The sequence below is a fragment of the Melozone crissalis genome, unplaced genomic scaffold (assembly GCF_028551555.1).
Source record: "Melozone crissalis strain CALT ecotype California unplaced genomic scaffold, PUWL_Pcris_2 ptg000026l_1, whole genome shotgun sequence".
Lineage (NCBI taxonomy): Eukaryota > Metazoa > Chordata > Aves > Passeriformes > Passerellidae > Melozone > Melozone crissalis.
The window spans coordinates 7,308,017-7,418,702 of NW_026535804.1; the positions used below are offsets into that span (position 1 = coordinate 7,308,017).

General features: G+C 47.1%; 4 protein-coding genes and 1 pseudogene across 4 annotated transcripts; 2 read left to right on the forward strand and 3 right to left on the reverse strand.

Moving 5' to 3' along the window:
- Window positions 1-2,317: 2,317 nt before the first annotated feature.
- LOC128938433 (myosin-3-like) lies at window positions 2,318-22,769 on the reverse strand (annotated as a pseudogene).
- A 7,236-nt stretch (window positions 22,770-30,005) lies between these two features.
- Window positions 30,006-33,445, reverse strand: LOC128938505 (protein SCO1 homolog, mitochondrial). Its single transcript, XM_054278793.1, has 6 exons — window positions 33,284-33,445; window positions 33,095-33,185; window positions 31,986-32,183; window positions 31,682-31,774; window positions 31,453-31,568; window positions 30,006-30,375 (listed from the first exon to the last, which is right to left on the reverse strand). Exons 1-6 carry the CDS (start codon window positions 33,443-33,445, stop codon window positions 30,247-30,249), a joined length of 789 nt encoding a protein of 262 aa, XP_054134768.1. The 3' UTR covers window positions 30,006-30,246.
- A 39-nt stretch (window positions 33,446-33,484) lies between these two features.
- Window positions 33,485-35,803, forward strand: ADPRM (ADP-ribose/CDP-alcohol diphosphatase, manganese dependent). Its single transcript, XM_054278829.1, has 3 exons — window positions 33,485-34,043; window positions 34,508-34,624; window positions 35,474-35,803. Exons 1-3 carry the CDS (start codon window positions 33,491-33,493, stop codon window positions 35,758-35,760), a joined length of 957 nt encoding a protein of 318 aa, XP_054134804.1. The 5' UTR covers window positions 33,485-33,490; the 3' UTR covers window positions 35,761-35,803.
- Window positions 35,804-36,882: 1,079 nt separating this feature from the next.
- TMEM220 (transmembrane protein 220) lies at window positions 36,883-41,483 on the reverse strand. Its single transcript, XM_054278895.1, has 6 exons — window positions 41,412-41,483; window positions 41,278-41,307; window positions 40,399-40,459; window positions 39,231-39,354; window positions 38,356-38,415; window positions 36,883-37,318 (listed from the first exon to the last, which is right to left on the reverse strand). The coding sequence occupies exons 1-6, from the start codon at window positions 41,481-41,483 to the stop codon at window positions 37,186-37,188; spliced, it is 480 nt and encodes a 159-aa protein (XP_054134870.1). The 3' UTR covers window positions 36,883-37,185.
- Window positions 41,484-46,947: 5,464 nt separating this feature from the next.
- Window positions 46,948-108,202, forward strand: MAP2K4 (mitogen-activated protein kinase kinase 4). The gene is made up of 11 exons (XM_054278796.1): window positions 46,948-47,071; window positions 68,511-68,613; window positions 83,210-83,384; window positions 92,745-92,864; window positions 98,107-98,226; window positions 98,981-99,032; window positions 99,435-99,562; window positions 104,377-104,454; window positions 105,859-106,007; window positions 106,473-106,518; window positions 107,253-108,202. The coding sequence occupies exons 1-11, from the start codon at window positions 46,978-46,980 to the stop codon at window positions 107,364-107,366; spliced, it is 1,179 nt and encodes a 392-aa protein (XP_054134771.1). The 5' UTR covers window positions 46,948-46,977; the 3' UTR covers window positions 107,367-108,202.
- The last annotated feature ends 2,484 nt before the right edge of the window (window positions 108,203-110,686 follow it).

Genomic DNA, 110,686 nt, shown 5'->3' on the forward strand with positions numbered 1-110,686 from the left:
TACACCGCCTCAGCAGTAATGAAACAACAGAATAAATACAGAAAATTATTTCTTCAAAACTAAAATTAGGCTTTAAAAAGAATTTCAGAGGTGGGCTATGAGTTAGTCGTTTGCAGATTACCATTGTAGTGTTGCCCAGCAGTTCCCCTCAGATTTCTGCTGACTTTTCATCCCCGAACCTGTTCTGAGTTGTCATTTCTTCCACCCCCACATCCTCTACTGTCTTATTGCTTTTCCTTGCACACATCCATGTTGCTTTCATCCTCCCAGACCTTTTCTGATCTCTCCAGCACTGTTTCAACCCCACCTCAGTTCTATGGTTACTCTTCCACACTCTCAGCAATTTTTTCTGCAACAAGAGTGACAATATATCAAGTTCAGCTGCTCAACCTCATGCATTGGGGCCTGCATTCTATTTGATATGAACATGTTCCACAGGCTGCTCCTGTTCCACTTGGCTGCGAGAGGGGACAAGACTTTCTGCAATTCTGCTGTTCCTGGAGCCTCTGCTTTCCTCACCAGGGAAGGGATTCATGAACTGGGGCCTCTTGCTGATCTGCAAAGCAGAAGATGGAATTCTGGGTCCACAGGCATTGCATTTTTATTTGCAGAGAGGGGATGCCCTATCCACCCCAAGGAGCCCTGACTGACTGCTGGAAGTACCTGGGCCGTGGGACAGCACATCCCAGCAGGGAATGGCCATGGCCACAGTGCTGGGCCCCATTCTGGGGTTTAACCTTTCAGCTGGCAATGGAGCTGTGCTGCACTGAGTCTCTCTGGGGTAAGAATAGCAGCTGCTGCCTTGGGACACAGCACACGTGTCCAGCTCCTCCAGGGCAGCACGTTGCAGTGCCACACACAAGGCAGCCTACCCGCCCAGGAATGTCTTCAGGCGCTATTAGTGGAAGCAGATCATCCCCACAAACAGGCACGACCCCGCACAGGAGCCTTGGGAGAGTGGGGCTATTTTGGGCTTTGACATTGAGCATGAAAGGAGGATGGGCTCATCCTCCTGTCACGGGCCTCCTCCAAAGCTCCTTTGGGCCTTGTCCCCTCCTCCAGCAATGGCTCTTGTGGAGGCTGAGGGGCAGTTTTGTGTGGCCTGGGAGTGCAGGAGGTGAGGACAGAGGGAGCTGTGAGTTTGCTGGTGGGGCAGGGCCAGCCCTCAGTGCCATCAGCAGTGCCCAGCTGTGCTCAGGGCAGGCCCTGCCTGAGGGCATGGGGCCTCTGCTTTATTCTCAACCACACCCATGAGAGTGAGAGAGGTACCAGAGAGTATTGTAAGGCTCCAACTTGTTGAAATCAAGTATTGAGACACCAATCCTTTGCATCCAGCAGGGTATTTGCTTCTTTCCACCTGAAGCTCTTCATTTCTGAGTGGTTCTTCAGCACTCTTCTTCCATTTTCCTATTCCCCACCATCACAAATTCCCTCCCTAACTTATTCCCATCCTTTTAAGATCCTCTTTCTGGGGCGGATTTCTTTCATTGCACATTTTTAATGTCTCATTTATTTATGTTTAATTTGCCTTGCTTTGTGAAAGTTTCAGTGATTTGCCAGCACTTAATCCACTACACTCATTGGTGCGTTGGCCAGGAAATCTCAAATTAGCAAACCACAACTACTACAATGGGGCAAGAGCAAACAGCAAACTTTGTCCCAAAATCAGGCAAGAGGGCTGGGAGGATTGCATGACAATGCCATGTTATGCCTAGATACTCTGGAATGAATAATGACAGGCTGGTAAGGGTTACTAGACTTGCCTAGCAATTAGTAATTTTCTGGTGATTTTGCACAGCTACTCCTAAACAAGATCCAACTGTTTTTCTGCAGGTTCATGAAGCAGAAATTCATGCTGCACTGCGTAACCAATCATTTGACATGGTGGTCTGGGGTCAGTGACATGGCCTAGGAGTACAGCAGGGCTTTAGACTGAAGCACAGCACTGTGTCACGAGCTGCTGAGAATGGGCTGCTTCTAGGCTACAGGAGCTGGAACAGAATTCCTCTGGAAAAGCAAGAAGCCTGTCAGACCTCTAGATTTTAAATTCAGGATGAAATTGGTCAAAGTGAAGTAGTAAGACTCAGAACAGAAGCAGTGTTAAGAAACAAACCCACGCTTTTGACTATAATTAACTTAGTAACAAAATGAGACTCTCATTTAAACATTCACATTTGGAGCATTTGAAGTTGCAAATATCTACTTTATTGACACTGGTATAGCAGCAGTGACAGAAAATGTTTGTGTTCTTAAACAAAGAGAAAATTCCACAGCTGGAGAGGTACCTTATGAAAGTTCTGGTTATCCCAGAGGAAGCTCATTTTTCAGTTCCTAACACCACCTAGAAAGGAGAGGCTCTGTTTAGTCTACACATGCCAAGATGAGTCTTTTGATGCCTAAAATCATCCATCTCAGTGCACCATCCAGCTAGGATGGGCAAGAGAGTCTGAGCCAATGCAGACATGTGTGGAACCCTTAAAACCACTGTGTGAATTAAATATATGTAGGTAACACTAAGATGGCCACCATCGAAGCTGAAGCATGAAGAAAAGATTATTTCCATTGTTTCACATGCACTGCTAAGCTTATTCCATCTTAACAACGCCAACCCACTCAGCTTGTATTTAAAAGGCCCTTCCTTTCCAAATGATGCCTGCACAAATCTGCTGCTAGACTCACTTGAGCAAACAGCACACCTGCAGGAAAGCCTTACCTTTGTAGCAGAGCCTTCTCTGGCCTTAGCTCTGAGTTTATTTGCTTGGCTCTCAGCAATGTCTGCCCTTTCCAGGGCCTCACCTATCTTATGCAGTGCATGTCTCAGTTTGGAGAGATCAGTATTGGCTTGTTCACCCTGAAATTGCAAAACAAAAATTTAAAACCATTTGTCAACATGCTGGGGCACAGAGCCAACTTTTGAACTGGCAGTCCTATGAACTGGGAAATAACTGTTTGCTTCACTTTCATGACTCACAGCTTCCTCAGCTTGTTTTCTGTAGGATTTGATTTTCATCTGCAGTTGATCTACCAGATCTTGTAACCTAACCATGTTCTTCTTTTGTTCTTCACACTGTGGAAAGAGAACGTGCAATTTTATGTCCTTGGGAGACAAAACATCAGAATTACTTTCTATTTTTACCCACCTGAAAAGTTAGCTCTTTGAAACGCCGTTCGTATTTGCAGATGTTTTTCATAGCCTCTGAGGATTTTTTACGTTCTTCCTCCAGTTCAGCTTCTAATTCTCGGATCTGGTGAATTAATCAACAATTGGCTTAAGCCCTCACACAGGACTTGGAGAAGAAAGATGTTTCTGGGCTGGTACCCACCCTGGCCTCCAGCTTCTGGATCTGCTTCTTCCCTCCCTTCAGTGCCAGCTGCTCGGCCTCTTCCAGACGGTGCTGCAGGTCCTTCACTGTCTGGTCCAGGTTCTTCTTCATCCTCTCCAGGTGAGCACTGGTGTCCTGCTCCTTCTTCAGCTCTTCTGCCATCCTGGCTGCCTTGGAAGGGAGATGACACAAGAAACTGGAAGAATGTGAAAGAACAGCACATACTGTGCACCAGCACAGGATTGAATCCTGTGTCCTGTTGACCATTCCTGTCACCTCACTCCCTGTTTTGTTTTTTTTTTTTTCCATGACATGATAATGAAAAAAACCTGACAGGAAACAGTAAGGAAAAAGATGGGAAAAGTCTGCCTTACTGCACACAGAGCTGGAGAGACAGAAAGGGAAAATGTTCTGTCCCACTGTGACCTGACTAAGAGCTGGGGAAAACTGCCAGAACAACAGCAGAGTCTGGGACAGGACATGGCACAGCTGAAAACTTCAGTGCTCAACACATCTGGGGTGTGCTGGGTGCTGTGCTTTAGTGCTTGCCCCAACCTCCTGGAGGGTAGTGCCACAAAGGCACAAAATAGTTTAAAATTATCTATGTTATTTAAGACAAACTTAAGATTTATTTTGCTGTCAAAGGTTGGATTCCTACACTTAATATAATTAAGCACTTCAGTGAAATATTGAGTAACATCATAATTAATGTTATAATTATATAATTATAATAAATGAATAATTCAACAATTTGCTTTTGCAGCAAAATATATGAAAATTGAATTAAAAAATATGACAACTAGAAGTTTTATATAAATATATATGTGGGCATAATTAATTGCAATGTCTTTTATTCAAACAGAATAGAAGTCAATAAAACACAGGAATACCTCAACATGAGGAAGAACTTCTTTCCATGGAGGGTGGCAGAGCATGGAACAGCTGCCCAGGGAGGGCATGGAGTCTCCCTCTCTGGAGACATTCCAAACCCACCTGGACACATTCCTGTGTCACCTGCTGCAGGTGACCCTTCCTGGGCAGAGGGGTTGGAGTAGATAATCTCTGGAGGTCCCTTCTAATACTAATGATTCTGAGATTCTATTTTTTTTTTTTTCCTTTTAATGAGCAATTTTTAAAGTTTTATTTTTTAATTCCACATAATGCATCTAAGTGTTAAGATTTTGGTTTAATCCTCTGCATCAAAAATCATTAGCAGATTGAGTCCCATGACACACCAGTCCTATTGCCTGACTGAGGTTCACAGGTCTTGCATGAGAGGATTTAGCAGTAATTTTGAATGGAAATTTACAATTCTCATTTAAAAATTTGATAAAGAGGATTTTGCAAAGATAACTATTCAGATACCTTAGCCACTTTACTGGTTTCAATACTGCAGGATTTCTTTGTGGATTACATTTCCATGCAGCACTGAAGAAAGTTATTTTGTTTTCAACTGACTAAATGTAGGTTTAGTTCTTTATGATGGCAACAGCCCTATCTGTCAGCAGGACATGTTCCCTGTTGCTCTAATCCTCCTCTGACACAAAGCCTTTTCAACCAGTTCACAGATGGTTCCTTGTCCAACATGTGACAAGAGTATTTACATTAACCCCCAGCAGCTATGCCACTTAAAAATTCAAAGTGAAAACCAGAGCAACATCCTCACATCTGTCATTGCCTTCTTAGCTCTTTCTTCAGCACTTTTTGCTTCATTAGTAATATCCTCTATCTCTGTTTGGAGTTGTGCCATATCAGTCTCAAGCTTCTTCTTCGTATTAAAAAGGCTGGTGTTCTATGAAGGAGAAAGAGTGAGGCTTTGATGGTCTATTCATCAAGATCAATTCATCAATCCTTCTTCCTCCATCAATCTCTGGACCCCAAAATACATCAGTCTTAGCAAAGCAAACTACCTGGGTGTGGAGGAGCTGTGCACGTTCAGTGGCATCCAGAAGCTCCTGCTCAGCCAATTTCCTCGACCGCTCCGTCTGCTCCAGGGCTGCCCGGAGCTCCTCAATTTCAGCCTGCAGCAGGTTTGCTCTGCGCTCCACCATGGCCACCTGCTCCTTCAGGTCCTCCTGTGTCCTGATAGCATCGTCCAGGTGCAGCTGGGTGTCCTGTATTTGAAGAGTCATTTTTGACCTAATGAATTTCTCAAATACTGTGCTTAAAAAATAAATCAACCATAAGATAAAGCAAGACCTTGAGAGCTCCCTGGATGCTGTGCAGGTGTTTCTGTGCCTCTGCAGCCTGGCGGTTGGCATGGCTCAGCTGGATCTCCATTTCATTCAGGTCTCCCTCCATCTTCTTCTTCAGCCTCAGGGCTTCATTCCTGCTCCTGATCTCAGCATCCAAAACACCCTGCATGGTCTCCACAGTCCTTTCTTGGTTTTTTTTTACCTGGTTGATCTCCTCATCCTTGTCAGCAATCTTTCTGCTGATTTCTGACTTTATCTGAGTCATTTCTTGGGTGACACCAAGGATTTTGACTTCTTCATGCTCAAGAGCTGCCTTTAAAAGAAAAAAGAGAAAAACAAAGATGAAGGTAACATTTTAGAGAACATGATTATTGAGATGGTACTCAGTGATTTCACAGAACTTCCTGAAGTTTGTGGGAATCAACTTTGCACACAGCTAGTGCCAGAAAAGGGAACAGAAAGCTGCTCAGCATGCTCTTTACTATCTACAGTAATATTTAAACTAACTCACCTCTGCCTCCTCCAGAGCTGTTTGCAGACCATTTTTTTCTATTTCAGCTTGCTTTTTGGCTTTCTCGAGGTCTCTGATCATTTTGCCATTTGAAGTAATTTGCTCGGTGAGATCAGCTGCTTCCTCTGTGAGAGAAGAATGACATCAACCAGAGGAGCTGAACTCTGTGCTTTGTTGCTTCATTCAGCACCCCTTTTGCACACATAAATACATATACACAAATGTACATGTGTACACAATGGTACACGTGTCTGTAAATATGTAGAGATAAAAGCAGACACAACCAACTCATGCAGGCCAAGTGGGGCATTGGTGTGGTTTAACAGCCCTCCTTACAGAGAGCCTGGAAGGGCCCTGTACATGTTATATCTATGGATAAGTCATCAGGGTCTAATGCAGGTCCTGTCTTTGTGTTCAGTATATCTGTAAAACTCACTCTCATGAGCTGCTCAGTCTCCCACAATCACTACCTTTGCCTGGGAATGGCACCTCAATGTCTGCAGCAGATGAGAGAGCCAGGACATTTGCTTTATTTTCTTAATCACTTTACAAACATACTTGACAGCTTTTGGTAAGGCACTGATATTCTGCATTAAGATGGGGAGCACAGGAGGGACAGAGTGCTGTCCCTTGGTGCCCTCCTGCAGGCATGAGTGTGCTGGTGGAGCACACCTTGCTGTGGTTGGTGTGTGAAAGCTGATGGGACACAGAGCCCAACACGTACGCTGGAGAGTGGAGTTCTCCCGCTTGATTGTCTCGAGCTGATCCAAGGTTTCCTCATAGGCATTTTTCACTTTGAAAAGCTCTGTGTGCAGTGAGCCTGCTTCTTTAGAGACAGCTTCCCGCTCCAGCTGGCTCTCCTCATACTTCCCCTTCCATTCTGCCAAGACCTGGAAGACACCATAGAATCATAGAACACTTTGGGTTGGAAGGAACATCAAAGATCACCTAGTTCCAAATCCCCTGCCATGGCAGGGACACCTTCCACTATCCCAGGCTGCTCCAAGCCGTCTCCAACCTGGCCTTGGGACACTTCCAGGGATGGAGCAGCCACAGCTTCTCTAGGCAGCCTGTGTCAGGGTCTACCCATCCTCACAGGGAAGAATTTAATCCTAATATCCAATCTAAACCTACTCTCTGACAGTGTGAAGCCATTCCCCCTTGTGCTGTCACTCCAGGCCCTTGCAAACAATTTCTCTCCATCTTTCTTGTAGCTCCCCTCAGGCACTGGAAGGCCACAATTAGGTCACCCTGAAGCTTCTCTTCTCTAGGCTGAACAATCCCAATTCTGTCAGCCTTTCCTCAGAGGAGAGGTTATCATGCTTCATTTCCTGCTGGTACTGAAAATATTATTTGATCTCTGATTACATTTTGTACTAGATAAATAATGCATTCTCTTAAACCAGGACAAATTCCTACTGCCGTGCCCTAGTGGCTCTAGTTAGATTCACCTTGACTTCAGCACTGACTGATGTACAGAGCGTTAGTTTGGCTTTCTGGGAGGCTACACTTGAAAGATACTGTGCTCACCTTATCAAAATTCTGCTGTTTCCTGTCAAGGGCAGCTGCTGATGTGTTTGCTCTCTCTGTGTCCAGTGTCAGATCCTCCACTTCCCCCTGCAGCTTAAACTTCATCTTCTCCAAGGAGGCACACTTGGAATTCAGCGTGTCTGCCTGCTGCCCTGCTTCCTGGAGACGCTGAGAGAGCTTTTTCCTTTAGGTACATAAATAAAACAAGCATATGATAAAAAAAATAATTTCACTATGAGTCTCATTTTAATTAAGACTATATGAAAACTCAAAAAAAAGAAATTTAGGCCAGGTTACTAAAAGTGGGTCTATATTCTGCCCAATATACATCTGAGCAGCTCATTTCATCTATACTTGGCCTCCTCAAGCTCCTCCGTGCGCTGAATCGCGTCCGTCTCGTATTTGGTTCTCCACTGGGCCACTTCACTGTTGGCCTTGGACAGGGCTCGCTGCAGCTCCGCCTTGGCCTCCTGCTCCTCCTCATATTGCTCCCGGAGCAAGTCACAGTCGTGGCGAGCGGACTGCAGGGCGTGGGCCAGGGCATTCTTAGCCTGGTGGTAAAAATATGGCGATAAGAAGTTGGTGTTTCCTGGGAAATTTCTCTCACTGGTACTTATACACTGATAAACGACCCAAAGAGATAGAGATTAACTGACTGCCTCATAAAAACATGGGAGTCCTGCGCTGTAAGGGCCTGGATTGCATTGTCTAAAGGAATGGTTTGAACTTTTAATTGAATCACCTTTTGAAGCCTTGAACACTTCCCAAAAACCAGTATTATGCCAAATATTTATTTCATATGTAATGTGAGTATCTTCACCTTGATCTCCTCCTCTAGCTGCTGCTTCAGTTCTTCAATCTGCTGGGTGAAAGCCTGTTTCCCTCTAGACAGCTGAGAAATTAAAGCATCTTTTTCTTCCACCTGGCGTCCATATTCACCTGAAAAAGTTTGCAATTGAGACAAAATTTTAAGAGCCAAGAGAGCAATTTATGGGGTTCTCCCATTTCCAAATTACAGACAGAAGGGCTGTACCAGATTCTGTCTGCAGACGAGCTCTTTGAGCACTAAGATCGCTAATCATGCGCTGATTCTGCTCCTCCTTTGTTTTATACTCGCTCAGCTGGTCTTCCAGAGTGCGGCACATCTTCTCCAGATTTGCCTAGATATCAATTGCACATTAAAAAAAAAAAAAAAAGAAAAGAGTAAATACCTTGATCCTGCCTTCTTTTAGCAGGAAAATATGTCCAGAAGATGCAGTTGACATCTTGGGACTGTACATGCACCCAAACTTCTACACATGAGGTTTGGACAAACGATTTTTGATACAACCTGATAAAAATTAAGTCATATAAGATTAAAGATAAAATACCACATTGCTATCAAATTCCTAATAAAAATAATTGTGTACCTTGGCTTTGGAGACAGACTCCATGTTGCTGGCCAAGTCATCAATCTCCATCTTCAGCTCATCCTTCTCCTTCTCCAGCTTCTGCTTCACGCGTTGCAGGTTGTCGATCTGCTCGCCCAGCTCGGCTGTGCTGTCCGCGTGCTTCTTGCGCAGGGCGGCAGCCGTGGCTTCGTGCTGCAGCGTGGCCTCTTCCAGGTCACGGCGCATCTTCTGGAACTCTGCCTCACGCTTCTTGCTGAGCTCTGCTTGAGCCGTGGTGGCTCCTCCAGCCTCTTCAAGGCTCCCTCGGGTTTCCTCAAGCTCCCGAGCGAGCTCAGCACAACGCTTCTCTGCTTTTGTCCGCGTTGTTTTCTCACTCATGGTCTCTTCTTCCAGCTCTGCAGCACGGGCCTGGACAACGAGGGAATAGCACATCAGGAATTAAATAGGGAACAGGTCATTTAGTGCTTAGGTCTCTGCATATTTTTCGCAGTAGAACACTAAGAACCTTGTTTTGGAGACTGTAAGCAAAACAAACATCCTTTGAATTTCACTGTTTGGCATCGTAGGTAAAGACTTACTGACAGAAAGACCCTATGGATCATCTCATTCTAGCTTTAGATCACAGCTTTGTGCTGTTGTTTTGAGTTTTCATCTCTGTATCCCCCACTACCAGGTTTTGAGTGTGGGGATACAGGGATGGCTTCTATGAGAAGGTGCTGGAAGTTTCCCCTGTGTCTGAGGGAGCCAATGCCAAACTGAGGACAAGCATTATTCATGGTACTACAGTTTAAAGCAAGCAAACAGTAATGATGAAGTAAAGTCTCTTGCCTGCAATTCTCTGATCTTCTTCTGCAAATGAGTACCTGAATTTTGCTGTTCCGCAATTTTGTTTTGCATCTGGTTAAAATCAAAGTCTTTCCTGTGAAGGAGATGTTTTGTTAAAAGAAAATAAGTCCAGTTAAAGCCAAATAATAAATTATCTACTAATTTGTTTCTCATACTTCCTTAATTTTTCATCTAAATGTTGTTTATCATTCTCCAGATCTGCTATGGTTTCCTGTGCAAGTTTCAAGTCTCCCTCAAGCTTTCTCTTTGCTCGTTCAAGGTCCATACACGCTTTTCTTTCGAGTTCCAAAGATCCTTCAACCTGCAACATAAACATATATAAACATGACTGATGGAACAACTAAAGAATCTGCTCCTTCTCCTTGTGTTGAGCATGCTTACGTGGTTCACTTGCTGCTCCAGCTTGGTCCTGGCTTTGGTGAGGGTATTAACTTTCACCTCCTCTATTTGCAGGTCATCCAGTGCCTGTTGCTGGGCTTCTTGCAGGGCCTTCTTCTCCTTCACTAACTTTGCAACAGTCTCGTCCAAACCTCTCACTACTTCTGTCAGATTTTTGACCTATTGTAAGGCAAAATAGCTCAAGGTCACTAATAATTTTGGCCCTCACATAGGCCATGAATACAGACAATGAACTTGCTGTTAGACTCCCAAAGAGGCTTTAATCATTTTGCGGTCACACTTTACAATCTCTCTGCTTATATACCAACCCTTCAGAAGTCACAAAGCAATGCTGGACTTTAATTTTAGTGCATTTTTGTATGCTTATGGGTTGGTTTTCCTGCACAACAGAGGTGCCCAGGTTCAATACCAGGCCCACAGATCTCCTTGCACAGCAGCATGTAAGCATTCAAGTTTACTGAATCTTTACACCCTATGCATCCACAGAGCAACTGTTATTAAACATTGCAGAAATAAAAAGCACCTTGTTTTCAGTGGCATGCTTTTCCTTTTCAGCCTTGACCAATGTTAACTCAAGCTCATCCATATCTTTCTTCAGCTCAGAGCATTCATCCTCCAGTTTCCTCTTTCTGGCTGCCAGATCAGCATTTATCTCCTCATCATCCCCCAGCTTTTCCATTACCTCCTTTATTCTTCCTTCCAGCTGGAATTTTAGTTTGATCAGCTGGTCGCATCTTTCTTCAGCATCAGCCAAATTTTCATTTTCCTTTTTACAGAGAAAAGAAATGTGTTTCATTATCACACATTGGCACTGACACTTGCATAAATCACCTGTTTATTAAGTGGCTGGTACATGAAAAAACAGAATTTCCTTTCAGCCCTTTACTGAATACTCAAACAAAACTGATGTAATCTGAAGAGCCAAAAATTATTTGAATTACTTACAGTTTGTACTTGCAGCTGTAGGTCCTTTTTCTCTTGCACCAGAGACACCATTTTTTCTTCCAGTTTGCTCCTGGTGGCTTCTGATTTAGCCAGTTCCTCTTTTGTTCTCTCAAACTCTTCCTTCATCATGGCCAGCTCTTTCTCAGTTCCCACACTTTTTAAGAGAGGTTTAAACTTGAAGTACAGCTTCATCCAGGGCCACTGCTTGACTTTCATGAATGCACGGATGTTGTACTGGATGCAGAGGATGGACTCCCTGAAACCAGAGTGATCCATCAGTAAATAAAGCCCATCTTTGAGCAACCAGACCTGGCAGAGGACACACACCTGTGGTCGAACATTTTTTTCAGGTCAAGTCTCCGGAGGTATCCCCTGCACAAAGCCTGGATCCGTGTGATCATCTGTCCTAAACGTTCATCTCTCATCTCTTCCAGGACACCCAGCAAACCTGCCTTGAAGAACACCTGCAGCCAAAGAACAGACATCACTCCTTGCTGGGTTTGCATTTCAATGCAATGAATGTTTTCTTATCCTATGGCAAAATTAAACATTTACCTTAGTGTGTCCGAATTTGTACTGCGTATGATCTATCTCAATGGAAGACAGCAGCTTTTCACACGCCTTTCTGCTATCAATAAACTTTCCTTCTGGAATGGCACTGGCATTCAGAAGGAGGTATCTGATAAAATAAAGGGAAAAGCTCACCCATCAGTACCATTCTAGTGCACAGGATGCCACAAGAACAGCTGTCAGTTTGAAGATACAGAGGAAGGCTTAGTCTGACTCACACCTCCAGCCTCAATAGCAAAGCAGTAAGGAAAGCAGCAAATAGCAGCAGGTCAGTTCAGAAGGTACCAAGGATGTGTTACAGCCCTCACTGAGACTGAAGGCATGGACAGTCTGTTCTTGGACCTGAGAGACTCTGCTCATTTGTGTCACAGTCGTTATCACTACTCTAGGGCTCCAGCTCACTGGGTTAGCTGTAAATTTAAAAAATGGATGGATTTTAAGAGTAGGGAAACTGCTTTTCTGGACCATATCCAGTTTCTCACATTCCTCCTGAACCATGTAACTCAGAATTAGACTTTGGATCCAGCAATGGACTTCCTAATCCTACACTGAGAGATTATTCCATACCTATTTTCAGCATTGATACACAAATCTGCCCTCCCACATCAACGGCTGAGTCAATGCTTTCAGGTAGTACCCAAAACACCATTTCAGCCCTGCTCAGTGTCCTGCTCTCCAGCACACCCTGCACAGAGTTGTAAAGAGGGAGTGATTGCTTAGTTCTTAGAGATCTGACCCTACATTTGCCTTTGTTCTAACACAACGAGCGGATGACCCTAGCTGGGTTGCCCTGGATTTACCAACCCTTTATAAATGTCTTATTTGCAGCAGTTCCCATAATAAGATTTTTTGGTTATGGGGTTTTATCTACAAATGAATCTGCTAATGCTGTAGAAATATTAGCATGTCAAAATATTAACCCACTACAAAATGAAAGGGTCATGTGGAACTGACCTGGATTTCCTGTTGGATTCCCTTCTGTTACTGCAGCTCTATTTGCCAGTCAAACTTAGCATTTCATCAAGAAGTAGTATTGGATTTAACACAGTTTCCTCTTTGTAAAACCATTCTAGTTATAATTATTTAAACCACACTCTTCAAGCCTCTACTAGATGGCAGTGAAATACAGAATGTGCATAGACCACCCTCTGTGTTTTTGCTGAAACATGCTTGTGCCTAATTTGAGAATTAAAGCAAAGAATATACAAACATTCAAATTAACAGGAATGAATTAAAAATAGGTTTTGGCATACAGTATTGAGGAAGGCATCTGGGTGGGTACCGCCCACACAGACCATGCTATTAGATATGTCTTTTGCTTTCCATGCGTGTTAAATATTAAAATAGTCTTTTCCTAACAACTGAATCATGGGCTGGTTTAGCAAGAGTCTTCTTTCAAATGAGTTTGGCTCAATGCAAACACAAGAATGTTATTACTGACCTTTGTTTGAAATCCCCATATGGTATCTTATTAGGAAATCCTTTCCTGCAGATCCTAATGCCCTCCAGAACACCATTGCATCGCAGCTGGTGCAGAACAAGCTTGTGATCCATCAGGCCTGTGACAGAGCAGCATGGGGACACACTGATTTCTCTAGCACTGCTCCTTCTACCCCTGTCCATTCTATGTTTTAGGAATTACCTGGGGTCTTTGTTTCATTGGGAATGATGCAACGCACAAAGTGAGGATGAGTTGTTCGTAAGTTAGACATCAGCTTATTCAGGTTTTCCTGTAAAACAGAGATAATTTCTAATCTCTATATTATCTCAGTTCTCAGAGTGATTTGACTCTGCTGAACAGCAAAAATTCAGAACTTTGCCCTTACTCTCCTAGTGAACATTCTACACTTCTGTGTAGGCATCAGCAAAGTAAATGGCTTCTACTGAAGAACTTCCCTCCTGATATAAAATAAAAACAGGGCTGTGGAGCCAGGTGTGACAGTCCCTGCCAGAGAACACACTTACCCGAAAGAGTACAGAGACAGTTTGGAAGGAAGAGCCCTTCTTCTTGGCTCCTTTCTTCTTCCCACCACCTTCAGCTGGAAAATGAGATGACAGTCCAGCTGAGGAACTGCTGCAGATCCCTTTGACAGTATTTTAATTGTGCATTTAACACACAGCACACAAGCACTGACTCAGCACTGATCCACATCAGGTGAGAGGTGCAATAGGAAATCCCAAACTGGAAACATAATCCTCCAAGCTTACCTTCATCTATGGAAGCAAAACTGGCATAAAGATGGCATAAAATTTTCATAGATGATTTCTGGTACAGCCCCACAACAGTTTCATTCAGAGGGTCCTTGTTCTTCTCCAGCCACCCAGTGATGTTGTAGTCCACTGTGCCAGCATAGTGCACCAGGGAGAAGTGAGCCTCAGCCTTGCCTTTGCCTGGCTTGGGCTTCTGGAAGCTGCTGCACTTGCCCAGGTGCTGGTCATAGAGCTTGTTCTTGAAAGAGGTGTCAGTTGCCTTGGGGAACATGCACTCCTCTTCCAGGATGGAGAAAATGCCCATGGGCTGAATAGAAAAATGGTGTTTTCAAATAAGATCAATTCAAGCTATAATAAAACAGAGTGAAAGACATGCTAAAATGAAGTACTGGAGGTATTTTATAGAGAATTAGCCTGAGATGAGCGGGTAAGAAAGATTTTTTGTGAACAGCTGGCAAGATACTTAAAAGAACTCATAAGATTCTGAACTACCCAGACAGTGTGTGGAAAACAAGAGAAGTCAGGCAAAAACTGTGCAGTAACTTCTCAGAATACAGTAGTGACTTCTAACTGAGAAGGAACAAAAGGAAAGCAGACATGAGGTTTTCTGGGATTTGAATTTAAGTGAGAGAAAAGCTGAGGAGAGCCAATGCACAAGGACAGGACGACAGAAGGAAGGAAGGAAGGAAGGAAGGAAGGAAGGAAGGAAGGAAGGAAGGAAGGAAGGAAGGAAGGTAGGTTAAAATCAGTGTCTTTTTAGAAGACAGGATATATTCCCAGTCAGTGGATAATTAATTGCACACATGGGTAATATTTAAAGAAATAGAGGAGGTGAAGAGACCTGAAGGCTTCCCAGAGAGATTGTATTGAAAACAATCAAAGCAAACACTCTCAAGAAACCTCTATAGATTCAATTTGTGTGATTGCACAAGATGCTTAAGAAACTCACCTTTTCTATGAGCTCAATGCAGGCAGCCAGGTCCATGCCAAAGTCAATGAACTCCCATTCAATGCCCTCCTTCTTGTACTCCTCCTGCTCCAGCACGAACATGTGGTGGTTGAAGAACTGTTGCAGTTTCTCATTGGTGAAGTTGATGCACAGCTGCTCAAAGCTGTTGAACTAATATTTGAATAAGTGTGTTAATATTGTTAAACTGCCTCTGATCAATTTTTTTTCACAGGCATGTCACAACAAGGTTAGCCAGACTGACCCAACAGGGTTTTGATAGCAGTGTAAAGAATATACCATGGGTATCCAGGCTTACAGAAAAGTTGTGCAGTGCAGCACGTGGTTGCTGCAGCCTGCATTGGCCATGTTTGGGTGGCCCTAATGTCCATAAATACAAACTCTGTGGGGAGAGAGAGAGAGCAGCTTCATGGCCATGCTTCTGCACTTTCTGTTTTCTTACAAAGAGGGTGATGGATCTACAAAGGCAAAAGCAGCTTCAGACAGATTTGCTTGAGGGCTGCACTGGGGTGTGGAGGAGGAGGAAAGGTCAGAGAAGACAAACAAACTGAAAAAGAGACAGGCAGAAGTCTGAGAGTACTGCAAACCTCAAAGATCTCAAAGCCAGCAATGTCCAGGACCCCAATGAAATGCTGTCTTGGCAGCTTCGTGTCCAGCTGCTGGTTGATACGAACAACCATCCACAGGAAGAGTTTCTCATAGACAGACTTGGCAAGGGCATTCACTGCCTGGTGCACCTGCAGGGAGATGTCCCACACCTGTGTCAGGGCACTGCCAGTGCAGCCCCAGAACAAAACACCCCTCACCATGCCCACACACACTGCACTAACAGGCCTTCATGGCCCTGACCATTCTCAGCTGTGACCTGTGGTATTTCTGGGGTCCCCAGAGGGAAGGAAATTATGAATCTGACTCCATGTTCTTAGAAGGCTATTATATTATATTATATTATATTACATTACATTACATTACGTTACATTACATTACGTTACATTACATTACGTTACATTACGCTACACTAAAGAATAGAGAAAGGATACAGACAGAAGGCTAAAAGATAGTAATGAAAAACTCATGACTCTCTCCAGAGCCTCGACACAGCTGGCCATGATTGGCCATTAAGTTAATTCACATGTAACCAATCAAACAATGACCAGTTGGTAAACAATGTCCAAACCACATTCCAAAGGAGCAAAACACAGGAGATGCAAATCAGATAATTATTGTTTTCATTTTTCTCTGAGGCTTCTCAGGCTTCCCAGGAGAAGAAATCCTGGTGAAAGGATTTTTCAGAAAAAATGATGGTGACAGTGACCTTACGGAGAGAGGATGGTCCCTGCTGCTCCTTGATGCTCACCTGATCCACTGTCTGGCCCTTCAGCACATATTCATTTCCCACTTTCACCCGGGGGTAGCACAGAGCTTTCAGCAAGTCTGCTGAGTTCAGGCCCATCAGATATCCTGCTTTGTCAGCCTCTGGAAAACAAAATAATAACTTGAAATACTTTCTTCTTAAATCAGACACACACAGGGCATTGGAACCAGCCAGAGCTCACTCTGAAACTTGCAACTGATTGGCTTTACCCCATCCACAAATCTTGGCTAACATTCTCCTTTATTTTTCTGAACAGCCTTGTGACAGAGTGGCTACAGCAGCCCCAACAGATGTGGTGAAACCCAGGAGGGCACTGTTGATGGGACAACACAGACTTTTTCCCCATCAAGCCACTTCTCCACGATGTCACCCAGGCAGAACAAGTGTCTATGTGTAACCAGAAACTGGAGAACCTACAGTGATGTGCCCCAGGCTCTGGCTCCTACGCAGAGTCATCAGGAATAAACTGGATGCAGAAAGTTCCTCTATTTGATGCAGTAAGCAAACCTCCTTTTTATGTTTATCAAGGAACAATGACATGTCTCCTGGAAGACTCCCTCCATTGTTAGTGAGAAATGGCATGGAAACAGCTGGAAATATTCCTCTCCCAGCCAGGGAGGAATTACCTTCTGTGCCATCAGGCTCTGCCTGCTCCTCACGTGGTTTCTGCTTGAATTTCATGTTCCCATAGTGCAGGATGGCTCCTGTCAGCTTGTAAATCCCCATCCTCTCATCAGGGCTGAAGCCCAAAGTGTCAATGGCTGCCTGCACACCAGACAGATCAGCTGGGTTTAACAGTCATGAGAGTAAACTGAGACTGTAAAAGCCTCTCCTTGCTAACTGGACTCACATCTGTGGCAAGAAGCTCCTCCTGGTCATCGATGCTGGCCACAGAGATCTGCCCTTGGCTGATGAAGGGGTAGTCATAGGGGCTGGCTGTGACAAGGAGCATCTCTGAAAGGCAAACACAGGAGTGAGAGCCAGAACCTGGCAGGGGAGATGGAACAGTGGCTCTGCAAGTTTTCACAAGCTCTCCTTCCTCTTTCATCCCAAACTCCTGGTTTGGGGTAAGAGAACAGAAAGATAGAGTAAAGCCTTTCATCTGCCTTCCCTGGCTGAGCAATCCTTCCAGTTTAATATTGTGAACTGAGAGCTGAGCATTCAGCGGGCATAGAACACAGGCCAGGCACAGAAACAGCTTTCAAGAGGCTTTCAGATAAAGCTCATTTGTGCTTATCCTCATACATGACACAGAGTGGGAGGATGGGAGCAGGAGCTCCACCTTGGGAAATGCTCTGTGGAGAGCTGGGAAGGAGGGGCAGAGTGGACCAAGGACGAGTGTGTGGCCAAAGGGACAGATGTGGGATGTGGGTAATATGGGTAGGGAGTGCTGTGGCAGTGGGAAGGGGGAAAAGGTCAGAAAGGTTGCACTGGAAACAGGAAATAACCTTTGTCCACGTGGTGAAAAGCTCAGATGAATGGTTTGTAGATCAGGGTACCTGCCCATCCTGCACCCAGAATTGCTTAGCTTTCTATTGAAGATTATTCACAGGATCTGGCCCACCTCAGTTGGAATTTCCACACCATGGAGAATAGCAAGGTGCAAGGCAGAGTACATTGGCCACCCCTGCACCTCACCTGCACACAGTTTCTGTTAGACCTTACTCAGGGAGGATAAATGGAGGTGGAGTAAAGCCCTAGTGTTATGCAGAGACACAAATACAGCTTGGGGAACCTGGGCAGGGCCGAGGCTGCAATGCTGAGGACATAAATCAGCACATGGTTATTGCAATCACATGATCCCTGCTCTGCAGGGACACAGGGCATTGTGCCACTGGACTCCCTGTCACCGAGCTGGCACAGAGGGAAATGCTTGCGAGGCTGACTTTACTCAGTGTCACCAGGTGGTGGCTGTCCTTACCAAGCAGTTCAGGCTTCTTATTGGAGAGGATCTGGTAGAAGATGTGGTAGCTTCTCTCAGCTTTCAGCTGGAAAGTGACTCTTGACTTTTCCAGCAAGTCTGTAATGTATATGCACGTTTTAGACACTTTTCAGGTTCTTTATGTTCTAGCAAGGCTGTCAGCCCCCCTCAGTTACTCACAGGTCTCAATGTCACCAGAGGCCAGCTTTCCAGAGGTTCCAAAATGGATACGAATGAATTTACCCTGGCAAGCAGACAAAAGTGGTGTCAGTGCAGCAATCTCAGAGTGTTTTAATTTCTTCAGTCTTAGACAGCATCACCAAATCAGTCTGATTGGCTTTGATATATAAAGATAGAGAAAAGGGAACTCTTTGCTGCAGCAATGTGAGCATTAAACAGCTGCTAACACATCAGCATTTCATAAAAACCTAGAAATTGGTTGGCAAGAACATTTTTCCCAGCCTGTAGTGAGGGAAAATGGGGTTTCAGTCACAGCTAACAAGCAGGCAAAGAGCATTGGAAACACAGAGGGGCAGAGGGACAGACACAGGGTGACTCACAAAGCGTGAGGAGTTGTCATTTCTCACGGTCTTGGCATTCCCAAAGGCCTCCAGCAGTGGGTTGGCGCTGAGGATTTGATCCTTGAGCGAACCCTGCAGGAATAATTGAATAATTACTGAAAAACACCGTGAGCTATGTGGTAGGAAGAAGTGGCTCTAATGAATGATTGATTACGTGTGCAGCCATGTGCACTTCATTTCAGCTCTGCAGTGCTACTGCTGCATGCACCTTCTTGACTCCAGCACCAAGAACCAGTGCTGGGCATAAAAAACAAATAACTCATTTTCCTCTTATTCAGAATTTCTCCCACAGTCAGAGCTCTCAGGTCTCTGCCACAGGGACAGATTGATCCACACTAAGAAACTGGAGCCTCTGACTCTTCCTGTTTGAGTCCAGGTAAAGCTACACCTTGGCAGTGGCAGCTCTGGTATTTGTTGTGGTCCTAACAGCACATCAGCCCCTGCACCTACTGCCTTTCAATGAGAAGCTGAAGCTAATAAAAGATATTTCGAGGTAAGTGTGTGCCACCAGTGCTGTCCACAAGGGGATAACATCCTGAACTGCCCTTCAGCAAGCCCTTCCTCCTCACACCTTCATCGGGGGCTCCTTCTTGGTGGCCGTGTCCCCGCTGGCGGCGATGGTGGCGTAGTACTGGATCACGCGCTTGGTGTTCACCGTCTTGCCGGCGCCCGACTCCCCGCTGCAGGGAGAAGGCTCAGAGTGAAGGATAACCTGCCCCCCTCTATAGCATTGACAGGGATCCCCAGGCAGGGAGGACTCCATCTTATAAGGCTAATTAATTACTTTATTATATTACATTATTCTATACCATATTATATTATATTATATTATATTATATTATATTACATTACATCTAAACTGAATCCGCCAAGCACTCAACTCAACTGCACACAACTGCACAATATTACATTATGGTGTAATATAGTACAGAATAATATAGTATAATGTAATTAACTACATCTAAATAATATAGTATAATAAAGTAATTAACTACATCTAAACTGAATCTGCCAAGCACTCAACCCTGCACACAACTGCACCGCACTGAAGGCTAATTAATTACTTTATCAGAAGGCTAATTAAATATTATATTATATTACATTACATTGTATTATATTACATTATATTACATCCAAACTGAATCTGCCAAGCACTCAACCCTGCACACACCTGCACTCGTGACTGTCACCCAACAGTCCTGACACACACACACACCTGGCCCTGACAGGCCAAGGAAACAAAACACCATCACTGTGGGTAAACAATCTCCATTTTGCATTCTACTTTGGCACAAACACAGGCACAGCAAATGATAAGAATTGATTTTCCTTTCTCTGAGGTTCAGAGAATGGGAATCTCAGAAATATTCTTGGGAAGAATTGTGCCTTGCTTTTCTCTGTGAGGAGAAATGTGGCTACACAGCTCTTGTTGGACACAAGTGGCAGATGCACTTACGTGATCAGGATAGATTGGTTTTCACGATCTGTCGGAGGGAAAAATACCTGCAGTCAGAGAAGCTGTAGGGAAAGTGCTGGTTCTCAGTTAGCTGTGACCTGGTGTCCATTGGGGAATGAAATAAAATCTCTGCAGGTGAAACTGAAAAGGTGCAGGGTCTACTCTCCACCTCTCTTTCCCTCCCTATACTCCACTTTTTGTCTTCCTTCCACCTCCTTTGCTCATCGTGTGCTTGTTTTCGCTTCTGTCTTTTTTATTCTTTACCTTTAATACTATTAAATATGGGACAGGACTTTATTCATATTAAAACCATGTGTTTTGGTGATAATATTTCCATCTATTTCTATCCAGCAGGTGTTCTGGATCTCCCTGCTGTTCCTTGAAGCCCCATGCAGGTGTGCAGCCCAGGGACTTCCCAGGTAGTGTGTCCTGTCCAAGTGCAACTGCCCTTTGCAGGGGTCTCTTTTAGGCTTCTTAGCTTAGTACTTAGATCAGAAACACAGATAACGTGCAGCACTACAGCACAGTGCTTCAAAAATAAACAAAATATTCCAGGAGATGCGGAAAACTCTCTGGAGCTGGTTTTGCATCAGTTAGGGTTGATGACAAAAACCAAGCCGATAATCTGCAACGTTACACACCAAGTACAATGTTACACACCGAGCAGATCATCTGCAATGTTACACACCAAGTACTTTGCAAGAGTTGGCAAAGGTGACTGAGCCATGGCGGTATGGAATGGCATTTGGCAGAAGCAGCAGGTCTGACACACCTTTTTACTCCAAGTCTGGTCAAAGCAGAGCCACTCACCAGTCAGCATGAACTGATAGGCATTGTCAGAGATGGAGAAGATGTGTGGAGGGGCCTCCTGGCGCTTCTTGCCTCGGTAGGCCAACACCACCTCGGGGTTGTACACCGGCAGCCACTTGTAGGGGTTGACAGTGACGCAGAAGAGACCCGAGTAGGTCTGCAGGGAAAAACCAGGGGTGGCACTGAAGTCCAGCTTCTGCAGCTGTGTTTCCTCCTTTGCCAGAAGAAGGAGCTTACATAGATCATCCAGGAGCTGTAGCGGTCCTTGAGGTTGTACAGCACAGCGGGTTCGTGCAGGTGGGTCAGCATGGCCACGTCCTCAACTCTGTCAAACTTGGGTGGGTTCATGGCATACACATCATCAGGTTTGACAGCAACTGTCTATAACCCAGAAAGAAAGAGCCAACCTTGGTTCAGCAGCTCTTGACAGTCCTTCCACAACCACAGAGAAGTAATAACATCTCTAAGGCTGCTCTAATTCATATTTTTCTTTCTGTTTAACTGTGCTAAGCAAAATATGGCTATTTCAGGGCAAACACTGCAGCCAGCCAGGAAATCTACAACACAGGTACATTGACAGGGTGTCAATTTCCTGGCATTGCTGGGACCACACAAACACAATTTGTGCTGGAACAGATCTTTCAACACATTATCACTGCTTATAAACTTTAGGTCTTTGTTGCTCATGGCTGTAAGAACCTGGGGCACATCTGCTGGCCAGCCAGCCTCCCATGAAATTGCCAGAGAGCTGGGACACAAACAGCACAAAACTCATCAACAGCAAATCCATCCTTGGGACAGACTTGTTGCTCTCCTGCCTGTGGCCATTCGTAATGAAAGAACAGCTTTGTCTCTACCAAACAGCACCGTCTGCTGGGCTCACAGTGTGGGGGACCATCCTGTCCCACTGCCAGAGCCTGTGGATTTGTTGTGGGGGTGGCAGATGTTCACAGCTGGCAGCAGCTTAACTCAGCCACTGCTTTCTAAAAGCCTTGTAGCACCTTCTGCCAAGATGTTGGTCATGGTTGTTCTTTGAGCTGTTGCAGTTATTCTTACAAAAGGTGTCAGGGCACAAGCTGCTGACATTTCAGCCTTTTGGAAGATTAACACCTTGGATGGTCCTCTGGGGAACTGCAGCCAGTGACACTGACAGTTTCACATGCAAAGGCGACTTGCAAAGTTATCTGTCTGCTCAGCAACCAGTAAAGGAAGGAATTTATGAGTGGATATGACAGTGTTAGCTGAGAAAGTGTTAAAAACTAAGTTAAGACTGGCTAGGCTATGATCCAACCTGGTTTAGAGCATTGTGTGATTTTCAGAGCCCAAACCAAGAATAATTATCCAACGAACACTTTTACCCCAGCATCCACATCTATACTTTCCTGCTGAGGCTGTGCTGGTCCTAGTCAGAGGGCAGGGCAGGGCAGGGCAGATTTCTTGCCTGAGCTGGCCTGGTGCTTTCCCAGTTTGTCCCCAGCAGATGCCCTGGCTCCCTAAGCAGGGCTGGGAGAAGGGCCAGAAGGAATGCACTTACCCTGCCATCCTCTGTCTCAACAGTTATCTTCCCATCCTGTGCAGCCTTGATCCTCCCCCTGGTGTACTCCACCTCGGGGTCAGCCACAAAGCAGTGGGTTTTGGCATCAAAAGGCTGGTTCTGGGCTTCTATTCTCTCCTTCTCGGATTTGCGCAGGTACGGCGCGGCCTCACCAAAAATCTCCATGCCAGCGTCTCTGCTCATGGCTCTGGAAGACAGAGACGCCCAGACCCCTGTGTGCTGCTCAGGGCAGAGAGCAGCTGAACATTCACCCCAGCTGGCTGCTCCAAGGTCCCCCCTCCCAGCTCTCAGGTGTGTGCACTGAGATCTTGAGGGACTTTGCATTTCCAAGCTGGAAGTTACAAAGGCAGTGGAGAAAGAGCCACCACCCTCCATGGCCCCAAGGAGAGGAGATCCATGTCCAAAGGAGGAGGAGGGCTCCCCAGGAAAGTGGTCAGACCTGAGGGAATAATGTAGTCCTAGAAAAAGTGAAGCCCTGAAGATTATTTTTCTTCTGGTTTTTAGTTTATTACTTCCCTCATTCTCTGTCAACATGAAACCTGTCCTAGTCCTCTGGTGAGCAGCCACAGTGGGCAGGAATGGACATGTGCTTAAAGGAGCTCATGGAGGGGGAAAAACAGGGACTGCCCGTGGTAGGCACAGGAGAAGAGCCAGCTCATGCCAGCCTGGGCAAGCTGTTAGTGCTCATGCCTCAAATCCTCACCTGAACAATCAGCCAAGAGAAAGCAGGAAGGGACCGGCTGTCATCTCGTATCTCTGAAAGAGAAAGAGTCAAAGGTCAGACTTCAACTGAGTTGCAGCCTCTCCAAAGGCCCAACACCTCTCACTGCAGTTAACTGTGCCTTTTGAGGGTCAGCAAAGTTCACCAGAGACCACTCCTTCCCTGCCCAAGCAATGGCCCAGTGGGGAATCTACAGCAGAATTCCCACCACAGTGCTGCAGCCCTGTGAGGCTCCAAGCATGAGGAACAGGACCTGTGGTAGGAGCCTCCTGTCCCTCTGCAGGTCAGTCACAGCTTGGCCAGGACATCAGCAGCCACCAAGGGCTTTCTCCCTGGGCTTTTATAGGCTCAGCTTAGTCCCCCTGGTTCAGCCCCGTCCCTATATTTGGAAGGAAGGGATCGACACTCCCGCCTGCTCACCAATTCATGTTCATTTTTTCCCATATACAGTGTGTAAAGAAAGGACTTGCTCTTCTCTCCCAATTTTAGTAACTCTGGGATTTTGTGGGCTTTTCTTTGGTGGAAGTTTCCTTTACTGGGAACGTGCTCTCCTGCCAGCTAGAACCACGGCCAGCACTTCACTCTCGCCAGCATGTCAAACAAATGATAGCCCAGAAGGGACCTGCCCCACTGCTGCTGCTCACAGAGTGCCTGGGCAGAGCTGCACAGAGGTGAAGGAACACAAGCCAGCTCTCTGTGGGGTGGAGAGCAAGGCCATGGGAAGGAAAAAGAGGATGAGGATTCATGTAGGATCAGTTATGGCAATTCTTGTGGCTTACACCACTGCATGGCCCAGGGAGGACAGGATGAGAGGCCATGACTGAAATACAATGTGACAAACATGGCAAATTAGAGACTAATCAGAAAGAACACCACCCAAATCTGGCCAGAGATGGATGGTTCATGAATGTCAAATCATGAATACACTGCACAAGTTTAGCTTTGAATACAGCTTTGGCTGCCCACAGCATTCACTGCCCTTGCTGCCAAGAGGAGCTGCAGAAGCCCCATCACACCATGCTAAGGAGGTTCTCAGACATGTGTGATGGCAATTCCCACAGAAGGATACTGAGAAAGTGGGCTTTAGATGGAGGTCTCCCAGTCCCAAACACACTGTTTTGTTGGTACAGAGCAGCCAGCAATGGCTGGCAGGGCAGCACTTGGCAGAACAGAGGGAGCCTTCACACACAGCTGGAATGGGCTCCTGGTGCAGGAGAGGAAGGGTCTCCTCCATCCCGAGCCATTCTGGCTGTTCAGGTCATCTGTCACTGTTTAGCAAGCCCTGTTTGCTCTCTGCCCTGCATGGACATCACCCAAGGCTGCAGGACCAGCCTTCCCTCAGCAGAACAAAGCCCACAAGCCTTGTGTGAAGCCAGAAGCCCCCTCCACCCTCCCCAAACAGCTCCTACCACCTCCCACAGCCCCACTCTGAGCTGGAGCCCCCTGGGGCACCTGCAGCTGCTGCCGCAGCACAGGGGATGTCACCCCTTTGGGACAGGGGCTGACCCTGTTTGTGTTGGCCCAAGGGGAGCCGAGCCTGTGGGCTTGCAGCACAGTCACTGTCCCTGGAGTTCTGAAAAACATGTTTCATGTTGCCCTTAATTTCATTTAAGGTCACTAAAAATGGACACCACAGCCACATATCTCATGAACCATGAATTCCTAGAATCCCCCTAAGCCCGGGGGATGAGGAAAAGCTTATTTTAGCACACATCCCTTGTGATCGGCCCTTTGAACTCAGCACAGGGGATGTGCTGCAAGCACAAAGCTGAGGCACACCAGGCCAGTGAGCGGGCTGGGCTTTGTCCTGACACCAGATTGCCACTGTAATGCAGAAATGACATTTCCTGCTCCCAGGCATGCTCAGGGCAAGAGGACTGGACAGACTGGACCTCACTCACACAATCACTGGGGTTGGAAAAGACCTCCAAGATCAAGTCCACTTCTGACCAGTGCCCACCTTGTCACCCAGCCCAGAGCACTGAGTGCCACATCCAGCCCTTCTTTGGACACCTCCCTGGGCAGCTTCTTCTAGTGTTTGACCACCCTTTCGGAGAAGAATTTCCTCCTGGTGCCCAGCCTGAGGCCGTTCCCTCTCCTCCTGTCCCTGTTCCCTGGGAGCAGAGCCCAAGCCCCCCGGCTGTCCCCTCCTGTCAGGAGCTGTGCAGAGCCACAAGGTCTCCCCTGAGCCTCCTGTTCTCCAGGCTCAGCCCCTTCCCAGTTCCCTCAGCCCCTCCTGGAGCTCCAGACCCTTCCCCAGCTCCATCCCCTTCTCTGGACACACTCCAGCCCCTCCATGTCTTCAATGTCATGGGGGGCCCAGAGCTGGACAGAGCACTCAGGTGCCTCAGCAGTGCCAGCACAGGGGGTGGTCACTCTCCTGGTCCTGCTGGCCACACCATGGCTGCTGCAGACACAGCTCTTGTTGCCCTTCTTGGCCACACTGCTGGCTAAGTCCCCACAGCCAGATGTGCAAGCAGAGCAAAGAGAACCTTCAGGCAGTGAGAGCCTCTCCTGGTTTTCTCTGGCTGGTTCAGGTGTCCAGGAGGGAACAGAGTGCAGGAAAACAAGTGGCACTGAGCAATGACCCACGGCAGCTGCAGGTACCTCTGCTGCTCTGTGCTGCCCACATCACTGCACACACAGAGCTGGCCTGAGGTGAAGGTCACAAGGGTGCTGTCACCAGGAGCCACATTGCCTTGCAAGGCTCTCTCATCCCATCCTGGGCCTGCCAGGGAGTTTTACTGCTGCCCTTCATTCAGAAAAGGGCACACTCATAGCTCAATATACCCCTGCAAATTAAAGGTGGATTTACTGGTTGGTGTCTATCTATTTTTGCACAAAGAACTTTGGGAGAACAAGAAGGTTTTGTAAGCTGCAGCTGAGTAAGTTCCCTGGCACGCTGAAGGAACCTGCTTTATTAAACTAGTAATGCACAGCTTAAAACATGGAATGATTTGGCTCTAGCACAGAGACAGGTGCAATCATTCCTGCCCAGGTCTCCCAAGCACAAATCTTCACAGCAACATGCACAACTGATGTAGAGCTGCTAGAAGTCAGGGGCTAGACACTCCACTGCCAGTATATCTTCCTTTAAAAACATCAGTTTCCAATTGAACCAAAACAAACTTTAAAATTCTCCTCTGGGAGGCAATTAGTCAGCTTTTTGCCTTTGCTTTTAGGCCACCAAGCCTAAAAGCAGTCCAGTAAAAGAGGGACTCATCAGTCATGTCTAAAGTAAGGACTAAAAATGGACACCACATGTAGCACAGACATCTGCTTCACTGAGCACAGACTCCCTGCCCCGAGGCTGGGGAGCTCCTGAGCAGCCCCAGCACACACTGCTGGAGCCACAGCTCCTGGAGGCTCCAGGAGAGAGTACAGTGCTTCAGCAGCAGGGCTGGAAAGCCTTGGCTGCAATCAGCAACCTCAGCACATCAGGGCAGGCCGTTCCCAGCTCTGACTCCACTCTCTGTGCTTGTTCCACCTGGCTGAAAACACACACTGATTTACAGAGGTGGTGAAGAGCCCAACTCAATTCTCAGCCTCCAGCTCCATCCTGCAGTTCACTGAAAACCATGTGAGAGCCTTCATTTGTCCCAGATCCTGGCTGGGAGCTGGTGGAAGCACATTTTAGGAATGCCAGGTCGGTCCTGGGACCAGGCAAGTCTGACCAAGTGAGAAAAGGCTCAGAAAATGTAGGTATCTTCAAAAGCACTGCAGAAGGGGAGAAAGAGCAACAGCAACTCCATCCACACATGACCTTGACCCAAGGTGGAGATGAGGAAGGCTCGCTTCCTTCCTCAGGCTGTGAACAAGGATGAAGAGGCTCTGGGTGGCTGCAGCAGGAGGTTGGACTGCAGAACTCCTGAGAGTCCTTCTTATCTGAGTCTTTCCATCATCTGGACTGAAAATGCAACACATTTTCAGTGAGAGCCCTTCTTATCTGTGTCTTTCCATGATCTGGACTGAAAATGCAACGCACAACTTTTGCAGTTGTTCAAGGTCACAGTCTCTGCACCTCTTCAGGCCCTGATTCTGCCTGTGCTGGTGCTGAGAACACTCCTAAAGCAGCCAAGCTTCACTCGTGTGGCTTAAGTGTCACTCATCAGCTGAGCTCCTCCACGGACTATGCTGGCAGCACATGAGGAATGTGCTGCCTTCCTTGGGAAGATAAATGGAGTCAATCCTCATTCCTCAGACATCTTGTCACTGGTCCCCAGGCTGGGATGGCAGCAGCCCCTCAGAGGAGATGCTGTTTTCCACTGGTATTGCCAGGCCAGGGCTGTGTGAGCACACAGAGCAGAGCTTTGCTTTGGCCTCCGCCAAGACTGTGCCCTGCCCTGTCCCTGGGGTACCCAGGGGTCCCTGCTGGCCTTGGGGAACACAGGTTCACCATGCACAGCCCCAGGCTCTGACAAATCTGCTTCCCAAATGAAACCTGCACCTGGTGCAGCTGTCCAAATGAAACCTGTCACCTGAGGCAGCTTCCAGACACCCACCTGGCCCTGCTCAGCCCCAGGAGAGGAGCCCTGTCACAAACCTTCCTGCCAGAGCTGAGCTCCCTCCCTGTGGGCTGGGCACTGCACCTCGGGATACAGGGAATTTGGGTATGAGTACAGTTTGCTTCATTTCTAATACTGGACTGGAAAAATACTGAATATCCAGTGACAGAGCATCTCCAAGAACCCCCAGCACATGCCCTTCCTCTCCCTAACCAGCTCTGCCTCCTCCCAGTGAGCACTTAGCACAACCCTTGGGCCTCCTAAACACACAGGGAACACATTTGTGCTCCCTGCTGCCACTGAACAGGGCAGGGAAATCCTAACAGTTGTGTAAACAACACTTTTTGGTTGTTAATAAACAAACAAAACTCCAAATAAAGAAAAAAACAAATGTCAAAGAAAAACAAAACCCCACAACCAACCACAACAAAAATAAAACTCCTCACTTCCAAAGAAAGTTTCCCCATGGAAAAGCCAAGGGAAAAGTGATGGGCATGGTCAAATTGGGAGGCTGACAAAAGCAGGACATCAGTTGCTCCCACTGCCATGAGGCAAGGGACATGTCACTCCATCTGAAATCTTCCTGGGCCTTTGCCACACTCCCCCCAGTCTGCCATAATCTTCCTGGGTCAGCTGGTTCTGCCTTTCAGGGCACAGAAAAACAAGGTAAAGGACACAACAGAGCTGCCAAAACATTTGGGAGAAGCCAGGAATCCTGTATTTGTCTCCGTGGTCAGCTGCAAATGAGCTTTAGAGAAATCAGTGTAACAGGTGACTCTTCCCAGGTCATGTGCTGATTTTGCAAAGCCTCAGGACTGAGGTTTGCCTTGTCCAAATTCTGCTTTAACTTGGCTCAGCTCTAACACCAATTCTTTCTTCTGAGCAGGTGCTTCTAACTGATTTATTTTCACTTACCATTGCTTTATACAGTCATGGTTGTCCAGACTGTCCTCTGTGCAGAAAAGGTATTTGGCCATAAAAAACTGCTGCTGTTGTATTTAAAATACAAGCCTGATGTGACAGCAGAGACCTTGAGAAAGGCACACAAAGGCTGTTGTGCAGGGCACAGCCACAGGTTGGTAAGAGATGGGGCAGAGAAAGGCCCTGAGGACTCCACAAGCACAAACAAATCACAAGGGATCAAATAAATACAGACCTGAATGTGAAACCCATTGAGGAGAGCAAGAATGCAATAGATGCAAAAATTCATGAGAGATGTCACTGCTCTGAAACAGGTGAAATTTACTGGTTTTCACAATTTTGCAAAGACAGAAATTTTCCACAGGCTTTGCACCTTCCCTTGGATGGGAAAGTTCTCTTCCAACCCCACACTCAGGAGAACACCAGTGCTACCTGCAGGAACATCTGTGCTCAGTGCAAGACCCTCTGGAACTCACACCAAGAACTGCTCTGGTTTGTCTCCTGTGGGCCCTTCTCTGAGGTTCAGCTTTAAAAAGCACATTCAGCTCCTGATGTGCATGACTGGAAATAAATACTGCTTTCTAAAAAGCAAAGCAGAGCAAGAATATGAAGTTTGACCAGGATACAAAGTTATGATGACATTTTAGTCAAACCTAAGGAAACAAAAAGATATATTTCTTATACAAATCAATCTTTATTTTCAAATGCTGCACTGCATAAAATGTATCTGATTGCAAGCCCTGTGCATGGACACAGCCCCCATTCATCCTCCCCACTCCCATAGCACAATCAGAGCAACTACACATACCATCATTTGCACCAGAAAAAAAAAGCCATTTGCATCCCAATTCTCTTTTCCTTATAAGTGAACAGCGTTCACCTGGAAAGACCATCAGAAAAATACATCTCATTTCTGCATTCAGATGAAAAGAATGGGCTTGCTACAGGGCTGGTCCCATGTGGCAGCAGCTGGTGCTTTCAGTGCTCTTCACCTTCTCAACCTGGATAAAGAAGCACTCTTAAGGCTCCCCTGCCTCTAATAGTGCAGCTGCCTCTCCTAGAAGGCAAAACAGTGCAGAGAAGCCAGAGGGCAGAGCTCCTCTGAGAATGCCATGGCCCCATTCAGCAATGGCTTTGCATCAAGCAATGCTCCTGCAGTGGCTGCTGTCCTTGCCAGACCAGCAATTTTTTTTTTTACCAGCAGTATTTTCCCAGCAACACACATGTTCTTTTCAAGTAAAAAGTGCTTTCCATCCTTTGCTCCCAGTACTGTTTCAGACAAGTCCCAAATTTTATTCTGTACCCAAGATCTTGTTGGAAATTGTATCCATGGGGAAGGCTCTGTAGAGATTTTTGGTAATGGGAATTTGCAGAAACATGGATAACCTTTCTTATTTGGAAGGAGACTTGCTTGATGGGATGTTACACTTGTGTGCTTCTGCTTTAACTCCAGTGTCCAATCACAGCCAAACCCACAGGTGACATTCACAGCAATCTTTGAGGACCTTCTGCTTTAGGATCTGTATTTTCTCATGTGTGCAGCAATAGAAGATGAAATCTCAGTACTCTTCTTACTCTGGCCATAGTAGTCCACAAAGTCACCATCGGGGCCGAGGAGGTACATGATTATTGTGTGATCCACCTGCAGGAGAGCACAGCGTGGTCAGAGAGCACAACAGCACACAGCACCAGCTCAGAGGGGAAATCAGGGATTGGGATCGGGGCAGGCAGTGGGATACAGGGAGATCAGGAGCGGGGCTACAGGGAAATGCAGGATTGGGATTTGGGATCGGGACTGGCATTGGGATACAGGGAAATGCGGGATTGGGATTGGGGATCGGGACTGGCAGCGGAATACAGGGAAATGCGGGATTGGGATCGGGCAGGCAGTGGGATACAGGGAAATGCGGGATTGGGACCGGCAGAGGGATACAGGGAAGTGCAGGATTGGGATTTGGGATCGGGACCGGCAGTGGGATATAGGGAAATGCGGGATTGGGATTTGGGATCGGGCAGGCAGTGGGATACAGGGAAATGCGGGATTGGGATTTGGGATCGGGACCGGCAGTGGGATATAGGGAAATGCGGGATTGGGATTTGGGATCGGGCAGGCAGAGGGATACAGGGAAATGTGGGATTGGGATTTGGGATCGGGACCGGCAGTGGGATATAGGGACATGCGGGCCACGGGCGCCCCCTGCCGGCGCACTGAAGCAGCCTCACCCAGGCACATCCCGGATTTATATCAAAATTGGATTTATATCAAAGTTAACTCCACTGCAAATTTATTTAAATTACACTGAAAGTGCTCTCTGCACCTAATCGTGACAACATCCTTCTCAGCAAAGACACAGAGTTCTGGTGCTGGAAGCCATGATTGCTCAGGACTGAAATAGTCATGCTCTGAGTTCAGCTGCATTAGAAATGAGAAATCACAGCAACTTTGGAGCACATAGGAAAAGAGGCAGTCAAATGTTACAGATCAGAAAGAAATCCAACCATTGCCAGGCTTGTTAGTCCCTGTGCTACTGTCTGCATTTCTGGGCTTGTTTAGAACACACTTTGGTAAGGTGCTGAGCTTGTAGGAGGGCATTGTGTTTCTGACAGGTGAACATATCACTGCACATGGAACTTCAGTAAAGATCCAACAGCTGGTTTTAAAATGCACATGCTGCTCTTATCCACAGTGTTTCAGCAAGCAAAGGCTGCTTTTACTCACTATGTAATCGTTGTCCTCATCCTTGGGCCCTTCGCTGTAGTATACACGGTATGCTTTAGCCACTTGGTCAATCTGGGCCTTGCTACCAGTCAATCCCACCAGCTTGGGAGAAAATTCTAGATGGAAAGAAGACATTTACACATTTTGGTGAAAATAATCCCTTCAAGAGACTCCTTTTTAGTGCTCTGCACTACATGCTATGAGACACAGAGGAAGAAAGCAGGAATACCTTTGACATATCTGGCAATGGCTTCTTGGTTGTCCCTCTCAGGATCGATGGTGATGAAGAGTGGGGTCAGATTAGGCAAAGATGGAATTCGATCTGTGATGTTAACAGTTATTATTTATTTTAGAAAACTAAGTATCATCTCTCATCTTCCTTCAAACAAGCTCATAGCCATGTAACATCAATCCAAGCCCACCCCAATGACTAAAACATTTTGTGCAGTTTTATTTATGTAATTTGTGAAGGAAGCAAGTGCCATGAGATGCAATGCTCTGTGTCTGTGCTTCCAGACCCTGAACTCCCTTACCAATTTCATCTACCACTGCAATCATTTTCTCCAGCTCATCAGGGCAGATGTCAGGGCAGTGAGTGAAGCCAAAGTAGATCAGCACCCACTGGCCAATGTAGTCCTTGCTGGTCCTGGGCTGTCCCTCGTGGCTGACGAGGGAGAAGGGCCCTCCCAGCAGTGGCTTCCCAATGCCTCGGTTTCGTTCCTTTTCCAGTTCTACAAAACACAAGTGGGAATCAAACACAGCCACGCCACAAGGCACAATGCTTCCCGGGCAAGCTGAGTCAGACACTGCTCAGGGTCATGTCAAGATCCACCAATGCCTGTCATGCACTAACACCCAACATGCACGTGCCTTCCAGAAAGCGTTCCTTTTGGACAAAATCAAATCTATCACTAAATTCCTTTGAAACAATATATTATCTTTCATTGTTACCCAACTGCATTTTTGTTTAAAAAGGGAAAAAATAAAGACAAGATACCTGGCCTGCTGTGAAACAGCAAAACCAGCATCCATTGAAAACTGAACAATACCCTAAAAGTTGCAATATCTCTGTTTTCAACTGTAAATGCATAAAAAGGGAATGTGTGGGCAGTTGCTGCAAGAGAGGGCAAAGCTCATGGGCGAGCCCACAACACCCAGCTCCGTGTCTGCGCTGCGCAGGCTGGCACAGTGTGCAGCCAAACACAACTATTCCAACCTAGGAGCTTTAAAATGACGAACCTTGAATCGCTTTTAATTTTTGAAATTTTTCTGCAGTACTTCCATAAACACAGACAGGCCAAACACAACTATTCCATCCTAGGAATTTTAAAACGCTGAACTTTAATCGCTTTTAATTTTTGAAATTTTTATGCGGCACTTCCGTAAACCCAGGCACAGAGCGGCCATGTGGAAAGCAGTACAGTGACGATGCCCAGGCAGGTAAAATACATCTGAACGCAAAACCAACAAACCCTTCATGTGAACACGAAACGCGCCACCCCTGGTGTAAGAATCCATGCCTGGACGGGCTGATCGTGTCCAATCCGGCTAGCTATGGACCCCAGCCCACAGGATCTACCATGGACAAAAGGGAAACAGAGCAATCCAACACCCCGGCGCTCCTCCCGCACCCCGCACTCACTCTCCTCCTTCTGCCGCTTCATCAGCTTCATGCCGGCCAGCAGCCCCCCGCCCAGCACCACGGTGGCCGCCAGCGACCGCCACGACACGAGCTGCGGGGGACAAGGGTTTGGTGACTGATCGGGGCACGGAGCGGCTCGACCCGACCCGGCCCGCGCTCCCTCCGTCCGTCCTTCCCTCACTCACTCACCCGCTTCTGCGCGCCCGCCCGCGGCCCGCGGCCTGGCGGCAGCTCTGACAGCGGGCGGCTGCGGGGTGCGGGCAGCACCGCCCAGCCCCGCACGGCCGGGCCCGGCAGCGGCCACAGCCCCGCGCCCGCCCGCAGCCGCCACAGCCGCGTCGCCCCCGCCATGTTCCCGCCGGCCGCGCCGCCCCTTCCGGCCCGCCCGAGGCCGCCATGCAGGCTGCGCCGCGCCTCGCCTTCGGGGTCATAGCTGACATCCAGTTCGCCGACGCGGAGGACGGGTACGACTTCTGCGGCTGCCGGCGGCGCTACTACCGGCACAGCCTGCGCTTGCTGCGGGAGGCGGTGTGGGAGTGGGCAGCCGAGAGCCCGCCGATAAACTTCGTGCTGCAACTGGGCGACAGCATCGACGGGCAGAACGCCCGGCGCGGCGAGGCCGAGAGCGCCTTGCAGCAGGTGCTGGACGTGCTGGGGCAGCTCTCGGTGCCCGTGCACCACGCGTGGGGCAACCACGAGCTCTACAACTTCAGCCGGGCGCGGTTGGTGCACACCGGACTGTACAGCCGGCCCGCGGGGGGCTCGGACGGGCCCGCGGACAGGGAGTGCCACGCGTATCACTGCAGCCTGGCCCCGCGGCTCCGCCTCGTCGTGCTCGACAGCTACGACACCAGCACCCTGGGCAGGGACCCCGGCAGCCCCCGCTACCAGGAGTCCCTGCGGGTGCTGCGGGAGAAGAACACCAACGATGATCTCAACAACCCCGAAGGTACCTCCGGCTTGGCAGGGGCGCGGGCGGCCGAAGCTTCGCTGTCCGGAGCTGCCGGTGCTGACAGCGGGATGCCCGGGGCTCACAAGGATGTGCCTCTTTGCTGCCCACTCCCTGCCGTCAGTGCCGGGCCAGGAGATGCTCCCCTGTAGCCTGGTGCTGTGCTCTGTGCCCTGCAGTACCGGTGAGGCGGCTGGTGCAGGGCACCGAGTCGTGCCCACCCTGCCCCACGCCAGGGGGAAACCCAACAGTGGAAACCCTGTTTGGGTACTGTGACCCAAACTCCCAAAACCACTAACGAATAATCTTCTTTTTGCAAGGGTGATGGAGTTCTGATCCAGGGAGTGCAAAAATCCCCAAAGGTTCTGAGAGTAAACCAACCATCAGCAGATTTGCATAAGGCAAATAGAGGAACCAAGGGAGGTGTATGCATTTGTGCCTAACCTTCTTCTTATTCATTGCAGGCCTCAAAGAACCTCATTTTGTAGCATTTAATGGAGGATTTAGCCAAGCCCAGCTGGACTGGTTTGATGAAGTCCTCAAGTTCTCTGATGAAAACCAAGAAAAAGTTATAGTTATGGGTAGGTAGATATGGAGGGGGATAAATAGACAATCAGAAGGGTTTGTGTTGGAAGGGTGGTTAAAGCTAGTCTAGTTCCAATCCCTATATTTGATGGAGGGTGTACAGAGGAAGCTCTCAGCAGCTCCTCTCACTCATTTCTGTGGGTGGTTTCTTCCCTTCTTGCCAAATATCAATTAAAGCCAAACCAGCACAACTCCCATGGAAATACAAGGAAAAAAAGGTTAGCTAGCCTGTGTATGTTAGCTGCAGAAAACATGCAGCTGGTCTGGTGAGGTACAGATGGAACCCATGAAACAGCAGAATAGCAACCACACCTCACTCTGGGGGTGAGTTTTCTGTACTCAGTTATTGTATTTGCGGGGTGTCCCGTTGCAGGAGGAATGAAGGAATCTGACTCCATGTTCTCAGAAGGCTAATTTATTATTTTATGATGTTATATTATATAAAAGAATACTAAACTAAACTATACTAAAGAATGCAGAAAGGATACTTACAGAAGGCTAAAAAGATAATAATGAAAACTCGTGACTCCTTCCAGATTTTTGACACAGCTTCGCCCTGATTGGCCAATAAGTCAAAACAATTCACATGAAACTAACGAAACAACCACCTGTGGGTAAACAATCTCCAAACACATTTCAAAGGAGCAAAACAGAGGAGAAGCAAATGAGATAATTGTTGTTGTAATTTTTCTCTGAGGCTTCTAAGCTTCCCAGGAGAAAATCCTGGGTGAAGGGATTTTTCATAAAATATGAATGCCACACTCAGTGAGATGGCTGAACTTCCCATCAATGAGGCAGATTTATTACAGTTTAACTCTCTTTATTTCTTCCCCTCTGGACTGCAGCTCACGTGCCCATCCATCCCTGTGCTTCCAATGGGGTTTGCCTGGCCTGGAATTACGAGGCTGCCCTGTCAGTGATACACACACACAGGTGTGTGGTCTGTGTGCTCGCAGGGCACCTGCATGATGGCGCCTACTGCCAGGACCTGCACGGAGTTCATCACCTCACCCTGGAGGGGCTCATCGAGACCCCCCCCGACAGCAACGCCTTTGCAACTGTTCATGTCTATGAAGATAAAATGGTGCTGAAGGGAAGGGGCAGAATTCCCGACAGACTTATGCACTTCTGAAATACCAGGCAAAGACACTGTTCTTCTGCAGGAAGGACTTGGATGAAAACGGAGGAGATTCAGCTGTTTGCTTTTAGAAAGCCCTGCATGGCTGATCCTTATTGCTTTAGCTCAGGCGTTCTTCTCTTGGATACAGAATTTTAGAAACTGTATTTCTGTAAGAGAGCACCTGACTTCTTTTTGGAGAATAGAGAAGGACAGTAATTTAAATTAATATACTGGAATGCAGAATGTTGAATTCCAACACCCAATCCAGACTGGACTGCTACTGTGAAAAGATGCAAACCATATAACAAATATTGCTCAAAAAAAGCCCTAGTGCTGTTCTCTCAGTGAGCATTAAAGCATGCAGAGTTGTACCTGCCCATCCACATCTCTATTTATTTATTTTCTGTGAACATTACAGTGAGGTCTCATGTCTGGCAGAATATATCCAGCCTGTAGCCTAATTCAGTCTTCCAAGTTTGCTTTAAAAGACTAAAGTAATCCTCAGAGAAAGCTGAGACCATCTGTGCTGCACCATGGAACGCTGCAGATGCTCAGGCTGTGCTGTGTGTGCACAGCTGGGATCACCTGCAGCAGTGCTGAGAGTGAGCTCTGACACCCATCTAAATAAAAGTGTTGTGTGTTACACCTGGAGCTGTCCTGGCTCTGTCCCAGCCAGATCCTGAGTCCATTTTATCCACCTGTGCTTCCTTCTCCAGGATGAACAGTGGGACGTGGTTGCTGCTGCAGGGCTAATGTGTGGGTCCTGCTTTCCAAGAAAAATTAGCTGAGCAGCAGAATTAATTGGAACAGTGCCCACATCTGCTGTGACAGGCTTGAATATGCATCTCCCAGAAAATAAATGATATGGAGGCTTTCATTGAGTTTTCTTATAAAAAATAGTTTTTATTACTCAGTAAAACTAGTGACTTTCAGTTAAAGATAATAGCAAAAATAATTTTTTCAGATATATTCTACATATGATTTTAGCACAGGACAAAATACAGACTGCTCAATTTTCCAATAAGTCTGAAATGGATTATCCAGGCACATTTTTGAAAGTTTTATGGCTGTAAATAGTCATTTATTAAAATACTATTTGCTTTATTTGTCCCTTATGTTACAGAATAGTTCTCAAAATATGAGGTGATTGGAGAGTGATCTAGAGATACAGAGATATCCTGAATATACCATCAGAACAGACATTAGATCAATGGTGTTTGGAAAATGTAAGAAGCAGCAAGGTGAATTCGTTTCCATAGAAGAATTCCCCACTCAGATTTGACAGTGTTCCTCAACATTTTACCAAATCTCAGCTGGCACTGCTGGAAGCAGCCAGACATTCTTGGGTGCTATCAAACTGACACCCACCTTTCATTAAGCACCAAAGCCAAAGGCAAATAAGGTCAGTACAGTCACTGCAGACTTTCTCCCATCCCATTAAATCACAGTTTTGCAGTGTGTTGGCCAAGACTCTCGCACGTCTTTGTTCACATAAACGTACAGCCACGAAACAAAGGGGAACAGGGCAACAACAACTGCAGCAACCAAACGAGCTCCTCCCAGGGGACTCCTGTAACAGAACAAATCCAACAGAGCTGCTTCAAATCACTGAATCTTTGAGGCTGGAAAAGACCTCCATGATCATCAGGTCCAACTTTGCATACCACCACACCCACCAAACTCTACAGGGCAGTGCCACATCCAGTGATTTTTTGTGAACACTTCCAAGGAATGGTGACTCCACCACCTCCCTGGGCAGCCTGTGCCAATGTCTGACCTCTCTTTCAGTGAAGGAATTTTCCCTAGGATCTAATCTCAGCCTCCCCTGGCACAGCTTGAGGCTGTTTCAACTGGTCCTGTCACTGTTCCCTGGAAGCAGAGCCTCACCCCTACCAGGCTGCACCCTCCTGTCAGGGAGCTTTAGAGTGAAAAGATCCCCTCTGAGCTTCCTTTTCTGCAGACTGAGCCACCCCAGCTCCCTTGGTGACTCCTGGTGTTCCAGACCCTTCCCCAACTCTGTTCCCTTCACTTCCAGTCCCTCAAAGTCCTTTTTGAAGTGAGGTGGTCAAACCAGACCCCAGGACTGGAGGTGTCTCAGCAGTGCCAGCACAGGGGACAAGCACTGACCACAGGGGTCATGCTGACCACACCATGATGGGACAGCCCAGGATGTCCCTGCCCACTGCTACAGCCACCACATAACACTCACATCTGCCTGCAGCTGGGAAGAGCAGAGAGCCTTTGCCAATTTAATGGGGCTCCTATGGATGTGTTACCAGTCTTTCACTGCAGAAGCACAAAGAATTTCCTGACAATGCAGGCTACAGAAACTTGTTGGAATTTAAAAATGTACCTGAAGCAAAGGGAAAATGCCCCTATTATGGCGGGGGGACAGAAAAAGTGCTTCATGTAGACTTACATTCCCCCCTGCCCCAAATTTATCTGTGCAAGATCCTCCAGGCTGCTACTGCTTGGGCATCTGGAAGGTTCAGAGGGTGACATGAAACAGCAAAAGAAGCTGCCAAAATCAGCTGTGTGTTTTCAAGGAGCTAGTCACTAAATGTGAACATTGGAATGCATTATAAAAAAAGAGAAAATAAAACTTACTTTGCTGAACTGCGACAAAGACTCATCCATATTGTAATAATCACCAGACCAAACAATTCTCTAAAAAGCCAAACAAAAAACAGATCAGAAAATAATACAAACAGATGTTTATGTTCTTACAATACAAATTTTGCCTCCAAAACAGTAGTGGCTGCTCCTTTGGAGTAGTTCAACATATTTTACTAGAATTATAAAGGTATTTACAGAGTAACTTTGCTTCACACCACAAATCTACAAATTGACATGACAGCTTAACAGCTGCAGAAATTCCTGCCCCCACGTTTTGTTCTACTGCTGGATTTATATTCCACAGCACATTTCTCTAATTAACACAGGCAAAGCAGGCACATTTCTCTCATTGAAACAGAGCAAAGCAACATGCCAGTTTTCCACTCTGTGATTAGGTACAGAAGTAGCTGCCAGGGCTTCACTTCAGTACTTTACAAGCACCTACTTTTTACACACCTGTATGTCCAGGTGAGAAATTCTCCCTTGTCCTCAATCCCTTGGAGGACTCAGCAGCCCATGCCAGATAAACATGAATTTGGTATCACCTCAAGAGTTTTTAAAACATTGATTACCACTCCTTCAGCTCCAGGAAAAGAGCACAAAGCTGTTTCACTGTGCTTGTGCCCTGGTGTTTGAAAGCCAGACAAGTAAATCAAACTGCCACAATCAGGGAGGCAACGTTCCCTTCCCTGTGCCCAAGCAGTCACTGGTTTGGAGCATTATGGTCCCTCCTCTTTGATCTGATTCCTCTAGACCAACAGCTCGCACTATAACAGCCCAGGAAATAAAGTTTTGGAAGGTGACACCAGGAGGAGATGGCCTGATGAGCTGGATTTGGGCAGGGGCACATAAAACGCACTGCTTACCTGCCTTCCTCTTCATGAAAAATGTTTCCTTGAGCATAAGCAAACAAAGAGCAAGCCAAGGCAATGGTCCCAACAACACAGCCAGCAGAATGAAGGTCACAGAGGTTCCTCCAAACACTGTTGTCTGGGGAAAAAAAAACCAAGACTGTCAGCCACAATCATGAAGAATGAAGTAAACCCATCTGGGTCTTCCACAGACATGAATGGCAAATACCCCTTGGTGAATTTACATAAACCTGCAGTTTTACAGAAGTTGTGCTATTATAATCTTTATTTTCAACAGATCTGGGCACAAGGAAATCCTTAATATACAGATTCTATTGACCAGCCAAAACCTCCCCAGCAATATTCAAGCCTCATGAGTTCTGAACTTAGGAATGCTGCTACTTTATGTGCTTAAGGTGGCCAGAATGCCAAGAGACTGCAATGGTGTAATTTGTGGAATACCATGCACTCCTGAAGGTTTTCTTTTTTAAGTGTGATTTTAGTTTATTCCGCATAAGTATTCATCCAGAACAGATGCAGTCACTTTATATAAATATATTTTATGTATATAAAGTGGCTTTTTAAAAATTATTTCCACTGAATTAAAATACAAAAATCTTAAAAACAAAAATCTTAACTATGTTCTGAAGACTTGAAACAAATCTGATCTGAACGATCCTCTGAACTGCTCTTGGCCCCACAACACACACCCTTGGAAACACAGCCTTTGAATGTTCCTGCCCATGGCCCTGTGGGGCAGCTGCAATACCTAGCAATGAACAAGACCTTTAGCACTTTCATGGGACTGTGCAAAGCTCAGCTGCTTTTGCACGAGGTAGATAAACAAAAACAGGTCAGCACAGAGCCAGGTTCACAGCATGCTCCCAGGTGTTCTAGAAGGCTTTAAGCTGGAATTGGGGTGCAAAGGCAGGCCCACCCCAGCAGCTGGGCTTTCTGCTGGGCTCCTCTCCTCACTGCAGCATGACCAGCCACCAGCACTAAAGCAACGACCAGCTTCTCTGGAAATAGGTCCTGCAGCTTTTTGCCCTCAGAAGATAGTAGGATGTGTTTCTACACAGACTGATTTTAATCTGTGGCTCAATTTAAAAAGAAAAAAAAGCAAAACTACAACCTTTTGAGGGCAAAATACGAGCAGAGACTGTTTTGCACACCAGTATCATACCTGTTATTGAAGGGTTGATGCTGACAAGCAGTGTCAGGGCAGCTGGCACTAAGTAGACAACCTGTTAATGACATAAATCTACTCGGTATTAAAACTTAGCAAGCTCAGGAAACAGAAGTGCCCAGCCACAGCAGCACTTTTCCCCTTTGAAGTTTGTCAGAGGCACAGAGCAGATCACAGTCCCTTGCCCTCCAGCATGCCCTGGCACTGCTGGTGCTCATCTTCACCATCACCACTCAAAATCCCGGGCCATCAGCCCACAGCAGCCCTTGTTCCTCTGCTCCTGGCTTACAGAATACTGACCAAGCACTGCAGAGCCCCTTCCCTGAATCCTGACCCTCCCCAGACCCTCCACCCGCGCTGGGGCGTTTTGTCCCCTTTGGTGCCGCTGTCAGCGGGGCTCACACACCGCAGGGCACACAGGGCAGCCCCTGCTGCTGTCGCACACACAGAACTGTCCCTGTCACCCGCAGTGCCCAGCCCAGGCAATGCTCCGTGCCCGGGGCAGAGCGGGCACCGGAGCGGGCTCGCTCCCAGTCCTCGGACGCTCCCGCTGGAGACCCAAGGCGAGCCCAGGGCCACGGGCACAGCGGGGCAGGAGCAGCGGGAGCGGCTCGGGGTGCTCTGCTCAGCAAGCGATGCTCTGCAGGGCGAGGTGCACATCTGGGGTGAAATAAAGCAGATCCTGGAAGCACGGTGGGATTCACAGCCGTCGCTGCAGTACAGACATCGCTTTCCCGGCTCTGCCCGTTCCTCAGCTGGGAGCAGGGACGTTTCCTCCGGCAGCCCCGGATCGGACGGGCGGTAGCGGAGCGGGGCTGGGACCTCCGGGCAGGAGGTGCCGAAGGGGACGGGAAGGGAAGGGCGGCCCGTACTCACCGTCCACAGCCCCGCGTCGGGGTCGTTCACCTGCAGCGGGAGGCGCGCACTGAGACCCCGCAGCCCCCGGGCCTGGCGGGGCCGCGCTCCGCCGGAGGGGAGCGGAGGGGACGGGAGGGGAGCCCCGGCCTCACCTGCACGGCGGCCGCCAGCCCGAAGAAGGCGGCCATGAGGAGATTGCAGAGCCGCCAGAGCCGCGCCGCCATGGCCGGGGCGGGACAGAGGGGACGGACAGAGGGACGGAGAGAGGGGCGGGACGCGGGCGGGCCACGGCCCTGATCCCGGCCACGGCCACGGCCCCGATCCCGATCCCGGGGCCGATCCCGATCCTCCATCCCGATCCCGATCCCCCATCCCGATCCCGATCCCCCATCCCGATCCCGATCCTCCATCCCGATCCCGATCCCCCATCCCGATCCCGATCCCCCGCCCCGGTCCCCATCCCCGATTCCCGATCCCCGATCCTGCTACTGATCTCGATCTCGATCCCGATCCCGGCCCTGATACCTACCCATCCCCAATTCCCATCCCCATCCCCATCCCGACCCCAGTCCCGATTCCGATCCCGATCCCGGCCCCGACGCCCATCCCCGATCCCCATCAACATCCCCATTCCCATCCCGGCCCTGATCCCCGATTCCCATCCCTATCGCGGCCCTGATCCCCATCAACATCCCCATCCCGATCCCAATCCCTATCCCTATCCCCATCCCCATATCCATCCCGATCCCAATCCCGCTCCCGATCCCGATCCCGGCCCCGATCCCGATCCCGGGCAGCACGGCGATACTTCCTGGGTGGGCAGGCCCTGGCACAGGGTGCCCAGAGCAGCCCGGGCAGTGCCCAAGGCCAGGCTGGATGCAGCTTGGAGCAGCCTGGGACAGTGGGAGGTGTCCCTGCCATGGCAGGAGGCTAAATGAGATGGGTTTTAAAACAGCTTCCAACCCAAACCATTCTGTGATTTTTGTAATGGTTCAGAAATAGTTTTGTGTTTAAGAGATTCAGTCATTTTGTGCAGTCTAGAGAACCAAAAAGGATATTGCTCAGAAGAATAGCATTGTGCCATTGTTTGCTGATTATTTATGATGAAAAGTGATAATAAGTGATGAATTGAAAGTGGGTCCTTTAGAAATGTGATATTTACCAAAACCAAGCCTCTGTGAGATCATGTCTCCCACCAATTTCATACAGTTCCCTCGGCACCCAACAGAATCAGGTCTTGCTGAATTGTTGTGTGGAGGACATGTAAACGTGCTCACATTTGTGGAGAGGATTCATTCTCATCTTATTTTTAACTGAGTCTTTCCTTGAGCAGGTTACAAGAGATGAAATTACTGCATTTAAAGCCACAGAGAAGCAAGAGTAGTCTTTGTGAGAGTCCCTACTCCTCACCTCAAAAAAAGCAGAACTCTAGTAATAAATCACCTTCATGCCTTGTTTCCAGGTCAAAGATAGGCTCTTGAATGTATTTTCTAACAGAGGGGAAGTAATTTCGGGCTAGAAAATGAAAATGTCATGGATTAAAAAGCAACAGTGTTGATAAAAGTGTAAGAAGAATGTAAGAGCATGTCTTTCATTAGCATAATAATTATTAGCATAATATGATAGGAAAATAAAAGCAGCCAAGCTTTTCAGGCACACCAGTTCTTTGTGTGGGAAACAAAATACTGAGTCACTGCCCGTTTTTTCCAACCATACTAGCTGATCTTCAATATGAAAATTAATCTGTGACAAATCTTTGGATCTTTAATTTGTCTGATCACAAGCTATTGTGCAAATTTGCACAGCCCACCTAGTTTCTGTCATGGCTGGGCTGCTCCTTGACATCTCATGGGCTGCACAGTCAGGGGAGGAGAGAGAGCAGATGGGAGAAACTGATGGAGACTGGGAAGGAAGCAGAGGAACGTCTGGGCAGACACATCCAGGGCCCTGTGTGGTGTGGGACAGGACTCTGCTGAGGGGAAGGAAGGGCTGGCCTGGCAGAAAGCAGCTTCTTATGGGCACTTGGGAGGCATGGCATGGAAGGTTTGACAATCCTGTGAGTGGCCAAAGTTCAGTGACACAAGAACAAGGGAAGGCAAAAGGCACCTCTGTCTCTCCTGAGGATATGATTGGAAGGAGGGATTGGTTTAGCAACTGTGGTGTTCTTTATTGCTCTAATTCACAGTGTCACAGAATATTCTGAGCTAGAAGGAACCCATAAGGATCACGGAGTCCAGCTCTTGAGTGGATGGCCCATACAGGGATCACATCCCCAACCTTCATGTTAGCATCATGCTCTGGCCAGTTTAGCTAAATGGGATTCAAAAGCAATCAGGCTGTAACACGTCTTAGAAATAAAAACGTCTTTCAGTGCTGGGTGTGCTTATCGCAAAGAAAAGGTTTAAAGCTTTACCAGCTATCCTGAGCGAGCACTTCCTCCGGCACCCGCTGCAGGATGCAGCAGGCTGTGTCGGCAGGAGGCAATACTGACTTCTCCCATGAGAGGGAGGCCAAGAACCTTCAGTATCCTTGAGTGGAACTCGAGCTACTCGTTCCTCGATATTAGACAAAACATCTTCTCTCTTTATGACTCTCTGGATCTGCTACTCACCCCAGAGCAGTCCGAGTTCGTCTTCACTGAGGCAACTCCACCTGTAAAGAGCAGAGGCAGCAGGGATGGGCCCTGCAGCCAAGCTGTGATATTGAGAGTCAGGATTTTCCCAGGAGCCTCTACCAGAGATTTTACTGCACCATAGCCACAGTCACCCATCACAGTGACCCATTTCATAATGGCCCTCATTCTTGTGTCCTGAATGGTCACAGATTGGCTCAAAGGTGATTAAAAGGCTCTGGGTGGGCAGGTGAAGGGTTCAGGGCCTTTGGTGAGTTCTTGGCTGCAGAACCCTGACTGCAATTCCAATGGGGACATCTGGAGATAAATGCATGGTTGCACAGCTGATATTGCCAAAAGGGCTCTGGGTTTATTTCCTTAACTGGTGGGTCAGGAGCCAGGAGCAGGGAAGGATGGGGCTCACCTTCCTGAGAATGGGAGCAGCCCTGTGTTCCCTGATTAACCAGCTTCAGAGGACACATTTCTGAAGCAAAGGCAAACCCATCCCTGGGATTTTTTTTGCTCAAGGACATGGGTGCACCAGGTGAGTATTGCAGAAGGACAGGGAAACATGATATGTACCTCAAGGAGATTTGATTTCTGGGTGGGAACAGCCTGTAATGTTGAGTTTCATATGTAATATTTGTTGTTGAATGACAATGCCACTGTATGTCATAGCTACCCTGAGCAGTGAGTATGGACTGCTCCAGATACACCAGCCATGGCCTAACTGAACTAAACAGACATCTTGGTGGGGATGGCCAATGACTACTGAAATAACAGCTGTGCTCATGTAGAGTTATATGAATACATATGCATATAACATAGTTGGGAAGTATAAGATATGGGCATGATGTAAATGGTACAGAATAAACTAGGATGATGTCCTGGTTGCAAAGAGAAGGGCACACCAGGAAAAAATGCAGACAGATCACTCTCATGTCCTGGTGTGGCACAATGTTTTAGGAATAAAGTGATAAGTAACAGATGTCACACCTATTGACTTCAGGAAGATTTTTAACATTGGCTGTCCTGACCCCTTCTTAAGAAGATACAAGGGCAGGGTGAGTGTAAAACTGGTGAGATCATTGTACCTCAAGTGCTAATTATCAGTGTTTGTCAAAATGGAAGGACATATTCATAGGATTTTTGCAGGGGCCCGTTCTGATGCCAGATCTTTTTAATTACTTCAGTTAACAGCCTAGATGATTAACACCCATGATCGCCTTATTAAATCTGCTAATTACTCCAGATTGTTGAGGACAGCAAAGACAAAAGGATTCAGATGGAGAAATGGCCTGTATAATCTACAGGGCAATATTCAACAGGTACAACTCCCAGCATTACTTTTATGAGCAGTGAGCAACATAGGTTCAGGTGAGGGAACTGGGTGGATGCAGTTTTCAAAAAAAAAAAACTCCAGCAACACAAAAAACACTCCTGCTCCCCCCAAAAAGAAGAGTCTACAGTGTACTGGAGAGCAAACTGAACACCAGCAATGGGAAAGGCAAACGCCATCCTGGAGCATGTGAGCTGTAGCCTCCAAGGCAAGCTGGCATAGCATGCCTAGCTAGGGATGCTGTACTTCAAAAAATGCACATGGACAGAGGAAAAAAATCCAAGGAGGTCAGTGAGGAAGCTGAGAGGCTCAGGAAACATGGAGAAAGGCTGAAGGAAATGAATTGATGTGTAGAAGAGAAAGCTGAGGCAAGGACAAGAAGGGAAACATTGCAGTTCATCATTGCACATCATCAAGTGCCCAAGGGGTCATTTTGAAGAAGGCTATGGCCATAGTGATTAGGGCGGGATATAAAGGATTTGAAATTTAAAAAAAACCCTGAAGTTAGGCTTTTGGATCATGTTAGGATGTGTGCCAGAACAGATTGCTAGGGAATGGCACAATCCCCATCACTGTAGGTCTTTAAGGAAAGGTTTCACAAACATGTCAGAACAGGTATTGTTGATCCTCCTAGATTTGCAGTGAAGGAAAAGTATGGCATTAGCTAATTGTAAGCAAACACATGTAGGTGGCACGCAGCAGAAGTGGAAGTTGGTGTTTGCCAGGAGGTACTGGGTTTCTGCATCAAAGCCTGCAAGATGCCAGCCCTAAACCTGCCCTCAGGGGTTAATGCAGAACAGAAGGCTTAAGCAAAACAGGGAAGAGAAAGCAAAGATACGGAACTAGGGAAGGGAATGTTTTTCGTGTCAGGACTCAACACAAAGGGTGATGGTTTGCAGTTCCTGGAGGCACTTCCAATGTGTGTTCAGGGCTGTATTATCACCTCCATGGTGACCTGGGCAATGGAAAGCAGGGAAAGAGTCCTCATTCTTCTAATCCAGCTCTTTCCTCAGCCCATCTCCATTCATAAAAGGGGTCAGTATTGTTTCTACTACAAAGATGAGGACACAAGGCCTCCTGTAGGTGAAGGGACTCCCCTATGTCATGCAGCAGGCTGGAGAGGGACCACAGCAAAATTGAGGCAGCAATTTCACTGCTCTAATTCCCAGCATGTGCTGCCCCTATGACTAGGAGTGTGGAGGAATGGTCAGAAACCATGTGCTGACATGAACAGCAGCGACCAAGAGAAGAAAGCAAATGAGGGGGAAACTGATGGTGGCAGGAAGAGGCTGATGCCCTGGGTGTCCGGGGAAGCACAGCACGGAGTTGTGCCCTGTGGTCCCGAGGAGTCGGGAGAAGTTTGCAAGGGGCTGCCTGTGTGGGAGAAGCCCTAACCCCAGGGTGAAGATGAGAAATGCTCTAAAGCTGCTGGGGTCGGCTGCGGGGATGCGAGACAGGCCAGCAGATGTCCGGGCACCGCCGGCCGAGGGGCTGGCGGGGCCGAGCGCGGTGCGGGGTCCCCCGCGGGCGGTGCCCCCCGGCCCGGGGGAGCGGGAGCGGACCCGCAGCACCACCCGGGGATGCCCCGTCCCCCCGCGGAAGGCAGCGCCGCCTCCGCCCCGCCGCAGCGGTGCCGCAGGCGCGGGGCCCCGGCGGGGAGGGGTTTCGCGGCCCCAGCCGGGGGCGGACGGGCGGCGGGGCCGTGTGTCCTGCCCTGCCGGGGAGGGCCCTGCGCAGCGCCGCCGCCGCTGCTCCCGCTCCGCGCACAATGGCGACTCCCAGCCCCAGCGGCGGCTCCGGGGGGAGCGGGAGCGGGCCCGGCCCGGGCGCCGCCGGCAGCAGCAGCAGCAGCAGCATGCAGGGTAAGCACCGCCGGCCCGGGCAGCGCCGGGCCGTGCCGGGCCGGAGCCGCCGCAGGTCTCGCCCTGCCCGGGCCGCGGGGACCCCCGGGCGCTGCCGTTCGCGCCCCCCGCGCTGGGCCGCGGCTGTGCAGCGGCGCTGCCCGCGGGAATCCCCGGCCCCGGCTCGGCTCGGCCCGGCCCCGGCGGCCCCGCTCCGGGCCTGCCCCGCTGGCGGCCTGGCCGCGCCCGGCGCGCTCGGCGGGAGGAAGCGCGGCCCTGGCCCTGCTCGCCGGGGCTGCCGGGGCGCAGGGCCTGCCCGGAGCTCGGCCCCGGCCGCCGGGACAAAGGCCGGGCTGGACGCGGCTCCGGCCTCTCCCGGCGGGGAACGTTGTGCGGCCGCTCGGGGTGAGCGGTGCAGGCCGCGGCTGCAGCAGCAGCAGCAGCATCCCCGGGGGCGCTGGCCGGAGCCAAGTGCGCTGGGGGCGGCCCGTGCCCGCAGGAGCCCCGCGGGGCGGCCGGGCCGGGGCTGCGGCACCGCGGCACTGCCCCGGCCAGCCCGGCCCTCCGCCTCCGCTCTGGGCTTCTCTCGAGACGAACGTCTAAGTGAAATCAGTTCAGCGCGAACTTGCCGTTCAGTTTCATTCAGTTTCGTTCCGTTCCGATGGAAATTTACAGTGCTGCAGCGGGTCGTGTTGGTTTCCACCGGCACTTGTTGATGGTTGAGCAGCCTTGCAAAAACGGTGGATATTTGTTTTTCAGAAAGGCCTCAGCAAACCCTTTGAGTTTCTCCTTTAAAGTTAAGGCACTGAAATGTTCTCTGTGCTCTCTGAAAAAGATTTTAGGCCTTATTAGGCTGAGGTGGCACAGTACTAGTTTGTTTGTTTGTTTGTTTAAATTAAATACAGTGATGGTAATATTAAAGAAGCAGTTTACCCTGTTTTGGGACCAGGAAACGGAAAGGTTGCTCTCTCTGTGACAGAAGTGCTGATACTGTTGTGAAATAATGTTTGTCACTGTTGTTTGCCATATTCTGTGTTGGCCCTGGTATGGACTGTGCTGAGACTGGTAGGGACTTGTTTGGGCAGAGAACTGATGGTTCAACTGAAGAGCTTGGTATATTTGGAGTAAAAAGGTGAATTTTGGCTCTTTGTAGCTTCCCCTGCATGAAGGATTGGGTACGTTTTGGGCCTTGTCAAGGTAGTATTATGCATCTTTCAAGAACCTGAATCCCAGGCTTTGTGCATTAAATGCATGGATTAAAAACTTTACCATGATATGCTAAAACAGTTGTGATTTAATAAGAACAAGCCCTTATTCTTGTAGTACAGTTAAACCCCTCAGTGTTGCCCATTGTATTTCCACCTGACCCATTTCTCATATTTGAGTTGTTCCTCTGAACCACCTGTATGTTCCAAGGCTGAGAGTTGGTTTTGCACCCTGGCACCTGTGATGCCCTGTGAGCTTGCGGTGATGCAGCATCTGTATGCTGTGTCCAGTGGAAGAAGGGCACTTGGTTCTGTTGCAGCTGGTTAGGGTGGCTGTTTAAGTATGGATTCAGGACCATGGGCTAGTGTGATGATGCCCAAGTGCTGGTGGCTTTCCCTAACAGGTGAGTGTTCAGGTGTCCCAGCAGGAGCTGTATGTGGGATCCTGGCTGGGCTCTGGAGCAGCAGTTTGCTGTGACTGGGGTGGTTCTTGCAAGAAGCTGTCCCAGGAGGAGCTGTGTGTGGGATCCTGGCTGGGCTCTGGAGCAGCAGGTTGCTGCTGTGACTGGGATGGTTCCTGGAACATGCAAGAAACTGAGAAGCTGTGCTGCCACAGCACCTGGGTGGGATGGGAAGGGGCTGGATGTGGCTGCAGGTGGTGTGCAGGCTGCTGGGGCGGCTCTGGCTGCTCTCCAAGAAGCACAGTGCCCTTGCCCACAACACGAGTTCCTGCTGATGCCAAGGCAAGCTGAGCTGGACAAAGAAAACCCCACAAAAGTGTCGAGAGTTCTGCAGTTGGGAAGCCCAGCTTGTGCTTGTGGTGGGGCTGGGCAGGCACTGGAGCAAGGGAGGTGCAGGAATGCATTGCTGGGTGGGGAGAAGGCTGGGTAGGACTGTGTCAGTGTTGATTTAATTGGCTTAAACAGCATGACAAGGTGGAGCAGGGAAGTCATTAAGCTGGAAACAAGTAATTATATTAAAAAAAAATTTTGCTCAGTTAATTTTCAGTTACAAACACTCTGACCTGGCTTGTGCAACTGCTTTTGTGAAGGAGGTGCGAGTTGGAGAGGGTGGAAACTCCTGTGCCAAAGGGCTGTGACAGTGCTCCCCTGGACAGTGCTCTGTTTCTTTTGGAGACCTTGCCCAGAGGCCATGTGCTTGGGCAAGCTCACCTGAGGTGAGAGTCCCTTGCAGGAGGTTTCTGTGTTGGTGTCAAGGCTGGCAGTTTTATAAGGAGTGTCCGCTGTCAGGCCTGGGAGTAGGGAAGAGTTGGGAGGATGATGGTGCAGGGGAGGAGTCTTCAGAGAAATCAAGGCCCATCACATTGATGTCCAGGGCAAGGGCAGCAGATCCAGAAGGTCTCTGCAGGCCACCCAGTTTTGGTTTTAATTCTGTATCCTACAGGATTTTTGATTCACACAGGCTGAAGGCTTCCAGGTGACAATGCAGAAGTGAAGGGACACTGCCCTTGTGCTGGGCTCACTGTGCAGCCATGGCTTTCAAGGCTGGTGACCAAGCAAGGGGTTGCTTCAGGCCTTGTTATTATTCACCCTTATTCTGCATGTCCCAGCTTCACTCTCATGTCTTCTCTTGGCTACCTGGATCAGCTGCCCATGCCAAAGGACCTGGACCTTTTTTCTTTCCAAAGAATCCCCTGGCCAGTGCAATGGTGTTGTGTTCATGGTGACAAAGGAGAGCTGAAATTCTGAGTATTAAAATAGATTCTATTCCATAATTTTTTAAATGTCTGTTGCGTGCACACTAAATGAAGTTTGTCCAATGCTGGTGATGGATGGTGAAGTTGTTCTTACTCATGTGTAATGTTAGAGTTCAGGAACAGTCCTGAGTATTTAGTGTCCTGGATGTTTTGTGGAGGAAACAGATTCTGTGGGAAGTAGCATGCCTTTGACAGTGATTTAAGGAAAAACCAGTATCCAAATTGTAATTGGAGCAATTTTGTGTTTCTCTCATTGCCAAAATTAGTAATAGTCATTACTGCTAACATTACTCAGAAAATGATAATTTGAAGAAAGGTGGTATGAAATCTAGAAATGTAGTTTATTCCAAGGCATAGGGAGAATTTTGATTCTAATTAAAACCTGTGGAGTCACTCATCCTAACTACAGTGCCAAAGAGGAACTGGAACCACTTATAACTGATGGTTATGGAATCAGCTCAGCTGCATTGGGCACTCAGGAGGACTGGAGGCAACATGGACTTCTCCAAATACTCACTCTCACTGCCTGGTGTGCTCTGGTGTCGTTAAAAAGCAAAGCAGAGCTACTGTGTGTGTCTTCTCAGAGTGTACATCGTGGCTGAAATGTGTTGGGTGGGAATTCCTGACCAGAATTTGGGATTCTCAGTTCCCTTCATGTGTGTGGTCCCATTTGCTCCCTCACTGATGTCTTTGTCCTCTTCATCTAACTCCAGCTATTTTAGCATAAAAATCAGAGGAGGTGTGTCTCTGGTGAGAGTGTCCTTTGTGGGTATGAGGCAGGGAGCCTGGATAGGGAGGTTGTTAGGAGGCGTCTGAGTGCATGAGGAGATGAACTAGAGTCCCTCTCTTACCCTTGGGTGCCATTCATAACATCAGTGGTTTACTGAAGGTGGGTGATCAGTTCCTATTTACAAGGAAACTCTGTCCTGTACCTTTTTTTCTGGCAGAAAAATGCTGCTGGGAGGCTTGTTCAGGAATTGTTCATGTTTGTGATGGACTCTGCCAGCCACTGTGGTCAGGTGAATTTGGTGTGGGTGTGTGATGTGCACTGTGTCAGTGGGGTAGTGAATATTGCTTGAAACCATTTGTGGGCTCGCTGAAACTGGACTGATCCTCATTGTGGGAATTCAGTAAGAGATTCCATGGTTCCCATGTCCTCCTCTGCTGCTTGCTGCCTTGGTGAGTGCATGGGGTGACTGGAGCTGCTCCCCTCCCCACTCTTGCCCTCAGTGGAATTATCAAACCATGTGTGTTAGCAGGCAGCACTGATGCAGGCTGACTCTGGCAGACTGATGAGTGTATGTCTACTTGGACATATTTGCATTTGTTAAGAGCAATAAAAGTTGTGAGGTGAGCAAATCAATGTATTTTAGTTCATTTCTGCCCCCAGTTTATTCCTGTATGGGCCTTATATCTGCTTTATGTTTGAGTCTTGGTGTAAGCTTGTGTGTGTAGGGTTGTGTTGGTATGTGGCCATAGGGTTTTGCATTTTGCCTTTCAATTTTGTTTTACTTTTAATCAACTGATGGTTTTGATATCTCTGTTTTCTTGGTAAAGGGGCAGCCCAAAAGTACTAGTTAGTCTCCTCAGATGCTGGGAGGTTTTTTCAGTTATTTTATGCTGATTTTGAGGGAGCCAGGAGGTGTGGAAGTCACTGTTGCCCATCAAAATGAGAGTTATCCTGCAAGAGAAAAATGAGTTTTGTGAGGAAGCAGAAGAAGCCAGAATGTGTGCTTTCCAAACTTCATGTTGTTGAGGAGTCCCTTAAATGAAATTTGTGTGTACGTAGTGAAGCACTGATTACAGAAATCTTGTGTAACCATATCAAGCTCTGTGTGTATCAAACACACATAAACAGCTTTTTAGCATTATGCAGCTTTGAAGTTGGATGTCTTCTGTTGGATTTAGGCTTGATAAGATTTTGTGTGAAAGAAAATGTGGAGGTCTGCTTCTTGGTGGAGGAAGCAGGCTACCTGTTGTAGCCTTTAGAGACTGGAAGGGAAAACTGTGTGAGGGGAAGAAGCTGTGCAGGGTGTTTGTGTAGTGCTCTGCCCTTTGGGTGGGAACTGGCAGCAAATATCCATCTCCAGGCTCCACTGAAGTGGTGTTTATAAAGAAGGTATAAAAATCTCTGAATGGATGTGATGCTTCTGGCATCTTCCTAAAGGCTGGAGGGTTTCATCCCATTCTCCTGGGACAGGACTGCAGGAAGGATTTGTGCAGCCTTGGACCTTTTTTTTTTACTCATGGTTATGTTAGTGTCTGAACAAGACAAAATAATTTTTGCTGTGACTCTGCACCCTGTTTTCTACCCCCACCCACGTCTTTGTACTGCTGCTGAGTTGTTGGACAAGTTATCTCAGTTACAGGTCTCTTGCTGAGGTTTGCTAGGTGGATTTATGTTAACTGTGTATGAGATGCTTGGAAAACTGCCACTGCAGGTGACACCTCATGTGACAGCCTGTCCAAGGGGTGCTCCTGTGCTACCAGCACTTAACTGACTGCACAAGCTGGATGAATGGACCTTTTATATACATGTACCTTTAACATACACATCTGTTTGTTCACCTTGTAGGCATGTCCCATGTTGGACCATGTTTGTCCCCTTGCTTCATGCGTGGTCCCAGCTCAAGACCTGTTTTCCCTCTTTGGAACTGTGTCTGAGTGAATTGGCCTTTTTCCTGAGACCCTGAAGCTGAAGGGAAGAATAGACTGCAGGGAGATTTGCAGTAGGAGAGACTTGAACTAACTCCTGGGATTTAATATGGTAAACTCAGAGCACGCAGAGGACAGCAGAGATGTGTTTTAAACCAAAGTATGTAAAAGAAGACTGATAAACTTTGGCAGCCAAAATACATTTGGAAATAATGATAAGGAGGGAAGGGAGAGTTGAAAACTTGCTCTGCCTCAGCAGTGAAGCTTTGTGAGCCTGAACATTTGTGGCTTGGAGCTGGTGTTTTGGACAGTCTGTGGTGCTGACTTTGGTTCTAAACTCTTATTTTATGCTACATTAGTCTGGTTTTTATGGCCATCTGCAATCTTACTGGTTTTGCTTTTGTTTGAAGGGAAGCTTTAGATCTTGAACTCCCCATGGTGTGCATTCCTGGTCTGCTTAGGTGGCTGTTTCTTCAAGATGAATCCTGCAGTTCATGCAGGTGTAACATATCTGTGTCTCCTCGTGGTTAGGTGGAAAGGTGCAAACGTGATTTTTATCAGGTTTGTTTAAGCACAGTCCCAGTGGAGCTCTCTGCAGCCCTGTGGGGTGCCTGCTCCATGCCTGCACAGATCCTTTGCGGGGCATGTGAAGTATCATTGGCCTGGATTTGCATCAGGAGTATCATGTGCTGCTGCAGAGCATCTTCCAAAATGTGTGACATTGACACCTCAGGCTGTACCCTGGGTGCTGAGATCTCTGCTATTGCTGTTAGTGAGGAAACACAACACAGCACGGTGTTGCCAAGTATCAGTGCCCATTTCTCTCCTGTTTCTCCTCTCAGGTGAGCTGACCTGCTGTGCACATAGGCGCTACAATGACAGTGTTCAGTGGGTATGAGCATCAAGGGAGATGCGAGTATGTGTATTGCACAAATTGTGTATTTATTAGCTGCTAAATTGAGTTCCTCTTCTGCAAATCAAAGCCTTTACTGGAGGCAGGGTGAGCCCTCCAGGAAGCAGACAGCTCTGCTGGTCCTGGAGCAAACAAAGAGTCCAAGCGCCAGGAATTAGTCTGTGTTTTGAATAATTTATCTGATCTTTCTGAGGTGCTTCGGGAGATGCCCTGTGGCGTAAGGAGGACAGCTGTTGGGAGCAGACAGCTGAGCTGAACGGGAGTTTATCCTTTATCCCTTTTTGTCTAGGCTTATTTTTCTTTTTTTTTTTCTGTGGACCAGAAGGGTTGTGTGGTTTGCTTTGGACCTAATTCTCTGGAAGTGGGTCTCTGAAGTGAATTAGCTATCACTTTGCTTTTGGACCAGAAAGCAAAGTGTTTGTACTTTGAAGAGGTTTGTGGACAGAGATAAAACAGTTTCCTTTAAAAACATATGGCTATGTTGTTTGACCTGGGAGGGGTTGTGGACTAAGATGAAAGCAGTGCGTTTGGAAATTTCTTTGGGTAGCAGTGGGGCCATGTCAGAGTTTTCCTGTAGAGACCAGTTCCTCTCCTGAGCACTCAGTTCAGGACTTGGCCTCACGCCATACTCTGGAAACCTCATCCTACCTTTGCTACCCTCTTGTTTTCCCTTGTCCCACTCAGAAACCTGCATGGGCAGAAAGTAGGAAGCGGGAGGATGGTCAGAATGGCTTTGTGCAATGCTGGCCAGGAGATGAGGAGATGTTCTTCAAGGTCCTTTTTGCCTTGGGGTAGCTGCAGCAATCGGTGTGTGGAAAGTGGGCTATTTGCATGTCAGCTTTTAGAGCTGGTTTGCTTTGTGATTTGAGGAAGAGGTCAGCTTTCTGATCTGATCTAGCCCAGCTGTTGCCACTAGGAAGTGTGACACTAAGGTGTAAGTTAGTATGCAAGTTTACACAGAGGAGTTGTGAATGAGCTCAGACTTCTGCTGGAAGAAGAAAGGGTTGGATGCAAAGGTTTAGATATGTGCTGTTTTAAGCTGCAGCTTGGCAGTTCTTTCTGCACTGGAGCCACATGTTGTGGAATATCTGAACAAGCCTGCCAGCATTCTCCTGAAAATGCAAAATCTATTTTAAAATATATTTCTAATTAATGTATTTCTTTTTGAGAGTAATAGCCTGGAGCTTGTCTGCCCAGCTGGTATTGCCAGAGTCATAAATAGCCAGATAGGCTTTTTATGGGTTAAGTTTTGCCACTGTGTATCAGTGCTAGATATCATTGGGCTAAGAACAAAAATTTGCTCTCTGGCCTGTTTCTGTGGTTTCATCCCTGCTGATCCTGCTGATGAGGACTGAGCAGATGGGAGAAGGATCTTGTCAGAAGTGTGGAAGTGGCAGAGATGGAGGCAGGAGTGGTGGGAGCTGGTGTCTGAGGCTCATGTGTGTCTGTCTGGAGGGTCCTGGCTTCCCCATCAGGGCCACCATTTGGAATCTTCTGTGAGTTGAAGAAATCCCCAGTCTGATTTGTTAGTGGGGATGCTTTTTTCCTGCCCTACAAAAATACGGGAAATGAAGAATGTGTGAATTTCAATGAAGCCCTGCAATGTTTCTGGGTCTGGTAATTTGCTTTAATATAGACAGGCTTTAGTCAGGGCTGATTTGAATGGGAGCCTGGAACTGAACTGGCAGCAGGAACCCTGCTTCACCATGAGCTGCCAAAAGTCTGAGTGGCACCCTGCCCCATAGCAGGGCACTGTGCTGCTCTCACAGCACCTGGGACACAGTCCAGCAGCCACTTGTCCGCAGTGTTGTTTCCACGTAGTAAATAACAGCTTTCTGGGAAGGTTTGTGCAGGGTTTCCCTGCAGAGCTGAGTGGTACTCTGACTTCAGCAGCAGAGCTCTGACTGGCCAGTGTTCTCAGAATAATCCTGTGCTGGCATGTCCTGACTCCTTGGGACCCAAACCAAACACAGATAGTGCTTTGTGACAGCATTCTTCAACAGCTTGATGTCCTTGCTGTTGAGCAATGCAGAAATGGAGGGTGTAATAATGCTGGGGTTGTAATCTTCCTGTCCCTTCAGCATTGTGTTCAAGAGTTTTGGGTTTAGCAGCCAGCACAGGTTGCTCCATGGCAGCTGAGGTGGTAAAGAGGAAGTTTGGGTCATCTTCATCCAGGCTTCAGGAGTTGCTGCTGCTTTGCTGCCCAGCAGGAGCATTGACTCGTGCCAGGAGGAAATTGAGTGCTCTTCCATCCTTGATGATTCAGTCCCAAGTATTGCAGTTGTCTTAGATGACTGTGGGTTTGATATGACCTGGTCCATGTTAGGGCTCAAAGAAATGCAATAACCTTTGGAAATCTCTCTGAAAAGAGAAAAATAATGACATATAGCAGCATAGTGGAAGAATTGTGTCTGCACTGCATGGGCACACACACATTCTGCTGGGACCAGCCAGAGCCCAGCTAATGCCCTTATCCCCTGCTAAGGGAACTGGCAAGCTGGGTGCCCAGGGATTCCTATGACAAATTTAATATTTTGTCTCCACTAGTTTACCCCTTTCTACCTCATGCATAAGCATATCAGTCTCCTCCTTAAAAACAGTTAGGACTCTTGGCTTTCAGTAGAGGATTTCAGTCATTAGCTGATAATACTCTTCCTGTTGCCACACCTTGGTGATTTCATGGCACCTGTGTAGCTCTTGCTCTGGCATCTTCAGCATGCATGTGCTGCTCCCTCTGTAGTGCCTGTGTCTCAGAGGTGTTTTAGGGTATGATGAAATTCCTGCCCTGGTGTGCCTTGGGCTAGGCAAGGAACCATCTCCTCTCTCCTTTCCAGCATGTGGGTGCTCTGTTCCCACTGATGGGATGTTATTTGGGGTATCTTTGGAGTTCACATTGTCTCTGGGCTTTGTTGATGGTCTTGCATCGAGCAGAAAATATACCTCAGCTTCCCCCCTTCTCAGATGCCTCTGAGAGCAGCAGCACCAGGAGCAGAGTGAAGCTGTGCTGGTGCCACGAGCAGAGATGACTCTTGCATCACTGATACAAAGTCATGCAGCTCCCACCTTCTCAGCAAAAGCTTGGGAGCCCTGCTGTCATGGAGAAGTTGAGCACCATAGACCATTGTGGTGGGCATGGAACAGGCAACAGGGCTGGCTCTGCAAAGGTGGAAAACTTCTTTGTGGTGCTGGGACACCTTGCAGGAGCCAGGAGGGGACTCCTGGTGCTGTTGTGTGGGACAGTCAGTTTGTCTGCAGGGCTGGTGCACTATGTGGGACAGTCAGTTTGTATGCAGGGCTGGTGCACTATGTGGGACAGTCAGTTTGTATGCAGGGTTTCCTCCTGGAAGCTTGGAGGGAGAAGGAGTTAATGGGGACAAGGGCAAGGGAAGAAGATAGCTGGATCAGAGTTGGGGCTACTGGCTGGTATTTTTGCAGCAGTCTTCTGTTACCCAGTGAGAGCAGGGGATTAGCTGGGCAGACTCTCAGGCTCCTTCCGGACTCAGGGCCCGCCTGCCCTCTGCACACCAGGAGAGCTTTTTTACACAGACTTTCAAAATCCACTGCACTTGGGGAATTTTTATGGAGAGATTTTACGGTGCTTATTTCTCTAGCAGCGCAATTTTGTGTTTGCTCCTGGTTATTTACCCTAGTAAAAGGGTAAACAGCAAGGTTGCTGCTTCCTGAGAGTGCAGTGGTGCTAAATTCCTCATGCACATTGCTGTAGTGCCTGCATCCCAGAGCCTGCTGGATCACACCTGCCTCTTCCAAATGTTGGTGGCTCGGGTCCTTGTCACTGCTCAGACTGGGAGCTTTGCCATGACCTGCCCCTTATATCAAGCAAGGGATCTGTACCCAGATCTGTAGTGTGGTTATCTGGTGTGATCTCTCTGTGATTGGGAAGAAATTTTTTGCTTGGGAAGAAATTATTCCCTATGAGGGTGATGGGGCCCTTGCAAAGGCTGCCCAGAGCAGGTGTGGATGCCCCTGGATCCCTAACAGTGCCCAAGACCAGGCTGGATGGAGCTTGGAGCAACCTGGGTGTCCCTGCCATGGCAGGGGTGGAATGAGATGGTCTTTAAAGTTTTCTCACCCAGTTTTGGCATTCTGTGAATCTGGCTTGGCTGCTGGTGAGGGTGCAGAGGGGGCTGCAGGCAGTGCTGCTTGCCCAGGTTGCTGTTGTACAGGTGAACTGTCATTGGCAGCACCTGAATTTCTCAAAATTCCTCGTATGTATCCTCCCCTGCTCGGGGCAGGTGTCTCTGCTGAGAGTGTGGAATGCTGTGCTCCCCCAGGTCTGGTCATTAGCTGTGGTGGCAGTGCTGGAGATCTGGGCTTCTCTGGGAAATTGCCTGGGCATGAGCAGCTGGACTCTCTGTTTTAAAATATTGTTTAATATGACCAGATTTGCTGTAAACTTTCAGCTTTCTGGGAATAAAACAATTTCTTCAGGCTTAAAGTTTGTTACTTCATATGGCACCCTGGTCCACTCCTTTCCTTCCAGATGCCAGTGTTTGTCCCCTGGGTCCTGATGATGGGACTGCTCTGTATATTCAAAGCAGCACAGCCTAAAGTTTGATCAAAAAAATCAATTTTTGAAATGATTTTTAGAGTAAATGTTGAAAGATAAAAGGAGATTCTTAATGCTGGTGCTCTCCTTTGAGTGAATGGATGAGAAATGGTCTTTTACTTTAGGCTTTTAAAGACGCTTCTGTGCCAAAGCACAAAGAGAGAAAGCCATGCCTTTTTTTAGCATTATCCTTGCTTTTTTATCAATATTGGTACTGAGAATTTGCTTTTTCTTGCAACTAACCAGATATTCCATTCTGCTTCTGAGAGAGCAACTGTTTCTCACATTGCTGGTATAGCAAAAATTAATTAAGATTTCTTAAAAGGTCACCAATTGTTGAGGTAGATCTTTGCCTTCTGCTTTGCCTGTGACATAAGGGTAGCACTGTTTATTTCACTTTTTAGTTGTTTCTTTTTTTAAATGTAAATCTGAACTGTAGAAATCTTGTGCCTTTGCATTTCTTTCAATTTACATAAAGTTTTTTTTTTGTTTTTACTCCATATGCAAATTTGTTGCAGCAATTCTAATATCTGAAGAGATAATTGTTAATGCTTTTTAAACAGTATATTTTATCTCAGTATATCTTGTGATTGCTGTTCAGAGACATTCTTCTGAGATGCTGTATATAGAAAATCTTTTGTTGTCCATTACTTTTCACAGACTGGTGTTTTTCTGTCGTGGAAGAGCTGAGAAGGAGCTATGCTTCAGATTTCCAGCCCAGAGTGAGCCCATGTGTCAGAATGGCTCCCCTAGGACAGAGTTGGAAAGCATCTATTTATTTTTAATAGCTTTCTATTAGCTCAGGATATACAGATATTTAGGAAACTTGATGTTTGAAGCTGAAATTTCAAACCACTTTTGCAAGCTAGAGCTCTGTGGCAGGAATTGGGTGTTAATTTGTTTTTTTAAATACTCAGTCAGTGCTTAGTAATTGTTGATGATGAAACTGGTGGCACTTAGAGAGGGCAGGAGGGGTCTGGTCTGGACCTGGCACAGGCTGGCACAGACCTGTTAACTGATGGATTCTGCTGTGCCTCCACCTCTTTTCCTCAAGAAGAGCATCTTTAATTGGAAGGTGGGGGTTATTTTGTGCTGAGAAGGAAAAGGCAGTTGCTGTTCTCTGTGCTGGAAGATCAAAGGGTTTTACTGGAGAGAGATGCTTTGCACATCCTCTGCTTGTTGTGAATGAAAGGAATGTAACACAGGTGTCTGAATTGCTCTTGTAAGCCATTGAGAAGTGGCAGGATTTGATCCCCAGTGCTCTGCAGCCCTTTCATGGGAAAACAGCAGCAAGTCTCAGTTCAGGATGGCAGCTTTGCATTAGTGAATAATTCAGCAAAACTGTGCTGTCAGGTGAGGCAGAGGTGTGTTGGTGTTCTGCTAACCTAGATTTGGGAGACCCTGACAGTAAGCAGTCAGGGTGTTACTAAATGGTGAAATGAGGGGGGAAATATGCAATGGAACTGACTTGCTGCTGGCCTAAAGGGAGCGGCTTTCAGCTGCAGCCTCTGCTGTGCACTGGGATGCAGCTCTGCAGAGCAGCAGGATGCAGAGCTGAGCTTCCCATGGCTCAGATCCCTGTCTCATGGCATTCCTTGCCCAGGCCAGTCCCATTTTCTGTGTGTTGGGCTCCTGCCTGTGCCCAGCTCTGCCCTGGCTGTGGGAAGGGCTGTTCCCAGGGGTAGTTCCTTCCCATTTGTGTTTTGCTGACAAGTCTGTATAAAGAAAATGAAAGGGTCAGGGGCTCTTCTCTTTTTTTCTATCAGGGTTGCAAACCTCAAAACTGTTTGAAATTTATTTCCCAGACTTTGATGTGAAGGTCCTTTCCCAGTGTAATTTCATTAAATTTCACAGCAAGATCACAGTCCTATGGTCAGGGCCTGTTAATAGTCCTGCAAGATAAACACAAAGTATAAAAAGCGCTCTTTTTTTCAGTTATAAAAACTGTAGCAATAAAAAGGCAGCAGGAGTTCCCCTGCTGTGGAAATAAAGGGTTTGTGTGTCCTTTGGGGGAGCAGAACCCTTTGAGCTGGGTGGTGGAAGGAGAGCAGAGCTCTCTACAGCAGTTTCAGCTCCTGACTGTGATCCATGTGCTGGAGCCAAGCTCTGCAGAGGCTTGGGTTTGTCCTGGCTGGGAACACTGGGGTTTTACTCATCTGGAACCACACAGAAAAGGAAAACCACAAAACCCTCAGCTTCCTGCTCTGCAGGTAACGTGATTGCAGCTTCTCATTTCTCTACTTTCACTTTCTGCAGTGTTTGCTTGCATCAGGAATGGCTGTATTAAGGTCTTTATTTAAAATATTATTTGTCTTTTTAGATCTGTTGTGTCCTCACTGACAGGATGCAAGGTGTTTGTCTAGAGCTGCATCAGCTGATGTTCCAAAGCCAGTCTGTTGCTCATTGCTGCAGAGGTGTCTTGCTGCAGATCCCTTGGCTGTTGGTTTGGAGTCAGAGCTGTTGTGTCCATCTGTGCAGTTCTTCCTTCAGGAAGAAGTTTCATTGTTGTCACACTTCAGTATTATGTTCACTAGCAGGAAAGTGAAGATTTCTGCCACCTAAGTAAATACCCACAGCACTGTTGGGAGCAGCCAGCTGTTGGAGGCAGCTCTGTCAATCTGCCAGGCTCCTGAAGGCAGCAGCCTGTGCCCAAATCCCTGATTGACTCCAGCCTGCAGTGGAGCCCTGCAAGGCTTTGGTACCTGCTGCCCTCACTCCTTCCAGCACAGCAGCAGAGCATTCCTGGCATTCTGTGTCTTTTGTCACTTGAATGACAATGTTGGGCAAGAGTGCCATCACCCTGTGTCTTTCTGAAGAGGGTTTGATGCTGCCAAGCTGTTAAAGCTGAAAATTCTGTTGGAAACATCAGTCATTAGACAGTGTCTGACATGTCTCAGCAGTGGGAATCAGGGGTTCTTTCCTGTGCTTGTCCTGCTACAGGGTATTGCTAATTTGTACTGAATGCTTCACAAGACATTTTTATGAGTGCACAAGATTTTTTTTTTGGTAAGAAAAACATCAGCCCAAAAAGCTGATGTTCACAGAGCTGTGGTGTGATGTTTAACAAAGCCTCTGAGTCTTCATTAAGTTATTTTGGTGTTGAGAAATGGGTGTTTCTGCTGGATTTCAGCATGAGGAAAGGTTCGAACAAAGTAATGAAAGTGAACCAAAGTTCATTTAAGTAAGCTTTTTTAGATTTTTTGCCCTTTTTTGTTTTTTTTTTTTTATTGCTTGCTATGTGAATTTTCCTTTGTTTCTCCACTCTCCAGTTCCTTGGAAAGCAGAGTAATTCAAGTGCTGGGAAGAGAGCTGTGAATGGCAGCAGGGCACCCTGGCCATAGTGGAGATGTGCTGGGCAAACCCTGGGGCTGGGTTCTGTACATCCCTTGTGGCACTGAGGATCTGCTCCCCTGCACACAGGGAGAGGATCCAGTGGGAAGGTTCTGCACATCCCTTGTGGCACTGAGGATCTGCTTACCTGCAGAGAGGTAAAGAATCCAGTGGGAACACCCAGACCTGTTGTGTGGCCATGGAGAGATCTGTGCTGCTGTGCTGGACAATGATGTAAATTCAACAAACTCAGGTTGTGTCCCAAATGCAAGTGTCAGGGCAGGTCCTGTGTGACCAGGGGAGAAAGCAGGGGGTGACAGAGCACCAGGTACAGGTGACAGGTTTTGTCTCTTCTCATAGCTGAGCTGCTGGGTTGGGTTTGTGTTGTTGAACTTGACTTGGAGTCTGAGGGCTTCAATCAAGTGTTGGGTTGAGCTGGGTGAGCTCTTGCCAGCCTGGCATGATGGGGTCTGACACTTGGCAACAAGAGGATAGGATAGGACTGGGGAAGTGAAACCCAGCCACAGTCATTAAATACAGAGATGCCATGGCTGATTGAGGAGGACCTTGGGCTGGAAGTGGTTGGAGGATGAAAGAATAGCTGAAGGAAGGATGTTGTGGCTTTGCTTATCACTCTTTTCATTGATATCTTGTGCTGTGATGGAGAGCAAGATGATGTGCTAGATGGACCATTGCAGCTGTTCTTAGGCTCTTTGTCTTTGGATATAGCCCTTAGCCCTGGAATCAGAACTTTTTTTTTCTGAAATCCAGACTGGAAAAGTACAAAAATAGATCAGATAGATCTATCTACGCATACCACTTCTAAAGCTTAGCACAAAAATGCCTTGAATTTAGTGTCTAAAAGTTCTGCAACCAAGTGCTTTCAAAGATATTTAAAAGCTTTATATACTCTCTAATTTTGCAATTTAATTTCTTGCTTAAGCAACTCTACACACCTCCATTATAATTCAGCAGAACTAAGCAAAAATACTCATTGGGACCATGTGTTCCAAGGTGTTCTTAAGATCCAGATCAAAATCTTTCCCAGTGTAACAGTGCAGAAAGAACCTTGCAGCTGAGACCAGGTTTTCAGAAGGGCTCAAGTTCCTCTCTAAGCCTGTGAAGATACTGATCAGTTGTTCAGAGCAGCACACATGGGCACAACCAAGCAAGAGACCAGTTCATGTGAAGCAGATCCAAACTTGAAAAATTGGCTTGACGCATTTTTAGTTATGCATAGATGTCAGGCTGGTAGTATTTGGGGAAAAAATACAACCCTATATATTAGAAAGTTTGGGATCCAGACATGAACATCTGCTATGCTTGCATTGTGCAAAGCATTATCTCTTGTGGAAATAGTGGTCAAGTGGAAAAGCAGCCCAGTGCAGGGGTCACAGCATTGTCCCTCCTCAGGAGAGTCTGAAGCTGTTAAAAGCCCATTCCAGTATGGGTCTCCTCACTGTAGTACAGGTTGTTTCCAAAATTTTATTTGTACATGTTAGTGTAGCTTGAACGTTTTCACACATACACTTTATCTGCTTATTCTTTCTCATTATTTAACTAGTTGCTGACAGGCAACATGTAACTATTCTTATTCCCCTGCCTCTGCAGGATTTCTTATTCAATGATTGTGTCACTGTAGGATTCAGTCTGGGTGCAAGGTGTTTATGGGAGCCAGTGGGATGCAGGCTGTGATTAGTGTTACCACTTTGCTGGCCTAAGGTATCTATGTAGAGGGATGATGGGAACATGCTTGTTGCTTTATCCAAATAAATTAAATCCTTTCCATTGACCTTAAGCAAAGGCCTCAAGGGCAGATTTTTTCCCTTGCTTTTAGTTTGAGTACAGGCTCCTAAAATTAAAGAGAAAAGTAATAAAATCAACCAAACCCCCTCCCCAGTCCTCCTTCCTGTGGTATATTTTATAATTGTTTCTGTGCTATTTCATATCGAAAAAGTATCATACATGGCCCTTTGCATAATTTATTATTGTTGTTCACCAGGAGAGGTTCCAGGTGCTGCCCAATAAATTTCCCAGGGCAGTGTCACCCTTTGTTCCTGACAGCTGCTCCATGACAGGCTCAGCTCTGCAGGGCTATGCCCTGGCTACTTTGGGCACAGCTTGCAGGAATATTTTGGGTGAAGCAAAGTGCTGCTGTGAGAGCAGACACAGACTCCTGGTGTGGCAGCACCTCCTGTGTGGAAAGTTGAGCCCTGCAGGTTCTCTGCAGCAGTGTTCCACCAGGCTTGGTGCTGGGCTGTGGCTGTGAGCCATGTGTGATGTGCTGTTCTCCAGCTGGAAATTGCTTGAACCACAGCTTGGGCTGGAAGCTGCTGTTTCATCCTAGTGCTGCACCCTCCTCTGGGCAGGGAGCTTTAACCCTCTTTATACAAATGGTGTTTCCATGCAGGGAAATATTAAAGGTTAAATATTAAAGCATCAGGGATAATATTAAAGGTTCCCAGTGGGTTTTGGAGAGTGCAGAGACTTCATTCTCAGGTTTTGCTCCTGGGAGTTTCCAGTCTGAGGGAACTAATCTTAATCCGATTGCAATTTCTTGCCCTCTAAGCTTAACCTACTTTAGCAGGCATTGTGGTGGAGGTATTTATAGATGCTGGAAGTGCTGTTGGATGTAGCCCTTATCCTGCACTGGTGGGTGGGTGCCTGCTGGTGCAGCTGTGAGCTGCCCCCCAGCCCCAAATCATGCAGATGTCTCATTAAAATATTGTCTAGTACGATTGTTTTGCCATGGAATGTGCTCATTACAGTGGCCAGTAATCCTTCCAGAGTCCTGGCTGCTCTAGGCTTGGGTGTTTGTAGTCCCTAGTTGGAAGCACACTTGTGGCTGTGGGTGAATTATGGCTAAATCCTCTTTCTAATGAGGTGACTCCTAAAAATGAGCATACTTAGCTTACTCCAGGGCAAAATCATCATTTCAGATTCGAATGCTGACTCTCAGATCGTATAAAATTGAAGGTTTCATTGAAGGGCTAAAAATATCATAAGAGATGCACTGAAAATATTTGTACCCTTTAAAGTGAATTTCTGTGGTTGCACCTCTTAAAACTCATAAATCAAACCCCAGGCCACTTCTTTCATCCAGACTCCTCAAATAGAACTGTATGATATGTTGAAGTTCTTCAGGATTTGTTGCAAAATTTGACTAGATTTTCTTGAAAAATAGTTTATTTTGAGTGTAAGACTAGAAACCTCCTCTAGTCTCAAATGAGTTGTGCTGGTGTTGGAGTAGATCCATGAACAAGACTGGGAAGGAAGGAAATAGGAGTGCAAGATGGTAGATTGGAAGGGTCTGTGGGCAGGCAGAGCTGTGCTCACAGCAGCAGGAATAACCAGCTGGAAATCCTGGGAGCCTTCAGGATGTCAGCAACTGCAGGGCTGCAGCTCTGAACGCAGGTAAATGTTCTTTGCTGTCTCTACATCAAAGCAGGCATTTTGTTAGCAGACAAGATACAGCAGTTTGGTTTTTTAAAGCTGTTGGAAGAGCAGAGATCTGTGTTGTTTTTTGGGTTTTTTTTTCATGTCTCACCTTAGAGTTTGCACTAGCTTTGCTTGGAATTAAGTTGGAAGAAATCAGAGGTGATAGTTTTCTACTATGAAAATTACCTCAAGCATTGAGTTCTATTTACAAATGGAAGTAAATAATCAATTTTCCCCATTTCCTCTGTCTTTTTGTTGATGTGTTTCAATACTACAAGGGAGAGGTAGAAAGATTGCACAGTTCATTGCAGATCCATTGACTTTCCTTCCTGCTGTGTGCTGTCACAGCTTGTGTTTCTGTGGTTGTGTCTCTTTTTTTCCTGGTTATAGGAAGGAGAGAGAGTGCAGATTTGATTCCTGGTGTATCATCACTCCACAAGCAGAGAGTGACTTCAGCATCTGACGAGCAAGAATATTTACCTGTGCACTGGGACTCACCTGAACACTGTGACTTGTGCTCCCTTGACGTTGCTCAATCAAGAGCTTGATCCTGCAGAGTTGAACAGAGTGGAAAATATTTTTACAGGGATCATTTTGTACTCTTGGAGGATAGAAACTTTGGAAAAATCCATTAAACTACTCCTGTTTTGAAAATCCTGCTGCTTGAAAAGGGAGCATTTTGTTCTGTGTAACCTGAACATGGGAAGCAGTGCTCTTGGGGTGTGGCATGCAGGAATGGTGGTGAGGAAATTCTGGGAAGAGTTGGAATTGCTTTCTCCAACAGGAAGTGACTCAGAAGCTTGGAGAAATGGCCAAGGGCATCCTGTACCAGCCACAGTGTGTCCAGCAGGACCAGGAGAGTGCCAGTCCCTCTGTGTGGGCACTGCTGAGGCTCCTCGAATCTAACATGACAAGACAAACTTTGAGGGGCTGGAGCATGCCCAGGGAAGGGAATGGAGCTGGGAAGGGTCTGGAGCTCCAGGAGAGGCTGAGGGAGCTGGGAAGGGGCTGAGCCTGGAGAACAGGAGGCTCAGGGGAGACCTTGTGGCTCTGCACAGCTCCTGACAGGAGGGGACAGCCGGGAGGGTTGGGCTCTGCTCCAGGGAACAGGGACAAGAGCAGAGGGAACGGCCTCAGGTGTGCCAGAAGAAGTTTAGATTGGATATTAGGGATAATTTCTTCAGCTGTCAAGCATTGGAAGGTGCTGCCCAGGAGTGTGGTGGAGTCCCATTCCTGGAAGTATAAAAACATGTGGATATGCCATGGTTTAATGATGAACAAGATGGTGCTGAAGTGATGGTTGGACTCTGTGATCTTAGAGCTCTTTCCAGCCTTTAAGATTTTGTGATTCTGTAAATCATAGAAGTCCTAGGTGAAGTAAAAATAGTAGTACACAATCTAACTCTGGAGGAAAACTTTTGGCCTGCATGTGACCTGCTAGACAGCTGTTTCTTGTTTTGTGAGGGCTGGTTGGCTGTGGTGGTGGTGAAGGCGCCTCGCAGTGATGAGAACTTAACTGCAGAGCCAAGTGCTTGGATTAAATCTGGTGACGGATAGCAGCACATAAATAATTCTGTCCTTGGCCTCATACCCATTCACCAGTGCAGCAAGGAACAAGGGCTGCTGTGAGCTCAAATTTTTCTGGAGTTGTTGTGTAGGTGCTTTTCCCAATGTCCATTTTGGCTGTGATCTATGGAAAGCCAAGGGCTGGGCATTTGGGGACACTCCTGGACTTCAGTTCCATGCACAGGCCTGGTGGTGGAATGATGACATCCTTTTAAAAATTGTTTTGAGGACACCATCACCATTACCACTTTAAAGCTGGGATGATTTGCAATAAAGATGGCTATCCTTATGGGTAGATGAACTTATTTACAACCAGAAAGCTCTTTTTTGCTGTCTTTTTTCTTCTTGGAGAGCACCCTAACATAGGATACAGTCCTGTTTAGATTCCCTCAAAACATAAAGTAGTACCTACCACCTTTGCTCAGCTGAAATCTGGGCGATCCTGGTTTCAAATATGGTCTGGACTTGGTATAACCATTAACATGCAGCTGAACAAACCCAGTGGTCACAATTGGGAGGACCATAAATCAAGAAATTCCATAATTTCAGCTCTGGTGTTGAGGATTACCCTAATCTGTGAAAAAGTTATTTATTTCAGAGTTAGTTTTGGTTTCTTCTGAATCATTCTCTCTCCCATAGTCTTTACTGTAAAAGTCCTCAGAGAAGTAGATGCTATAATGGTTGATGATTAGAATTATGTGTTAAGTTAGCAGAACCTTTAAAAGACAATTTATATAGGGTGGATATTTCTGCAGCACATTTTCAGGCAGTTTTGGTCACATAGCCCTGGTGGTGATGAGCATTAGTGAATTCCAGAGGCACCATCTCCCCCACCCCTCTTTGTTGTAGTGAGGCAGGGTGGTCTGTAATGAACCTGTGTAGCAAAATCACAGCTAAACTGCACCTAAAGGGGCTCCTCTGCCTCCAGTTAGAAGGATGTGTCTGCAAGGAATAGAAACATGGGGTAAAAAGTCTTTTTCAGGGTGAAACTCAAGGTTTGGAATCCACAGCTGAAGCTGTGGAAGGCTGCTGGGGAGCACAGTTTGCTTTGGCTCTCCTCAGACTTTGCTTCATTTGAGTCTGTTGTTTCACTTACAGTACATTTCCATGTGATCTGTGCTGGATGGAAATTCCTGGCATTTCTCAGGATGTTCATTTTTCCTGGTCACATTCCTTGTTCATCAGCTGAGCAGAAACAAACCATCCTGTTTGCTTCCCAGGGGCAGCCTGAGCTTCTGTATTTGTTGGATTTGTAGAAAATCCAGCTTCACATGGTGAATTGACATAATTGAAACTATCCTTAGAAACCTACTGAGGTTGAAATCAATAGACCAATATTTAAGTGAGTTACAAAGTGTCCTGAGTAAAAACAGAAAGAAACTTGGTGCATAAAGTTTACAAATAATGAGAATAGGAGCAGGCTGTGAAGAGATTTTGTGATGAGGGTTTGTAGTTAATTGTGTCAGTTTTAATCCTGGACCATGTCAAGTCCCATGTCCTCCTGAGCTGTATAAATATTGCTGTGAGAAAGGGAGAAATCTTCCAACACAATGTAACTGCCCTGGACAGAGGCTGGGGTTTTAGGTGTGTGAACAAAACAGACTCAAAGGATAATAGAAGAAATCCCTGGACCCCAACAGCCATCCTGTGCTTTGAGCTCATATAAAGGACATCCCAAGGTGCCCTGTCCCTCCTCAGAGCCATCCCCCAGGCTGTGTGTGGCAGGTCGGGCCTCTGTGCCCCATAGGTGTACGTGGAGGATGCTCAGCCCTGGGGATGGAGGTGGTGGTTGCTGGAGCCCTGGCAGGTGATCCACGTGCTCCAGCTGTCCCAGGAGGGGCTGTGGATGCTTTGCTTTGGCAACTGCCTTGGAATGGGCTGGGGAACACTTTGGTATGAGAGCTGACTCTGTGTCACCATCCCTATGTCCTAACACAAGCTGTGATTTGCTAATGTTGTAAAATGTAAAATCCTTTTCTTACAAGATGTCATTTTGTTCCTGTTTATTTCCAGATGCTCTCAATATTTTGTGCTGACAAAAAGTTCACTTTATGTTCATTGTCTCCCAGGTAAACGCAAAGCGCTGAAGTTAAATTTTGCAAATCCACCTTTCAAGTCCACAGCAAGATTTACTCTAAATACTTCTGGAGTTCCTTTCCAAAATCCACACATGTGAGTATAAAGCCAATGGCACAACTAGTGGAACAACTTTGAAATGAATTAGCCAACACCCAGCGTTAGTTAAATGCAATTTGGTTAGTCCAGTTATTTGTCAGTTTGTTTAAATCTCTCAGTTTTGAGTCATTGTAAAATATTTTTCCCCAGAATTAAAAAGAAGGTTAAATTGGGATCTTCTTGGTTTACACTGGAGTTAATGCCTTCCAGAATTGATTGAGTATTGTAGCTGATAATGCTAGATACACCTATAATTAATGTCTAGACTGATTCACTGTTGTTTTCCTGTATCTTTATTCAGCTTATTATATTTTGTTAGAATTTCTTGTTTCTGTGTTACTTGTGAAACTCGTAACTGTGATAGAATTGTTTTCAGCACTAAAACAGACAAAGGTTGAGGATTATCATTTTAGCAGCAGGGAGATGTTAGGGCAGTTACGCAGAGATTAGGTCTCAGTGAATTTTCTAGCCAGTTTAGCCCCAGGATATCCCTGTCCAAAGTCTGACAGCAAGTGTGGCACAGAGCTGTTCCTGACTCTAATAAATACCAGGGTACATCAGCACCAAAAAGATCAGCTTTGTATCCTCAGATCCACCAATCTAGCTGGACAGTGCTGCTCTGCAGCCAGTCCCTGTGGCAGATGCGGCAAGCATGTAAAACATGTCCCACATTTTTCTTCTCAAAGGTCTCAGGAGTTTTGTCAGTGTCAGGTCTCAGAATCTGCAGCTGCAGCCTCCCTGCTGCCTGGGCTCTCTGAGTGTCCCTGTCACAGGCTGCTCCTGCTTGGCTCTGCATGGCTCTGCCTCTCTCCTGGAGCTCAGGGCCTTCTGCTTCCCCAGGACATACCTGCTGGGCTCTGTTCCTGGGAGCTTTGGGGATTTTCAAACAAGCTTTTATCAAGTTAGCAACATGTTTCTGATGAGTTACTGATGGTAATTACAATATAGAGAAATTTTATAGAGTACTTTAGATTATTCTTAAGATCTTGAGTGACCTGTCCAGCAAGTTCTCTTCTTTCCTTCTCTCTCCTCTCTGAAATAGAGTATTTTTATTCGTTATAGAGTTCACATGTAGAGACTTAGTTTTTCTGTCTCAACACATCATCAAACTCTTGTTAAGATTTTCTGCAAAACCCCTTCTGGGGCTCTTTCATCTCTCTGACCTTGTGAGTTCATTGAATAAAGGACTTAGTCTCAGCTAGTGAGTCCCCACCATCAGCCATCTATAGGGATTTGAATTTTCTGTGCTTATCTGTGTGGATTTCTGTCTCAGATTCACTGGAAGTCACAGTGGCTCCTGTCTAGTACAGAAGAGCTTTCGTTGTTAGTCTGTGACATCTTAAATTTCATGTTTGTGCAAGTGATTGTCAACCCTGTGCAAGACAGGTGCTGCTCTTTCTCTGTGGGAGCTGCAGTTGTTGGCAGGGATTGGATCCTGGGCTGGTTAATGGTCTGAGGCTTGCAGGGTTCTGGGTTGGATGTGATAGCTGTTCAAGTGCCGCAGTTGATGGTGATGTGTCTGTGCTAAAGCTTTCCTGGGAGGCTGCAGGCTGTAATGGCCATTTCTTTTTGGAAGAGATGGATGCTGTTGGCTTGGTTGCTTTCTCTGTGGTGAGGCTGGCTGAGCTTGGGTGCAGCAAATTGTCCTCGTTTCCTCTGTGTGGCCTTAGCAGATGCTGTTCCTCAAAAGCAGTGTTGACATCTTCTCATCATCACGCTTCTGTCCAGTGTTTGTCTGGCAGCTGATGTATCTCTGTCTCCTGCCTTCTTCCCTGAGATGCTGCAATGAGTTTTCCTCAGTAGGCTAGAAACCTTTCCTGGACTTTGGATTTGAGCTGGATGTTTCAGACCTCCTCTCCCAGACGAGTTCCTGATGCAGTGTGTTTGTGTTCACCAAGCCACTTCTCATCCTGGGTGTCCTCCTGAAATGAGCACTGGCTCCACACTGCTGGGGATTGTCCTGCTCCAGATGGGTGGATCTGAAGATACAGAGAGGTTTCATTTCTCACATGAAATTTGGGGTTCTGTGGTTTGGATCCACCAATCCAGGGGTGTCCTTCTGCCTGAGATGGTATGTTGAGCAGCAGAAAGCAATGCAGGGGTTTGGAAGGAAGGTCCATTCTGGTTCTGTGACTGCATTTGATGGAGGAGGTGTGTTTGTGTCTTGCTTGGCTCAGCTGGAACTGCTGCCACCAAATCTTCTTGGGAATTGCAAAGAGATTTTCATCTAGGCAAGATGTGTGTCCTTCCTGTCTGTAGGGCATCCAGCACAGTTGTAAACGTAATTTTACATGTGACCTGTACAGGATAAGGCAGAATAGAGCCTCAGTTACAGACAGAAATTGGGGAATATAATTCATACTTGAAAGGATGGGGTCTAGAGAAGAGGTAAGAGTTGTACTGATGGAAGGATGGAGCCTAGAGAAGAGTTGTACTGATGGAAGGATGGAGTCTAGAGAGAAGAGGTGAGAGTTTTACTGGTGGCTGGTGTCTGGTCAGGCAGTGAGGCTGTGTGATCACCATGCTGTGCAGGCTGGGGAGCAGTTGAGGCTGTGGAGATCTGCCAGGTTAGCCCACAGCTCCTGTGAGTTGTTCAGGCTGACTTTGTCACTTAGACCAGATTAACAGCTGCTAACTTTGTTTTTCCTGCAGCAGACGTTGCAGAGGCTGGAGGACACAAGCCATGGTTAGGGTGAGCTCTTCAAATTCCAGCCCATTATACCAACTGGAAAGCATCCCACCTTTTACCTCATCTGTCCTGTGTCCAAGTAGGATTTAGGTCACAAACAAAATTAGATTACTCCGTTATCTATGTGGAAGCTTTACAGAACTGGTTGCCTTTGCTAAAAGGAAATTCAGATCACACTACCAGGAGTGATGTGAGGTGTGATTGTGGCTGTGCATGGCAGGATTTCTGGCTGGGCTGTGCTGCCCATTGCTCTTGAAACCAAGATGGAAACCATTTGGCTGTAGATGAGATTTTTGGTTGTCTGGAAAGCTTTGTATTCTTGTGCAGTGGTACCTGGATGTTGAGGATTTAGATTGATCTGCCAGGAAATGGGCAAGCACAGAGGATGTTGTTTGGCACGTGGTTGGCAGCATGCTGCTTCCTGAGTGTTCTGTCTGCTGGCTGGGAAGTCTCTTGACTCAGAGTTGCCACCTCTTGAGAACCTGATTACCAGAGCATTGCAGTTCACCTGGAAAGGTGACAGAATGAACTCATCTCTCTTACTGTACAAATCTGATGTTTATCAGGTGTCCAGTTGAACTCCACAGTCTCCCTATAGCTTGTGAGTGTCTTCCTGGATTTATTGGGATTTAAGCTTTCCAGAGCTGCCCTGCGTGGAGCTTCTTCTTGTGACACCTGGGAGAGTCACACACTTCCCAGATTGCTGCCCCACGAGTGTGTTGGATGTTCTGCTGGATGCTTCAAAAGCCAGTGGAGGTCCAATTGCACATCAGACTGTGCTGCTTCCTTTTTTTCTGTGTAGTTCAGGGACTGTTATTCCTGGAGAGGTTTTTTCTGGCTGTTCCAAAGCCTCTCTGAGGTGTCTGTTGCTCTTTTAATCTCCTCTTAGGCTTTCCCATCCCCTTCTGGCATGTGGGGTCAGGCTCTGTAGCTGCATAGCCTGCAGCTGGTGGACCTTTTTAGGAAGTAACCTGAGAGAGTTCCTACCACTTTTGAAAAAAACCCCAAAACCTAAACCCCAAAGGGGAATATCCTAAACTGGTATACTTCCTACTACTTGTATGAATTTTCCTGTAAATATTTCTCTGTCTCTTCCTCGTTTCTGTAATTGTCACCTCACATCTTTATTATTACTGATTTTTGTTACCTTTCTGCTATGTGATACTTTTCTGTGGCAGGGAGTGCTGCCTGGAAGCCTTGGAGGCAATATTCAGAGTCAAAGGTACCAAGAATTTGAATTTTTTTCTGTGACTGATTCTGTCCTGTTTCCTGAAAGTTGCAGAATCTGGATATAATCACTTGTATTTTCAAGTCAGCACAAATGAAATGCACCCTCTAAAGCCTCAGCAGAGACATCTCAGTGACTGAGGGAGCCTGTGGTAACCAGGCTTTAATTTCTCATACAAACATCACTGTGGCTTCAGTGCTGGAACAATGTTTCTTCTGTAATTTTTTCAGGAGCAGTTTTTGCAAATTGATGAATTTTGTCTTGTGTTTAACCTTCCTCTTCCTTCCAAGAGTTTAGGAGTTCATTTGGCCAGTGATCTCTGCAAGACAGAGATGATGTGGTCTGTAACACACTTGAGTATCTCTGGCTTTGAGCAGGTCACTGCTTCAGAGAAGGTGCTGCCAGAGTCAGTGTGAGATTTTCACCGAATGTGCTGCTTTAAGGTCTGCTTTATTCTTTTTTTTTTTTTTTTTAACTTTCTAAGTTTTTAGTATTTCTTAAGTGCAAATCCTCTCTGCAAAGGAGCTTTTTGCTGTCTGCAGCTTCCAAATTAAACTTCTCCAGCAGCTTCCACATCCCTTGTAGCTTCACTGCGCTGGTAGGACAGTGAAGGACTGTAGGACTGTTCTCTTTCTGTAAGGGTTTGATATCCCAGCACTCTGCTTCTAACATTAGTCCTTCTGTGTCTGGAACCAAAATTTGCCCCTTGTATATCTCCATTAAGCCAATTCACATGAATTTTTCAAGGGTGTTGATCACCTGCTTTCCTGCCACACTGCAGGGCTCCTCAGAACTTCTGGAAACTGCTGAGCTACCTTTGTGTGGCTAAATCAAATCCAGATGTTATGTAATGACCTGACTCCCATGGGTTCCAGGTGCTTCACAGGTGCTGAGTGATTGAGCTGTGCAATTATGAATTGTTGCACAAATCTCTGCATTCTCCCTCCTGTGGATGGGACATGCTGACTTTCGGAAGAGGCAGAGGTTAGGCAGAGAGTTCATCAGGGATCTCTGGTCTGTGATCACAGGTAGCTCTGTGCTACCTGTCCCACCTGGGCATGGTTGGGAGCTGCTGTCCTGGTTCTTGTGCACACAGCCATAGCCAGAGCTCCTCATTTGGGGACAGAATTTGAACCTTGCAGCTCAACCCTCTCAGTGTGATGCATAACAGGACCCCCACCCAGGGCTGGGGCTGGCCTGTCCCCTCCATGGTGGGAAGAGCAATGATGGGTGAGAGGATGGAGGTGGTGCCAGGTCACCTTCCAAACACTGAGACCTGGCCTGTCCTGCCCAGACAGGGACAGCAGCTGGGAACTGGAGTGACAGAGGAGCTGTGGTGGCAGAGACATTGGGTTATCCAAGGTGGGAGAGGCTGGAGGCTTCTGTGCCCGTCCCTGTGGGCCCTCGTGGCAGCACAGCCATCCTTGGCCACTGAGCTGGGACACAGATGTCTCACACACCAAGGCATGAACCTCCTGCAGTTCCTAATCCAAGGTGCAATGGCTGATGCTTGGGCTGCCTCCTCAGGGCTGTTTTCCATGGCATGTTGGGCAAAAGAAAGTGGGATTGGGGTAGTGGCAGAGCTGGGTTACCTGTAAAGGTATTTTTTAGTGTTGTCCTCACTTTTCCAGGGACATTAAGGCGGTGTCTGGGGTAAGTCGCTCAAGAGCAGTGGTTTTGAGTTGACTACCAGATTTTTTCCTACTGAGTTGAGTGGTGTGGATAGGGGTGAGGTATTCTGGGTCAGTGGGGGTGACAAAGGTAGAGCAAGGAGCTGGAAATGTTCATTTTCAAACTGAACTTGACTTTGTTGAACATGAAACCTCCATCAGTGTGGCCTGCTGGGACACAGAGTGTCTGGATAGAGGAGCAAAGCTGGGGATGTCCCCTTGGGTAGGAGTTTCCTATGGGCTTTCTTTCTCATACCTGGCTTTTGGTGAGCTGTGTTGCCTCCCCTTCATCCTGGTGGCTTGTTTCAAAGCAGGGAAAGTAGGTTGAGGAGTTTCAGAGTTGACATCAGCTCTTGCCTTCATGCTGTTGTGTTACCAGAAGCAAAATTTTCTCCCCTTCTTTCCTTCCCTTTATTTTGAGGTGCTGCATCCACTCCCAAGGACAGCTGCACACATGCTGGCTTCCTATGGTGGTGTTTGGAGAAGAAAATGGGATGAAGCAGAATGTTATGTGTAACATCTCTGAATACATGTGTGTAAATATATTTGTGTGTACACACAGGTTTGGTCCCCAGCCATTTTTTTTGATAAATATCTTTTTAAAATAATTATTTACAAGTAGCAAAGTAGAACATGGCTTATGCATTGGGCTGAGCTTGGTGCCTGTGTGTCTGTGCTGTGTTGAGCAGCTGGTGGAGCTGGGCTCTGGCCCTGAGGGGCTGCCAGTGTCACTGTTCATCTGACAGGGTCAGGCAAGGACCACCACAGTTTGTATCTGATTGGACTCCAACCTTTTGACTCCAGATGGAAAACCACGTTCCTGCAGGATACCCCTGTAAACCAGCTCTCAGAATAAACTCTGCTCATTGCTGCTCTACTTGGGATCCCACATTTCATCAGAGCAGGACTGGCACCTCCTTTATCTCTTCAGACTTTAATCAGCACCTCTTAGTAAAATGTCTTTTGTTTTCCCCTGGCTATGGAAAAGTGAGTCAACTCTTCTGCTTTGTGGGTTCAAACTGAAGGAATCAGTCATTGCTTTTATCTTCTGTGCACATTGAGGAATGGAGAATAAAGAGAGAAGAGTCTTCAGATTCAAAGCCTGCATTGACCCCATGGGTCTTGGTTGACAACTTCTGTCCTCATTCTTTGCACAAATGAATGACATCCAGCATGTGCCATGGAAACCTTGGGTCTGAATGGACAGGATTCACACAGGAAAATCAACTGTTGAACAGAATGGTCATGGAAAGTATCTTGTGTGAACAGGATGGATGTGATGGAGATGGGGGTTGGCCTGTGGGACTGAACTGATTTTGCTTTTCTGCTTGTTTGGGGAACAGGCTCCTGAAAGGGACTTCAGTTATCTGGGTTTGCTGGGTATTGTGTCTGTGAAAACTACAGACATCCTGGATATCAGGTGGATGTTCTTGCCTCATACCACAAACACCTTTCCATTTTGGGAAACTTCAGTAAAAAGAGAGCAAATCATAGCATAAACTGAGTTGGAAAGGACTCACAAAGAATCATTGAGTCTCCTGGCCCTGTACCCTGCAGAAATCCTCCCCTCTGCTTGGGATTGTTGTCCAAATGTTCCTTGAGCTCTGGCAGCCTTGGGGCTGTCACCATTCCCTGGAGAGCCTTTTCAGTGCCCCACCACCCTCTGGAAGAGAAACTTGTTCTTATATCCAACCTAAATCCAAATGGCCAAACCAGTCTCCAGTGGATTGTGGCAATGTTAAACACTCTTTGTTGAGCCTGTTTTAATTCCTTCCTTCCTAAGATGAGCTTGGAATAAATCCAGGTGAGCAAATGGTCCTTCATGCCTGGCATAAGTGGTGCCTTTGCAGAGACAAGTGTGGATCAGTTGGAAGTGATTCTTTCTGATATCTCTTGTTCCAGCAGTGTGAAGGTGGTTGTCCTCTCTGAGGAGCACAGGGGCTTTGCTATAGCATAGCTTCTGTTCTTTTCTCTCTAATATTCTAGGTGGATATTTCACACCAGAGAAAAGGGAAAAGGTGGTTGTCTAGGAACACTGGTTTATCTCCTTACAGCACTCTCAGTTTTCTGTTAGCATCCTTGAACAGCTTACAGCAAACCAGCTCTTGGCTCTGAAGGGTCAGTGAGAGCACCGTGCCCCAGCAGCCATCACAGAAGAGCCGAGCATGGAAAATCTCATCACACTACTGGAGCCTGGGAATCTTCACCTGATCTGCACAAATCTTTTGTTTTAGAGAGGGGACATTTTAAATAAAAGTCAAATTTGCTCTGTTTGGTCTTGTTACGAGCTCTTTTTGTCACCACATTGAAGTAGCTACATCTCTGAATAAGCAGTCTCTGTCTTGCAGTCAGGTGCTTTCTGTGTCTCCCATCTGTCCTTGTCTGCCACAGAAAGAAATACATGACCAGGTGGATTCTTGGCAGTGAATTTCAGGTTATTTCAGGCTGTGGTGCTGCCCAGATTTTGTGAGATACTGTTTGGTTGTATTTTTTTCTAAGCTCCAAAAGAGAAGTTGGACTTTTCCACACTTGGGTTGTAATTTTTTTGTCCTACAGCAGTTTAAATTAGAAAAATCACTTCTTTAGAGTATTTGAAACTAAACCATTTCTTATATTTTAATTAGCAGTGCTCAGTATCTGCCCCTCTCAGGTGGTTCCCACAAGGAGATGAGCAGAGCCCCTGGTTCCTGTGCTGGCTGCAGTGGTCAGTGGTTCAAGGATCCAGGACTTGTTCTCCACACAGTGCTTAGCAGAAACAGCTCTCACCCAAGCTCCTCCAACTGCTCTGAGATAACAGGTCCTCATGTTGAGAAAGATTTCTAGAGCTGGACAGCTTGAGGGACTCTGAGATCCAGAATACAACTTTTGTTCCTAGAGAAGTCTCATGGTACAGAGTGGTGACTAACTCTTGTCAGTTGTAGGGCTCTGGAGGGAATAAGTAAGGATGTAGTTGTTCAATTCCTTCAGAATTATTTGTGAGAGGGGATCTGATGAATGGCAAGACCACCAGTCCTAGATTGGTGGATTCAGGATGGAAGCTCGATTTTAAATTTTTTTAAGGGAAATAAAGTTGTTGGTAAGATCTGTCTTAGCACAAGAAAAGCAGAGCAGGGATGGACAATGTGCCTTGAGGGAAGTAGCATGTCACTAATATACAAGTATTTGGCTAATAAGTTAATAATGCATGTTTCTAATTGTAGTCATAATACAGTTGGAAGTAATAATTCTTATTGCTGTAAGAAAACAAATTGCTTGCATTAAAAGGAGTTCAAATCATTGGGTGCTGCTTTGCCCCCAAGGAGGGGAGGTAGCTTAGGTGGAAATTGGAAGGAAAAGACCTGGCTGTGATTTGTGCTGCTGAGTTCTCAGTGGGCAGTGTGACTAGCTGAGTATTGTGTTGTACGTTATTGTGTCATGTGATAACAGCACCATGTTTTCCTGTCATTTCCACAACTTTTCCTGGCTGAAGTGACACACAAGCAACCCTGGGTAGTAATCACATTGTCCCGTTCAGTTTCAAAAGGAGAGAAGCGGACCTCATCCAGAAACTGTCCAGCAGGCTACAGTAAGCTTTCCTGTCTGTTAGCCATTGTCAAATCTTCTCCATCCCCCAAAAATGGCATCTCTGAAAGTAATGAAATTGTCTCCAGAATAGTGTCATTCCATGGGGTGATTGCTGTGTAATAATGATTTTGCAAACTATTTATGGTCTGTATTGAGGTTATTTTGTTGATTCTTATGGCTGTGCTCTTGTCTCTGTTTGCTGTTTTCTCACTCAGGGAGCTGCCCATGACCCAGGGAAGGAAATAAAAAGAATCAGCATTCTCAGAAGGGTTATTTAAATTAATTAGCTCAGAGTTTTCCTGTATTATCCTGAAGTTCTTGAATCCAGTTAAGCTTTAAAATCCCACCAATGGTGGATTCAGTGAATGTGCTGCAGTGTGACTCATGGCTGAATCAAAATGAGTTTGAGATCAATGTGCTCAGTTAAATTCAGCTCAATCTTCACCACTGTGGCTGGAGAGGTTTCCTTCATGTAAGGGCAGGGTTAATCAAAATCCATTATAACTCAGTACTTTACCAGGGGAGCTTAATACAAAATATTGACATTTTAAAAGCCTCAGCCAAGCCCCATTGAATCCAGGGAGACTCTGAGCACGTGCTGGGCTGAGACTTGTGAACTCTGGAAGAGCTGTGCCATCTTCCACTTTCTGTTCTTATCTTTATCTTAACATTTTGGAGGAGCATAAAAAGCCAGAGCAGTGCTAGGTTGAATTTCAGCCTCTTGGTCACAAGGAAAGGGAGCAAATGTGCTTTCCTTTAATCTGGGTAGGTCACAGGTGCAAAACGATTTCCTTCCTTTGCCATATTTTCTGTATCTCTTCTTCATGTCTAGGAATCTATTCCTGGATGTAATGGAGCCTCAGGACAGCTTGCATGGATCAGAGCAAACACAAATTAGTTCTGCCCCTCTTGCAAGGATGCTGTTTGTTTATGAAAAGCAATAATTTCTTCTTTTGAGAATCCAAAAACTTTGTGACAGCACCAACATTTCCACCTCCCTAGGAAAAAAAAAAAAGGAACATTTCTTTTGGAGGCCTTTTCTAGTGAAATTCAAACTAGGGTTGATATGGTTTTAGCATTGCCCTGCAGGGTCTGAAAACGGTTTTAGAAATGACACAGACTTTGAGACAGAAGAAACAAAGCTCTCCAAAATCTCTCCAGGCTGCCTGAGAGTCTTGGTAGGAATATGTCAGCCACTAAACTGTGTTTCTACTCTGAAGTTTCACAGTGTCATTTGAGCCCTGCAGTTTGCCTGGAAGTTTTTTTGTTAGGATTTACATTTTAGCTTTGGCTGATGGACCACAAATCAGTGTTTATAATGTCAGCCTTTTTACCAAGCGTGTGGAGAAATAGAATATATTCTCATTAACCCTAGTGAAAATAGGAGCTTTAGTGAAAGACTTCTGAGCAGAGTGCAGCACCAGGCAGGCTTGGGAAGCACAGCTGGTTTGCTTGGATCTTTCTGCTTCTGCAGATTTTATTCATGTCAGCTGTACCATCGAATATGTCAGATTTTGGGCTCCTTTGAGTCCTGCAGAGCTCCCAGCAAAGTGAAACAGAGGAGATAGGCAGCTACCTACATCCTTTTGGCCTTGCTTCATGTCTGTTGACTTTCAGTTTTCCTTAAAAAACCCCACCACCTTTTTTCTGCTTCTTCCAGCATTCCTTCTTTTTCATGCCAAGGAGATGCTTGTTTTTAAAAGTTGTGGCCTCCCTGCAGGTGGTTGTTAACAGCAGGGCTCGGGGACAATCAGGCTCAGTTCACGGCCTGTCAGGGAGCTTCCCAAGGTGTCTGTGGGTCTGCACAGGAGATTTTGGGGTCCGCAGGCCTTGCCATGTGTGCCCAGCTGTGCAGCTTGTGGCGAGCAGCCCCGTGGCCGTGGCGGCGGTGCCTGGCGCCAGCGCCCGCCCGCCTCCTGCCAAGCTGGACACAGCTCTGACAAAGGACAACTGTTTGCAGGAGTTGTTGTCCTGCTTGGTGCTCCTAATCCCTGGGATAACTGCTGTGACAAGCATAGTAACCATCTGCAGTGAGGCTGACACATTGGTGCCTTTCAAGTGCAAGGATCGCAGCCACTTCCTCGGCCCCTTTTTTCTTGGCTTTGCAAAAATTTTCAAAAGCAAGATGGGCAGTTGGAAGCTCAAGTCCTGGATGAGTTGTCAGGAGTTGTAGTCACTCTAAGGTGACCTTTGGAAATGCTACTTTTAACTGTTTGAAGAGTATCAAGCCCACTTCAGCTATTTATACTATTTTTTTAAATCATATATGAAGCCCCACAAGTCCATCTTACACATGCTGGGCATTTGGAGAATATATGTCCAGTTTTGCCCAACATTCCCAGCCTTAGAGAAGGTTAGATTTCACAGTCTAAAAACAAAATGGTAGCAGAAGGCATGTGTCTGCTGACTTCTGTGCAAACTCTGATGTGCACTAATCCCAGGGACTGGGCATTAACTTCTTTTTACCTTCACTAGAGCCTGGGCTGTGTGGTTGTCCTGCTGTTCCCTGAAGCAGGCTGCTGTGGTATCCAGAGCACCAGGATGTAGTACAGGGTTTAGGCAGGCTTTTTTGCATTTGGAGGCACATCCACCCTATGGATTTATGTGCTCATACATCTGCAGCAGTACAAACAGAAAGATGTCCTGCATTGGCAGTTTAGTTTTTATTGCCTCACTCAAAAATTCCCAATTTAGATCAATGCAGGGAGTCTGTGTTCTAGATTTGCATTTTTGGCATGGTAATCCTTTGAGATTTTGATTTACACTGAAAAATTTCTTATAAGTGTGATTTTTTTACATTAAAAGCAATTATTGCATTCCAGTTACGACTCTTGAGGTAGGCCATGCTACCTAAAGGAAAACTGCCCTGCTTGCATCTGGCAAATCAGCTAAATGACCAAAACTTCTATTCAAGTATCTGTCACTCTGTCAGACTGGTAATTTGGTTATTTGACCATTTCCCTGGGTATTTGAGAAGAGCTAAGCAGGAGCTGTGGCTGCGAGACAAGGCAGATGGCATCATAAATACATAATGGAAATGAAGCCAAGCTCCAGGAGGGGAGGCTTTGGGGGTGGATGGTCTTGGTCTGTCTGGATGCAAAGCCCTGGAGAACAGCAGAGCCCCTGGTGCAGCCGGGGAGGAGGGAAATTCCCCAGCTCCCACCTTCTTCCCTGCAGCTGTGGAACAATGGCCCAGATCTGCTTTCACACCACAGCTGGGGACACACAGGCTGCTTGTGTGACAGGGAAATAATTAATTCCAATTCCCTTTCTCTTCTGGGCTAGGGTCAGAAAAGCAAAGTTTCCTACCCTGAAAAACAGAGGGAAAATGGTTTAATTGCTTATTTGAATAAATTGCCTCAATGTTTAAATTTTTCACTCCATGAGAACTTTGATAGCGAATATTATTTTCAAACAAGAGCTGAAAAGGGAGCTCGGTCTGTGGGAACTCAGTATTTCACCTCTCTGCCATTTACCTCCCAAATATCCTGCTCCTTCGTGCCCACCAGCTGGCAGGAGGTGAGGCAGGAAATGCCCATTTGTCTGTGCTTCCTTGGCATGGTGCTTCTCACCTCCCTTTCTCCCAAAAACAAGAGCTGTTTTTATGGCACTGACAAAACAGGATGGTGGAGCTGTTAGACAGAAACCAGTCAGGAGCTCCCAGCAGAAGCTGTCAGTGAGACACTTGGCACATGTGGAGGTCATGTTTCTTTTCTTTTTTTTTTTTTTTTCCATTTCTTATTTCCTCTGTTCTTTTCTTTTTTGTCATTTTGCTGCTTTTTTTTCATTCCTTGCTTTTTAGTGAGCAATTTTCTGGGAGAACCCCACAGAATGCAGGGTTTGTTGTGCACAGAAGCCCTGAGATGGCATCCATCCCACCTGTGCTGTGTTGTAGCTCCCAAAATCATTTCCAAGTGCAGTGTAGGGACACTGTAGGGAACAGAAGATGGAAATCTCGGGCTGGGCAGGTTAGAGAGCAGGAAACACCACGGCAGACACAGCCTAGCAGTGGGGACAGGAGCTGCTCCCACATGCTTTCACCAAACAGCTCGAGGGTTCAGGACGTGCAGCTGCCAACCCAAAGTGCAGCAGAGGAGGAAGCCATTTGAACTGTAGCTGCTCCAGTCAGTTGGCCTTTTGCCCTCTCAGAACCTGGGATCCCAATAAAACCCTGCCATGGCTGGGTCCCCAGCTGGATGATGTTTGCATCTGCTGGTGACCAATGTGGGATTTATCAGCGTGGAATCAGCCGTGACCTGTTTATTCCTCGGCTGATAAACTCAATGAGCTCCATGTGTTTGGTGGAATCCTCCATGTGTGTTCTTCTCCCTGGCCAGGAAAGTGGGGGCTGGATCAAATATCCACTGGGTTTGATAGATCTCTCCTGTGACAGGGGGGTCACAAGGATTTGTGTGCTTCAGAATGTGAGATCAGTGTGCCCTGCAGTGGGAGCTGTCTGCATTGCTCTTAATGCATCTTGAAAGTGGAAAATGTGGGCTTTTGGCTTACTTTATGACTCAAGATGTGTGAATCAGCTAATTAACTAATGAAAATCTGGAATTTTGCATGGCATTTTAAGATTAAAAGTGTTGCAAATACTTGTGCATTTCCTGCTAATTCAATGGTAGCATTGCTGCATGTGAATGAGCCATTGGGGGGCACCTTTGAACTCTTCTGTTCACAAATTTTGGACATTCACCTGCTCCTTAGCAAATCCTGGTGGTTTCAGTAGGGACAGGGTTTGCTTGAGAAAGTTAATTTAGGTTCTTGGTGAAGAAACACCTGAACAGACAGATTTTGTTTTCATATGTCACAAAGAACTTGTTTTGGTTTTTATAAATTATTGGCTCTTTATTTACTTTTGGATAAATTAAATTATTATCTATATGTATTGGATTTTGGGGGTTTGGGCTTATTTTCTTTTTTAATTGGAGTTTTCCAATAAGGGTAAACTTTTCCTAAAGTCTCACTGGTTCACCCAGAAGAGCTTTGCCTGTGTTGATGGAATCCCAGCTGGAAGGGAGGCAGGTGCTGGGATGTGGTGGTGTAGAGCAGCAGGAGCTTTGGGGAGATGGGCTGGGAGTGCTCTTCAGGCTCTTAGTGCTGCATGTTACCAGATCCTGCTCACACCCTGATGAATTTTGTGCAAAGCAGAAAGAACTGTGTAAATGAGTGCTTAGAGTGACTCTATGAGACATTGAATTTTATGCTGCAGCTGGAGAAACTTATCCTTAATTGAAGCTGTGGGCAAGTGTATGTCATTTTTGATTTAACATTTTCCCTCACCCTTCCACCCCCACCCCAACCAAAAATCCTCTGTGGAGTCAGATTGTTGCTGTAGCTTTGTGAACCCCTCTCTTCTAATGTTTAATCAAGTGCTGAAAAGAGACATTTTAAGACTATTTAAAATGTGGAAAAATTGCTTCCCAATATTTTTGACAGAGAGAGACTGAGAACACACAGCATTGAATCATCAGGAAAATTGAAGATTTCCCCTGAGCAACATTGGGATTTTACAGCAGAGGACTTGAAAGACCTTGGAGAAATTGGACGAGGCGCTTATGGTTCTGTCAACAAAATGGTCCACAAACCAAGTGGGCAAATTATGGCAGTTAAAGTAGGTGATGCCCATCCTTACATTTGTACTTTAGTCCATTGGGATGCAGTGTGATGGAGAATTAAGGTTCTTCCATCTAGCACCCATCTACTGCTCTGTTCTATTTATTTCTGGTGTAAAGGCTGCTGTTTGCTGAAAATACAGTGTATAATGGGCATGTTTTCAGGTGATTTGTGAAGTTCTCATAATTGCTGTGCCCTTTTCAAAATGTCTATCAGGAGCCTGCTGTTCTGAGGGGATCACTCGTCTCTGGAGACTGATGATGGGGCACGGGCCTTTCACCTCTGGGTCACTGGTTCAGGTACAGCCTAGGCTGGTGGTAGGCACAGCTTGACATCTCATAGCTTCTTGGTGTCTTTTGTGAAATAAGGTAATGGCTTAAAATTAGCTGTTTATGTCAGCATGTGGTGTGGCCTCGCCAGGAGGAGCTGGAATGGAGTGGATGTCCTCTAGGGAATGTTGTGCTCTTGCTGATGTGTGATGGAGTGTCTGCTTTGTGCTCACCATGTCAGACTGTCCTGGAGGTGGAAAGTCTAGCAGGTTTCTTGACCATTTTCTGCTTTATGCTACCCCAAAACTTGCCTTAGAACCAGGAACGGCCTCCTCTCCCAGCTGGGCAATAATTGCCTGTCTTGCCACAGCAGTGCTGCTCACTGGGCATCTTTGAGGAGCTGCTTGTCCATGGAGGTGGCAGCAGCTGTTCCCTGTCTCTCTGGTCCTTTCCTTTGCTCACTGCAGGTTGCTAATGACATCTGTCTTTAACTCTGTTGATGATATTAACTGTAAGTGCTCTTATGGCTCCCAGGAGAAAGCAGAATTGAGCTATGTAGGAGTCTGTGTTGCTGTCTTTTCTACTCTCTGTCTTCTTCAGAATATTCCCTGGAATCTGGAGACATTTGCCCCTGCTGGTCTCACATGCCAAGCAGACACATCTCAGCCCCAGCTGCTCTGAATGTAATTCCTACCTGTCTCTGGTGTGTCAGGTTACTGGAGTAACCCTCATCCCTTGACCTGCTCCAGTAAATACTGACTTCCTCACAGTGCTGGCATCCCTGCTTAGGTCTCTTGAGTGTTTTTGATCACCATGCAGTGCTGTTTCAAGCTGGGTTTGAATCCCTGAAAGTCTCCAGTGGAGCCAGAGGTTGCCTGTAGCTAAATGCTGGTTTCTTTCAGTTGCCTTTGGCAGAACTCATGGGTGTAGTTTGCAGGTGACAGGTTGAAAAATGTTGGTGTAGTGCAATGGTCCCTGGACAGCTCCATCCTCTCAGACTCAGGGTGTGTGGCCTGGGTAGCAAAACTGTAGTTTTGCTGAGGGTGTGAACCCCCAGGACAGAGTGGCTGTTCCCTGGAGCTCTGCAGTGGCTACAGCCATGTGGAGAAGGACTTTGTTGGATTACCTCGTGTCATGGAGAAGCTGTGTCTGCTGGCACAGGGCTTCTCTTGTCCCACACTGTTTGCACAAGGGCTTTTCAGCACCTTGGTAGGTGAGCCTTGTTTGAGGGCCCCTGGTGCAGGTACAGCCTGTGGGAGGCAGAAGGCACCAGTTCTGTGTCCTTGAAGCACATGGCTGGAGATGGCACAGTGCCGCATGTTGAGCTGGCTTTCCCAAGGGATGAGGTGTGTTCTGAGCCTTGGGGTTCTGGGCTTGGGGGCTCACTTTTAAACAAGTAAATCTGATTTATTTACAGTGACTAAACTGTGAAATATTAAAGTTATTGGCTGGGCTGGTGCCACCTTCTTTTCTCTGACCCTGTTTCTTTCAAGCTGGGGAAGAAAGGTTGAAGGGTTTGGGCAACAGCATCATTTCTACAACAGTAGTGGTAAGCAACTGTTCTGTTTGTCCCAGCAGGGAGAAAACACAAAATTGAGCAAAGGAAGATCAGTGGTGGAACAGTCAGTGAGGCCTCCAAGGCAGCAGCAGCAATTCCCCAGACTGGATGATGCAGTTCTTGGAGATGAGGTTTCAGGATGGGGCTGAGCTTGGCCTAGTGACTAGTTCATCCCACCCTCCTCAGATTTTCCGTTCTCAGCCTCCTGATGCTTTTGGGGCAGCCATGGCTGTGCCTTAATCTTCTGCTCCTTCTCTGTCTTCATCTGTCCATGTTGAGGACTGTCCCCCTCCTGCTCTCTCCTTCTCTCAAGCTTTGTGGTCTCTTCACTGTGGAACTGTTGCCTTCAGCCATGTGCTCTCCTTCAGCATAAAGCTCTTCTGAAAGAGAAGTTTGAGAAGGGAAGTTGTGCTTTGTGAAAATGTGTCAGTTTAGTGAGGTCTTGGCTATGATCTCTGTGGCAGGTGCAGCTCTGAGGTGTGGCACTGTGTTGGGGGCAGGTGACAGAGTGCCCTTACAGCTGGATGGTGCAGCCAGTGTCTGGTTATTTGGTTGTTGTCATTCCTGTGCTTCCCCAAGAGCAGCACCAGTGCAGCAGGCCAAGCATCCTTGGAAGGACATTCAGTACAAGGAAATAGCTTTGTGGAAGCTGCAAGCCAAAAGTTAGCTGTTCTGCACTGCTCACTAGATGCAGAGAAAATTGGTTCAGGGGCCTGTCCCAGCTGCTCCTCCATCCTTCTCCACCACTCCCCAAATTTCCACTACTGTTGCTGCAAATTCCCAGTGCAGTCAGGAAATTCCTACCCCACTTCTGGAAGGGCTGTGTCCTGCTTGCAGCTACCATTACCAGGCTTGGCATCCTATTCTGCCACAGGGAGATTCAAATCCTCCTTGTTCTGCAAGTGTGGAGCTTGAAACATTGCTCATTTCCTCTGGCTGGAGTCTTCCTCTGGCTGAAGGCAGCTCCTGCTGTGCCAGGCCAGCTGGGCACCTCTGCTCACTCATCCTGCTCCCCTCAAAGGCTGTGGCTGCCAGAGCATATCTTCAAACCCTCTTCCCAGCTCTTTTTTCTTGCTTTTTGTAGCTTGTCCTGCCTTTTCTTAAGGAACAGTTCCTTGAAGCTTCCCAAGCTTTCCCCTGCTTGGGAAAGTTCAGTGTCACAGGGCACATGGGCTGCTGTTCCTGAGGGCTGAAATATCAGCAAAATAACTTGAGATCTGCAGGTGGAGACACTGTTTTCTTTATTTTTTCCCTGTAACTCATTTTGGACAATCAGCCCGTGCTGATGGTTGTAATTTCTGTCCTGGCAGATACAATCCTGGTACCTTTAATGAGTCTCCTGGAATGGGCAGGGCTGCCAGGCCCTGAGTGAGTCAGGCTTTTCATCTGTGCTCCAGAGTCAGTAGAAGAGGAGGAAAATGAGCCTAAAATGAGCTTTGTTGTGTCACTGGCTTAAACTGCTGCAGCAAAGCTTCAGCAGGTGGAGCATGGCTGGGATGATGATGATGAGCTCTTGTGCCCTGTCCTGCTCCTCCTTCTCCTTTAGCCGTGGTCATTCTCTGTGAATACTTGTTTTAATTACAAAAAGACATTCTGTACCTCTTTGGGAACAGGCTGGAGTGGGCTGCAGGAGCAGGGACCTGGTCCTCCTGTTGCTGCCACCTCAGTTGTTTGTGCACCCCTTATGTTTTCTGCCATAGAGAGCTGCTTCCTAGAGCTATCAGGAGGAGGGGGGGAGGATGTAGGAAAGAGGGGGATTTGTGTTTAAACCTTTCTCATTTTTGCCCCTAGAAAATGTTGCACTATGTCCTCCTAATCTTCCAAATTTTTATTTCCAAATAGAAACCAGTCCTTTCATTCTTTAGATCATTTCCTTTCAGATCTTCCTGGAGATGCACCTTTTTACTCTGGGTCAACTGCCATCACTGTCTTCCTGTTACTGGAAATACCCTTTTCATTTTCTTAGGGATTTCTTTGGCACTTGAGGTCAAGACTTTCCAGGTGGGAAAGAGAACAGCCCAGTTTTGTCCAGTGCCAGATCTGGCTATGCAAACCAATAAATGCAAGGCCAGTTTGTATGCTGAATCCTCACCTTGTCAGGTTGCTCTTCCTGGCTCACCATTTTCCTGGGAGAAGTATCTTTTCCTGGCTGGTGTGTGTCTGCTGCACCAGCTCTCTGTGATCTTGCCTGGTCAGGCTTCCAGTTTTACCCACTATCCTTTGATTTTGCTTCTGGTTTCTTGTTTTTGTGTTGGTCTGGTTTTTCCCAGTCTGTGGCAGTCCATAAGTGACTTGTGACCATTGTCCTGGGCTTCCCACTGTGCAGAGATCTCTGGTTCCTCCTCAGGATCTGCTCCAGTGCTGTCCTGGTTTTGTCTGAGAGGCTCCACAGTATCTGCAGTTCTCCAGCCCTTTTTGTATTTGCCTCCAGCATCACCACAAGGTGTTGTCCCAGCTGCTCCAGGGACTGTGCCTCTTGTTCTGTGAGGGTACCACAAATCAGAGGCACATGGAGAAGCCCCATTTATTTGGAGGAAATGTTTTCTTGGGAAACTCACCCAGCTGCTAGGGGTTGTAATTTCTGGCCTGAGGTTTCCTTCTGGCCCTGGTGATAGTTCACACATAAAGGATGCTTTAAAAGATCCTTGGAATATGATTTTTTTAAAAAATAGCCCAGACTGGAATGAAAGCTGGGGAACATTGTTCCAGTTAGAGCAGGATGCTCTGCTTTGCACTGAAATGCTGTACATGGTGTGGGTTCTGTTAGCCAGGGGACTTCACAGTGCCTCTGGAGGCCTGGAAAGCTGCTTGTTTGAAAAGTTCATAAAAGAAATAAGAATATATTTAAACCAGTCAACCTTTGATGTGTTGGGTGGCTCCTGTGCAGGTCAGGAGCCTAAACACAGCAGTGGTGTCCTGAGCATCTGGTGTTCCTGGCAGTGATGTCTGAGCCTCAGACTCAGGCAGGAGATCTTCACCTGCTCCTCACCTCTTCTGCCCTGCAGCAGGGAGCACCTCAGACATCTGGGGTTCACCACCAGCAGCTTCTCCCAGTTTTGTTTCAACCAGTTCAACTGGCTGGGAAATACATCACCAAGAGATGAGTGGAGCAGTTTGTGCTTTGGTTGGCCTTCAGGCTTCTTATCATGGTCCCATGGAATCATCTTACACTTCTTTTTAATTGAGTTATTTTTCTGTCAGAAATGGTTACAGATGGTAGAGTAACCCAGCCGGAGAAGAGGGTGGTTTTGTCCACAGTGTTCAATTTTCCCCCACCTCAAAAGAAAGTGATTTTCATCTGTAGGGGAGAATTTTCTGTGTCTTTGAATATGCTCAGCCTGGCTGAGGATACAGCCTGGCTACAGCCCTCTGCAGTATTGCCTAGTCCAGCCTCCAGGTACAGTCAGTGTCCTCTACAGTCACTGTTTTCTCTTTAGTTTAACAATATTTTTGACATGCTCTACTTGTTCTCTAAACTTTTCCTAAGGAAATCAGAGGCATTTTCAAGATCAGTTGGGTAATTGGAAGTGTCCAACCCACGAGCCCATGAAGGATCCCTGTTTTTCCTGGGGAGGCCAGCAGGCCATGGAGCTGTTTGTTGTTCTGAGCACAGCATCTCTTGTACATAATTTGGTAGTCAGGGCTTGTTCTCTCGTCCACAGTTTCAAACCAGAAGTTCCTGTCTGACTTTCTCAAGTTTCTCCATGGCAGTCTCACAGCAGAAGGAGATTGCTAAGCATCAAATGCCCCTGAGAGCAGAAATGTAACATTTATTTATGCCTCCATGGTCCCTCCATCCTTTCCTGGATGCCTGATAGCCCATAAAGGCCCCTCAGAATGATACATTAGTATATTTAGCTCCATCCAGGGGCAAATTTCTCTGTTCTTTCCATGTCCATATGACTTCCAAAGAGAAGTCTTGGGGTTTTATTGCCAAACCCTTATTGTAATTCTTCACACAATTGAGTGACACCTTCAGAATTGTCTGTTTCAGTCATTTGTTTAGGTCTGCTGGCTGAGAGTTGGGGAAACCAGTGTTCCCAGTCCTGCTGTAGGAGGGGAGTGGATGAGTAAGAGCTGGAAGAGAATGGTAAGAGAGAGTTAGAGCCTCATCACAGGAGGTGAGAAGCTGGTTGTGATCTACTTCAGTGTTTCAGATGGGGAGATAAATATTCCCATCCTCAGCAGTGACTGGGCAAACCCTCTTTTTGCTGCTGGTTTGTTGTCCCAAATCCTGCCATCCCATGGAAGGACACTTCTCCCATGGCACTGCCAGGCACTGCTGTGCTGAACTTTCACCTGAGGATGAGATGAGCCCCATGCTCAGGGCAGTTCTGGTTTCTCTCACAGCTCAAGGAGTTGAGTTTCAGTTTGGTGTTTACAGCTTTTTTTTTTTCTTTTCCTTTTTTTTTTCTATTTTTTTTCAACCAGTCACTTCACGCTGCACCTGAACCTTTCTGTGTGCATATTGGGCTGGATGATGTCTCTTCTGTTTTGGGTCAGGTTTCTGGAATCTGCCTGGTTTTAGGTGTCAGGGTGGCACAACCCACAGCACAGACTGTGCTTTTGCTGTTGATGCTACTCAGAGCATGGCTTCTTCTTCCTGGAAGGCTTTGTCCTAACCTATGCTTGAACAAAAAGGACTGGAGAATTTCTCCTAAGAGGATTTGATACAGTTTAAATTGGGGGCCAACAAGGAATTGTTAAAAAGGAAACTCCATAAGCTTCTACTACAAATCCCCCCTTTTTTCTATCTGTGGCTTATTTGGCTGTGGAGTCACTTAGCAGTGACTTATCAGTGGCTGCCAAGAAGGTGACTGGGCTGAGGTCTGTAAGGCCTGAGGTGAAGTCAGCTCTGTCCATCCCTGTCTGAAATGCTGCCTTCAAGCAGCTGCCTCACCTTGTGTCTTCCTTCCCTGCCATGTCCCCTGTTCTTGGGGATTGTGTCTGTGGGAGCTGCTGCAGAGCTTTGCACCATGCCTGGGCTTTAGGAAGCAGGCTGTGTCATGGCTCGGGTGCTGTTTGTGTACTGACTGCTGTTGGGTCTCCTCTCTTCCCTGTTCTGCTGCTGAACTGGGAGTGCTGGGCTGCAGCAAGCTCCCTGGCACACTCAGCTGAGCAGAGCCACCCTGTGCAGCCTGGCCTGACCCTGTCTGTGTGCTGTTCTGCATGCTGCTCCTCAGAGTTCTCCTTTCTCTTGACTTTGCCAGTCTCCAGCACTGCTCTGAGAACTCCCAATCTTGTATCACAGCATTCCTTTCACCCCCTGCAGCAGTATTTGTTGTAGTGTCCACGTTGGCTTCTCAAGCTGTCCTCTGCCCTGTAGCTGACCCACTGTCTGTGCTCTGGGTGCTCTGCCAGCCCTTTCCTGCTGGGGAGCTTGTATTTGAGAAGAGGAGTGTTTGGGTTTGGTGTTCCATTAAACAGAGTGTTGGTTTGGGTTTTGGAGTGCCATTAAAATCACCTCCACCATAGTGTGTATTTCACATGGTTTGCAGTGCTGGAGAAGTGGCAGCAGAGGAGCAAAGTCAGAGGTGGGAGAAGATGCTTTCAGGAGAAGAGGTGGAATTTGAGGAGGATGCTGTGGGGCTGGCTGTGACAGGGTTGTGCAGGTGCAAGGGGATTGCAGAGCAGGGCTGGGACAGCTCTCAGATGACCAGGAAAGAGGCTTTTTGGAGACAGACATGGAGTGGGAACAGAAGGAGAACACAAGTTATGATACGGAGAAAAGCTCCTTGTTCCTCACCAGAGATGACCCACACATTTTCAGTGTGGGTCATGTCTCAGTGAGAGGCTGAGCTGTTGGTCATAGGTCTCACCATGGTGGCTTTGGCATCCATGACCTTCTGTGGAGGTCACAGCAGTGGCTTTATGGCATTTCCATTTCACACAGTGCTGCTGGTGTGTCACTTGGAGAGAAACATTCACTCTGCTTGGCCTTCAGCCTCTGGGGGGATTGCAGAGCTTTGTACAGTGAGGGCACAAGAGCAGGGAGCAGCCAGTGGCTGGCTGAGCTTGTGACACAGACCTGAACCAGTGACCTGGAGGTGAAGTGCTTTAGTTCCATTCCTGGCCCGTTCTTGCTCTGTTGGTGGCACAGAACCCCACGTGCTCAGCACATCATGGATATTGTGGACTGTGGGTGCTGGACAAGTCTCCTGACAGGTCCCCAAGAACTCTAGAATTCACAGGATGGGAAAAGGGCAATATAAACATACTATTTACTGGTCTAGGCCAAACTAGAGGTACTAGAACATTAAGAACAAGTGGTTAAATACCAGGATACACCACAGGTAAGGAAAATTACAGTGTTGATACTGTCCTTGTTTTGTATGGGTCATCAGAAAATAAGTCCTAAAGTACATAATGGTGCACATAGCACATGTGGTGCTATATAAATGGCCAACCTTGAAAGTACCTTCATTCACCTGGCCTGGCCTGGCTGATGTGTGTGGTCCTGATGCCACCAGCAGTTGCCCACAGGGCCATAGTATTGGTGAAATGGGTGCTATATCTTGCAGATTTTTTCCACAAGTTTGAATAATTTTTCTTTCTTGGGTAGCCATGTAGTTTTTGTCCCTGTGGATGATCCTGGCTACCTCTGTTGCTTTGGACTTCTTGCCAGATATTTTTTCTGGTTTTTTTTAATGGTTTTTAAACATGAGTCACAGCTTCAGGATCACGATTTCCTCACTTGTGATTCAGAGAAAGTATTAATTAGTGCAAGATGTTAAATATATCTGTAAAATCACATGAAAAACTGTATGGTCATCTCCATCCTTCATTTAACCAATTTCATGTTTGAAAATGGACAGTTTTCTGTTTTCAAATGTGCATTGTTGTTTCAAGCCCAAATGAAACTTTTCATAATATATAGTGTATATACAAAGTATAGTGTGTGTGTATACATATATATCTCTATATGCACATTGGGTATGTGTCTATATAAACTCTTTTATACAGTGTTGATGTTCCCTCAGCCAGTACTAGGTAAAGGATTGTTAGTTTTATGAGAAGAGCTCAGAGGACTGCTGCCCATCATTAACATTACCAGAGAAATGTGTTCTCTGGGTTATGTGGCAGTCCCTTCTCCCCAGCCATGGTGGAGGCTGTGGAAGGAGCTTTTTTGGCTTCTTAGACATTTTAAACATAATGTTCCTTGGTTAAATTTCAAACCAGTCCTCAAGCCCCTTCCAACATGGCTAAGAACTGTGTGGGAATTTGTTTTGAAATGAAAGCCTGGATGTGGCATTTTGCTGTAGTTTTCAATGAAATTTGAGCTCTTTAATTTCTTCCTGACATTTTATCTGAAAGTGTTGATGCTTCTGTGAGGACTGAGGGCTTTACAGTCTGATTAAACAGCTTTAGAAGTGTTCAGTTACATTTCTTATTTGAGAGCACTGCTTGATTCCCCAGAGTGTTTTTGAGCATGCTTGGCTTTGGGGTCCTGGTCACTTGTCTCCAGCAGCAGGGCTGAGGGTGCAGTAATGGCATGGAAGTGATGAAGTCTCTGCCACTCTTCCTCTTTCAGAGAATTCGGTCGACAGTGGATGAGAAGGAGCAGAAGCAGCTTCTGATGGACCTTGATGTGGTGATGAGAAGCAGTGACTGCCCTTACATTGTTCAGTTTTATGGCGCACTCTTCAGAGAGGTGGGCACCCCAAACTTGCTTCACTAGTAGCAGAGTTTGGGTTTTACCTTGGTTTTTTTCCCCTTTGTCATTTTAAATTCGTGCTAAGGAGGAGAAAATTGATTTAAGTTAGGTTTCTTGGTTCTGCACTTTTACTCAAGGGTGTTTAGCCAGGAGACCCAGGTGTCTGGGCACGCTGAGCAAGCATTTGGTCCCTTTGCCACAGGAGTTTGGAGAAGATGAATATTGAAACCTGACTGCTGCTTCTCCTTCCTCCTGTATCTCCTCGGCAGGGTTGGATTATCCCTGCTCCTGTAATTGCTCTGTTGTTGAAACTGCCACAGTGCAGGGGGACAGACATGGGGGCCTTGCCTGTTTTCCATTACTTGAACACAAATCCAGTCCCTCTCCTCAAGGGAAGGAGGAAAACAGAGACCTAAGGGCTGCAGGTGGTCCTTGGGGGTTATCAGGCATAGCAGCCTGTGCAATCTTGTGGGGTTTTACTGGGAAACATTTAGAGAGAGGTCAGTGTTGTAGGTAAAACCCAAAACTGTGTGTGAATATTTAATTCCTGCTTCTAGAGAGTCTGCCTGTGTAATTTTGCCAGGTCACTCCTCTGGCTTTAAATCTCATTCTCTAAAATCAGCATAATAATCCTTCCTTTTCCCATGCTCTGCTTTTTCTGATCTTTTTGAACACAGAGCCATTTTGGGCCCTCAGGCATTGTCCATGTTCACACAGTACAAGTTCCTACTATGTGGAGCCTCAGCTTGGCCGGAGATTTCCAGCTTTGCCAAGGTGCCAAGGCTGTCAGGTGGTGTGAGGAAAGGTCTGTGGACAAAACAGTGTCTTACCAGATGCTGAGGAGCAACATGCTCAGGGCTGTGCAAGCCTCTCACCTTTTTTCAGCTCTGGACACATCCCAGGGTGTAAATGTAAATACACAAACAACATAAAAACTTACTTTAATCAGCACCCAGATGTCAGCTTGGCTGCACTCGTTGTCATGTCCAAAATCTCATCATCCTGCAGCCAGGCAGGGCTCCCAGGGCTCCTTGCCTGCTCTGTCTGGGAAAGGTTTCAATGGCATTGCTCTGGTTGGAGTGAAATCCCCTTTTTCCCCTTCAACATAAGTGGTGTTTGCTTCAGAGATGAAAGCAGCCTTCCCCTCTCCTTGGTTCCCACTGCCTAGGGATGCTCCAAGTCACCTTCCTCAGATGCACCCAGGGTGAGCTGGGAGACTTCCATAAAGTTTTGTGTCTTGTCTCTTTAATTACTCGTTCCAATATTAAGTAGAATCTTAATATCTTAAAGATAGCAAAGTATGGCACCAGAGAAGCACAGGAAGGGAAAAAAGTAATTTCACCAGGATGTTTGGATCTGTCTGACCCCCCAGTCTGTTTATCAGATCTGTTCTCAAATAACTGTGAAAGATCCAGGTCACTGCTGCACCATGCTCTGAGGTGTAAGAGCTCGTCAGACATTGGGAAAGACCAAAACTCTCTCAGGAAACCTGCAGCAAACTATATAAAACAAAGCTCTTTGTTGCAGCATTTCAAGGTGAAAAGTAAGGAAATAATTTTGGGGTTACCTGCTCTGAGCTGGGATTCAGCTGTGGATGGAGCAACCAGTGAGAAATCTTCTTTGCTTGCTCCTAAAAGGTGAAAGACATCCATGTGAGCCTCTTTACAGGAGTTTAGCTGGCTGAATTGTGCAGAGGGTTGGCAGGATCCAGGCAGCTCCAGGAAAGCAGCAGGGCAGGTGGCACAAAGGGAAGGCAGGCAGCCTCCCACAACAGGAGTGTTTGGTGTGGAGAGGCAGAACTAAGCTCTGGGATCCTGACAGTTGGGAATACTAAACCAAAAATTGGATAAACTTATGCAAGATCTTACTTTGGAGCCAGACAAATGTCCCAGTTTGCAGTCAGGGAAGTGGCTGTGAACACAAGTTCCTGTGGCAGCCTCTGTGAATACCAGCAGTTTGATTTGGAAAGGCAGGAAATACTACACAGAAATTTGTATTATCTCTTGCTTGTTCCACATTTTGTGACAGGGAGAGTCTTCTCTGGGTCCTGCTTGTCCCTCAGCAGGCAGCCCCTGAACCTTCATCATTTGCTGCCTGTTCTTCAGTCAGGAGGGACATTTCTGTCCCTGTATGTCTGTACATGTGATGGAATGTGTAACAGTGCACAAGCACAGGTTGATTGTCAGATGCAGGACTTTGCTTCAGCTCATTGGAACCCACTAGATGAGATTAAATTCCTGGTCAATGAAACAAGAACAAAGCTGAAAAAGTAAAAGACTGTTTCAGTCTATGCATGGAATCAGGGGCTTCGGTGCACCACGGTTGGCTTTTGGGCTGCCAGCTCATGTCCAGTTTTTCATCCATCAGTATCTCCCAGCTCCTCTCCTCAGAGCTGCTCTGAATCCCATCATCATTGTACTGGTGAGTGCCCTGACCCAAGTGCAGGATCTTACACTCATTGAACTTTGTGGGGTTCCCCTGGCACCAGGAAACCAGCTGGTTTGTCTGTCCTGCACCCAGGAGAGCCCAGAGTCCTGGAGTGCACACAGAGCTGTCCACATCAGCCGTCAGAGATCTCATTGAAGAGGATCTCATGCTCATGTGTTTCCTCTCAAGGCTGTACTTGATAGATAGGGGGAGAAAAAAATAACAAATTTGGTTGACAGGGGTTTTGCTAACATAACATTTGAGTCTCTCCGTGTGAGAAGAGAGGAGCTGTGGGCTGAGCCCACTGGGACCCCCAAGACCCCCCTGAACATTGCTGTTTTAAGAGGTTTTTAGGTCTGAGGAAAAAAAAAAGTTCTTATTTTCTTGCCTGTCTGCCACAAGCTTTACAGCTGCTCTGGTTTGAAACAGTACCTGTAAAGCTGGGAATGTTTGTGTAGTTACCATGACCACACTAGTGGCTCTTCAAGGTACCTGTTCTGATTGTGTTTCTTTTTAAGAGAGGAAGGGGAAAGAAGCCTTATCTGACTTGTAATCTCAGGAGTGACTCCTACACAGTGCAAGCGTAGTTGAGCCAAGTTTAAACCAATAAGTTCAATACTTGATAAAATTATTCAATGAAAAATTCATTGCAAGTTGCAGAACATGCTTAGGAAGCTGGGTAAATCAGCCCATGGGGAGCTTCTGCTGGCAGGAGAGAGGAGCTGGGATGGATGTGTTGGTAGCACAGAGCTGGGCTGGTGTGAATTGCTGACACAGCCTTGCTCAGTTTGATCTCTTTGCTGTTGATGCACCTCACACTGTTTTTATGGAAATCCTTGACTGTGCTGCCATTCCTCAGCACATCTGTCCCTGTTGTCAGTCCCTGGTCTGTAGGAAAATTGTCCTGTGTGCCATGTAAATACATGGTGGTGGTGAGATTTGTCAGTCTCTGTCACTGGTGTAGCTGCATGAAGAGCTGGCTCCCCCTGCAGTGACCAGATGTGATATACCATTAGTATAAACATATTAGTGTTTATACAGAGTGGTGGGTGTGGGCAGGGACCCCTGAGGGCACCTTTTCCAACCCCCATGATCAAGTGATTTCCAACCCACTTGACCAGGATTGTGTCTAAAAAGCCTTTGAATCTCTCCAGAAATTGTCTCCACAGTCTCCTGGGGCAGCCTGTGCCAGTGATTAATCCCCTCACAAAAAGTGTTTCCTCATGCTCAGAGGGAACCTCCTGTGTGTCCTGCTCGTATTGCTCAGCACCACTGAGCAAACCTGGCTCCATCCCCTGTGCAGCTTCCCCTTAGGTGGATGAGGTTCCCCTGATCCTTCTCCAGGCTGAGCAGCCCTGTTTTTATCAGCCTTTCTCATGGGGAGGATGCTCCTGTTGCTCAGTTATCTTGGCTGCCTTTTGCTGGAGTCTCTCTTGCACTGGGGAGCCCAGCACTGGTCACAGCACTCCAGGAGTGCCTCACCATTGCTGGATTGAGGGGAACCTCATCACCTCCCTCCACCTGCTGGTGGTGCTTTGCCTCGTGCTGTGATCCTTCAGCCCAGCAAAGATGCATTGTAGGCTCATGTTCAGTTTAATGTCCACCTGGAGCCACAGGTCCTTTTGTGGTGAGCTGCTCTCCAGGTGGGTGACATCCTTGTGACACCTGCTCCCTTGTCAATGGGAATTCTCTGCACTGAGAAGCTGAAGCATCTCCATTGCTTTTGTGTCTGTCCTGGACAGAGATATTTTGAATTAAATGCACATGATGTTCTTGGACATTTTTTTGGAATGTCTACAAGATGTGCATTAGCATCTGGTAATCCAGTAACGACTAAAATACATTCTTTGGAAGAATAGCTCTAACAGGAAGAGAAAATTTAAGCTCTTTTGCCATTTTCTGATCAGAAATCAACCTTACTTAAGAGGCAGAATATGAAGTGAAACTCTCATTAGGGTGGTTTTTCCTCACAGTTCACAATGGAGCAGGACTTGCCCATGTACATCAGCGCTTGTTGGTATTTGGTCAGGAAGACAGCTGAGTCCCCAGCCAGCCTTCCTTTTTCTTCCTGTTAAATGCAAGTGCTTCATCTGCACTTTGCCGTTGTTGCTAATGCAGGAAAGAGACATTTTCTACATGTATTGCCCAATTTCATTTCTGTAGTTGAAATCTGAACAGTTCCTTAGCCAAGTTCCTCCATAGCCAACCTGTGGTCTGTACACCTTTTTCCAGGCCCCCTGAAGTGTGCTGGTCATGCCCTCATCCTGCTGTGCTGCTCTGGCCTCTTTCAGTGATGTCCCTGCTTCCGTATCTGTCACAACACTTCATCGTCTGCTTTTTTTGGGTGCAGTGAGAGTTTTCTGGGCTCAGGCTTGTAGCAGCCCTTGAGAGGATGACAGCAGCTCCTGCTGTGCCTTGAGCTGATGTGAAAAGCTGATGCCAAATGAGCAGTGTAAGCTGGAGAGGCCCAAAGTCTTCCTCCCCAGCCACACAGCCCTTCCTAGGAAAGCAGCTCCCCTCTTCTGGGTGTTCCCCTGTGCCTGCAGCCTCCTGGAGAACAAAACACTCTGTGAGGCTTGGATTCACCTGGGTTCAGGCATCTAAACTGTAATGTCAGGTGTGAGCTGGGCAGGTAAATGCCTCTGCTGTGAATGGGAGCAAGTCTTTCATTGCTAAAACAAATCAAGGTGAATTCCATCCTTTCTATTGAATACATGTTGCTATTTATGTATTTCATAGGATTCAGTCGATCTCTGTATGCTCTCTGGATTTGTATTTCTCATTTTTATCTCACATTGTTTTCTCTTTCCAGGGTGACTGTTGGATCTGTATGGAGCTCATGTCTACCTCGTTTGATAAGTTTTACAAATATGTATATAGTGTATTAGATGATGTTATTCCAGAAGAAATTTTAGGCAAAATCACTTTAGCTGTGAGTATTTTGTTAAACCTTTTTGTTGAAGATAATTGATAAGTTCAGATCCTTGTTCAGATCCCCCTCCCTGTGAAAAACTGGTTGGTCTGTGGAGCAGAATTGCTGCTGCAGTTTGCACCGCACTGGAAATGGTTCTTCAGGGTGCTCATGACTTTTCCAAAGTATGTTGCATGGTGTAAACAGAGCTCCTGGGTCAGTAATCAGTTCATTAACAGACCCCAGGACCATCTTCCTGCTCTGTCTGCTTGAATGTGAGCACCAGCAGCACAGGCACCAGCCCAGACCAGAGAAGCTTCTGGAATTCTTGTGCAAAGGCTCCAAAAGCCCTGGAGAACCTGGCTGATGTTTTCTGATATAACCTGGAAGTTCTGGACTAGTGAAAACTCAGATAATTGAAACAGTTGTGACTTGCTGAAAAAAATATAGCATAGGGCTTGAAATAAGTGATTGCTGAGGATAATTAACATCAGAGATTGTTCTGGCTCCACCTCTGGCTCTCCTCTCCCAGAGTGGGATCTTTGCAGGCCACAGGGGATGTGTGTTCACTTAAGCCCATACCCTCTCTTATATTGCCTTCTGTTTGCAGAAAAGGTTCAGAGAAAAATGTTTTATTACATGGCATATTACAGCATTGATATCTTGTAATCAATGTATTAAATGCTTTTTACCCCTGTTCTTGGAGTTCCAAAAACGTAATAACCACAGGACTCTTACAGCATCTGCTTATTTTTCATCTGTTTTTCTTTCCTAGACTGTGAAAGCACTAAACCACTTAAAAGAAAACTTGAAAATCATTCACAGAGGTGAGTTCTTCATGTCTTTTTAACTTCATGTCTTTTCTTGTCTGTTAAAATAATTGCAAGAATTGTTAGTGGCCTTTGGTTCACTCCAAGTGTAAGCACAGCACCTGTACCGCCATGAGTCTGAGTGCAGGTTTTCAACAAGTGTCCCAGTGCCTGTCCTGTTGCCCCTTCATGTGCCTTTTCCATGTAAGTGTGATTTCAGGGTGGCTGGGCATCCGCTGCTGCCTTTGGGCATGTGTCACCTCCAGGGCTGGCTCCATCCCCTTGTGCTCCCGTGCAGGATCCAGCGCCGAGGGTGACAGCGATGGCACAGCACTGCTGCCCTCCATGCCCTGCAGCTGCTCTGCTTGAAATCAAAACCTCCAGCCGTGACTTACTGCTTTAAATTTCTTCCCCCTGCAGACATCAAACCTTCCAATATTCTTCTGGACAGAAATGGGAATATTAAACTCTGTGACTTTGGCATTAGCGGACAGCTCGTGGACTCCATTGCCAAAACGCGGGATGCGGGATGCCGGCCGTACATGGCGGTGAGTGGGACGGGTTCTGGGGAATCCCACCCTGCAGGAGTGACAGAGATGAGAGATCTCTGAAGCCACGGCTTGGAACTTGTGGTTTATTGCTGAGGGCCAAGTGCAGGGCCCTGCTGGGAGCTGCCAGCCACAGCTCGGACAAGGAAAGAGAGGTAAAGAGAGTGGTAAAGAGAGAGAAGGCAAGAGTGTGGTAAGGAGGATGAGAGGTCAAGGTTCCCGTTACAATACGATAAATCTTCTTCTGCGTTGAATATTCTAATTCTCGCTAGCCAATCTAATGGAAGATACAAATCCTATGGCATTTACATACAGCCTATAAGAATCATTACATTACCATACTTACCCTAAAAAACCCTAAAAACTCCTCTTTGGGCTCCTTCTGCTAAGCCTAAAAAACTACTCTTTGGAAACCCTAAAAACTACTCTTTGCAGTAGTTTTAAACCCTAAAAACTCCTCTTTGGACCCCTTCTGCCAAGCTGTAGTGTCTGCTCTGACCCTTGGGCCTGTCTGCAGCCAGAGGGTGTTGTTCCATCAAAAGGGGATTACCTTCAGCTGGCCACACCATTGTTTTCCAGCTGTTCAGTAACTGAGGTATGTCAAAGCTTGCTTTCATTTCAATCTCCCTTATAGTTTACATATTCTCAAAATCTTTTACCAGGCAATCATATTTATAAGGCTTTCCTGTTTCATCTTCCCCAACACACCCTCCCTGTGGGATGAACAGCCCTTTCATGGATTAAATTGAGCTCTGGATTGAGCTCTGCTGTGACAGTGTCATCCAGGCTGTGGCAAAGTGTTCCAATTCCTGGGTTTTTGCTGGGTTCCTCTGCTGCTGCCATTGCTGTGCTGCTGGAGTGGAGAGGAGCTCTGTGCCTTCCAGCAGCTCCAAAACACCATTGCCCAGGGGAGCAGGGCTGTCAGAGTGTGGGTTTGTCTTGGTCTGCAAGAAATCCATTTGCTCTGGTAAAATTATGTCACAGGAGTTATTGCAGAGCAGAATTACAGTGATTTTTGTAAACCACTTTAATTCCAAAGTGTGCCAGAACTTCATTCCAGGAGAATGCGATTCTGGAGAGCAGCAGTAGCAGAGCAGCTGTGTGGAAATTGCTGGGGCTGAGCTGTGGCTCCTGGGAGTCTGTCCTGCTTGTTTGCTGCCCTCCCTCTCCCAGAGTGAAAAGCTGTAGTGGTGATTTTGGAAGCTGTCTGAGGGTTTTAAACACTTCAGTGCTTCAGGGTGCTTTGAAAATGCATCTCTGTTCTCACATGAGCCAAGGGTACATTGTGCAGAGAATTGTGCCTGCTGCTGCTCATATAACTTTAATTTTAGTGCCTGGCTTTAATTTTTGTTACATATTCATGGCTCTGTATGCTGAAAAATACTGTTTTCTGAACTCTTTTTATCTACCACCAAGTAGAAAAAAGGAAAATATCTCTCTTCCAAGACATGGTTCCCACCTGGCTCAGGCCATGGCTCTCACATGGCTTTTCTCTGACTGTGGTGTCCAAGGTGAAACCTGTCTGCCCTGACTCTGACCTTTCTTTGAGCCATGGGTAAGTGGCCAGTTCTGCTCAGGCTGTTGGTGTAGTTATGCCATGACAGTTCCTGAGATGACTGTAATGACAGTTAATGAGATGACTGAGATGTCTGTAAAGAGCTGCAGTGCTCCATTTCCCCTGGGATGTGGTGAGTGAGTGCTTCCATAGCCCTTTGGTTTTCCTTTCTCCTGTCTGTCTGTCTTCGTGCACTCAGATTTGTCCAGCTCCATTGGCAGCTCCAGACTTGGGTGGACTTTCAAGTGAGCAGAAGTGTTGCAGTTCAGTTTGTGTTTTACAGAGCCTTGGCAGGGCACAGGTTTTGTGGGGCAGCCAGCAGCTGGCAAGTGATGTGGGAGATGATTGGCCTCTTCCCTGCTGCTCTGCAGCCTCAGTGACTCCTTTCCAAGTACATGAGCATTTCCACGTACAGAGAGCCTGGGAAATGGGGAGGTGTCCCCAGTGGGCAGGCACATCTGCCAAGCCAGCAGAGGCTGATGTCTGAAGGGATGCTGTGATCAAATTGGATATACCTGGGAAGGAGTCAGGCTGCCACACTCCTTTCAAAAGGAAAATAGTATTTTTTTTTAGTGTAAAATAGGCCAAGAGTAGTAGCTGTGTTCAGCCAGGAGGCTGCTGGATGATGGTGTCTCGTTTTGCAAGGCTCACCAACCCATGGCACTCACCCCTGAAGGAGCCTGGTCCCCAGGGAGCTGTTGGTAACAATGGCCCTGGATGTCAGCCAGTCTGGCTGTGAGTGCTCTGAGGAGGCAGCAGGAGCCATGTCCAGCTGCCAAGCAAGTGCTGTGGGCTTGAACCAAGATTGTTGGAGCTGTCAGAGCGAGCAGCGCCTCAGCCTTGGAGCTGCGGAGCTGGGAGCTTGTTTTGCTTTTGGCTTTCAGCTCCCCTGCAATTGTTCCAGTGGGAAAAGGCCTCTGAGTGTGGGTACCTCGTGTTCTCTGGGGGAAAGAAAGGCAGGACTGAGTTCCCAGGCAGTCTCTGGCCCCTGGAGCAGCCTGGGCTGTTCTGAGCCCTCCTCACCCCTGCCCTGTGCTGCTGCCAGCTCTGGGGTTTGTTCCAGGTGAGGTTGCACAGCCCTCACCCAGCAGCGGGTGCTCCCGGCCAGCCCTGCATTCTCCCTGAGTGCTGCTCCCTGTGCTCCCTGCCTTGCTCTGGCTGTGGGGATGCTGCTGGGAGTGAGCTCTGTGTGACATTTCTGCTTTTTGCCTTCTGAGTGCCCCAGTGAACCCAGTGCCCGTGTCAGAGAGGAAGGGTGAGAATGGAAGGGCTTGGTTTGGGCAGGAGTGGAGGGGCAGGCCCAGCCATTGTGAGGATGGGTGTCCTGCCCTGCTCCTTCCAGAGGAGAAGTAGAGTGTGATGGTGTCACCTCCATCCTTGGTCACTCAGGTCCTTTTCTCAGGTCAGTTTGGAGTCTCTGGCTGCAAACTGTGGCTTCTCACTTCTCCCTGGGGATGGTGGACAGTTGGTGCTGGCATTGCTGTCGGGCCAGCTGGATGTCTTGTGTTCAGGTGGTTCAGGCAGAGATCAGGCCAGGTATGGCTGTTTGTGTAGCTGGGGTTTGGAAGAGAGGGAGGATCTGTGCTCATTTTTCAGTCAAGATGCTGGTGCTCAGGTGGACACTGAACTGGAGGAGCCCCATGGCAGCCTGTACCCTTCTCTGATGCATCCATCCCCTGTCTCCTCACTCCATCAGCACATCCAGAGATGGGTCTCCACCTCAGCCATTTCCTTTCCTGCTTGCACTTGGCATCAGGACACCTGGCCTGAGCCAGGCTTTGTCTGCAGCCCTGAAGGTCCCCAGAGTGTGACATGGTGACTCTTCCTTCCTTGGTGTTAATTGCTCCCATGTCATCTACATGGAAAATTCTCAGCATTCTTCCTGCTCTGTATTTAGATGGGATTTATTTTGGGTCCATCCTGCTTTCCCTTTAACTGTGCCACCATGGTCTGGGGCCAAACCCCTGTTGCTCTGTTTGCTCACAGGAGCAGGGTGCCCATCTTGGGTGCCTGGGACAACCAGCTGTGTCTCACCAGTGCCACCCATCCCACCAGTCCCTCTTGGGCCGCTCCCATCCTTCACCTGCAGCCTGGCAGCTTTCTCTGCTGTGGCACATCCCCGTGGGTCACAGCCCTGGCCAGGCCAGCATCCCCAGCATTTGATGTGTTCTGAGCTGGTCCATCCCTGGTGGCAGCTCCAGACACCAATGGTGTGTCCCCAGTGGAGTTCAGGGCTGGGCCACCTCCTGCTGCACTTCTCAGCTGTGTCTGCCTCAAAATTGTATTAAAACGTAGCTTACAAAGCAACCATGGCTTTCAGAGTATTTCCTGTACCCCGTAATTTAGGATTTATTGCTATGCAGGTATCTTTATTATTGTTGTAGTCAAAACTGAATGAGAGTCTCTTTCTTTTGACATGTTAATTATTATATTTTTAACTAAAGAAGGCAGACTGAGGTTTCTCATAAAGATGACATGCAAGGCATAAAGATGTTTTTGCTGGCTCAGCTCTGCTCTTAGGTGTGAATCACCCATGTCTGGCCCAATATTGCTTTCTATGAAAGGCATTTTGCATGTCTTAAAGCCTTGTAACATCGTAACTGCCTTCAAGGGATGACTGAAACCTTGTTCAGAGGAGCTTTTCTTGAAGCACATTATAATAGTGTGCTTAGTATATATATATATATATATATATATATATATATATATAATATATATACTAAGCACACTATTATAATGTGTTTATAACAAATGTATAATTTATATTATAAATTATAAAAATTATATTTATATAAATATAAATAAAATAGTTATAATAGTTTATAATAGCTTCTTAGTAACTGGCTGGGGAGAAGAGTTCTGGTAGATGCTGCTGAGCCTCCGTCCCCAGGGTGGGGGTGAGATGTTGATTTCAGTTCTTATCATCCATTGGGTGTCAAAACAGAAAGTGAGACTTGGTGCTAAAGACATCCCAAAGTTGAACAAAACTAAATTAATAAGACAGTCACAATCATTCAAAGTGTTTGTGCAAAAGGAAAAAAAACCCCAAACATTGCACTGTGATAAGTTGCCATTTCTGATCACCTTTTACACGACACCTCCATAAAATCAGTGTTTTTAGTGATTCCTTGAGATGTTTCTCTGCTGGGGTTGGATGGCCAGAGGTTTTGCTTGGGGCTGTGCCAGGCTCAGGGCTCTCTCTAGCTTTGCAGATGCTCCCTGCATGGCCCAGAGCCTGACACTCCTGTTGCCGTTTCAGCCGGAGCGGATAGATCCCAGCGCCTCGCGGCAAGGCTACGACGTGCGCTCCGACGTCTGGAGCTTGGGCATCACACTGGTGAGTGGGCACTGCCCTGTGCCAGGGGCAACACAGCCCAGCTCCTTCCTGGGCTCTGCTCCCCGTGGGCACTCCCTGCCTCGGGAACAGCCTGGGGGCTTCCCATGTCCATGGTTCTGCCGAGCCCCCGTGGATGTGAGCAGGGAGGAGGTGTGTTGAGTTTGCTGGGTCCCCAGGATGAGGAGGAAATGAGTCAATCTGACTCCATGTTCTTAGAAAGCTAATGATACATGATATGATATGATATGATATACCATATTATATATTATACCATATTATACCATACCATATAATATATATATTATATTATACCATATTATCTATATTATACTATATTATATATAGTATACTATATTATATATATTATACTATACTAAACTATACTAGAGAATAAAGATACAGACAGAAGGCTTAACAAGAATGAGAATGAAAACTCGTGGCTTCTCAGAGCCTTGACACAGCTGGCCATGATTAGCTATTAAGTTGAAACAATTCACATTAAACCAATCAAACAATGACCAGTTGGTAAACAATGTCCAAACCATATTCCAAAGCAGCAAACACAGGAGAAGTGAATCAGATAATTATTATTTACATTTTTCTCTGAGGCTTCTCAGCTTCCCAGAAGAAGAAATCCTGGCAAAGGGATTTTTCAGAAAATATGACAATGACAGAAGTGTTGGATTGTAAATGAATTTTGTGTTCAGAATCTGAGGTGAGGGTGCTGAGTGTGGTGGTGCAGAGCAGAGCACCCAGGCTGTGTGAATAAGCCTCTGGCAGCTGCTGTGCTTTGGCTGCACAGAGGCCTTGGTTAATCCTGGATTCTGGGGTTGTGGTTCCTCACTGGCTCAGCCACAGCACTGCTCACTGCACACACTGAGAAGCTCTCAGTGAGAAACCCTTACTTTCTTCAGGTTGTGAAGCAGAAGAGAAAGCAGAAGTAATTAAGTATGTACCAGTAGCTTCTGTTCTCACCACTGATGTTTGAAAAAACTAATTTTCATTATCCTGGAGTTGGATTCAGGGATCCTTATGGGTCCTCTCCAACCTGAGGTATCATGTGATTGTGTCATTCTCATTATCCATTTTCTCTAGTGCTTGTTAGGATGCTTGGGGAGGGACTGGAGGATTTTACTCTCCCGTACTGGTTTGATTTATAGTCAGTGGAGGAGCAGACATGGCACAGAGGCCTGGTCAGGGTAGATCTGGCCATGCCCTCACACAGGCAGCGGAACTTACTGCTGAGTAAAACCTTCCCTCTACTTAGAACCATACAGGGAATAGGATGAAAAATCTCATCTCAATCTTCCTTCTGGGGTGGTTCAAGTTTGCTGCAGACTTTTTTTTTCCCTGACTGAGCTTCCCTGGTATAAACCTGCCTGGTTCTGCTCCTGTCTCCTGCAGTACGAGCTGGCCACGGGGCGATTCCCCTACCCCAAGTGGAACAGTGTGTTTGACCAGTTGACACAAGTAGTGAAAGGAGACCCACCACAGCTGAGTAACTCAGAGGAAAGGGAGTTTTCCCCAAGCTTCATCAACTTCGTCAACTTGTGGTGAGTGTGTGCTGCTGCGGGCACTGGGGGTGGGCTCCTTTTGTTGGCTGGTGTTTGGCAAGGGTCGTGTGTCCAGCACTTCCCTTTCACATTCCTGCACCAGCGTGAGGGGAGGACCTTGCACATTTCAGTGGTTTGGGACTGAAGGGCAGACCCTGGAAACTGCTCTTCAGGAAAGGAATTAGGAGAAAAGCTCTGAGAGGCTGTGCTAGAGAGAGGAGACATGGTAAGGTGGGAAGTTTCCATGGCAGGAGGTTTGTGTCAGACACAGCCCCTGCCCCTGCCTGCACAGCTGGGATGGGAGTTAATCCTGTGATCACTCACAGTGCCAGGATGGGCTTTCCAGAAGACCAAAGGTGGTGTGTCCCCCTCTGACAGCATCATGTCCTGTAAAAATTTGTATTTGATATTTGTAACATTTTCCCTGATCCCACATTCTCCTAATTATGTCTATGCTTTCTTTAGCCTTACAAAGGACGAGTCCAAAAGGCCAAAGTACAAAGAGCTTCTGGTGAGTTCTCAGTGCTGCATCTTTCAATGTCTCCAACACACAGCTCACAGGGGGCTGGGCTCAGGCAGAAGTGAGATCTGGAGCTGGGCAGCAGCAGGGCCTGTATGTGGGGAGGTGCTAAAGGAGAGAGCAGCAATGCTTTTGGCTTGGGTCAGTCACATGTGGCAACTTCAAGGGGCTCTGGGCACCTGGAGGGCACCTCTTGGAGGCTGTGGTTCCACAGTCAGCCCCGGGGCTTCACATCACCTGTTGTGAAAGGGGTTTGCCTCATGTCCTGGCCCAGAACCTCCCTGATGTTCTGTCCCAGCTCTCTGACCTGGCTCTGTCCATTGCTGCCTGCTGGGCAGAGCAGAGGGTGAGGGCTCAGGAGAGCAGAGCTTGCGTTTGGCCTCTGCAAGGCACTCCCTGTCACTCCTATCACTGTCCCCACTGTGACAATGCTGCTGATGAAACCTCTCCTGAAAGGATTTCAAGAAATGTCAGTGCTGCAGAGGAGCTGCTGATTCTGCACCCTCACTGCCTCCTGCCTGGCAGCTCCTGAGCTCTGCAGTCCTGTCCTGCCTCAGAAACCTCCCATGTTAAAGAGATGGATCTACCAGGCTGTGTCCTGGTGCCCTAGAGCCACCACAAACCATGTTCTTGCACCAGACAAATTCCCCTGCTTAGTTTTTATCTGAGAGGCACATGCCAGGAGGGTGACCATAACCTTGTTGTTTTTTTTAATCTGCTTCCAGAAACATCCCTTCATCCTGATGTATGAGGAACGCACAGTGGATGTTGCATGCTATGTTTGTAAAATCCTGGATCAAATGCCAGCAACTCCCAGCTCTCCAATGTACGTGGATTGATACTGCTGCTACATCAAACTCTAGAAAAAGGGCTGAGAGAAAACAAGCTGTAAAGAATTTTCATCACATATTGCAGTGTTTTTAATGCTCGCCCAGACACCATGTGCAATAATATTGGTGTTATTTCCATCCTGTCTGTATACTGTTGTCACATATAAAGTGCATCCCTGTAATACCTGATCACACAGTGTTAGTGTTGGTCACAGAGAGACCTCATCTTGCTCTTTTGTGGACATATTCATGAAATGTGGAAATAAGTACATATATTTGTTGACTGTGATTGGATAGCACCTAAAATTCATTTCTAGACTCAAAACTTGGAGACTCCTCAGCAGCTACTGGAAAGATTTTTCTCTCAAACTCTTCCGATTGTTGTTTCAAGTAATAATAAAAAGCAAACAAACAAAAGTTAGGCGTTGTCTGTCTGAACATTAAGAGACTTTGCCTGGAGGGAGAAGAACTTGCTTAACCAACGAGATACTTTGCCTTCTGGAGCTGGAAAGGCAAAGGAGAATTTTATTCTTCACAAAGTGCAATAGATTTACTGCTATGAAATTCTGTTGCTTTACAGTCGCAGTGTACTTTCTGGGGACAGTGTGCTCAGCTGAACTTCCTGTTAAAGAGAGATCATGTTAAATATAGTGAATATGTCTTTACCAAAAATATGTTGCGTTGAAAGAGGCTAACATTAAACTATTGAGATGGGACATAATGTATTCTTCCTCCTTTTACCAAGCCAGCCACTCTTCACTCTTAACTAGGTGTCCTGTAAATTGTTACCTGGTAAGATAAGACCTTTGACCTGAAGAATTATTAAACTACTTGATTGAATTTAACCTGCTTGTTGACCTGGTTTATAGTGCACAGTGCTCACCACCCACTGGCTTTGCTTTGCCTTCACCCAGAGCCATCCACAGAGTCTGCAGCTGCTTGAGTGGGCCACCAGCTGATGGCTGAGAGTCCTGGCCATTGTTTCTCGTGTCCCTGCTGTCCCCAGCCCTGCTGCTTGCACCTATGGCACGGCCCAGCCCTCCCAGCCCGTGTCCTGAGCTCCTGAGTCCCACCACAGACCTGAGCTCTTCTCCTTGCTGGCAGGATGGAGGGGTGGCCCTGTGCCCAGCACACCCTGCTGAGCTGCTGGAGACACTTCAGCACCATCACCTGGAGACTGAACCTCCTTGGGACCTCCACAGCTCCTGGTGCTGCACCCTGAGCAAATCTCTGAGGTTGTGGGGTGCAGAAGGAGATGAGGTGGAGGTTAAGGAGCTTCCAACTCCTCTCAGCTGGCCCAGCAAGGCCAGGCAAGCTCTTGTCTTCTGGTCCATTGCCAGGCAAGCTGTCATCTTCTGGTCCACTCCTAGGTGAAACAGCACATCAGGCTTTTCTGTTTGCTTAATTGACATATTTTTCAAAGATTAATTTTTCCCAAAACCTTTTTCCCTCCCCAGATATTGCAGTTTTCAGGTGTTTAGTAGCACACCAGGGATAAAATGGAGGCTGCAGGGTCTCTGCTTTCCGTTCTGAGCTGATTGAGGTGCTTGGTAGGACTTCATCAGTGTTAGAGCAGCCTCCCATCAGAGCTCAGCAGCAAGCTGGACACAGAGGGAATGAAAACACCGTGGTGCTGGCAGGATCCCCAGGAAGGGCTCCCCACATCCACCAAAGCCACCATGCACAAAGCAGCCCGAGGCTGCGTGAAGAGCAAGCAGCACAGCCCAGCTGGGAAGGAGAGCTGAGGCCCTGGACACAGCTGCTGTCTGTCTGTCTGTCTGCCATGGAGGTGACACATCCTGGGGCTCCTGCTGGCTCCCTTGGTGCTGCCCTTCCTGGACTGTTCCTCTTGGGCTGCTCCTCGGGCAAGGCAGAGCTTTCTGCAGTCCCTGCTCCTCCTGACAGCTCTGGTGCATCCTGCACGGAGATCAGTCAGACCATGCCTGCCTAAAGCAGCCATTGTGTGCCCACCCCAGAGCCTTTCTCAGGCAGATCCCCGTGGAGCTGGGGTTCCTCTCTCCAGCCCCTGGAGCGGCACTGCAGGTCCCCAGGGCTGCTGGCTGTGGGGATGGGGAGACCCAGACCCAGCAAGGGCAGCCACAGCTGGGGCTTCACCCTCCCTCTGGTGTCAGACTCCTCTTGGCAGCAGCAAACCCACAAACCTCTCAGAGGGGCAGCACTGTGATGGAACCTCCCAAAACACACAGGACTGCCTTGTTCTGCCTGTGGGGATGGCTGGGTCTGTGCTCTGGTGCTGTCCCATCTCCAGCCCAGAACCAGCTTGCTGGGAATGCTTTGAGCTGCCAGTGACAGGAGGGAGGTGCTGCTGTACAGGACAGGTTTAGCCTATTCAACACAGATTCTTATAAATTACTAAGGGTGCACCATTTATTGCAATGTATCTATTAAAGAAAAAAAAAAAAAGAAAAAAAAGGTGTATAGTGTTCAGAAGCTGTGAAAATAGTGTAAGAACTGTACATTGTGAATTCTGGTTATTATTTTTTTTTCTTGTACCATAGAAAAAAATGTATAAAAATATCAAAAAGCTGATGTGCAGGGATGTTGCCTTATTGTCTGTAAAACGAAGCTCAGGAACATAACTGCTTCAAAGAGCTTCCGAATATTTTATCCGGTCTCCTGGTTCGACTTCCTCCTCTATTTAAGCTATTCTACATGGATCAGAGTGTTTATGTAATAGTTCTATCCTTTTGCTTGCAGGTCAGTTGTAATAAAACTAAGATGCGACTGTGACCTTGTTATTTTCATTTTGTAAGGTCAGACATGAAGGGGAAGGTTCCCCAAGAGCTGTGGAACACCTGCCTTCCAGGTGGAAGAGGAAAGCAACCTTCAGATCTTGTGCCAAATGAAGGAGGTGAAGGGAGCTCTGGATGTGTTTTGTCCCTCTGGAATGAAGGAGGTGAAGGGAGCTCTGGATGTGTTTCCTCTCTCTGGAATTCTGCTGGGCCCTCTGTGTTTGGGCTCCTCTCAGACAAGCAGTGTTTGCAGCACAGGGAGGTCCTGGTGGCTCAGGACACCTTGTCCCTGTCAGGAGGGCAGGGGGCTCTCACTGTACGACACGAAAGAACATGAGCACACACTGCTGCTCTCAAGGTGAAGAAAAAGGGAAGTTTATTTTCTGACTCCAACATTTATAGTTTTCCAAAAGTGACCATGGATTGGAGGGTGACAGTGCCACCTCTCCAATGACACTGGACAAACCAACAGTCCATCAAATTTCTCCTCTTCTATAAAGGAATGCAAAACAATGAGTTATTTACAGAAAGTGTGTGAGAAAGTTCACTACAAGAATGTCAACATCAGAAGGCTTA

Bases quoted from the DNA above. Each gene is read 5' to 3' on its own strand.
- ADPRM (XM_054278829.1), top strand. From the start codon at position 33,491: ATGCAGGCTGCGCCGCGCCTCGCCTTCGGGGTCATAGCTGACATCCAG. The intron at 34,044-34,507 runs GTACCTCCGGCT...TATTCATTGCAG, and splicing joins TGATCTCAACAACCCCGAAG to GCCTCAAAGAACCTCATTTT. The intron at 34,625-35,473 runs GTAGGTAGATAT...TCTGGACTGCAG, and splicing joins AGAAAAAGTTATAGTTATGG to CTCACGTGCCCATCCATCCC.
- TMEM220 (XM_054278895.1), bottom strand. From the start codon at position 41,483: ATGGCGGCGCGGCTCTGGCGGCTCTGCAATCTCCTCATGGCCGCCTTC. The intron at 38,416-39,230 runs GTAAGCAGTGCG...TTGGCTTTTTAG, and splicing joins TTTCATGAAGAGGAAGGCAG to AGAATTGTTTGGTCTGGTGA. The intron at 37,319-38,355 runs GTAAGTTTTATT...GTTCTGTTACAG, and splicing joins CTTTGTCGCAGTTCAGCAAA to GAGTCCCCTGGGAGGAGCTC.
- MAP2K4 (XM_054278796.1), top strand. From the start codon at position 46,978: ATGGCGACTCCCAGCCCCAGCGGCGGCTCCGGGGGGAGCGGGAGCGGG. The intron at 104,455-105,858 runs GTGAGTGGGCAC...TGTCTCCTGCAG, and splicing joins GGAGCTTGGGCATCACACTG to TACGAGCTGGCCACGGGGCG. The intron at 106,519-107,252 runs GTGAGTTCTCAG...ATCTGCTTCCAG, and splicing joins CAAAGTACAAAGAGCTTCTG to AAACATCCCTTCATCCTGAT.
- LOC128938505 (XM_054278793.1), bottom strand. From the start codon at position 33,445: ATGGCGGGGGCGACGCGGCTGTGGCGGCTGCGGGCGGGCGCGGGGCTG. The intron at 33,186-33,283 runs GTGAGTGAGTGA...TGTCCCCCGCAG, and splicing joins GGGCGGGCGCGCAGAAGCGG to CTCGTGTCGTGGCGGTCGCT. The intron at 31,775-31,985 runs GTAAGGGAGTTC...TTAACATCACAG, and splicing joins TGCAGTGGTAGATGAAATTG to ATCGAATTCCATCTTTGCCT.